Raw genomic sequence first — 144,179 nt, 5'->3', positions numbered from 1 at the left:
CACGCCGCCTCAACAATGACTTCGCTGCAGCAACTGGAGTGATTGTTTCCACTCAAACAATCCGTAACCGACTTCACAGAGCCAATATGCATGCCAGACGGCCAGCTCAGTGTGTCCCACTCACCCCTGCTCACAGAAGAATTCGTCTCAACTGGGCCCGGGAGCATGTCAGATGGACCAGACAGCAATGGCGTAGAGTTCTGTTCACAGATGAGAACAGATTTTCCCTTGACCACAATGATGGACGTTCGAGAGTCTGGAGGCGACCAGGAGAGAGATTTGCAGACCCCTGTATTGCAGAACATGACCGTTATGGGGGAGGCAGCGTCATGGTGTGGGGAGGCATCACCTACGCCAACCGTACTCGTCTCTACGTGGTCCCAGGGGGAGCAATGACAGGAGTGAGGTACAGGGATGAGGTCCTTGAACCTATAGTGGTGCCATTTGCAGAAAATGTGGGACAAAACATCATTTTCATGGATGACAATGCCCGTGCCCACCGAGCTAGGGTGGTGACCGAGTTCCTTGAGGGCCAGGGGATTGAGCGTATGGAGTGGCCAGCGAGGTCCCCGGACTTAAACCCGATAGAGCACGTCTGGGACATGATGGGGAGGAGTCTCGAGCAGCTCGAAGCCCATCCACTTGGACTGCAGCAGCTGGGTGTGGCTCTGGAGGCTGCATGGGATGCACTGGACGTCAGAGACATCAATCGCCTCATCAGCTCCATGAGACAGCGCTGTGAAGCCGTTATTGCTGCAGGAGGTGGTCACACTCGTTACTGAACTGCCTGAAAGACACTCAGATATTCGTTTTTACCACTTCATGTCGGTAGCTGATACCCCTCGGGGCCCACTTTTCAGGATGTGCAGTGATGCGAGAGACATTGTGCAACAACTGAAACCACCCATGCGTGAAATTGATTACAGCGTGTTTAAGAACATTTAGGACAGTTGTACTGAGGTATTTCCAGAAATAAAACACCTTGTATAAAATCTTTATGTACGTTTTAAAAAGTGGTCCTTAACTTTTTTTGAGTAGTGTATATAAAAAAATAGATTTAGAAAAATCAGAAAATATGCAGTTTGGGGGTTTCTTACGAGAAACATAGCCTTAATTACTGACAAATTGTGTTTATTATTGTATTTTAATGTTTGATTGAAAATTCTTTAAATGTCTAACTTTGTGATGTTTGTATTCTGTTGACAGAAAATAAATAAATCTAAATCTAATCTAAAATCTTATCCCATCTTGCTCATACCCATAGAGAAGTAAGTTTGCTCCCAAAAATACAAACAGAAATGGGGAACGGCAAGTCTTTGGTAGTGATTTAGCATGCAGTCCTATCGATAATCTGTTCAACTCCGTTAAAACATGGTAATTTGGGGAAAATTCTTTTGGAGTAAGGATTGCATTCTGTAAATCAATATTTTAAGACAGAAATCGATGTCTATACAATATGGATTTAGCTACATTATATTTGGAATCAAGCTCTTCATTATAAAATCTCGTTAACACTTCATTGTCGAATTGAGCTAATTTTTTTAAATCATTTTGTGCATTTTGTGGTTTAGCACGCATGTGAGAAAGTATACATGTACAGGAACTTCGGCAACTCTTTTTTTTTTTTACATGATATGAAGTGAATGAAGAGAACAGTGGTATGTACATACAATATGTATGTATGTATGAGTGTGCGTATATATGTATGTATGTATGAGTGTGCCTACCATTGTTCTCTTCATCCATTTCTTTCACACAATATTTAAATAAAAGAGTTGCCAAAGCTGTTGTACATGTATAACTTCTCACACATATATATATATATATATATATATATATATAACACCATGTATATATATAACACCATGTTAAGAGTGCTCGACTGTGTATAGGAGTTGTTCCTACGAAACGGGTCTGTAGTGCATGAAGTTACACTAATTTCTACTTGTTAAATATATAATATATATATATATTCCCTTTTTATCCTTGACAAACATTAACCTGGTGAATTCGGTGTGATGTTATTCTCAACTTTGAAGATGAAAATAATTATAAACATGAAGAAGATTCCAGTAAAAAGAAGGTTCCGCATGCAAATCTGGAGCCTTTCTGCAGAAGGCGGTGGAGTTAATGTCTCAAACAACATATTAGCGATTTCGCTTTCCTTTCAATACGATGACGATTGTCATGTAGACATTACCCATATCATAACGATTCGTGACTATATTTAGTTTGAGACGTAGTATTCCGCCTTTATCAAAATGACGATCAAAGAGTGTTCCTTATAAGAATCGATGTATAAATATTTTGTTGGTTAATTTTTGTCCAAGCATTGCAAATATTTTTTTCTCCAGCTGCACTAATAGGAAATGACAATGAGTGGCGGTTTTGGATGAAAATATTTTCATCACGCATACGAGCTATTTGAGCATGCGCAATGTACATGATGTATGTTAATTTGGAGTAAATTCAGTTAGAATGATTGATGTGTCAGTCAAGTCCCGACCAAAGTACATACCACTTAAATTGTTTATCTATGTATGATACATTTGATGATTTATATACAAATTATTTGTTCATTATCTTGATGTCAAATTTTAGATAAATACTGTGTTTCTTGTCCAAATTTTTGTTGTTATTATTATTTGTTTGGCGTCACATGACATGTGTGCGTGGAATGCGAAAAGCGAACTGAATCACTAGACCCGCAGGTCTCTCTTCCCGATATACAGTGCGTATAAAAAAACGGGACAGTTTTGAAGTCTATAAAAAATGTGTTTCAAATCATTATATCTATATTTTTATGTTAATAGATGCTCTGAAGTCTTATCTTTGAATGGCCATTTTAAAAAATAAATTCTGTTCATGCTTGAGTGAATACGGGACGTTTTTGTCGGGAGTTCAAAAAAAGGCTTGCGCAAAAATGGCAGAAATTAGAAATTTGATGATTAGGCTTTTGGCTAATCAGCAGACTTCCTCTTAATCTTTAGTTCTTTACGTTATCTTTGCCATAATGTTCGAATTATGCTGTCAAATTTCACTTACAAATTTATTTATTTACCTGAATAATTTTTTTTATTTCATTTTAACTTATTTTACCATGGAATTTCCTTCATAAGTAAGAAAAGAAGACTTTTTGTCAACCCAAGTACTAAGATTTGCATTATTAATTGAGAGAATTTGTAATTATTCAAATCCTTTTACTATGTGAAACAAATTATGTTATGGTACCTATAAAAGACATGAATCCTATTTTCTAGGGGTTATTGAATCCTTCACCAAGTTTAATTATGTGCTTGACAGGACAACCAGGAAAGGGTTCATGTCTTTAATGGCAATGGTCTATTGAGTCAATTTTGAAGGTAAAATGTATTAAAAAGTTGTTTGTTTGTTTGTTTGTTTGATTTATTTTTATTTCTGCGTTCACAATACATTATCACAAATATTTACATTGTTTGTAATATACAAAATAATTCATAATGCATACAATATAAACATAATACATAATTTGAAGGGAAAAAATGGTGTGGGCATATACTTCACATTTCAATAATAAAAAAAGGAACATTAACAAAATTTAATGAACGCAGGAGACCGCCATCGTGAGCGGTTAAGCTTGTAATTGATGGCGGCCTCATAAAAAGGGTTCGTGACTATGGTTGGTAATTACTGAACAAGTGGGTGCAATGCAGGTGCAGGTGCGGGTGCAGAAGATAGCTGTATAATTTATATTTTTTATTTAATTTATAGTGATAAATGAGGATTAATTTGAAGGTTGGGATGAATAAGATCGAATGATATTTCTTTTATAAGTTGATTTTAAAGAGTATAAAGTGGAACAAGATTTAATATTTTCTGCAAGATTATTCCAAGTGTCTGGACCATGATGTCGAATTGATTTATAGGTAATTAACAGTCTGGGGTTTGTGAGATGAAAGTTTCTAGATATACGAGTTGGGTAGGTATGGACAGAACTATTGAACTTAAACATATCATCAAAAGACGAAGGGAGTAGGTTATTAATATACTTAAACATAATGAAAGCTACTTGAAGAGCATATAAGTCGGCAACTTTTAGTGTTTTCTGTTTAAAAAATAATGGATCAGTGTGAGCCAAGTAATGAGATCCTGTACAAATGCGAATAACTCTCTTTTGTAATTTGAAAATATAAGTCAGCTTTGTTGAGCCACAATTAGCCCAAACTACGTTACAATAAGTAATATAGGGGAGTACTAAGGAATTGTACAATAGGAATAAAGTTTTAAGAGGCAAAATAAATTTTAACTTAGAAATAATTCCAATGCTTCTCGAAATACACATTGTAATATGGTGCAGATGCTCATTCCAAGATAAAGCTTCATCTATGATAACCCCTAAAAATTTAGAGTGAGTTTTCCGTTCTATATAATGACTTGCCGTCAATCTGTAGGTGAAATTGAGTGTTAGATATATGAGAGTGATGTTTAAAATATATGTAATGAGTTTTTTGTGTGTTCAAAGATAATTTGTTAGCTTTGAACCACTGTGATACTTTGTTTATTTCATGATTTAAAATATTGTATAAGGAAGTGGGATTTGTATGAGAAAAAAAAATATTTGTGTCGTCAGCGAATAATACAAAAGATAAAATGGATGATGTATTAATAATGTCATTGATATATAGTAAAAATAATAGTGGGCCTAATATGGAGCCTTGAGGGACACCACAACGAACTAAAAGTGAGTCAGAGTCATAACCATTAAATGCGACGTATTGTTTTCGATTTCTTAAGTAATCTTTAAACCAAAGGAGGGATTGACCTCGTACGCCATAATAATTAAGTTTTGAGAGTAGAATGTCGTGATTAAGTGTATCAAATGACTTACTAAGGTCACAAAATATGCCAATGACATGTTCTTTGTTAGCAATGGCGTTTGTAATTTTATCATAGATTTGGATTAAAGCCAAGTTTGTTGAGTAATTTTTCCTAAAGCCATATTGATTAGAATTTCGCAGATTGTGTTTGCTGATGAATTTATAAAGTCTGTTAAATACTATTTTTTCTAAGATTTTTGATATAGTTGGGAGAAGAGAAATGGGGCGATAATTATTAATTTCATGAGGATTGTCTTTTTTGAAAATTTGATTGACTTTGGCGATTTTGAATAAGTCAGGAAAAACTCCTTGTGATAATGATTTATTAAAAATGTTACTAAGAGGATTAGCAAGTGGGTGAATTATTTCTTTTAAAAGAGACATACTAATTCTATCATGTCCATGCGATTTTGAACTGTTAAGAGACCGTGACAGTCACAGGCCTGACCTTTACTTTTTTTTTAGGGAGCCAGCCGGGCTCCTCAACCACTTTTTTAGGGAGCCCGCAAGGGGTTCAGGGAGCCCAAGTTTATCACATTTTTGGGGGGTCATAACAATGGTCAGTATTAAAACACACCAACACAATTCCTTGTTTTTATAATCATCAATACCAGGTGTATCATTATTAAGTAAATGTGAGGATTAACTGAACTGAAGAATTAATCTTACAGCAATTGACTTTTGTGAAGCCCTTTAACATTGGACTTCAGGTTTTATCAGAATGAGATATAGCACTGGATAAGTCACTCTTCCTCGCTTTGTCTGTTCAAATTCATATTCATTCAATCTTCAATATTGCTCAACAGATTGAGCAAGCAATAATTAATATCATTTGCAGAGAGGAAAATAAGTGACAAAAACTATTGAAAATGCATTTAACCACTAGGAATACACTTTTCTTTCAGAACCTTCCCAAAATATGATATTTTCATCCTTTGCTCAATCTGTTTCATTGCATATTCAATTTCCACTCAAATCGACATTCATCTCATCCATTATTTCAGAATAGACATCTTTGTTTACATTAAACTCAGCTACAGGCACTAGGAATGCCCAAGGGGCTCATACAATGACCCCTGCCATGGGGACATAACATTGTAACCAAGCAACACAGGCTCAATGTAACAATGTTGACAGTTACGAGGTCACTCACTGTTTTTACGAATGAACTTTCATGGCTGATACTAGAAAAACTTAAGGAGCAAGCCGGGCATTTTGATTTACTTTCTAAGGAGCCCGCCAAGGTTTTAGGGAGCCAATTGCCACCGCGGGCTCCCGCTAAAGTCGAGCCCTGGCGGGCGGGCGGCGGGCGCCCGGCGGTGTAATATTGATAATTTCAGTTGGGTCCGTAGGGTTAAAAAATATAGAGTGTGGATTAGGTTCGGGGAGATAGTCGGTAAAACGCGCATTAGGGCTATTAATTTTGCTTGAAAGTTCGGGTCCGATATTTGTGAAAAATGAATTAAATGAATTTGCATGAAGGGAAGAGTCAATTTTAAAACCGTTTAGAGTCATATCCTCAGTAGGAGGGGAATCTGTCTTTGTTCCCATTACCTCTTTAATGATTTTCAAAGTTGCATTAGTGTTTGAACTGGCATTCTTTATTCTATTAGCGTAATAAATTTTACGTGATATACGAATTAATTTTGTCAATCTGTTTCGATATACTTTATATGTTTTTAAGTTAGCTTCGGACGGTTTGTGTAAATGTGACTTGTAAAGGCGATTATGTGTATGTATTGATTTCAATATACCTTTTGTTATCCAGGGATGTTTGGGGGTCTTTTTTCGATTATTTTTCATTCTACCTATGGGGATATTCTTATGGTAATAATGTTGTAATTTATCATTAAAGCGATTATAAGATGTGTTTGCTCCAACTTCATTATAGACATCCTCCCATTCCTCAATTGCTAAGTCTTGTTTCAATAATTCAATATTACGTTTAGATTCTCTTCTATATGTATGTTTGTTAAATGTTTTGAGGTATGGTAGTTTTAAATCACAAGTTAGAAATATTGGCAAGTGGTCTGAAACTTCAGAGCATAGAATTCCTCCTATCATTTTGCTGTTCATGTTATGTACGTTGGAAAAAATGTTATCAATTTGAGTTGATGAATTTTGATTGATTCTAGTGGGATTATTTATGAATGGATTGAAGCCGAATGAGTACATTAGTTTCATGAAATTGTTTGATTTATTATTGTCGATTGAGGGTAAGAAATTGGTATTAAAATCACCAATAATAAAACAGTTTTTATTTTCATTACTTATTATATGGAGATATTGCTCTGTTTCCTCATAAAATGAATCAAAATTAGAACCTGGTGGTCTATAAATTAAACCTATAACGACATTTTTAAATTCTGTGTTTTCAATTTCAATAAACAAAGATTCGGCATGTAAAAGTTTCACGTCGGAACGGATTTTAAATTTCAGTTTTTCGGCAATATAGAAGGCTACCCCTCCGCCTCTTCTCCCTTTGCGGTCGGCCCTAATCAGCTTATAATCTGGTAAATTAAACAAATCTGGGGAATTTACGTGTAACAACGTCTCGCTAATACCAATAACAGAAAATTTAATTTAGTTTCTATTCAGACTTCTTAAATTTGCATGTAAAAGAGAAATATCATAATGATTATTATTAAATATGTTATTAAATTCTTGAGGTGTGTAATATTTACTGTTGTGTGAATTTTCTATTAAATTATCAGGAATAAAAGAGAGTGAATCCATCAAAATTGATATAATGTAAAGTTCCGGCGATTATGTAAGGGATATACTGCGAGCGTGCTTGTGGTGAAGGTGCGTGTGATAGTGACTGTGTGTATATTCATGTGTAACTGTGGTGCTGATGTGCAGTTAATATAAATGAAAAATATGTCTACAAAAATAACAAGACCCATCTTGACCAGCATATACAATAAAGGAAGCACTACGGCAGAGCTCTGCCACCTATATAAGAACATGTGACACACAAAATTGAGATGAATATACGACTCAGAATTGCCATGATGCCACTATTAACCTGTTGAAGACTCAAGATGATGATATCCAAGATGGCTGTGTCATTTAGGAGCGGGCGCCAGGGTATTTTGATAGGGGTGTGACACACAAAATTGAGATGAATATACGACTCAGAATTGCGGTCTAGGTTCTTTTGATGCCATACTTTATTTACAAGAATAACAAAAACCCTGGAAAACAATAGAAAATAAAGAATCATAAATTGTCATATACATCAAGAGTTCCAATACAAACAATCAGTAATAAAAGTAGTAAGCTGGTAGCTCGACTCTACTATCATCACATTACATGTTTCACTCAACCAATATGCAATAACACGACAAAATAAGGCGTTATATAAACGTATAATAGAATAGAGAGAAAATGAGAAGAAGGAAAGAGATACAAAGAATAAACATCAAAGAAATTATATATTAAGTTATAAGATAACATGAATGATTAAATGAATATATGTAATGATAAATAAACATGATTGTCAAAAAGAATTTCATTAAAATAAACTCAAATAGTTCAAGCTGATTGTCAATGATATCATTGAATAATAATAAATTATGAAAAAACAAAACCGTAACTTGAAATACAAGTAAACGATTAAAGTTAAACCAGACTAAAGTTAAATCGGATTAATAATTAAATCAGATTAAATCTCAAGTATGAACAGACCCTAGTACTCCCCAAAGTACATTGCAACTAAATAACAAGTTGTTTCAGTGTGAACAGGGCTAGTCCCTAGACAATAAAACTACATTCCTGAGTGACCCTATCACTCCTAACCTAAACAATGACCATGAAGCTCCACAGAACTTCTGCAGCATGTGCCGTGATTCATGACGTCACACTGCCAACTACTATGAATGATGCAACTGGCCAACAGCCCCAATATGTATCAGAATGCTGTCTGTCGCCTAGCAACAGCCTTAAAGGTACTAAGTTTCGTATAAACTTAAACTACGCAAACATCAATGCAAAGTATGAATATCTACAGATGAATCTAACATAATCAAGCAATATCATTTTGGATATAAATCCTAAATATAATGCTAAGCAAATAAAGTCAATTTCTGACCCCACAGAAATTATTAGATGAAACTAATATTATTTAGCACAATAATACCGATAAAATAACAATGTTACTTTAAGTAAAACACAACAATAATATCATTTCTCCTCTAAGAAATACGAACAAAGAAGTTTATGAAGCATGATTGGATTATTTAAATCAACGGAATTATGTTAACCTCAATTAGAGTAATTAATACAAAATATCCACGCGAATCATGTTCGATAAAATACTTCGAGACCTTTGTCTTAACACAACATATGAAATCAAATCAAATGTAGCACATGTATATCAAATACTACATTAAGGAACATTCATAACAAAAGAAATAGAAAACACATTTAAAGGATCAAAACGAAAATGAACATACATATATCTCACAGAAAAAGTACTAACTTATCCTAAATATTTAGAGAACAAAAATATATTATGCTATTCTTGATCCATATTAAACAACAATGATCAAAGTAAAACATTTATAAATATCATTATTTAAAATGTGAATTGGGATTCAACTTACCCCTAATGGATTGGATTCGACATGGAAAAATCAAGTGTTGAAAATATATTAAGATGTCTTCTCTCTAGATGTTGTCTCAAAGGTGGTGTGAGATGGAATGAATAGGATATAATCTTCTTCATTCAGATTCTCTCTGCCTCCACCCTTCCACAGGTGACCACAACATTCCTATGAGATGACTTTAGGACTTTCTACTTTCTCTTTCCAATAGCGAAGTGTACAGAAAAATCTCTGCACTGGACAGAGGGAATTAGTCATGGATTATTCTAAGAAAACTCTATTCAGAAACTGCCCAGTGTAGATTATACCAAACTACATGCAATACATATTACAAGTTATAACCAAAATTACAATACATTGGCAGTATTACACTATTTAATTCTGGGATGTTACATTCTCCCCTACTTGATGTTGTCGTCTCTGACAACTTTTACACAATTAAAAAAATATATAATACTTAAACAACTACAACACAATGATCAATAACAAATCATGGATTCGGATTAGACATCATTTGCATAAACAACAAATGAGATCTAGTAATATCCGCAACAATTTCTGACGAAAGGGTAGGCGGTTTACTTTGCAACCTTGCAGACCTCCTGACTGGAACTACAGGCTCGACCTCGTGGTCTGAACCGGTAACTTCAGTTGTATCAGGTTCTGTAGCCGAGGAACCATTCTCTTCTGCTACCTGCTGCCTAGTATCTGGTTCAACCGGAGGAGCTTGGTGCTCCCCTACTCTTTCGGAAGTACCCACTGGAATGCAATCTGTAGGGTCAGTATTACCTACAGGTGGCGGAGTCTTACTTCGAAAGAGTACCTCCCTCAGCTCATCTTCTTCGTCAGATCGGTTGTCGGAAGGAAGGGTAGTTTCTTGAGGTTCATGTGTAACATCATTGAAACGATCAGGATTGATGTCTTTTACCAGTCCACGTCCATCTAATAGGTCTCGACGATGGACTGTCTTTTGTGAACCATCACCTCTAAGCGGTTCGATGACATACACATTCCCTCGGGATTGGGCCGTGCTACCACCTTGTACGGAGTGTCACTCCAGGCATCCTGAATTTTATTTCGCCCGAGGATGCGATTCTTGGTGAACACTCTAGCCCCAATAGTAAGGCTTGTGTCTTCGGCGGTTCGGTTTACCCTCTCCCTTCTTCTCAACGCTTCCTTCTCGGTCATCTGCCTTGCCATATCAAATGCAATTCGCAGGCGTCCATGATGACCTTCTAACCAGTCTGAGTCAGAGTCTGAGTCTTGAAATCCTAGCTGGTGATCGATGGGCAACACCGGCTCTCTACCAAAGAAGAGGTAATATGGGGAATATCCTGTGGAAGAATGAGGTGTACAGTTGTAGGCATACACTAGCTCCGGGAGATATTCTGGCCATCTTTTCTTCTTCTCTGGTGGAAGAGCACGCAGTCTGTCGTGCATAGTTCGATTGAACCGTTCACACTGCGCATTGCCCTCTGGGTGATAAGGGGTGGTCCTCGTCTTATGAACTCCATACACTCGGCAAAGTTCCTTTACCAGACTGCTCTCAAAATTACGACCTTGGTCGCTGTGCAGTCGCTTAGGTACGCCAAACCTTACAAACCAATTATTGACGAGCACCTTTGCAACTGTACTAGCTTTCTGGTCTCTAGTAGGAATTGCTTGTGTGTATTTCGTAAAGACATCGGTTAGTACAAGGACATTCTCCACTCTACTAGAGCTGGGCTCTAGCACTGTAAAGTCCATCGCGAGTACTTCCAGAGGTTCTCTCGCAATCAGTGATTCCATCTTAGGGTGAAGTTTCTTACCTGCTTTGGAAAGTAGGCAACGCTGGCACTTCTCACAGTAGGCACGGATCTCGGCTTCCATTCCTGGCCAATAGCAGCGTTGAACTGCTAACTTCGTTGTTTTCTCAGAAGCTTGGTGGCCAACTTCGTCATGGAGGGCACTTAAGATCCTTTCCTTCAAGGCTTCTGGAACCAGAAGTTGCTTGATTGGATGCCCCATCAGCGTAACTCTGCGGTGCAGAATGCCATCTACAAGTAAGAGACGCTCCCACTGCCTCAACAGTTTCCGAACTGGCTTACCCTCTCTAGCCATCTGTTTCGGGGTCGGGCTATCTCCTTTCTGCATGTAGGCTAGCACTCTCTTAATGACTAAGTCATTCCTTTGCAGAGCTGCCAATTCTTCCCTTGGCAGGGTAGGAAGGGTAGATAAAGCTGCTCCTTCCTCAGGTTGGGTTGTGTCTCTAACCTCAAGGACCTCCTCTACTCTCGCAGCAAGCATTGATGGTATTGGCGTTGACATTGATGCAGGGTGGCTTTGGAGACTCACTTCAACTTCTTCAAGTCTCCCTTGCTCGATCCCATGCTCAGTCTTTCTGCTCAAGGCATCTGCATTAGCATTCTGCCTGCCAGATCTGAACTCGATCTTGAAATTAAACTGAGCAAGATCTGCTTGCCATCTCATCTCTGTCGTGCCAAGTAGTACATCACGAAATTTATCTTTTATTGCCCAATAAAGAGCAAGAAGTTCCAATTTCATACTACTGTAGTTGTTCATGTTCTTTTCATGGGGCCGTAGTCCTCTGCTGGCATACCCAAGAACAACAAGCCGACCATCTTGCTTCTGCGATAGTACAGCTCCGAGTCCATTGAAGCTAGCGTCAGTCTCTAGGATAAGCGGCTTCTTGAAGTCAGGATGACCTAGCAAGGGCGCGGATGTCAGCTGGTCCTTGAGTTCCTGGAACGCATTGGTACAGCTGTCATCCCAAGCCTCTGCAACTGACTTCTTGTTGACCACTTTCCTAGTGTTGGATCACTTCCCTTTTTTGCCATTGCGACTATTCTTCTTCTGTTGCACTCCTCCTACCAGATTATGAAGGGGTGCCGCAATGGTCGCAAATCGGGGAACGAACCTCCGATAATACCCGGCCAGTCCGAGGAATGACCGAAGTTCAGTCTCGTTCTAGGGAGTCTTCCACTCTTGGATGGACCTTACCTTGTCTGGATCAGGAGAGATGCCCCCCTCTTCAACCATATGACCCAAATATTTGAGTTTCCTTTTGAAGAGGTGACATTTCTCGACCTTGAATTTCAGGTTCATCTTTCGAAGACGCCCAAGGACCATCTCGAGCCTTCGAAGGGTTTCATCGAAGTCTCGTCCGAACACAAGAATGTCATCCAGGTAAGTCAGAATCGTCTGGAAGTTCTGGTCGCCGAACCCCTTATCCATTAGCCTCATAAAGGTAGCTGGTGCATTGCATAAACCGAATGGCATCCTTACAAATTCATACAAACCACCAGTACCAACACGGAAAGCCGTCTTCTGGATATCCCTCTCAGCTACCGGGATCTGATGGAATCCGTGGGCAAGATCCAAGCTGCAGAAGAAGCGAGCTCCTCTCAATGCTTCTAATGCCTCTTCGATCCTTGGCAGAGGATATGCGTCTTTATGCGTCTTAGTGTTAAGAGCACGATAGTCAACGCATAACCTCAGCTTGCCATCCTTTTTCCTCACCAGAACCACCGGGGCTGCATAAGGGCTTGACGATTCCCTGATGACACCCTTGTCAAGATATTGTTTCAGGTAGTCCCTTACCTCTTGCCAATGATGCGGTGGGATCCGCCTATGTGGGACCTTGACGAGAACATCATCCATTGTATAGATTCTATGTTCCACATCTTTACATAGGCCGATGTCATCCTCATCTTGACTGAAGACGTCCAGATACTTCCCTATGAGCTCCTCAAGAGCTCTATGCTGCTCCTTGGAGATGTCTCCTAGCTGCATCCTCTGAAGTATTTGTTCGACCGCAGGAGATGAGGATTGTCGATGCTCTTCAACCCAGACTGCTGATTGCCTTGCCTGTCGGTTGACTTCAGAAGCATCGCTGACGATCCCTATTGGTGTCCTTGGATGAATGTAAATGTCTCTGTTTGAGAGATTCAACACAGGGACATTCACTAGGCCATTCTCGGACACCTGGAGAAAGGAAGATATTACCTTGATGCCAGGCTGGAGATGTTCTCCTTGGATTTCCTCGACAATCACAGTATGAATCTCCCCCCTCCTTGCAGGCCTTACCGAAACCTGCAATGTCTGCAGAGACCTTCCCTGGAGCAATACTGGTCCCGTCCCGGCAACTCTACCCAGCCCACCAAGCTTGGTCGTGAGGTTCACGCAGGAGATTTCCTCATACAAGGCCAAGACACTAGCCCAAGTAGCGTCTCTCTCACCCTTGAACTTATCTAGGAAATCCTCCCCAAGCTCGTTGCGCAGTTCATGCCGCATGTCTCTCAAGACATTCGAACCGATTACTCCAGGGACTCGCCTCTTTCTATCACTCAATGCTTTGGGAGGGTCCCTCACAACAAGGAAGCCCATGTTGTGAAAGCTCCTTCCAAGCACCCGAACTGTCAGTTCAACGTATCCACAGTAGGGGATTGTAAGTCCTTGGGCTCCGCTGATGCTAAGGATGCTAGACACATCTACCATCGACTCGTGGCTGAGGTATTTCCTGAAAAATGCCTCAGTCACAGTCGATACCTGTGCTCCTGTGTCTATCAAGCACCTGACACATCTTGCGGATCCAAGGTCGAGGATGACCTCGGGACAATCTCCTACTGCTCTCTGTAAGAGAATTGAGCCGTCAACTGACCCACCCACCGTCAGGCTCTTGACGGTGGGAGTTACCCGTTTAAATCTGGGTTCTCCTTCTTTGGCTTTCTACAGTCCTTCTGGAAATGCCCCTTTTCGCCGCAGTTGAAACATTTCCCATCACCAGGTGGAGTCTTCCGGGGTTGACGCCTGGACAAGATTAATGCGATCTTGTCCAGTTGTTTCTGCTGCTGCTCCATCTGCTCGGCCTGTTTCTTCAGCAGCTCCATCACTTCCGGGTCCGCAACCATGGTCCTCACCGAAGCGTCCTTCCGTTTTGTCTGGACTGGTCCTAGCCACTCCAGAGCCCTATCTCGAAGCTCAAAGAAAGAAAGCTGCGGAGACTCTATATTAAGCCTCCTCAGCTCCCTCCTTAGAGCCTCATCCCTCACTGCCTCGGCAAACCTGCTCTTCAGAGATGGCTCGCGCTGGACCTTGAAGGTAGGATCCAGCTGAACCATTCTGTCGAACAGGTCTACCAACTGTAGTGAGCAGCTCAGAAGGTCAAAAGAAGGTCCCTGTTCGAATGAGTAAAAGCTCTGTTGGAGCCTTGGTAGTGAATTTCCGTCACCAAATACTTTGGTTAATACGGAGAAGATCGATTCAGGGTCATCTTTTATATCTTCTCCCCTCCCGCTTACCTCCCTCCTGGCATCACCTTCGAGGTATTCTCGGATGAAAGCCGCTGCTTCCTTCCCCTTGATGCTCCTGAGCTCTAGCTGGGCCCTGACACTGGCTACCCAATCGTGGACTCCCTGGTCAGATTGGCGAGTTGGCCTACCCGCGAAGACCTCCAGGCGCCTTCCTGGAGCTACGTAGACCGGCCTGGCAGCTTGCACCTTCCCAGTCTCCTCCGCCTTCACCTCTCTGGCCTTCAGTGCCGCCTTCAGCGCCTCGATTTCCTCTTTGAGCTCCTGCACGTCCATACCTAAACCCTGTGATGCACAGAAGGGAGATATATCGAAAAATACAGCTATATATATCTATATATCACAGTAATAGATCTCTAAGGTAAGCTGAGAGTTTAAACACGTATGAAATAATTCACAATGTTACATCACGCATATACTATTAATAGTCCTGTATAATAGTCTTCATCAGTGGTCATTGTCCGTTCTTAGTTTTTCCAATGTCCACTCTTGGTATATTTCACACGTCTCCTGACTTGCTTCTGATCAGTCACTTGCTCTAACGTTAATCCGCTTGGTCCGTCAGTTCTGATCCTGGGGGTCGCTGCTAGCACACATCCTGTTCTGTCCTTCAGAGTCCTCAAGAGTCCAGCCTCTCCAAGATCGGATACGGTCTCTCAAATGATGATCAGCAATCTCGTCGTCTTACTCCTTAGGGGGTTACGTAGACATCCTGCCGACTACGCCATTAATGTGACACACAAAATTGAGATGAATATACGACTCAGAATTGCCATGATGCCACTATAGATTAACCTGTTGAAGACTCAAGATGATGATATCCAAGATGGCTGTGTCATTTAGGAGCGGGCGCCAGGGTATTTTGATAGGGGTGTGACACACAAAATTGAGATGAATATACGACTCAGAATAGCGGTCTAGGTTCTTTTGATGCCATACTTTATTTACAAGAATAACAAAAACCCTGGAAAACAATAGAAAATAAAGAATCATAAATTGTCATATACATCAAGAGTTCCAATACAAACAATCAGTAATAAAAGTAGTAAGCTGGTAGCTCGACTCTACTATCATCACATTACATGCTTCACTCAACCAATATGCAATAACACGACAAAATAAGGCGTTATATAAACGTATAATAGAATAGAGAGAAAATGGGAAGAAGGAAAGAGATACAAAGAATAAACATCAAAGAAATTATATATTAAGTTATAAGATAACATGAATGATTAAATGAATATATGTAATGATAAATAAACATGATTGTCAAAAAGAATTTCATTAAAATAAACTCAAATAGTTCAAGCTGATTGTCAATGATATCATTGAATAATAATAAATTATGAAAAAACAAAACCGTAACTTGAAATACAAGTAAACGATTAAAGTTAAACCAGACTAAAGTTAAATCGGATTAATAATTAAATCAGATTAAATCTCAAGTATGAACAGACCCTAGTACTCCCCAAAGTACATTGCAACTAAATAACAAGTTGTTTCAGTGTGAACAGGGCTAGTCCCTAGACAATAAAACTACATTCCTGAGTGACCCTATCACTCCTAACCTAAACAATGACCATGAAGCTCCACAGAACTTCTGCAGCATGTGCCGTGATTCATGACGTCACACTGCCAACTTCTATGAATGATGCAACTGGCCAACAGCCCCAATATGTATCAGAATGCTGTCTGTCGCCTAGCAACAGCCTTAAAGGTACTAAGTTTCTTATAAACTTAAACTACGCAAACATCAATGCAAAGTATGAATATCTACAGATGAATCTAACATAATCAAGCAATATCATTTTGGATATAAATCCTAAATATAATGCTAAGCAAATAAAGTCAATTTCTGACCCCACAGAAATTATTAGATGAAACTAATATTATTTAGCACAATAATACCGATAAAATAACAATGTTACTTTAAGTAAAACACAACAATAATATCATTTCTCCTCTAAGAAATACGAACAAAGAAGTTTATGAAGCATGATTGGATTATTTAAATCAACGGAATTATGTTAACCTCAATTAGAGTAATTAATACAAAATATCCACGCGAATCATGTTCGATAAAATACTTCGAGACCTTTGTCTTAACACAACATATGAAATCAAATCAAATGTAGCACATGTATATCAAATACTACATTAAGGAACATTCATAACAAAAGAAATAGAAAACACATTTAAAGGATCAAAACGAAAATGAACATACATGTATCTCACAGAAAAAGTACTAACTTATCCTAAATATTTAGAGAACAAAAATATATTATGCTATTCTTGATCCATATTAAACAACAATGATCAAAGTAAAACATTTATAAATATCATTATTTAAAATGTGAATTGGGATTCAACTTACCCCTAATGGATTGGATTCGACATGGAAAAATCAAGTGTTGAAAATATATTAAGATGTCTTCTCTCTAGATGTTGTCTCAAAGGTGGTGTGAGATGGAATGAATAGGATACAATCTTCTTCATTCAGATTCTCTCTGCCTCCACCCTTCCACAGGTGACCACAACATTCCTATGAGATGACTTTAAGACTTTCTACTTTCTCTTTCCAATAGCGAAGTGTACAGAAAAATATCTGCACTGGACAGAGGGAATTAGTCATGGATTATTCTAAGAAAACTCTATTCAGAAACTGCCCAGTGTAGATTATACCAAACTACATGCAATACATATTACAAGTTATAACCAAAATTACAATACATTGGCAGTATTACACTATTTAATTCTGGGATGTTACAAACATATATACAAGAGTTGAAATAATTACATATAAATAATGAACGATTACATACAAATGAATGAAGAGCAAACCCAAAATATGCCTACGGATCTGTATTAATAATCAAAGATCTAATGTGTATTACTATTCATGGTAAATCACTCCATTAGCTCCATGCATTAACGCAGTAGGCCTAAAGTTGAATAGCCACGCCCTCCCTGATCAGATACGTGGATGTATGTGTGCAAGTGTAATAAATATGGATAATTATGCGCATGGGCCTGTCCTGGGGAATAATGAAGTTTGTTTCGAAAGCGCTTATCAATCAGCCTTGAATACCCGATCAGTCGCGCGTGTATTCAATATAATATAATATAAAGGTGCGTCAATCATGAAATGGAATAGCCACGCCTCCTCTGATCAGGCAGCGCATGTACACAGTTTAGCAAATTGTGAAGCGAGCAAGCAAAAATTTCCACTTTTTTTATTAAAATATCAAATTTTTATTTTTATTCAGAAAATGATATTATATTTCACTTTCTACGTTTTCTGTTATTTTCCTTTCCACTTTTTTTTTCTTGGTCATGATTTTTTTTTAATTTGGGGGGGGGGGAGTACCCCGAGCCCCCACCCATCAGTATGCCACTGTTCAAAGGCACCATAAGCTTTGTAGCACACAATGAAAGGATTTGAAGGGAAAAAAAACAGGCTCTCCTATACTTCGGTTTTAAAAAATATGTTCTTGCCTAACGAAGGAATATTCAAAGCTAAAAGAGAACATATTAAAAAGGAACAACAACAGAACAATTCAAGCAAATAAGTAGATTTGAAAATAAATTTTAACCGCATAATTCGAAAATTATGGCAAAGCTAATGAAAAGGTTAATAGGAAGTCTGCCGATTAGCAAGAAGTCCGACCATCATATTTATCATTTTATGCCATTTTGGCGCAAGCCTCCTTTTAAATCCCTGACAAAAACATTCCGTGTTCGCTCAAGCATGAACGAAACGAAATCATTTTAATAGCATTTGAAGGATAAGACTTCAGAGCACCTATTGACAGCAAAATATAGAGATCATAATTCGAAACAAAAATTTTATAAATAGACTTTTCAAATCTATCCCGTTTTTTTTATACGCCGACAATAATTAAACAAAAAATGAGTAGCCAGTTACAGTAATAATACAGTTTATTAAGCCAACATCATCGGGCTTTACCTCACAGAACAGCGCCGGCCGAACAAGGGACGACTTAACAACAAACCGTCACAGAGGGCGACATTACACAAACAAACATATTGGCGCAACCACTTTTCTTCTTCCCTCTTCTGGTGACAAAACCTTAAATAAACCGATAACATTCAATTCAATCTATATCCTCAGAACAAACATATCTGACAATATAAAAATCAATAGTAAGCATATAATTAAAACCTTTGTCAAAATAATGCCCTATGAAAGCATGAATTGTACAATTTCACATAACAAGCCAATCAATGTCATATACATACTAATGCATACAATGTATTGACGTAAATTATAGCAACAATAAATTACTAACTAAAAACAGAAACACCCTTGGCATTTCCAAGCCAGAACATTAATATGATAAACAGCAAACATCGACATATCAATACACGAATTAATTAACTGCAATGATCAACAGATCGACATATCAATACACAATTGATAAACTGCAATTAACAACATAACGGTATATTCCATATTTCCTCCCTTACAACTTTAAATAAAGGATAAAGTCAGTTGTAAGTCCTTCAGTAAATAAACTAAACAAATTACAAATCAAACAGAGGAAAAATACCGAACCAAGCATAATGCTCAATCCATATCGTACCATTCAAAATATAAATCAATATCCACTCCTTAACAATCCAAGAACAAAAATTATAAACTACACAATATGACTCTAGGTTAAAGTCAATAACGAATACTAAGATTAAAGGAATGCTATCATACACAGACAACAGTACCAAATATTTTGCCACCGCGGGTTAAAAATATAACATAATACATCACCATAAACATACTGTCATATATAAGCATATAGACGGCTGTAGCATACACAATCAAAAATAAGCAATTCAAGAAACAGGGAAATGATAACTGAATACCAAAAACTGTAAAACATTAAACAAATATAAGGGCATAACCATAATTAACTGAGATAAAATAACACTACATACCAAGCAGTCTCGTGTCAACAATTTAATATAAATTGAAAGCGTGAACAACCTGCATAACAAAACCAATTAATAGGCTATTAATGTGGGGGTGCTGAGTATGGATTACTGAAAAAAGTTTGTGTCATGTTGAACAAATAAATCTAAACTTGCTCAAATCACTAATAGGTATGTTCCAACATCTGTATAAGCCATATAAACACTGTACTATAAATGCTAATCAAATAGAACCTTTATTTAACACCTTAACTGCAAACAAGCCATTAGTAAAAAGGCTACTAAGAAAATCCATGTATAAAACGTAGACTGATAAAGGAGTGTACAAACTTTGACAACCTGCAGTGGATACCAGTGAAAATCAATCACCAAAAGCAAGTAGATTTAAAAATACCCAATAATGAAGTCAAGTAAAAATACAACAATTAAGCAATAAAAGTCATATATACACAAAATACTGTCAAATGCATAATATCAACTACTTTAAATAGCTGTAGAAAGGTGAATACCGGTACATCATTACAAAATATCTGACATATAAAGCAATAAGTCATGTATCAGCATAAAGACCATGTATAAAACATAGAAAGGAAAGGAAAAACGAGGGTAAAGTAAAGAGCAAGTGAAGGGAAAAGTTGAAAAGACATCGCAAAATACAGCATGATATATTTCGAAAAGCCTGTATTTGGAAAATTAGTGAAAAAGTCCAATTTAGTCACCATGGGCACACAAGCTGTACATGAAGGTGCGTGCATTCCACACTAGGCAGATCACTCACAAAAGTGCACATGAATGATGGTCCTTTGTTCTCAGCTTAATAAAACAGGCTGTATCTGCTATAGGGAAGTTCAATAGTACAAGTGAACGATGAAATACTAGAAATGAGTCCTTTTTCTCAGTTTAGTCACACAGTCTTTATCTGCTAGTGAAGTGACGTCATCAAGTGAGCATTTCATCCTGTTAAGAGAGATGTAATAGTCAGTTTGGTCTGGGGGACGACCTGGAGGCAGTCCAGTGCGATCACCACTAGGATGTAAGGGGCGACTCTGCAAATGCAGAGAGACAGTCAACCTCGAAGGGGAATCATGTGACACGCTCTGATGACTGGTAGGAGTCCCGAGAGATGATTCCGGGGGTCGACCAGGGGGGTCTTCAATCTTCAGGGTGTAAGGGTGGTGAGCCACATCATAAAACAGGATATCCTCAGTGGAGCTGTTGGGACTGGTACAGTCAGCAACAGTCATGGGAGGTGCAACTGGGAGAGCATCACGAGAGCACTTGGTGTTCTCAAACACAGAAGAGATGGGTGGCCTATGCAAAGACTGATGTGACTGAGACTGAAGATGAAGCGAGGGATTGCTGTCCTCAACGTGGCTGACAGGATCTCTCTCTAGACTGAGAAACTGGGTTTGTTGAGACTCAAGCACATCCTCATTGTCCAAGGGATACAGCTCTGAGCATGTAGCAAGTGTGGTGTTGTCGCCAGGGCATTCGACCGCAGATGATCGTGGGCTCGAGACTGTCGAACGATGGCCCGATGTACCTAAGTCCGGGGATGCCGGGGAGTAAGGTTCCTGTTTGGAGACACAGTTAGACGAATCAGGCGAGCACGCAGCAGGCGTGTTAACGGTCGTAGGGTTAGAGCGAACCGAAGGACCAAGTGCGGACGATGGTCCATCACTGAACGTGGCGTGTTCTGGAGACGTAGCAGGGCGAGGCTGCTGTTCAACGATATCGGAAAACGAGGCAGGCGAACGTGCAGCAGGCGCGTTGGCAATGGGAGGACTAATCTGAAGCGAAGGACCGTATACGTACGATGGTCCATCACTAAACGTAACGACGCGCCTAGCGGGACGAACGAACACATCGTACATTTCCATGAATGGAATACCAGCTCGCACAATGAGGCTCGGCGACTCAACAACAAATCCTTTAAAAAGGAAGTCCCTGCCATCTCGAGAAAATGTGAGACAAGTCTCGCCTACAATGACAAAAGGTGACGTTGAATGGCCGGTTGGGTAAGCAGAGTGGGAAGTGGCAATAATGTCACCTCCAAGACACTTAACTAATGAATGACTGATCAAATTCTCTGCAGACCCACTGTCGAGATCAACATGGACACAGTGGTCACCATGGAAAAGGTCTACATAAGGAGTTAGGGCCTGATTAGGCATAACAGATTTACTAGCCACAGCACAATGTGGCGTATTATCTTGGGTCTCATCTGACTCTGATGAGCTTTCATAACAGAGAGTATCTTCATGAATAACTGACTCTGACTCCGAGTCATCAAAACAACCAAAACTCACACTAGGATCTTCAGAGGAGCGATCCACAGCACTTGACTCATGGTCAACACACTCCGCAGGAATACGGCCGGGAACCATATCATGATCAAGGTCATGATAGACAAAATCATCACAAGAATCACTGCAACTCTGGAAAACATTAGCATAGCCAAGAATGTCAGCGGCATTTCGAGCTTGGGATATAATGCGTTTCTCATGTATGGGAAGGAAGGGGCAATCGCCTATATGGTGATAACTACTGCGACAAGCCTCAAGACATAGAGGGCACTCACAATCTAAACTCTTATGTTGGAATAAAGGGGGTTCATGCTGTCTACTATAAATAGTGGGACTATCAATAGACCTATACTTATAGTCAGGTGATAATATGGTAGCGTGTAATGCCTGAATAGGCCTGTCGTGAGACTGATCAAATGAATCTAGCTCTGCATCTTTCTTTGGATGAACTTTTGATGCATCATTACAACACTCATACTCGTCTTCTGAAACATAACCCTCACATTTATCATGTCTAAGACTTGTATTGTCATGTTGCATATGTTCTACACCTACATGTAAGATGGGCCTACTATATCTATGCAAGATTCTACTTGGGATCTGACTCTGGGGACATACATGTATTTTGTGAGGCATATCCTTTCCCACATGTTCACACTGGTCAAAATCAAAACCATCTTCATAATTCCAATCAACACCGGCACTGATTGATTCATCATTTTCATTCCTTCCAAGAACATAACATCGATAAGCATCTTCATTATAATTACAATCAATATCTAAGAGCTCACAGTCATCATTATCACAATTATATTCATCAAAATTCTCATCCTCACAGTTAAAATCAAAACTGGCACTGGTTGATTTATCTATCTTATAAATTCCGGTCACACTGTGATTCAATGTCAAATTATTATGTGAATTAAATATTTGATTTAAACAAGTAGCATGTGATTCTGAAAACGACAAACATGTCTTTTCTGTACTTAGTCTAAGGTGGCCTCTCTCTCGGGCCTGGGGGCGAGGATGGGAATTGATCCTAAACAATGGGGAAGCAGCCATGAACGGCTATATGTGGGACTAGTTACGACACTGTGACTTGCTGTGGGCAAACTTATTATACCTATCACGGCAAAGGATTTGCCGACCAACTGGCTGCAAGGATTGCATGAAACTCATCGTTGTGTGGGGTAGGCAAAGGTCCAAATCCCAGCTGTCACCACGACAATAATTAAACAAAAAATGAGTAGCCAGTTACAGTAATAATACAGTTTATTAAGCCAACATCATCGGGCTTTACCTCACAGAACAGCGCCGGCCGAACAAGGGACGACTTAACAACAAACCGTCACAGAGGGCGACATTACACAAACAAACATATTGGCGCGCACTGTATAACTGATTGGGGGAGTGCAGGTGGACCACTACATCGGGTTTCCCCCTACTCTTATACGAATAGTACAGTGGGTTCTTAAAGTGCAAAGGTCGTGACTCTCCTCTGCACACGGCCTCCATTTGACGTCCTATCCGAGGAACGGAGTTTTTTCCACTGTAACATAGCCTGCATCTATTATGAAACATGGGAGAGACGTTTACAGACAACGCACTGGCTTCAGTCATCCGCCCGGGGAGGACTCGAACCCACGATCTTTGGTTCGACAGGCGGACGCTTTACCGACTGAGCCAACTTCGCTATATTATGAAAAATGTTGCAAAAACCAATAAATGAAATGAAAATAAAGCTAATTGCTATTTCAAAGCATGATCTTTGGCTTGGCTATCAATAATTGCTTGTGCTTGAAGCAATTGCTTTCCAGTTTCCAGCAATGGAGTATATAAAGGTGATGTGGTCTTTGCTTAAATGTTAAAGACAAACGATAATTTCGAGTATGTGGGGTACTGCTTTGTCATGGTGACGACATAGTTATGATAATAAATCAGTGAAATTGGTAATGTCATTTGGTTATCAATGTTTCTCACAGAAGGCCGGACGTGTTGCTTTGATGGAACCTTCGATATTATCCTTCTGACATTCCATTGCATGTTCGTTTTGGTAACTTATTGGTAACTTGAAACATTGGCTATGTATTGTAAATGCCGTCTTCGCAGGCAATACTACAATACTTTTTTAGAGGGGTTCCCACACTACAAGCATTTGCTTTTTAGTGGATCCATAATGGCCCTGGGAAACGGGGGTGCTGGGGGTGCTGCGTGTATTATTTTCCATCTATTAGGCAGCACCACTAAAATTTGAAAAAGGTAACAAAATTACATTCATTTTGTAGTAAAACCCCTTTTCCTTTTTTTTCTTTGCTTTTCAACTTTCTCTTAACCAATTTGACCTCCATTTTGTGTAGTGAAAGCCTTTTTTATCTGCTTTTCAAATTTCTCTGTACCAATTTGGGCTACATTTTGTGTAGTGAAAACAATTTTTTATTCCTTTCCAAAAGTAATTTACATTAGCACCCCAAGTAAAAAAAATCGTTCCCTGGGCACTAGGTGGATTCCTCCATTTTCTCAGATATTTATAATGTGAATGATAATTTGCTTTTATATCATAATTTGTTTTACTTATGGAAACATATCATATTGTACCTACCTCAATTTACATTGTTTGTAACTTCATTTTCAAATGTCATTGTTATTATTTACGACCATTTTTACTTTGTTCTGTTAGAAAGAAATAAAGCAAAGTTAAATTTGAAATTTGAATGCTATATCAACGATATCAAATCTATATCATTTAAATTGACTTAAGATTTTGAAAATACACAATTAATTAGCCAACCATTAAAGGATCATATGCTAATTTGGACCTCCGGGGGAGAATATTATCAATGGCTCTGAATAGAGTGATCCATCCGTACACAGTAAAAAAAAAAGCACGACGTTTAAGGCCTGGTCACACCGCCCGAGCGTTGTTGGAGCGGTCGTGGAGCGGAGAGAAAAAATCATCACCGCTCGCTACCGTTCACCACCGTTTAACCAAAGTTGGCCTCCGTTAAGGCAACGCCGAATACGCTCGGCCAACGCTGATGGTCCCTCCTACCACTCCGAAAGTTTTGAGCTGCTCAAAATATTGCGAGCGGTGAGGAGCGGGCAATTTTCCGCTCCAGCAAAGTTGACTACCGCTCTAACAACGCCCAGTCAAAGTTTGGCACCGCTAGACGAAAGTTCGTGAACGCTTGGGTCCGCTAGGCCAACGCAGAAATCTTGAACGCTGGACAACCGCTGCTTCGCCAGCGTTGCCCGGCTGGGAACCTTATCTACAAGCATTCTGCTTCTAAGGTTTCCTCCACTTTTCCGTTTTTATGTACTTAAACATGTATTAATATGTAGTGATTAAGAATGCTTGCTATCTATACTTATATAGTCTACGTGTGTAATGGTTGCTCAGCTTAGTTATGTCAGTTAAGTTTTGTAACATAACGGATTTGTGGAAATAAAACCTAAATGAAAAAATGAAATGGTGATTAAACGGTTCACAAACTTTGGTGGAGCGGTTGTAAGCGTTTTCCGAGCGGACACGGGATTGCTGACCGGTGCTGGGCGTTAAAGTAGCGATCCATTGCGGTGATGAACCTTGGTTTAGCGTTGGTATGGAGGTGTCGGAGCGGTACCAGAATTTGGCTATAAATACGGGGAGAAATGAATAAGGAGCTCATTTGGAATCGAAATGGGCTTGATAATCCATGTTTTTTGCATTTACATGAGAAACGTTTTGATTTCCGTTGATTTCCGTTTAAATTTTATCATCATCATTTCGCCCGATGTCTAAGCTTTAAGTCGATACCAAATTTAGCTGCCCGTTTTTGCCCGTTTTTATGTTAGAGCCGATTTTACTTGAGACATCACCCCAAAAACCTGTTCAAAAACGGTCATTTTTATACCGTGCAGTCATCGCAGCGCACCGTATGGGGTGTACATTGCCGTTCATTTTTGCAATTTTGCACGGCGGGGACGATTCCCCTTCCATTCCATGAAATTCCGGGCATAATATAAACAAAATGAAGGTTGATAATGCATATAAGGGCTACCCAGCCCTCTTCCAGAGATAAAAGTTACTTGTAGAATAATTTCAGCCAAAAACCCTCATCATAGTAAAAACATTCGTTGTGTTATATACTCTGCGTTTTAACCATGTCTACACAGCTTGATAAAGCACGGTTAATATTTTTCAGATTTTAAAGTATTTTTTAATCTAATGATCATTTTGATACCATAAAACTATTTTCAGGATCTCATACACATTTTTTAGGCATGTTAGAAGCATAAACCAACATTCACTCTGATCAATCTTAAAGTAACACATAACACAAAGTTTATATACTTCACTATTGTTTAGCGTAATTTTTCTTTTCACAGATAGGTTTTAAGCATGCAGCCAATCAAAATTTGGTATCAAAGTGACGTCATATGGGCTTTAAATTATGTTCAGTCGATTCTACGCCCAAAATTACCCTTAATCTACATGTTAAAGTAAAAATATAACACGGAAAATAATTTTGGCGCACTTTCAACTCATTTTGGCCCACTGTGCGACGCCCGCATGCGCAGAACTCAGCTCTATCAACGCTCGAGTCACCGCTAAACCAACGCTCGCCACCGTTAAACCAACGCTATTTAAAGCTACGCTGGCTTCAGCGGTGCACCGCTAAGGCAACGCCCATGTTTTCGATTTTTTCCCCAAAATTTTGTGAGCGGTGACGAGCGTTGTTGAAATTCGACCCTCTCTCCCTACCGCTCCACCATGTCCACACAATTCCAATTCTTTCTAAAACGATAGATTTCATCTCAGCCGTTCGGATATCCCCCCTCCCCCTTTAAATTTTACGTTGAACGTAATACTGAATGACGAGACAAACGCCATTCTGGGATTCCAGGGAGGCAGGTAGGTAATAAATTATTTTGATTTGATTTATATCATGTACGGATGTACCTCATCTCTGTCATGTCTGTACAGGCAGGCGAAGTCATTCCTTCCATTCGACGTGTCTGTTCGTACGATCAGTAAAAATGTCTCTACATGGATGGCATAAAGTGCTGAACAGCAAATGATATCTCAATTTATCAGTACATGTAAAAACAGTTTTTTCCGAAGATACAGCGGTAATTAACTTGTAGAGACTCTATAATGACTTATTGTATATTGTGCCTGTATAATGATTTTCCAAGTTTTTTTCTTAAGAGATAGGCCTACGGGCAAAATCATACATTTGCACTTCCATAGTCTAACATAGAAAAAATAAGTCTTTTATATCAAAATTACATTACTTATTCCCCAATGAAGTGCCCAAAACGCAACGTAATAAATTCATCATTTTCTTACATTCATCATTCGCACTATATGGACAGACCTGCATGGGGCCCGTAACACAGAGCTTAGCAATGATCGTAGAACATCTTTCTACGATTGATTCCTTTGACTTCAATGTACAATCAATCGTAAAAATCCGGAGTACGAGTTATCGCTAACCTTTGTTTTACGGGACCCAGATTGGGATTACAAGATACGTAAACTGCTCGCAATCATGAGGCAAAATATCTCCGTTTATTTTATCTTTTGTTTATTAGTAATAACTGAAACTACAGGCTTGGTGTGCATGGGAAATATTTAATTTCCATCTCCACCAACAAATCTCAATTTCATGGAGGGCTTCTTGCAGCTTAAATTGGCGAACCAGTTGCAGGCCAGTGCATGTAAGCGCGTTTTTATTTGTATTGATTTTGTATTTATGTTATTCTCATTTGTATTGAAATAAATCAATGAATTTAATTCATTTATAATAAAACAGTTCTAAGTTGGAGCTAGTAAATCGAATTGCGATATCATCGGCGTAACATCACTGATAATTCGGCTCTATTTTTAAAAAAATCTTTAAGTCGTTTAACATCAATGTAAAAAGGTCCTTGTGGGATTTTGTTTTTTCCTGTGCGCCTCTGAAGAGTAGATGGCGCTATAAACGCATATTATTATTACTATTCATGATGACCTTTTCATCCCAAGAAATGCAGGTGTACATCTCATGCCTCCTGGTTTTCTTAACTAGAGTTGTTATTTGGAAATTTTAACAATGTTCAGATGAATTTTACTTGCTGTTTGAATTTTAAACAATTCGTTTACACTTTTTAGTGTGTGCCATTCTGGTTCTGCCTGCTGCCTGCCCCCGAAATTGATTGATAAAATGGTCATCACCCTTATGATCATTATCATATACGGATATCTTACCAGATTTTCAGCGTATACTGCAGGAACAGGAAGCGCTCACAGATAATAATCGTCAGTTATATCGACTTAGGTCTTTTCAATCATATCCAATTACTTGTGTTTTGTAACATGTTCGTTTTACTGATTGGAGGGATATATATATATATATCAGTGGCGGATCCAGGGGGGTGGCGCAGGGGGCGCGCGTCCCCCCTAATATTTGAGCGGCGCCGAAGGCGCCGCTCAAAAAAAAAGTAAAAGAAAGAAAAGGCGCTGCTTGAAAAAATAAAAAATAAAGGAAAGAAAAGAAAAGGCGCCGCTTAAAAAAATTATACACTGATATAATATTAGCAACAGTAAGGAAAGACTATCCCCCAGCGAAGCACAATCATATCATCTTCCTTATCTTTTTTTTAACTACCCTTTTCCCAACAACTTCGCCTGTTAAAAATAATCAGCAGTGCGCTGCCTGCATATAACTGGCGCCAATCAAGAATAATCAGCGCCACCTTAATCTAAATCGGCGCCAGACAAGAATAATCAGCGCCATTTGGTTATAAATCGGCGCCAGTCGAGAAAAATCGGCACTGCCAGAGTCTTAACCGGCGCCGATCAAGGATAATCTGCGCCACCTAAATCTAAATCGGCACCAGATAAAAATAATCGGCGCCATCTGGTTATAAATCGGCGCCGGTAAAGAAAAATCGACGCTGCCTGAGTTCTTAACCGGCGCCGATCAAGGATAATCAGCGCCACCTATATCTAAATCGGGGCTGGTCAAGAATAATCAGCGCCATCTGGTTATAAATCGGCGCTGCCTGAGTCTTAACCAGCGCCGATCAAGAATAATCAGTTCCACCTAAATCTAAATCGGCGCCGGACAAGAATAATCAGCACCACCTGGTTAAAAATCGGCGCCAGTCAAGATAATCGGCGCCTCCTGGTTCTAAATCGGTGACAGTCAATTATGAATTGCCGCTGCCTGAATCTTACGTGACGTCGGTAAAATAATCAGCACTACTTGTTCTAAATCGGCGCCGGTCAAGAATAATCAGCGTCCCCTAGCTGGTTCCAATAAATAGGCGCCGGTAAAATAATGAAGAAGGGCCTATTGCCAACCAAATCTAGATCGGCGCCGGTCAAGAATGATCAGCGGCACCTGGTTATACATTTTATTGTTGAATGGTCATAACAAATTTTATCACATGCCCTTACAGAGTGGACTGGGGCGGGGCAGTTGCCCACAGAATGACAGATGTCATGAAATCTTTAATTTATTTTTAAAAAATCCCAGAATCATACAAAAGCGTAGAGCAAATCCTTTAATTTTGATCTTATTTTCCAATGCTTTAATAAAAAGAAGGTCAGTCACTTTTCTTCTTTACACATTCCACATTGTGCCACCTCTATGGCCTTTAGTTTAAGACAGCTACTAAAGTGTTTTATGAAGATGATTCGATATTTTAGCCCAAAACTTTGCTAAAACCCGTTGCTAGTACCGGGAGTGTATAATTACGCAACCAGTCGTATATTGAGATTGAGCTACACAACTGGTTCTTTATTTAAAATCGTGCTTAAATTATCCGCTTCTCAGATTGGAATATAAAAATTTTCAGCTCGCGCTTCGCGCTCGCATCATTTCTGTAGCAAAACCCCATACTTTTTATGATTAAATAGGTGAATAGAATGTCCCGTTTTCAGTTCTAAACGTCAAAAGAACTCCCGCTTCGATTTGCAATAATCTTTTGCTGGATATAATCTTGTTCTTTATTACAAACGTCCATTAAACTGTCATTTTTTTCAGATCGAAATATCAAAATTTTATGCTCGCGCTTCGCGCTCGCATCTATTGTTTTTTTTTAGATACCCATCTTAATCATTGGTACCAAATATGCATAGAATATCAAGCTTTCTGGTCAGAATATAAAGAAATTTCAGCTCGCCCTCGGCACTCGCATTATCTGTGTAGTGAGATATGTATCCTCCTCATGGGTTACTACAAACAGTCCTAAACAGGCACCTTTTTCCTGTTTTCAGGTCAGTATATTAAAAAAAATTCAGCTCGCGCTTCGCGCTCGCATTAATTTGTTGGTGAGATATGTGTTTCTATCTCATGAGTCATATAAATATATATATATATTTATGTGTGTGTGTGTGTGTGTGTGAGTTTGTTTGTTTTGTGTGATATCGAGCGCCTTTGGAAAGTTGATTCATGATTTTGCCCCCCAAATCTTAAAAAAAGGATCGACGCCCCTGTGTATATATATATATATACATATATTTAAAAAAAACTTGTATCTCTATTAATATACAAAAGTATTGGCCTCATTGCAATAAAAGGGTTAATACACGAGATTTTGAAATCGCACATAACATGCATAATTTGTGTTACTTTTTGCTTGTTTCTTTCTTCAATAAGTTTTTCAATCTCTCTCTATATATGTTTTAGATTATATGTTTAAATTGATGTATATTTTCTGTTATAATGAAATATGTTTAAGTGGACTTCAGGGAATGGTCGTACGCAGCAAGGGGGAAGGGGGGCACATTCGCGATCTGCTGTTGTGAAAAACAATTTTTTTTCCCTTAACATTTCATGAAAACTATAAAAAATGTGCAAATGTGAGATGTGCACCAAATTTTCGAGTCTTGCCCCCCCGGAAATATTATCTGCGTGTGGTCATGCAAAATGGTATGACTGGAAATCCTACATTTTGAAAAGAGCATTTGATAGGGTCAGATTTTACCCCTTTTTCAACATTTTCTTTTGGCGCCGGTGAAGTGCAAAAATATGTGCGCCGCTCGGCAGTGCGCCCCCCCCCCCTTTCGCCAAAAGCTGGATCCGCCTATGTATATGATCATATATATATATATATATTCTTATATATATATATATATACATATATAATTATGATCATATATATATATATATATATATATATATATATATATATATGTATATATGATCATATATATACATATATATATGATCATATATCCAAACATTCCAGAAAGACTTGCCTTAAGAACTATTCAAATATTCATTATGCGTTTAATTTTTAACTGAAATACTTTTGAGGATCTGAATTAAGTATTCATTAAACAAAAATTCATTTCATTATATCAGTTATACTAGTAAAGTGCTTTGCTCAATTTGAACTGATTCGATCATGGGCCCCATTTAAAAGTTCCATCATGTCCATAGAAAAAAAAGATAAAATTATCTTGAGGTGAAACTGTCTGCTCGATCGCTCGCTTCGCGCTGTCTGGCACATTTTATCCCATATGCATATTATAATCCATGTTCTGCCCCTCATCAGCTCAATACATTATGGGGAAGTGAATATTTACTATAATACATTCTTTATTTTAAAAAAAATTGGCCCTCATCGCCATATGTCGTTACACTCCAGCGGAGACCGTACCAGTACACCAGCAGACTAGTCGACTCGAAAGAAAACCTTGAAACTCTTCACTCAAAGTTCCACATATGAAAGCTACACACGTACACATGCACTGTACACGAACTTTCGCCTCCGAAATTAAAACACGAGAATCTCTGCGAGTGTTTATCATGGTCCCATTCCGGGAAAGACGTTTATTTTGTATTTTCAGGCATCATGATTGACTGATGTTGGATAGGTAAGTGATAGATTACTCTAATTTTGGCCAGTTACAGATAAACCTGAGTTATTAAAGTTTACAAGAATTACTCCGATACATCTTTGAATGTGAGAGAGTAAGATGTGTGAGATGCAATCCGTATTGCATTGGAGTACGGTACGGTACTATATTTTTGGTAGGCACCTTTTCCATATATCTGTCTGCATTGAAACTACACGCAAATCCGAAATGTGTATGTGTGTGTGTGAGGCCCATTAACGTTGGTTTGCTGTTGTGGAGCTGAGCTGTTTGTTTGAAGAGAATGAGTTGCTGCACAGCCACAGGGATTCAATTTGGTAAAAATCCTGACTTTGGAAAAACCGACTTAGCAAATACCCTCTGTAGATTGAGTTCTTACTGTTTTTCCTTTTACAGACCAATGTCAACTGAATTAATATTCTTTTAAGTTAAAGTTAAGACATTAATTTGCATGTTTAATACTTGAACTTTGAAGCCTTCGAATTTGATCAGTTTTATATAAATCAAATGTTCTACATGAAGTTCCTCATTTCTGAATCTGAATTCAAGAATAAATTATCACCCTGCTAACTTCGTCAGAATTAAATGTCAGTCACGCATTGTTTTCTATTGAACAAAATATGGAATATTTGATTTTTTATTCCATTCAACTTTTTAAGAAATAGTCTTGACCACAAAGAAAAAACAGTATTTGTGACATTTGTTTACTCAAAGTTCCAACTTAAAAATCTATGCATAGATTATTAAAACTAGGGAAAGCTTCATTCAGGCTAGACAGCTGGCAGCCGTCTGTATCGAGGAGTTTTTTAACATTTTTTATATTTTCTTAATTTCTCCTCATACACAGACGGCTCGCTATCGTGCAGCCACCATTAGGGGACTTGCAATTCAAAATCCCCCCGTCGGGGCTCTTCAATTTTTGTCTTTAATGAATCAAACATTTGAAAATTAACGCGACCGAAATGCAAATTAATATTCCCTCTTGGCATTAATTGCCAAAAAACGGGGAAAATCAAGTTAAAAGGAACAAAAACAGTGACTTACCTCGGCTGTCGCACAACTTCACTGCCCTGTTTTATCCGAACTTAATACACATAAACATATGGCCATTGAGTCCCCTGTACCGATCGCGCTAGAACTTCGGTTTCTGTATTTGGTGAGTGAAGCCAACGGAGTTCAGCTGAACAACCAACATAACAGAGACCAAAGCTTTTGGTCTACATTCAGGCCTATTATAAATTAGAAGTTTCATTACTAATTTGTAAGGTTATCATTGTGTCTGTGTTAATTTGTGTTGTTTATTAAGTTTAAAGGGATGGTCCGGGCTGAAAATATGTAAAATCTATTAAAAATCACAGAGCAATATGCTGAAAATGTCATCAAAATCGGATGAACAAATAACGAAGTTATTGAATTTTAAAGTTTATTACTATTTTGTGGAAACAGTTATATGCACATTGTCCTGAATATTCATTTGGTGGGCTGATGATGTCACATCCCCACTTTCCTTTTTCTTATGTTATTACATGAAATTGTTTCATTTTTCATACATGTGTAAATAATGTGTCTCCATTATGATGAAATAAGTTGCGGCAATAAATAACTAATATTGTCAATCCAATTGTTTTAGTTCTTGGTTGTAAAATTTTGAATAAACCTAATTTCATATAATAAAATACAAAAGAACAAGTTGGGATATGACATCATCAGCCCACCTAATGAATATTCATGAAGACATGCCTAGAACTGTTGCACCAGAATAATGCAAATCTTTAAAATTCTTTAACTTTGTTATTTGTTTTTATATCCGATTTTGATCAAATTTTCAGCATTTTGCTCTGTGAATTTTACTCTATTTATTGAGATATATAGGGTTAATATCTTCAGACTGGACCATCCCTTTAATGGCAGCCATAAAAAAATGTCTTCGTTTCCCATTCAATAGACCATTCTTTAAATGAAATCTTGAATTTGAAAACTACATGAATTTATTGATCACCTCTTCTCTGATTCTCTCTCTCTCTCTCTTACCACATCTGTGTTATCTTTTGTTTTCCGCTTTAATAACATAACAACAAGGTTGAAGCTGAAATAAGAAATCAAACATATATGTAAACAAATTGTTGCTTGCCATTATTTAGTACAATTAAAAGTTTGACTTGTGAGTGTGAAATACATGTATGTACTTTCTTGACCATATATGTACTGGTATTTTCATAATTGCATCCATCCATATTCTCTGTAGGGAGTTATTTTCCTTTTGATAAATTAATTTCAAGATCAATTTTAAAGAATGGAGCTCCAACAAGCTTGTAAAGGATGACAAGAGTAAAGCCTAATTGCACTGTTGGTTACTTGTATTGTATCAGATGTTCATAAAAACGTCCAGTTTCTTGGTAAAAGATGATTTTTTATGGAAAATTATGGTTCATATTTTACTAAATTAAACTGGAATTCTGGCATATATATAATATATATATATATATATGATATATATATACATGCATGATATATATATATATATATATATATATATATATATATATATATATAGGCCTACAATATTTTATGGAAACATGCATGGTATAAAGACGAGGTTGAACTGTAATTTTGTAATTTCTAACCAAATTTTGCAAAAGAAGTTAGGTCGGAAAACCCCCACTGAATTTAGAAAAGCACTTCTCCTTCAGCAATATACATGTACATGTAGGGGAGAGGTCCATTAAGGAATTTTATCATGTATTAGACAAAGCCTGACATCCTTACTAAAACAGAATATGAAATACATGAGGGTGACGGGTGATTTTGCCCTCATGACAGCCGAAATCGCCCCTAAAATTCCCCCCAAAATGCACGTTTTGAGGCGACCATTCTTTTTAGAGCCGCCCCAAGGTCTGTTCCAAACAATATTGCATATTATTTTGAAAATAAATATTCTTACTGGTAGAAGAATAATATTTCCTTTTACTGCACAATTACTTTTTACCCATAAGAAGCAGCCTTTCAAATGAACGAAATACATTTGCAATTGCCCCAATGTGGAAAAGAAAAATAGCCCCTAGAATTTAGAAATAAGAATTATTTCCTACCCTGTACTTAAAGAAAGACAACATTGCTTCTCAGCAGATCAAAACCAAGGCAGGTTGTCAGATCAGATCCATCAACCTCAGTGAAGAACAGTATCTTTCCCAGATCTAGGTAAGGTGCCTTCCCACAGGGAAGATGTCTTCATCTTCCCTGTGGGAAGCCACCTTACCTAGATCTGGGAAAGATACTGTAGGGCCCTCAAAGAAGGGAGTTTGTGTATACTTGAACATGTTTGTCGTAGCCTACAAAATCATTTTCCGTGACTTTCAATCAAGTAATTTGAAGTAATAACCTGAAACAATATTCAAACTTGGAAATACAGGATTTTTAAGGTGGTGAATAAAACGATCTGGAATTTAAAATTGTTTCCAAAGGAAAATGATGTGCGGTCCTACATGTAGTTTGTGCATAGAAAACAAGGGCCCTGTCTTACAAAGAGTTGCAATTGATCCGATCAATCACAACTATGGACAGCCAGCAACGTCAACATCTATCATGCACGTTTGTTTAAAATATATTCTAGCTATAATGTGTATTCGTGCATTCATTGTTTTCTTGAAAATGCACCGCACTTCTCTTTGTTTACAAAGGACATTGTGCAAATTTCCTGTAGAAAAAATTATGACACTGATGGATTTCCATAAGAGTTACGATTGATTGGATCAATCGTAACTCTTTGCAAGACAGGGCCCAGATGTCATAATCAATGATCCGTGGAAGGCCTTTTAAATTTATTAAAAATTTTCACATTTTACCTCAGGTACTGTAGAAAAGGGCAACTATACAAAGCGGATCATCGCAGGTGCAATGGATGGATCACCGGGTTCAAAGATAAATTTGTGGTCAGGTTTTGTTCTGCTCCTCCTGAGCCATGTGGTCCATGCCCAGCTGTCTGTCAACTTCTCAATCACCACAAGCAGCGACTGCACCCGTTCCGCTGCCTGCACGCCCCTCCCTGCCAACATGACACAGTGCCTCGGGACAGAGATCTCCCACACCCTCATCTCCCTGTCCCTTGCCAACGACTCCACGACCATCCAGGAGGTCAACGAAAGGCTCGTCATGTGGAAGGGTCTTCGGAACGTCCCAAAGTGCTGGGAGGTCGTCCAGCCACTGCTCTGCGCCGTCTACATGCCAAAGTGCGAGGACGGGCGGGTGGAGCTGCCCAGCTTTGACATGTGCACCGTCGTCCAGTCCCCTTGTAGGATTGTGGAACTTGAAAGAGGCTGGCCGCACTTCCTGCAGTGCAACGAAGAGCACATGCCCAGAGAATGTAGTGAGCCGGTGAGTTTTCTACTCCGTAGTTATGCCACTGTTCAGACTATAAGTTTGAATTGACTTTTTCAACATATTTTTGGGCCATGAAAGACACCTTTTTTCATGTAGGAAAAGGGTCATTCTAGATGATCAGCCTAAGTGGCATCCCTGACTAAAGGTACATGTACATGTACAGTGCCTGTGTCTCCAGGTTGTGTGATGACGTGCTACCTTTATGGTCACCAATCGACTTTCTTACAACCTACAATGGTGGCACAGCAAGTAAAAAAAACAGCTGTTAATTACATATTTCTATATGAACCATACCTTCTATACTTTCTATACACCTTTTATACTACACATACATGTAGCTCATACAAACATTTAAATGGCTGTTTTGTACTTGATGTACAGCCACAGTGGGGGAGGTGTAACTGCACCATTAGACTAAACAATTAAATCTGATCAATGAAGAGTGGTGAAACTCCACTTGGAGTCCCTTATAAATTAAAGTCTTTTTTTAATTCAAAGAAACTGAATTAAATTCAGATGTTTCCTCCTTCCCTTTTCAAGAGTTTGTTGTATTACATATAGATCTCAAAGATTTATTGGAGTTGAGTTGCATGGGTGTAAAGAAGTACAAGTGACCAATGCATAATAGATAAATACATAACTTTCCTAGGTTAGTGGTTGGGTAAAATGCTACCTGAATAATTTTCCGAGATATCTGTAATCTGTCTTTTATGTATTCCTTGATGGCTTCTTATCAATATGATTCAAGTAGCTATCTATATTTTAATATTTTAATAATAATCAACTTCCTCCGTCCTTTAATAATATGTTTAGGTTTTAATAAAAGGTCTGTTCATTCCTGCCCTACCCGCACATCAGGAAACCTCCATCTCACCAACCCCAATTTATTATTAAATAATTCAATTCGACATTATTATGGTCCTGATATTTTGAACAATTTTCCAGACAGTAGTCATATTCAACAATATACTCATTGAAAGCTACTATTATAACTTCATAGAATCATATGCACCCCCTCTTCAAGATAATATTCCAACTGCCCTGTTCTGCACAGCATTGCACCCACTACATGTAGATCAATGGAGAAGGGCATTTATGTACCATTTTACAAGGCCGCCATCATTTTCAAGCATAATCGGTCATGATGATGGTCTCCTGGATTCTTTTAAACAACATTGTACATGTATGATATTTTCTTTTAAAAGTGAATAATGCATTTTGTTAATATTTATTTTTCATTGCTTAAATTATGACTATTGTGTTATTGTTTTGTAGTACCTACATGTATGTGTTATGTTCCCGGGGGACACTTCCATTGATGAGTGGATAACACGCGCGACCAAAGAAACACGTAAAAGGGTCTCTTTTTTAAGATAGGGCACATTACGTACGTAACGTAGTAAGGGTGTCAAAAACGCTTAAATAATGTAAAAAGGGTATCTATTTCGCTAGGAAAGCTATGTTTTTGGTCTAATTGCAAGGGTATTTATAATGATTATAATACTTTACATGTATAAAGGATACATGTACTTTTTGCACCAACACTGCATGTTTAGGGTCCTACAGGAGATGGGCCGGGCTGTACGTACTACCCAGCTTCTCTGATGTAATTGCAACCCTAATGTCCATACACATTCTAGAAAAAAGATTGCTGCTAATGCTGGGGCTGTTCAACTATTATCGATGTACTTGTTTAGGGTGTCAAAGTAAGAGAATACTTGTTAAGAATACAAATTTTTTTGCAATACTTGTTCAGGGTAGGACTTCACACGTCAATACTTGTTAAAGTGTGCATTTTCAGAACATGGAAAATACTTGTTTAGGGTGCTTTTCGGAACCCCACGTTCACGCATGGTATCCACTCGCCAATGGAAGTCGCCCCCCTCCCCCCCCCCCCCCCCGATTTTATGTTGCATATTCATCATGAATGCAGAAATGAAATAAAATCATAATAATAATAATAATACAGGTATATTTACCCAGGGAAGCCGCTTCAGTTCCGAAAACTGTTCTCCCAGCGGGCCCTGCTATTATTATTACCCCGGCTTTAGCTGGGCTGCCTAGGCGCTCAAAGCATTCAAGGAATTTCTTCCTACCGGGTACCCATTCATCTCACCTGGGTTGAGTGCAGCACAGTGTGGATAAATTTCTTGCTGAAGGAAATTACGCCATGGCTGGGATTCGAACCCACGACCCTCTGTTTCATAGATAATGTATTTTATGCCACTCATATTTCCCTTAGAACACCTACAAGGCAGTGACGTTCAACTTAACAGGTGGGTGCGAGCCGCCTCTGGTGGAGACTGACAATGCGAAGAGCTGGTATGAGAACGTAGAGGGGTGCGGTATCCAATGCAAGAACCCCCTCTTCACCGATGAGGATCATCACAAAGTTCACATCTTTATCGCAGTGTTTGCTGGCATGTGTGTTGTGTGCACCCTGTTCACACTGGTAAGTAACTTCACAACTGACAACAAAAGTGTGAAAGGGGAAGCTCACCCTGGCGATATGATGGTTTTGGTAAAAGCAGAACAATCCGTGTTTGACATTAGTCACAAAATCAAAACTTAAAGGGGAATGAAACCTATGGAACAAGTGGGCTTGTGTGGAAAGAGAAAAATCAAAGAATAATATCAAATAAAGTTTGAGAAAGATCAGACAAATAATGAGAAAGTTACTAGTATGAGCATTTGAATATTGTGATCACTAATGCTATGGAGATCCTCCCATTGGCAATGCGACAAATATGTGTGATGTCACATGTGAAAAACTTTCCCTGTGATGGACTATAAAATACCCCCCAAATGTCTCTTTTTGCTCTTTCTTATGGTGATGCAAACTCTTTATCCATAAATGTATTCTTTGAAAATCTGTATTTCATGCCCTCCTATAGAAAGAATATATAATGATATACTGAGAGATGTGAAAAAGAGGCAGTTTTAGTGAAATATACAAAAGTAATGGGAAAGTTGTTCACATGTGCTATCACACATCTTTGTCGCATTGCCAATGCTCATAACTTTCTTATTATTTATTCAATTTTTCTCAAATTTTCATTTGATCTGTTTCTTTGATTTTTCTGTTTTCACACAAGCTACATGTATCTCGTTCGAAAGGTTTCATTTTCCTTTAAAGATTTTTAACCTAGGCTATATCGGTAGAATTCTATTACCCCTTCCCCAATATTTTTTTTCTCTTGAGAATGGTTCTTCTTTTATTCAAACTAACATAAGGGTGAAATTTCCCTTTAACACGTTATATTATTTGCCAATAATCATGGGTTAATGATAAAAATAGTGTGAATAAAATGTGTAAGTTGCTTTGGAAAGAAGAAGCTTATGGTTGCAGTTGTAAAGGCAGATTTTAGTGATAAAAACTTGTGATAAAAGTTTCATTACTTTTTATTTGTGATTTTATTTTATTTTCAAATCATAAATTTTTTAGCCTGGGGTACAAACTCCTTTAATGGTGATGACGATTATGGTGATGATGATGATTATGATAATGATGACGACGACGATGATGATGATGATGACAATGATGCACATTATTTTGGTGATGGTGATGGAGCTTTGATTGATTTGATGATTGCAGTGTACATAAAAGGAGTACAAAATAGTTTGAAATGTAAGAGTGTCAGTGTCCAAAATAGATCATTATGTAGCTCTTATCACCTTTGTGTACTTTGCTCTTTATTTTCCAAACACATGCTTATTATGTTTTACCTCAAAAAGAAACATGAGTTATATGCATACTATGCCCTGCTATGTAAATTCAATAAACTCAAAAGAAAGTCCCTGTAATGCTTTTATTATTTTGTTTTTATTTAATAAATTTCCTTCCAACATGTAGTGATGGCTTTAGGCCTATAGCTTTGTCTCATTCTGGACATTAGAGAGAACTTGATTTACACCCATCATGGGAAACTGCATATATTTTCATTTTTGTTCAGGCCCCAAGTTGGTTAATTCACTTAATTGAGACATTTTTATTCAAATATCAGGGAGCCGTTTTATAAAGCTGGTGGGTCTTTACGCGCTAAACCATCGCCAATGAACATTTTGGTGCACACCATTTACCACAGGAGAGGATCACCAGTCATTCTTAAAGTAGCTCTTAACTTACAAACAGCTTTATGAAACACCCACCTGATCTTATTTTGCATCTTCCACACAGTAACTGAGTTGTGATTAACTTTTAAAAACTAAATCTGACAATTAGATCAACCTTTGAAGAAAATAATTATTCTTAGGTTTTCCAAATTTTCATACAAGCTGTGATAAAAAAAATCATTAAATTTGATACATTTATATTGACCAAATGCAATTAAAATGCACAGTTTGTTACCACAACAAGGGGGCTAGACTAGTTGTTTGCCATTAAAGTAGCAAGATTTATTTGTTGTAGAAGTTTACTGAATACTTGTGTAGGGTAAGTGGTCCTTTGAAAGGCTGGTATTCATTTGTTTGCTTCATGTACACACTTGGTATAAAGTGGATGTTTGCTTAATTAAGCTGTATAAAGGCTGGGGGTTTGTAGATCTATGTATCAGACTGAAGAAGGAGATGTTAAGTATCCCGATTGATTGAGACTCTGTCATTACAAGAGGGTCTTCCTTGCCCCCTTAAAACTTAAAATATCTCATGCAAGCATAACAGCCGATCCCCACATAATACATGGCTCTTGGCAATCTCGTGCCAAGTCAAGGCAACAGTGGTTTCTTTCAAACATTTTTATGTCACATCGGTAGAATTACCACCTTCCCCCTAAAAAAAAAACAGTGATAATGAAATATCATTTTATGAGAATTCAGTTTTGTATTTGTGTGTGGGTGTGCTTGTGTGTGTTTGGCAATCTCAGATCTTCGTGTATAGTTACATTTAGTAACAGAAAAATTGAATGAAATGAAATTTATACAAAGTTTTGATTTCAAACTTTATTATGACTCTTGAAAATTCTTTTTTTTTAATCAATGAAATAATGAAATAAAATTCATTTTTAACCTCATATGCCAAAATTGAACCTTGAAGGTCCATCCTCCACAGTTCCCTTTTAGATACTCCTGAATAAAAATGTTTACATGTCATGTTTGCACCATCTGTATTATTTTCTTTAAGTTTTTGTATATATTTGAAGAGTCATGCACCTTCCTTTTGGTAGTTCAATAGAAACGAGTTGATCATTAATGTAGTTTCATTTTCTGATTTGGACAAAATTGTTATATGGCAGACACTCATATACAGTGTCAATTATCTACAACTTAAAACGTTTTAATTTGATAATAAATTATATGTAAGCAATTCATTGAAAGATCTGATTATGTTGACATATAATGTGGCCTCCTCTCCTGAATGATTAACTGTATACGCTTATTTCTGTAAAATCTCAAGTAGTTAATGCCAGAGAGCAAAGCTGATTTCTCCATGTATCATTAGCGTGTGTTGGTGTATTCGGTGACCACAGTACAGTTTCCATGAATCAGATGCACTGGCAAAAAGAAAGAATAGAAGTTAGGAGAATAGAAAACTGTTGCTGTCAGGGGCTTAGGCTTTCAATGAATAGCCCTGGTCTGAAAAGCGTATCCATACTACTATGGGGATTATCCAGGCAGGCTTTTGATCTATAGTAGTCTTTGGTTGCAAGCTTTCTTCTGTTTCAGAGTATAAGCTCGAATTGGTTTATTTAAAAAAAAAAAAAATTTGCCCTGGACATTGTGATTGCTCCCTCATTGAAAGTGACTGATTTTCATGAAAACAATTTGAGTCATACTCATCAGGTTGCTTGCTTTGGTGACTATTGTTTGAAAAAAAAAATCAATTTGCTTTCAGTTTGTGTACTAGACTATTAAAAAAAAACACACTTTCATTTTCAAGCTTATTTTCTGTTCCAAGTTCCTTTAATATTTGTTTATTTGTCAATATGTTGTGGTATCATCTCTAAAATGTTAAACAAGGCCATTATGGATATTGAGGAAGTTTGTCATACGGATCAAGGTTTTAAAGGACAAGTTCACCCCAGAAAAATGTTGATATGAATAAGTAGAGAAAAATCAAACTAGCATAACGCTGTCGCTGAAAATTTCATCAAAATCGGATGTAAAATAAGAAAGTTATGGCATTTTAAAGTTTTGATTAAATTTTTCACAAAACAGTGATATGCACAACTCAGTGACATGCAAATGAGTCAGTCGATGATGTCCATCACTCACTATTTCTTTGTTTTTTATTGTTTGAATTATTATAATATTTCATCTTTTACAACTTAGACTGAACCATGTAATATTAAGCAATGCTAATTCCACGTGTTCAGGGAGGAATTAATCGTTGTTTCACTTGACAATGAGGAGAAAATTAGAATATTTCATATAATCATATAATAAAGTACAAAAGAAATAGTGAGTGGATGACGTCATCAGTCTCCTCATTTGCATACCAACCAAGATGTGCGTATAACTGTTTTGTGAAATTAAGCGAAACATTAAAATGTCATAACTTTCTTATTTTACATCCAATTTTGATGAAATTTTCAGTGTTATGCTTGTTGGATTTTTCTCTTTTTATTAAAATCAACTTTTTGTTGGGGTGGCCTTGTCCTTTAATATGAAAGACACATAGACGTATAATATGTAACATTTATTTTAGTTTTAGTTTTCAATTTATTCATGTCCTCTCCCATTTATGAATATGGGTTTATCCAATTTTTAATTTATATATCAGTCTATATGATAGGTGAGATTTGTCTTGCCCTCCTGGCCATACTGAAAAGTCTCTTGGTCTAAAGAAACCACTATTCCTCGTCCAGTTACATGAAATGTATTTAATTTTTACGTTTTTTTTATTATTTTTTTTGCTTCATTGTCTGTATTAGTGACATCACTGCAAATCACAACTTTTTCAAATCATGGTCTACAAATCCTGGAGTCAATAAGGCGATTCCATACATGTCGTACGGGACATTTTGTCAACAATTTCTAGTCTCTTAGCTGATTGCTTGAGCAATGAAAAATTATTTTTGGTCAATAATAAGGTTATAGTGGGTAGTCATGTGAAAAACTGACTACCAACAAAAATATTTGATTATGGCTGAATTAAGGGCGAAAATGTTGTGTGTCGTACGGGACTAAAAAATGTCCCGTACGACACGCAACATTTTCACCTCTAATTCACCCATGGACAGTATATTTTTGTTGGTTGTCATTTTTTCATATGTCTACCCAGTAGTACTCTATAATTACCACAAAACAAATAGAAGTTCTTCGTTTGTTTGGACAATAGGTTGAAAAATGTTGCGAAGATAGCTGATTTTTCTAGCATGGAATCGTCCAATATTTAATGTAGAATATACAAATGCAGGCAAACCTGTAAAGGCCTTCCAAGGGAAATGGAATTTTAATTGGCCATTGGAGACAGGTAGCCTGTATAGACAGGTTCTAGCATCGAGTACCGAAGTGATGACATCAGTTGCCATGGTGCAGACCTGCCAACCAGTACGTTTTAGCCGTATTTAGTTTGTTTTTGCAACCAAAATAGGGCAGTACGTTTTTTCTTTGAAAAATACGTTTTTTGTAAAAAAAAAAAAAAAAAATCGTAATTTATTGAGAAACATAATCTCTATATGTCTCTATTTCATAAAACGTACACAAATATGGTTAATAGATCAATGTAATTTCAGGTAACTTTTTTTTTCAATCATTTTGTTAAAACCAGTGTGAAGATATACACATGTTTTAATGGTTTTTTTAAAATCTGCAATAGCAGTGTGCATTTTAGCCTGCATGCAGCTTGAGCGCCGCGATGAGCGAGTGCGCCAAGCATTTTATTATGAAATACACTTTTTTGGGGAAAAATAAATTTTTTTAAATCACAGAATACAGTTTTTCATTCCTAGAGGTTGGCAGGTCTGCATGGTGTCAAGGCAGCCCGGTTCTAAACAAAATAATGAACCCGGGGGCCGTTTCATAAAGCTGTTCGTAAGTTAGGAGCGACCTTAAGAACGACTGGTGATCCTCTCTTAACCTTCGCCAATTTATTATACCATTTACCACAAGAAAGGATCACCAGTCTTTCTTAGAGTCGCTCTTATCTTACTACATGTACGAACAGCTTATGAAACGGCGCCTTAGCTGTTATGACTCTCAGAATGATGGTAACAACCAGGGTCAAAACACATCACCGTTTTTGCAAAAACAAATGTGTATAGACGATCGTGCAGCTGCGACTCAGTTTAGAACCAGCCGGTTCGTTGTCATGACATCATGAAATCACACTTCGGTACTCTATAATGTAATTTCTTTCATATGTGAGGTAAAAGACTGGTTTTTACCATAGACATGTCCCCACCAGGACAGTTGTTAATGAGTTTATCTCTCTCTCTCTCTCTCTCTCTGATTCTTTTGTGGCAGTGCACTTTCATTGCAGATTGGAAGAATTCCAGCAAGTATCCAGCGGTGATCCTGTTTTACATGAATGGATGTTTCTTCCTCGGTAGCATTGGATTCCTAGCCCAGTTCTCAGACGGCGCCAGGGACGATATCGTATGCCGTCATGATGGCACCATGAGATTGGCTGAACCAAGGTCAGTAGTCTGTTTTTTGGTTCAATGACATTTGCTCCGGCGACAATTGCTCCGATGGAAACGTTAAGCCAAACATAAAATATAACCTCAAATCAAATAAAGCCTAATCCTAATCTTTTCATTATTCTGAATCAAAAACTCGATTACAATCCTAACTCTCACCCTATGCCCTATGAGATACATAGACAGGAGCAAATGTCTCAGGAGTGAATGTTGTGTCACGGTATTTATATTGTATTAGATTTGATTTGATTTTAAATGATTCGTTTTCATTTATTTTTCACGCTTGTTGGTGCAGTCCTTGAAGTAGGACTGCACCAACAGTGGTGCTAAATTCAACACCTGTAGTGTTACATCTACACTGCTCTTTGTTTTCATTTAGTTTTCACACCTGTTGGTGCAGCTCTACATTTAGGCTGGTTGGTGTTGAATAGTATTACATCTAACCAATTTTTTGTGCAGTTTATGTGTGCTTATAATGGCCTTATTTTTTATTTTCTTCTCATTCATTCCAGTGAGGGGGAAAACCTGTCCTGCGTTATTGTATTCATCATCGTCTACTACTTCATCTTGGCTGGTGTGTTCTGGTTTGTCATGCTCGCCTATTCCTGGCACCTCTCCTTCCGAGCCTTGGGCACACCCAAGGATCCTTTGCACGGTAAAACGGCCTACTTCCACCTGATATCGTGGACCATGCCGTTTGTCTTGGTGGTCATCATACTAGCAATCAATCAGGTAACGGGAGATACTCATTCTTTTTATTTCTGACATGAAATTAAACTTCTTCTTTTCCATCTTCGTCTTCTCCTCCTTCCACTTCTTCTTTGTCTTTATCTTCCCCTTCTCCTCCTCCGTCCTCTCTTCCTTCTCCTCCTCCTCTTTCTCCTTCTTCTTCTCTTCCTCTTCCTCTTTCTCATTCTCCTCTTCTTTTACTTCTCCTTCTCCTTCTTCTCCTCCTCCTCCTTCTTCGCTGCATCCTTCTTCTTCTCCTCCTGCTTCTCCTCTTATTAGACTTACCCCCCCCTCCTTCTTCTTATACTTTTCCTTTTGTGTGTGAAATAGGAAATGGCATTAAATATTGAGGAGAAATGATAAAAAAACAAAAATAAACAGCTGCAAACGAATAGCATACCCATGCAATATTTTATCAGTTTAATTTGTAAGTGGTTTATAGTTCAAAATAAAAGGCAGTAGGTGGAAGTAAGACACTGAACACAATTTCTTTCCCTTTCAAGGGAATGGATTAAGGTTAACTCTTCTTGAAACACTATCTCTCAAAGTACAAAATGTCTACTTGTAAGAATTGAGATAATTGAAGTTTGATCACATTGAATTAAATAGCAACAATATTCATCCAAATAACATTGATCAAAATAATAATTAAATATTGATCATGTTGCAGTTAACAAAAATTATATTTATCCAAATAATGCTGATCAAAATAATACTGATCAAGGGAAAGTAGGTTATTTCATATCCGTTATTTTACCTTGTTTTTCTGTTCTAGGTGGATGGCGATTCTGTTGCAGGTATATGTTTTGTTGGTTACCAGAATCACTATTACAGAGCTGGATTTGTGCTATCACCCATAGGGCTGTGCTTGGTGTTTGGAGGTTTCTATCTTGTACAGGGTAAGATAGTGTTGCAATGAATGTGCCCATACTAGTGTACCATTAATATTATAATTTGTATCCAGCAAGGGGGTGGGGAGATTATGCGGGAATGCGGTAGAATTTGCCCCCGAAATGCCCCAAGATCCCTGGAAATTCCCATATGGACCAATGTGAAATGTCACACAATGTATAAAAATCGGCTGGTGAGCCTCATTTCCAGAACTTTTGAATAATCAATTAATAATCAATTCAGCAGCTGAGTTGAATTTTCATATTGCTCACAAAAAAATGAGATAACCTGCACCATTTATACTCAAATATGTACCTTTGAAGTCCAAGCAAAAAACTGTCTTGCAAATGCAATTAGGGGATTTTTCATGCTCACAAGCAATGAGATAAACTGCATCATTTGTGCTCAAATACATGTATCATACCTTTGTGAAGTTCAAACTAGAAAACTGTCTCTTGCATATGCAATCAGAGGACTTTTGATGCTCTTTAACCTATTGACTTTGTACTCTAAATTGTTGAGCTTTGATTTTGAGAAGTTTGAGAAAGTAAATATTTGCCAGTCAAATTGCAGGATTTCAGTAACTTGTGATTTATGATTAATTGCAGACTTTATGAAACTGGAACCTGGTGGCAACAATGGCATACTTGGATTAAATCTTAATGCATGTTGCATAAATTAATTGATTACATCCTAATCATGAACATTTCTAAGATCATCCATTTTATCGCTGCCACAACCAACACCACTACAGACCTTTCATCCATTCTGGATTTGGAGGAAAGAATATGCTATTTTGACCATTTTGAGGTCTTAAAATACATGTATGGTTCCCCTATTTTTCTTGAAACTTTACTGCAGAATCCCATGGGAAATGCTGGCTCCTCCCTATTTTTTTAATTAGAGAAAAATCATCTTATATTCCAAGTTATCGGTCGGGAGTTCTGCCACTATCATCATCTTTGCAAAACTTGAATATTATTATTATTATCTTGATCATCACCATCAACATGTTCATCAGACCCCTTGTTTCCATCATGGTCATCTTCATCATCAACATCATCATCATCATCACCACCATCATCTTCATCATCATCATCACTATCATCATCACCATCATCTTCATCATCACCACCATCATCTTCATCATCAGCATCATCATCACTATCATCATCACCATCATCTTCATCATCACCACCATCATCTTCATCATCATCATCACTATCATCATCACCATCATCTTCATCATCACCACCATCATCTTCATCATCATCATCATCACTATCATCATCATCTTCATCATCACCACCATCATCTTCATCATCATCACCATCATCGTCTTCATCACCACCACTTACACCAATCCCATCATCATTCAAAGTTCATCTATTCCGTCATCATTATCTTCCTCACTTTAAGATCACTATTCTACTTTACATTTTAACAATGATGGAGATGATGACAAGGTATAGGTTCCATATCCACTTTAATTTAAATCAAGTGCTCAAGTTACGCTGGTGTAAATATGGAACAGACAAACATTGCATAAATCTTTTGGCAAATATCATGTGTTTTATGTAATATATATATTTTATTGCCACAGGTTTGATAACATTATGCACATTAGACAAAGAGAATCCTGGTTTATTGAGTGATAAAGCATCAACCAAAATCAAAGGAACTATAGCCAGAATAGGTAAGATTTGTCTTAATTAGGCCTGAACAATATTGCATTTAATTTTCTTAATCTTTGATATATCATTCCATATGTTCAATGTTTACATAGATCTTCCATGTTTCCCAAGTTCAGCTCCAGTCAAATTTCAAGAAATGTCCTGACTTGACAATTACATGATTTTTGTCTCACCTGCATAGCAGAGTGAAGCTATAGGCGCCGCTTTTCCGACGGCGACGGTGGTGGCGTCAACATCAAATTTTAACTGAAGGTTAAGTTTTTGAAATGACAGCATAACTTAGAAAGTATATGGACCTAGTTCATGAAACCTGGACATTAGGTATATCAGGTATTACTAAACATCCTGCCTGAGTTTCAGGTCACATGACTATGGTCAAAGGTCATTTAGGGTCAATGAACTTAGACCATATTGGGGGAGTCAATATCGAAATCTCATGTAAGGTTAAGTTATTGAAATGTCATCATAACTTAGAAAGTATATGGACCCAGTTCATGAAACGTGGCCATAAGGGTATTAAATATTTCTGAACATCCTGCCTGAGTTTCAAGTCACATGGCCAAGGTCAAAGGTCATTTAGGGTCAATGAACTTTGGCCAAGTTGGGAGTATTTGTTGAATTACCATCAAAACTTTGAAAGTTTGTGGATCTGATTCATAAACATTGGACATACGAGTAATCAAGTATCACTGAACATCCTTGAATTACCATCATAACTTTGAAAGTTTATGGATATTGTTTATGAACTGTGGACATAGGGGTAATCAAGTATTACAAGTTTTAGGTCACATGATGAAGGTCAAATGTCACTTAGGGTCAATGAACGTAGTATTGTATCATTATATGAATAGTGTGTTTTTTGTGAATAATTATTATATAGTAGTTTTCAAAGTCAGCACAGCTGGTGTATTGAATCGCGTAATGCAGGTGAGACTGCCAAAGACGCTCCACTTGTTTTTTTTTTTACTTCTTTTCCCTTTCTATTCCAGCTGAAGTGGAGCAACGATTATGTGCTTGTTTTATGGCTTTCCTTTACTGTATTATACCCACCAGGCAGTTAAAACATATCAAAACTCAATATTCATGTTGAGATAATTTGCAAAAATCAATTTCACTGTTGAATTTTCAGTGTTGAGATATTCCTTTATCATCGCGATATTACGTAGCTGTAATCTTAGACCATGTTCTTATTATATCTTTAGAAACTAGTTTACTGGAACCCGGTTCAGGAAACCAGTGTGGAAGATCACTTCGCTAGCCTTCCCACCTGATCACCCGATAATGGTTTTCAATTATATCTTTGATCTTGTGAACCTGTCTAAATATGTGTGAATAAAACCACTTCACGTAAAGCGGTCTTGTTGCTATGGGAACGCTTTCCGTGTTGTCACACATGTTGTGCGCGAACTTTGAAATCGCAGCATAAAAACTATACACACTCAAAATGTGCGAAGATCGCTTCCTGAGGAAAGGTTGTGTCCTGATCACTTGCACTAAAACCAGTTTAACGATGCAAAGCCATCTCCGGAACTGGTTTGGAAGATCGCTTCCGAGACCACTTTGGGCTTCTCATTACATATTAAACTAGTTGCCACTAAATTAGTTTTCAGTAAACTAGTTTTAGGACAGTAATCAGAACGGACTCTTAATCTGAAGAATATTCTTAAGACATTCTTGCTGTGGCTTCACGATATGAGGATACTATCAAAACATCATGAGAATGAGATTAAAACTTCGCGATGAATAGATGATATTAGGTCCTTTTAAGGGTGTGTGACTATTTCTCTTTTCCATTTTTTCTAGGTGTCTTTGCATGTTTGGCATTTGGTTTTGTGTTTATCACATTTGCCTGCCATCTCTACGAGTTCACCAACCAAGCTCAGTGGGAGAAGGGCTTTCAAGACTACTTGGTGTAAGAATGTTAACCTATTTACTATCATAGAGATAGATAGATAGATAGATAGATAGATAGATAGATAGATAGATAGATAGATAGATAGATAGATAGATAGATAGATAGATAGATAGATAGATAGATAGATAGATAGATAGATAGATAGATAGATAGATAGATAGATAGATAGATAGATAGATAGATAGATAGATAGATAGATAGATAGATAGATAGATAGAAAGAAGGAAAGAAAGATAGATAGATAGATAGAAAGATAGAAAGATAGAAAGACAGACAGATAGATAGATAGACAGACAGATAGAGGTAGGTAGGCATAGGAGGGAGGGAGGGGCTTCAACTTTGAATTAGTTGAAAATCAAATGGTTTAGTCTATTTTTTCGTAGTTGCATGGTAGCAGCAGTGGGATTTGAACCCACAAGATCAAAATGACTGGAGGAAATCAAATATATACATGTTTAACCTCATGCAACTTTGATTTGATATGCTATCATTATCAATTTTATTTTTGATGATGATAATAGGCAACATAAACAGTTGTGCTCAAAAGTTAGTGAACTCCACCACAAAATGCACTTCTTCATGCTGAGTGTTGAATGTAGACAACAACACTACAATGTCCGGCGAGCCCAGATAAACAAACTTCATTGAAAGTAATATCTTATCACCAGACTTCACAATCAACTATCTAAAAGATGGCAGAACTTGGAACACTTAACTTTGTTCGTATTCTGGTGGGGTTCATAAACTTTTGAGTATTACTGTATAATACATTGGCAAGCACTGCATACTATTTATCTGGCTTTTGCACAGCTACCCTGAACGTTCAGGGTAGCTAGGCAATTCCTTTACAGTGTACCCATTTCCTATACCTCGGTGAAGAGTGTCAACTGTAGATTAACGCCTTTCCAGAGGACGCAGGTGCTGAGGTGGGATTTGAACCCCAGACCTTGTGGTACAATGTCGGGAGAATTATCCACATAGCCACGATCTTTAAAACTTGCATAACGTTTCTTTCTTCAGGTGTGAAGCAAACGTCACCTTAGAGCGCCAGCTTGTGGACAACGTAGACACGTTGCCTACCTGCGCCCTGAAGACCAGACCCAACCTGACCATTGTCATGGTTCATCTCTTCTCAATGTTTGGGGCCGGCATCGCCATGAGTATGTGGGTCTGGACCCCCGCCACCCTGGCTATATGGAAGCGGATGTGGAGAAAGTGAGTCCTAAGATTATGCAAATTATTCGAAGTACTAAGATTATGCAAATTATGAGAAGTACTAAGATTATGCAAATTATGAAAAGTACTAAGATTATGCAAATTATGAGAAGTACTAAGATTATGCAAATTATGAGAAGTACTAAGATTATGCAAATTATGAAAAGTACTAAGATTATGCAAATTATGAGAAGTACTAAGATCATGCAAATTATGAGAAGTACTTCTCAATAATATGCTACTACATGTATGACACTTTCATGAATTTTAATCTCTAAACTCGGTTCATATTGCCAAAGGGGAAACTGTTCGTGTATTAATACGGGACAATATGTGCCGATGTGGTACACTAGAATGTTGTGCAAGAATTTTGAAAGTGTTCTTTGGCAGAGATTTGAAATGGAGTAGAGCCTGGTCCTGTCCCCATGATCCAGGTACCTTGTGTGTGTGTCAGGGAGGATCCTCTTTCGTGACACGACCCGTTGCACATGGATATCAAATTATGGAACAAGCAGAAAATTATTTCATATGAAATTTATATTTAAAATTCTGTTCATGTATCAGAAAAGTGCTCAATACCTTTGGGTTGGAGCATGTAGATCATTAAACGTACTTTGAAAGCTGTGCTACCCGAGGTTTCATGTGTAGAAGCGATCATCAGGCGGTCTGATGTCCAAGTGACTTTCTTTTCATGTGGCGCGCTATGGTCCGTTTTCCACGGTCGAATGGTTCTGAGTGTCTGCATTTTGTGATTACCGGTAGCTCCAATCTTTTGTTGAGGGTGTGTTTGTTTATGAAAATAAGTATTTCTCCTCAAGGGAAAGGTTACAGATTCTGCTCTTACGTTTCACTTCGTCTGTGTTTTTTACTACTTCCCATTTGAGTTCATATTCAGTGTTTTTACTTTTTAGTTTTCAGATGAACTTTAAATTAAAATGTCTGTTTCATTTTTGAATCTCTCATGGTTGAAGGATTTCTTATGATTGGCATATCTATCTTTACACGTCCCACCAGTTGATCCGTAAAATTCTTTGCGGCGTAGTCGTGACGTCACAGAAGCTTTGTCCACTATCGCTTTCAGGAGGCAGTTGGCCTAGAGTGGGCATACATACATATGTACACTTCACCTGTTGGCCAGAATACCGAAAGAATTTTCCACCACTCTTCTAGCATGGCTAAGCCAGTAATTGAAGATAACCTGGGATCAGTGTATAGATAGTTTCATGAGCCATATAAGTTTCAACGCGAATGTTTTGTCTCCTATGAAATGATAAGGCACAGGGTTGTCTTCGTTCGGAGCCGAGTCAAGATGAGGCAAGGGAGCCCTCTTTGACAGCATTGTGCGAGTAGAATGTTCCATGGTTCCCTAATCTGATGTACTCCCTTCTACCCCAATATAGATGTACACAAAATTATATTCTGCATCCGCTGCAGCCATTGGCACTGTCCTGTGGAAACCTTTGTAGTTGTAGAAGAAAGATCCTTCATCAGGTGGCCTCTTGATCAAGATGTGTTTTCTATCAACTGTTCCAATACCATTATGGTAGTCCCACCTTGTGCAATACTTCTTGACCACCTCCCTCCAATCGTCAGCTGTCTTTGGACATGTGAGCACTTCATCCTTGTCGGCCAAACAATAGCAGAGCAAACTTACAAGCATAGTTGTTGTGCTCCGAGAATCTATAAGTTATTGTTATCATTATTTATTTAGCATTACAAAGAGTATAGAGTGTGGCCATTACAAAGTATGAGATAATTTTAAAAAGCTTCCTCGCTGCAGTCCTGAAGTTTCCTTGAAGAAAAAAAAAAGAAATTTAAAATTCCGGAACCGCCAAGTCATTCCTGCCAACTCCAGGTAAGGCAAGGAGGGGTGCTCTTACATATAATATACATTTAATATACATACATATTATATACAAACATATAACTCATTTAGAAAACAAACAAAATCTGCAAGTTGCAAACTCCACCTTTCAACCATCTCTTTTTTAACAGTTCAGGGGTTATCCTTAAATAATTTGTATAGCCCCTCTATGCATCTCCTTCATCAAGAGCCGATCAAAACTTCCGGACTCATGGACGTCTAGCTAACCATTCCCACATCCATACTGATCTCTCTGTACCATTTCTTTGTCCATGTTGTCTTATCTCTGCTGCTCCTGTCATATAGAGACATTTCCTTCTGAGAATTCAACATCTTGCCAGCCCTTTTGGATAGGCATATCTGAATCTAAATCAGAAAATGATGATAGTTGATATGATTCTATTGAAGAATACTATTAGGGAAACATTTAAACCTCATTTATCCCTAATATTTAAATATGATCTCTGGCCGTATACAAGATTTCAAATTGATACGTGGGTTTCTGTATGGAGTAGCCATCATCCTATGAAATTGCTATATGAAATACAGGTCCTATATATTTTTTCTCTTGTATTATCATTGTTAACAATTGCAGCCCACTGTCACACTGGGAGCATCATAAAAAGTGCAACTTTCAAATTTTCAGGTGCAACTTAATTCATTAAGGCATCGTGGCCCTCGTATAGATGGACAAAATGTTTCTGATAATGTCAAGTGTTCAACCACATTAAATTCATTTAAAGCCAAGTTAAAAAGCGTGTATATAAGTGAATATTCTAAGTAATTTTTTTCTGCCTAATCCTACACTTACCACGACTGTCCCCCTCCCCTTTGTATGTATGATGGTGATTGCTGATGCTGTGTGTATATTTTTCATTTGATTTTCATATGTATTTTACCTTGTTTTATTGGGAGCTACAACTCACAAGTTCTTATGAACTTTTCAGTAGTTTCCGTTTTTCTATTATACATGCATTTTTCATTCTTGTACATATTGTATATTGTTTTTTATATTGGTGAGAAAATGAATAAATTGAACTAAAAAAAGATAAAAATAAAACTTTGCATCTTACATGGCTCTTCCAGCCTTACTGTGAAGGTGAAAGGTAAAACATTGCATATTTACGATGCTCCCATTGTGACATTTTATAGGTGCGAAGTTGAACCTCAAATCAAACAATTCTGCATCCCGCAAGATATAATTCAAACAGCCCTTGATTTTTTTTATAAAGAGTTTAATTAATTCAATTCAATTTTATTCACATCACTTTAAAAACACATCCAAAATAGTTGAATGATCAAGTTTACAAATCAATACAGATTACACAATACATCATACATTAAACTTAATATTTAAAGAGAAATATTGAAAGATGAAGTGTGGAGGATGTGGGGTATAACAAATGGCCATTGGCCTATCAAGGTTAATCCCCAAATTTACCCCACTTCAAAACTTGATAACATATTTACAAACATAAAGCTAACATAATAATAATAATAAATAATATGGCTTGTAAAGCGCCAAATCCACTCTGTAGAGTGGTCAAGGCGCAAAAAGAGCTAAGAGTTGAATAAAGAGTTTTTAGAAGATTTTTAAAATTCAGAGGTGCATTTTTTAATGTCTCCAGGAAGGCTATTCCACAAAGTGGGGCATGCTTAAGCAAATGGAATACAATAACGTACACATAACAAATCTAAGCACATATTAAAATACAATAATAATTCTGTATAACTGGAGGGCTTAAATGATGTTGCTGAAGTCCATCATCATGCATCTTCCAGTTATGATTACGGGCCTGAGATGTAAGTGACCAGATATTTAAAACTTTCTATTAATTCATATAGGCCCTATAAACTACAATTCAACAGCGCACACATGGCAAGTTTGAAATACACTTTATTGTATCACAAATATTGCCACAATCACAACTTTTTTCTATTAAAGGGGAATCCAGCCTTGGCCATAAAATGTTGTGTTGGGAAGGAGAAAAATCAATTAAACAGAATGGTGAAAGTTTGAAAGAAATCGGACAAGCAATAAGAAAGTTATAGCTGCTTTAAAATTGAGATCATTAATAGTATGTAGATTTCAAATTGGCAACTGGGTATTATGACAAGAGGCAAGGACAACTTTCCCATAGGCCATGTACTTTATTATCAGGGATTTGTGGTTTTCTCCTAAGTACCCATTCCCCTGGGGCAGTAATCTAATTATAACCCAGGTAGTATATTGTTTTATGTCCTCATGAAAGAAAAATGTAATTTGAAATAAAACTTTTGGGAAAAATGACATTTTAGCCATAATATGTATTGGAGTACATGGAAGAGTAGTCCTTGCCTTACATCACTATGACATCCCATGTGCGGCCAATTTGAAGTCTCCATGGGTATAGTGATTACCAATATTTACAACTTTTAAAAATTTATAACTTTCTTGTTGTTTGTCCAATATTGTTCAAACTTTCACCTATCAACTTGTCTGATTTTTCTTTTTCTTATAAAAACAAGTTTTTATTTGGGTTGGATTCCCCTTTAAGTTATTTTCTAGCATTACCCTGCTTTCAATGTTGGCCAGTTCTGAACCTAACATGCTTTTGCAACTCAACTTATTAAAATTTTATGGCCCTATTGAAGGATGATGGAGTAGATGATGCAAATATTGCATATAAATATAAGCTTGTTGTGAATATGGCATGAACTAGTCTGATCTATGGCGGTCATGGACGCACTTCGTGCCCTGCATTGTCACTAATTGCCATGATTCAAAAACTGCCAGTGCAGGAGCCAAACATCGTGCAAGTGTCATAGCAGGATATCTTTTGGCGTTAGCCAGGTCTTTCTGTCAATTTTTTTCTTATATGAAATAGAATTCTTGAATACATTATTTGAATTCATTGATCTTTGCTGACTTTCCTTGGTTAATTCTTAGGGTGACAAGACAACCAATTAATGAACCAATCAAGTTGAAGAAAAGCAAAATGATTGCCAAAGCCTTTGCCAAGAAGAGAGATAAGGGTAATGATGATGATGGAGACAGACTTTCACTCAGTTTTGAGTCGGCATCCCATGACGATGCAATAGGTGAGTCGACCACTGGTGATGGTGATGGTGGTGGTGGTGGTGATGATGATGTGATGTTGGTGATGATGATGATGATGATGATGATGGTGATGATGATGATGATGATGGTGATGATGATGGTGATGATGATGATGATGATGATGGTGATGGTGATGGTGATGAAAATGATGAAGATCATGATGATGGTGATAATATCACAATGATGACGATGCATTTGATGAGTCAAACGCTGATGATGGTGATGGTGAAGATGATGAAGGTGGTAATGAAAATGTTTTTCTTGGCCATGTTGTTGAGCATTGTTATGCCATGTCTGAAGGAGCCATGACCATTTTGCTTTCACTTTGCAGGTATGAAACTGGATTTGCCACCTTCTAGCGTGGTTGGTGATGACCCAACGTCATCATCCTCTTGGGGTAACAATGTTCCTGTACGTATGCTGGCCAGGAGGGGAGCAGCTTACCCACTCGCCACCCTTGGCAACTCACCTCGCGCAACTCCAGGTAAGCAATGTGACATTTATTTGTCCAGGGGAGGAAGCATCCATCCTTAACATCAGATCAGGAAAGTGTTCTATCATCATTTGTCATCCGATAAATTAGGAGATGAAAATCCGACGAGTCTTGTTTTATCCGACAGTTACCACAGTAACGGTGCTTCTCAGCCAATCAGAATCAAGGTAGGTTGTCGGGTCTGACAACTTGTTGGATGGAACATGTTGATGAAATTGGTTTTGAATGGCTGAGAGGCAACTGTTACTGTCGTAACTGTTGGATAAAAGAGACTTTGTCGGATGAATCATCTGACAAGTCCTTCCATGATGACTTCACTTGGTTTTAATTGGTTGAGAAGCACAGTTTAGTGGAAACAAGGCAACGAGTGATGGGAATGCTGGAAGCGCTCTTGGAAGCAATGTCCAAACCAGTTCGAAGCATACTGAGAAAGGGGTCTTCCTTAACTGTCAGATGATGAAAACTTGTAATTGCTGACAACTTCAGTAATTGATTCCCGGGTTGAAAGCAATTAGCAGATTCTTCACGATTTTATTTACGGTATAATACTTTATTCCATCAACATAGAAGAATGATGGTCTGGAGTAAAACCATAGAGGTGTAATAGACCTATCCAAATTACAATGGTCCTATTTCCAAATAGAAGACCGTGACAGTATTTATCTAGCAGTTTATTTTATTGTTACTTGATACTAGCACAGATTCAATCCTTGTGTTATGTAGACCTAAATTAAAAGACTGATCTGTCAAACAGTATCTTTATTGTAAAGTACTGAAACCTGCAAGAGGTTGCATCAAGCCTTCATTTCATTTTCTTTCCTATTTCAGACTCCTCAGACAGTGGCAGGCCACTAACAAGAGGCAGAACAACCTTAGAGACAGAGGCGGTCATTGAGCCTCCGCCACGCAGCAACAGACGCTCCCAGTCCTCTAGGTCTAGGAGACAGGGTTTGACTTCATCTTCCAAGAAGCGGCGTCTGCGCAACATGCACCACCCGGGTCGCCTGGAGACACCGCTGGATGATGCCTTCTCCGACGCGGAGGACTGCATGGAGCTTCCGGATGCTCCCGGTATGGTTGGGGACGGGGTCGGTCTGCCGCAAGGAGGGGCGTGGGGTCACCAAGGAAGGTCATTGTCCAGCGTTCCTGTGCTGCCTGCCATTCAGCAGAAGAAGAGAGTCTCCATCGCGCAGCAGCCGACCATGTTTGAGATACCTGGTGACAGCGGGATTGAGCACGCCCTCTGAGGCCAAAAGATGTAAGCAGAAGGAGAGAGTCTTAAAGATGTCAGTCTTCAGGCTTTTGCATGATTTCAGCCAGCCCTGGCAACTTTCAATTTCAGGCCTTGTTTTATGCTCTATGATGTACATATGGGGCCTTTGCGTGTTTCTGGCTTCCATTCAGGCCTAGCGAGTAAAGCATCCCTGGAGTTTCCATCATTCAGCCACCAACCATGTTGAAATGTCTTGTGAGATTTGGATCGAGCATGCCCGTTAAGGGACAACATACTTATGCTAAACTGCATGCCAGCCTTGTTCTACCTGATACTGTTTTAATTTGCATGGTATCGGTGCAGAAGATGCCAAGTTGCCAATTCTTTCTGTATTGACTATGCTTCCTTGCTGTATGTTATCTCATCTTCAGATCTAGCTTGTTTGGCCGATAAAACTTTTATTATGCGTGGGGAGTGCTAGAATTATGAGAACTTGCTCGAACATTTGTATTGATATTTCATCTTACTCATGTGGAAAGCCTATGGAGTTGAGGTCACTGGACACTATTTCATAGTTTACTCTAATTTACTCATAGACTATTTCAGTTAATTTGAATGATTTTGAGTTGGTATCAAACCATCTCTCTTTGGATTTGCTCCCTTTGTTGAACATGAATATTACTGGACTGTTCTAAGTGAATGTGCTGGATGAAGTGTACTTAGTCATGAAATCTGTATTAATTGTGGTCCAATTGTATCCAAACTGCCTTTGAATCCGGCCTGTATGATCGGTGATCATCATTTGTATTCTACATGCAACATTATATGCAAGTTTCAGTATTCAAACTGGAAAAAAGATTGTGCCTTGCTGTTTCTTGAACAAAGCCAAAAAACCTTGATTACTATTATTATGAGGTGCTACAAATTCAACCTGTAAATTATTCATTAACCAAAGATATGTATCATCAGTATTCAGAAATATCTGTATTCGTGTCATAAATATGCAATATATCTTGCGGGGTGGTTTTAAAGGTACTTAAAAACAGTTTTATGGTACGTTTGTCTTCACGTATTCCCCATCTTGTTCATAATGAAGATACTACATGTATGTGTGCTCATCAATTCAACTCATTATGTGTACATAGACAAACAAAAGAGTATGTATGACTAGTAAACTCAGCAATTTTTTTCTTTTTACATTTTGATATTAATACATGGGTACAGTCATCAAAATGTGATATTTTTAAACTGGTGAGTACATAAGGAATGTATAAAGTGGAGCGATGTGGCCCAGTGGAGAAGTCTTCTGACTTTGAAACAGAGGGTCGTGGGTTCAAATCCCAGCCATGGCGTAATTTCCTTCAGCAAGAAATATATCCACATTGTGCTGCACTCAACCCAGGTGAGGTGAAAGGGCACCCGGCAGGATTAATTCCTGAGCGCTGAAAGGTAGCTCAAGCTAAAGCCGGGGTAATAATAATAATGATAATAATAAACACTGTGCCTCGGAATAGATTATTTCTAGATGGCGTTATATAAATGCCTATTATTATTGTAAAGGGAAATGGAAAGCTATGTATTTTTTTTAATGACTTTTTATCTACCTTCTGTGCCCAATTTTATAAATTCTACGTGCCTTATGGTTTTGAATTGGTGCTTGTTTTATACTAGAAATCTAAGCACAGGTTTTTATGCATCTCCCTCTTCAAATAATGGCATGAATGCATCTAGTCTTCCCGTCACTTAAGAAATCAATTAACTCCTCCGTTGCTACTGGAACTAAGTGATATTTAATGAGTTAAGTGTTTGTCTAACATTGAACTTGTATTTTGTTTTCATGTTTGACATTTGTGTTTCCAAGTGATTACATGCCATATATTACAAGTTAGCATCAAGAAATAGTATTTGCAGTTTTTGTTTGTCAACATTTCTTTCAGCTTGAAACGCCCCCTCCCTTTAAAAAATCCTGCGTATGCCACTGCTGAATACTATGTAAATGAAAATATACACAAATTATTTGTTTTTTATGAAGAATAAGAGCAAGGTTGATATACCTGTATATGTGGTTATTTGTAATTCATTGAATGAAATTCAGATTTTCTCCACCAATGACTTCAAGGAAAATATAGTTTGAGCTGAACGTACTTCAAGTAGGTCATATTCTTGCTTTATTTTTATCTTTATTTTTTAATCAGAACTTATTCTGATGTGTGCAACAATATGCCTCTCTTTCGTTTTATTTTGTAAATTTGTACTATATTCTGTTTTAGTTCTGTAGTTAATAAGAGATGTATACAAATTAGATTTGAAATTTGTACTATATGTGTAAGAAAACTGTACTACCTGAATTCTCTTGAGTACTCAATGACTCTGATATAGTGTACTGCTTGTTAAATTTCTTCTGTGTTAATGAATCAAATTCATTTTTTAGGAAAAGGTATTCTTGATTTTAATCTTGCAAGTGTAGCATTGCAATGTATGAATGATAAAAAGAGTACAACAGGCTGAAAATAACATGATTAGAATGGATTGACTATGGAGTAAAATGAACGAGTAAACTCTGAAGATTCTAAAAAAATTAGATTAAATAAATAATGAACAAAATTGCATTTTTTTAAATTTTGCATTATTTGATTGGACAGATGCAGTGAGAGAGCTGATGATGTCATCTCCCTCAACTAGTTTCTAATGTATTTTATATGACTTTATTCAACTTTGTGTTCAAGTACTGTGAACATGACAGTGACTACTGATTCATTGTGTAAGATCATCAATGTTTAAATTCAAATTTGTTTTACAAGGAAAATATTCTTTATTCAGATTGTATATGTGTGATAAATAAACAAATTAATAAGGAAGATGACATAATCGAGTTTTTGACAGAGTATGTAGAATCTTTAGCTCACTGATTGCATACAACACCAAAACATGCAAAATTTTGAAGAAAAAAAAATCCTTATTTTTCATCCGATAGAGATTGAAAATTTATTTATCACATTTTCATACTAACAATTAGCCGTGAGTTACCCTTTAATCTGATCTAGTATAGTATTTTTTCACCTTCTAGCTCATTAATGATTAAGTAAGTTATTTGTTATTGTGTTTCATATTACAATTGAAACAAAATTGGGATGCTGGTCAGTATAAAATGTATGATAATTGAAATCATGTTTATGTTGTTATGTACATACAGTCAGATAATAGTTTTTTATTTACCTTTTAGAAAACTGCTTTTTATTACCCATTTAAGGATACTAAAGGTCACGTCCACCCTGCAAAAAAAAGTGAGTTCTGGAATTAACTTGTTGAGAGCGGGGGGGGGGGGGGGGGGGGGTCAGGGGGTGCACATTTATCATTTTCATGCCAAATCAATGTTTTCTTATTTCTTCCCTTTTCTTCTCTCACTTTGAATGTTTTTAAATTGTTTTTTTTCTTGGTCTTTGTAAAAAGTATTTTAGTTTTTTCTTACATTCTGATATATTCTCCTATATTTATGAATTTTATGTACAATATACCACTTTTGGATAGATCAGAACCTTTTGAATGTGCCAAAAAAGTGTATTTTATTGAACAGTGTTTATGAGAAAGTAATTAAGATCTTGAGTTAGAATTTTTTATTAAAATTGTACATGTGTATCTCATTTTCTGTTGCATGCCATATGTTTAGAGATGTGCTAAGTAGTATTCTGGCCAATCGTGTGCTAAAAGTCTATTTATCTTCCAGTTTCTGCTAAAAACATGTCAGTGAATTGAAATGTTGGAAATGCCAAAAATATTTGAATATTAGTTTTACCTCATGATGTTAACCAGTATGCAAACCTAGCATGGTTGGATTTAAAACAGTAAGAACCCAAAGCTTTTTTTGAATGACATTGTCAAGTCATTGTTACATGTGTAATTTCCATTTTTGGGTTATTCTTTTTAATCTTCTGTGCCACTTTTATCACAATCATTAACTTGAAAGATTAGATAAAGTGTGGCAGTCAAAATGATCAAATGGAGTCAGTTCATTTAGGAATTTCTAAAAAGAAATGTGTTGAAATGATTAATAATACGAGAAATGACAGCAAAAAGAGCAAAAGTACATAAAGAATACTATATTATGTGGCCTTTATGTTTCATATGTAAGAGGTTTTTAATGAGAAAAATAACAAGGAATGAATATCACAAAGTTGTTAGTATTGTGCCTTGAATATATAAAGATATGCTCAAAATGAGAAAAGGATTAGCATGTGAACTACAACTTTTGGAAAATTGTTCATATTCATGTATTCATTTTGTATTTTTTAACTAGATTTATACATTTTGATTAAAATGTAAGTACCTCAAAATGTATGTTTATTGTGGATTAATTGTATTTGATTTGAATCAGGTGCTATACAAGAGAGACAGAGAGGGAGAAACAGAGAGGTGGGGGACTAGGGGGGGGGGCTGCAGGCACAGGTCCTTGGGGATGAGGGGGTCTTTGCCCCCCCCCCCCCCCCCAGACAAAAAATGAATAAATAAAAAAAAATAACAATAACAAAGAAAATAATGAAATGAATCATAAATAAGAATAAATAAAAATAGGAAGTAGAGAAAGGAAGAGATGGAAATGAGAGAAATAGAAGGAAAGAGAGCAGGGAAAGAAAGAGAGGAGGGGAGTGGGGACAGGTAGCTGAAGGAAAAGTGAGAGGAAGATAATTAATAATGAAGGAAAGATTAAAAAAAATAGAAATTAAACAGGGACAGGGAAAAGAAGAGAGAAAGGAGAAGGAAAAAGGGATGGGGAAGTGTGGTAGAAAGAGAAGGGAGGGAAAGTGAGAGCGGACATTAAAAAATGGGGTAGAGAGAAGGGAGGGGAGTGGTATTACGTTTTCAGGGATTCCCCTTGATTTCTTTTTAGTTCATATCACGGAAATTACCTGGAAACAAAAACTATATTCATCGAATGACCTAGACCAAAAGCTTCAGTCTGTGTAAAATGGGGATGATAGTAAAATGTCAGAAATGGTTGAATGAATCTCCAGAAACGACGCACTGCAAATGGCTATGAATAACCATGGAAGAACCAAGAACCAAATAGTGTGCGTGGCGTGGCACTGAAAAATATAAATCCAGGGGAATCCCCGGCCTTGTGCTTGTACATCCCGGTCCCAGACGCTGGTATTTTTTTTTTGTCATTAATAATGTCTTTCACTTCAATTTTAGAATAAATAGGTTCTTTAAAAGATCACAGTTTGGTAATTAGGTCAGATATAATATGTTCAATGAAACTCAAAATGCTTTAAATCATATGTTGTAACAGTTTATTTCTATAAATTTATATTTTATTAAAAAAAATAAAACACGAAGTCTCCTTGATTATCATAAGGGCCAGGGATCGGAATTTCACCGATCGACGGGAGGAAAGAAGTTCTGTGAGGAGCAAATCAATTATTAGAAAAGGGTAAAGAAAGTAATTGCCGCAAACATTTTTTTCATGACAAATTCTTTTAAATTCATTGATCTACATCTGGTAAATTTATCTTTGTGAAATCATGAAATCTTAAGACTCACTTAGTTAGCTGAGCTGCTTGAAGTTGAGCTGAGCCTGAGTCATTGTGAGTGAAAAGTGATGGTGTCTAAATAATTCTGAATCGAATATGTGGGACAGTGTATTAATTTTCCTTGGAAAAATACCCGATATTTTAGTGATGGAATTCCGTGCCTATTTTGCTAATTTCTCAGCACTCTATGTAAAGCAAATATCATCATAATGACCTTGGTATGTTTGTGTGTGTGGGGGTAGACAGCTGGCAGCCGTCTGTTTCGAGGAGTTTTTTTATTTTTTTGATTTTTTAAATTTCTCCTTGTACACAGGAACACAGACGGCTCGCTATCGTGCAGCCACCATTAGGGGACTTACAATGCAAAATCCCCCGTCGGGGCTGTTCAATTTTTGTCTTTAATGAATCAAAATTTTGAAAATTAACGCGTCCGAAATGCAAATTAATATTCCCTCTTGGCATTAATTGCCAAAAAACGGGGAAAAATCAAGTTAAAAGGAACAAAAACAGTGACTTACCTCGGCTGTCGCGCAACTTCACCTCCCTGTTTTATCCGAACTTATATACATAAACATATGGCCATTGAGTCCCCTGTACAGATCGCGCTAGAACTTTGGTCTCTGTATTTGGTGAGTGAAGCCAACGGACATGACGGAGTTCAGCTGAACAACCAACATAACAGAGACCGAAGCTTTTGGTCTAGTGTGGGGGGTGCATCGCAGCTTTATCATGTTGAAAGTTGAATGAGGAAGTGTTACTTTTGGCCTTTTTATTAAGTTTTGGGCAAGGAGTCCAGGACCAGGTTCCTCAAGTGATGTTCGTGTAGGCTCGCGCTCCACTTCACTACCGCTACACTACGTTACCCCCTCCCGAATATCAAGCCTGTGAACTTGCTCTTATACTCCAGGTGTGATTTTATGAGGGGAAAATATAAAATTCATGCAACATCACGATCTTTAAAAACAAAAACTATTACTTTTCACAAAGTTTTACTTCTTTTCCATGCTTCTATCAGTCTCAAAATTGTGATTTAGAGCCAGTAACAGTTTCCTCACACGTATTAATTTACTGCCGATTCCAAAACATTGCAAACGCAAACTGCGCATGCGCGAAAATCGCAGCTCAATTCATGAATATGAGTAGGACTAATCTATATTGAGATTGTTTCGCATTTGCATCAGATCTCGATGTATAGTCCTAGATTCTAGGAGTCCTAAATTTTTTAACAGTTTTTTTTAATTTCTGATAATTTCATTTCAATTCAATAATGGTATTTATTTCAAAACTGCATTGCATACATAAGGCTGCAAAAAAGGCTGAATTTGGCATGCTTACATGCATTGACAAGCATAATACATAAGGAAACATGAGAAAGACATTAACATACCATTATTATGAAATAAATATTTACGTGAATAGCTCTTGTACAAGTTTATTCTTAGCTCTTTATGCTTTTTATGCGCCTTAGCTCTTTATGCGCCTTGAGCAGTCTACAGAGTGGATTTGGTGCTTTATAAGTCACATTATTATTATTATTCTGATCTTTTTTTTTTACCACAGATCTTTATAATAGCCGGCTATTGTCTGACTTTTCACCAATAGTAACACAACAATTCTGGGCAGCTAGTAGAGCGGACCGGTGATAGCATGGAGAAGAAAAGGCCAAAGCCTGCAGATGGAAGCGATCCGTTTGAAGGGATGAAGATCGCTTCCCATGATGTCTTAGCTGATCTGAAGCAACGTTCAAAGTGTTCTCTGTGTAAAGCATCAAGAAAATACTTCTGTTATACCTGTTATGTCCCCGTGCCTGCCCTGAAAGACAAGATACCATTCGTGAAGGTACGGTACTAACTTTTTTGAAATACTACTACTACTAATAATAATAATAATAATGATAATAATAATAATGATAATTATAATAATAATAATAGTAATAGTACCATTTACCCCATGCGGAAAAATGGTACGAACATCGGGCAGAGCCTGTAGTAGAGAACGACGATGTAAAAATTTTATGGGATTTTAATATCCAGACAGACAAGGTCATTGAAGCTAGACGACCAGACATCGTTCTCTTAAAGAAGAAGGAAAAGGAATGTCTCATCATAGATATTGCGATTCCGGGAGACTGCAGAGCTTGGCGTAAAGAGGAGGAAAAGATACAGAAGTATAACGATCTGGCATGGGAGCTGAGAAGGATATGGAAGGTGAAGACGAAGGTGGTACCAATAGTCATCGGAGCCTTAGGAACAGTGACAACAAGACACAGAAGCTTTCTGGCTGTTCTAGGAGTCGAGGTGTCCTTTGAAACGATACAGAAGGCAAGCTTGCTTGGAACAGCTCATATCTTACGGAAGGTCTTGAATTAGAAAGAGAAGTGAACAATGAGAAGAGGACCCATTTGATAGAATATAGAACAATAACCCTAGATTTCTGGAAGAAGTCCGGTTGCTGTTTAATATACCAACAGAACATCAAGTTGTGGACAATGGAAATAATAATAATAATAATAATAGTAATTATAATAATAATAATAATAATGTCAGGAGCATACATCTCCCTCATGTAGAATGTGTCATGACAAAGACGAAACGATGTCTCATCTGGTGAGTGAATGCAGCAAAATGACACAGACTGAGTATAAAGGAAGGCACGACAGAGTAGCAGCTGCAGTTCATTGGGGTCTGGTCAAGAAGTACCATTTACCCCATGCAGAAATATGGTACGAACATCGGGCAGAGCCTGTAGTAGAGAACGACGATGTAAAACTCTTATGGGATTTTAATATCCAGACAGACAAGGTAATTGAAGCTAGACGACCAGACATCGTTCTCTTAAAGAAGAAGGATAAGGAATGTCTCATCATACATGTAGATATTGCGATTCCGGGAGACTGCAGAGCTTGGCGTAAAGAGGATGAAAAGATGCAGAAGTATAACGATCTGGCATGGGAGCTGAGAAGGATATGGAAGGTGAAGACGAAGGTGGTACCAATAGTCATCGGAGCCCTAGGAACAGTAACAACAAGACACAGAAGCTTTCTGGCTGTTCTAGGAGTCGAGGTGTCCTTTGAAACGATACAGAAGGCAAGCTTGCATGGAACAGCTCATATCCTACGGAAGGTCTTGAATTAGAAAGAGAAGTGAACAATGAGAAGAGGACCCATTTGATAGAATATAGAACAATAACCCTAGATTTCTGGAAGAAGTCCGGTTGCTGTTTAATATACCAACAGAACATCAAGTTGTGGACAATGGAAATAATAATAATAATAATAGTAATAACAGTGATAATAATAATAATGATAATAGTAATAATAATAATAAAATGTCAGAGGAACCTGAAGATGCGTTCAATTTTCTGTTTTGTCAATGCAAAAACTAAAAGTCAATTAGAAATTAAAGTGTTAATTTTTTTTTAAATAAAAAAATACCTCACAGAATAAGTCTACAAAACAGTCAAATGGAATCAGTTTTCTTTCAATATTTCATTTTTCCTTTTTATGTTTGAAATCAGAAAAAACAAATCATCTGATAGTACTTAAAGGACAAGTCCACCCCAACAAAAAGCTGATTTTAATAGAAAGAGAAAAATCCTACAAGCACAACACTGAAAATTTCATCAAAATTGGATGTAAAATAAGAAAGTTATGACATTTTAAATTTTTGCTTAATTTCACAAAACAGTTATATGCACATTCTGGTTGGTATGCAAATGAGGAGACTGATGATGTCATCCACTCACTATTTCTTTTGTATTTTATTATATGAAATGTGAAATATACTAATTTTCTCCTCATTGCCAAGTGAAATAATGATTATTTTTTTCCTGTACATGTGGAAACAGCATTGTTTAATACTATATGGTTCAGTCAAGTTGGTCCTTATTGTCAAATCTGTAAAAAGTGAAATATTGTATAATTCAAACAATAAAAACAAAAGAAATAGTGAGTGATGGACATCATCGACTGTCTCATTTGCATATCACTGAGTTGTGCATATCACTGTTTTGTGAAAAATAAGCGAAACTTTAAAATGTCATAAATTTCTTATCTTACATCCGATTTTGATGAAATTTTCAGCGTTCTGCTATTTTGATTTTTCTCTTTTTATTCAAAACAACATTTTTCTGGGGTGGACTTGACCTTTAACTTAATTTGAAAAGGTTGATTTCTTGACTTATCAGTCTTCACTCACTGAACCAATTTACCCAAACTTGGAGAAAAAAAATGGAATTTGTACCTATTGTCTCCCAGGTTAATTTATTCAGTCATTCTTGGTGTCGGACATAACAAGATTTCAATAAAAAGACGAGGAGTTGCTCTTTAACATTCTCGAAAATTCAAATTGCAATATTCAATTGTAATCTTTGAGGATCTGCCATGTAGATTCGGGTACCTATATTTTTTTTGTACACCCTGTAGTGCAGCCCGATATGACCTTTAACCTTGTTAATTCAATGGTTTGTTTATCCTTGAAACAGTTGCCTGTCAAAGTCGATGTCATCAAGCACTCGAGGGAGGTGGACGGGAAGAGCACAGCCATACATGCGGCCATCTTGGCTCCGGACGATGTCAACATTTATACCTTCCCCGACATGCCGAACTATGATGATCCCTCAGAAAAGGTATATACACAAAATAATGTTTAAAGCAAGTATACTATGCAATAGTTGAAGCAAACTAATATGCTTTTCACAGTGCATTTCCTTATATTACCCCATACTATCCTTAACCCCGGACTATCCTTAAGCCCTTAAACCCCATACTATCTTTTTTTGGTTTCAGACTGTCTTTCTTAACCCCATGCTATTTTCTTAGTCGGGGTTAACGCCTTAACCCAGGACTATCGCACAGCTCATGAATATTGAGGATTTTGCCACTCAAAGCGTGATTAACGTGCAACTTCAACTTCTGTGATTGGCTAATGCTTAGCCCCACTTTTCCTGAGCCTGGTTTTGTTTCACTCTGCGTCTCTTACCACAGCAATAAGCGTGCTAACCCTGCTTTTTTGCAGGGCCAGATAGTACCGTACTATTTACCGTGCTAGCCCAATTTGCTAAAACGTAGTGTGAAACCAAAGTGGGTTAGCTTAACCCTGGGAATCGGTGGGGCTAAGACCCCCCCCCCCCCCTTAGTCCCACCAACTTCCAGAGGTTAAGGAAAATATATGCAGTGTGAAAAGCATAAATGTTCCCATGAGAAAGTTCTTGATATGGGTCATTCCATGCCAATTCACCCAATGAATGTGTAATTTTGCACCCGACCCTCTCGGAATTTGTTGTAAATTGGTACGCATAAAATTCACCATGGCCCACGCACAAAACAAAAAAAATAAGTCCAATTGGTCCGTCGGTTCTCACGCTACGGCCCGCCCTTTTCTCCTTGTTTTGACAAAAATGGGCGTGACCTTCAACTTTCAATGGCCACTGCGCCGTAACGTGTTGACCAATTTTCATGAAACTGGTACCATTTATTAGGAAATTTAGAGAGGAATCCAAAACATGCATCAAATAATGTATTGGAGCGATTTATAATGTCGTGACCTTTGACCTTTACTTTGACCTTGAGTTTGACCCCCGGACAAATAATTTTTTAACTTGATTTTCGTGTATGTTAATTATTAGTATGATATTGACAAAATATTTTAAATCAATGATGATATTTTATTTCTTCACCTTTTAATACTCTTCCAAAGATACCATGAAATTTCACTCTAGTCCCACATACTCATATTTATGTTAGTAAAGTGTTTACCAGTTACATGATTTCTTCCAATCTTAAGTTACAGTATGCATGCACATGAAAAGAAATTAAGCTCATCAGTTCACAGATGAAACATTAAAAATTTATGCTCATGAATAGGTATCTGTTTAGGCATTTGATGTTCAGCAATATATACCATATTTATATATATTCTTGTTAGTAAAGTGTTTACTTTTATGGGAGCCTTAAATAGGCATATACTCAACAATTTGATGATAAAAGTAAACACTTTACTAACAAGAATGGTGAATTTTATGTGTACCAAACTACAACAAATTCTGAGACGGTCGGGTGCAACCACTGGGTGAATCCAGATGGAATGACCCATATGAGGCTCAATTGTCATCAAGTCATTGTCAATTTAGGTATGGTTTATTTTCATAAACCTAACTGTATAGTCATGAAATTTTAGCTGAAAATAGACCAACATAGATTAGTACATGTGGGACAGTGTATTATTATTACTTAGAAAAAAAAACACCTTGTCGGAATGCCATGCTAATTTTGTAAATTTCTCAGTATTACACATTTTCTACCACAATATATATTTCAATTATAGATCACTTGAATTGTCATTTTATTACATTCTATTCAACTAATTTTTAAATTGTTACCACATATGTTTAACTTTTACAACTAGTATACAAATAGTGAATAGGCATAAGTGCAATGGCACGAGATTTGGCGCGAGGTTAAAGAAAGATGCTCTATTCAATGAGGCATTAGCCGAGTCGAATAGTGTCTTTTTCTTTCACCGAATGCAAAATCTCGCACCATTGCACAAATAAGAATGTTTATACAACGCCTTGGATTTCAGCGAAAATATGAAAAACATAGTTTTTCCGGCAGTAATCTGTGAAAAAGGAGCAAAAATATTGAAAGCGGAAAGCAAAATCCCACAAGCACACATGACCTTGGGCAGCATTGCGCATTTAGCCATTGGGCTATACGCCTATTTCACCTTCATTTTTTACTGAGCGCAATGAAATGAACCGTATAGTGACGTCACCTCCTAAAGCCGTGTAACGGTACATTTTGGATTGTACGTCATGTGTGCAAACGGTACAAATGTTTGACATTCAGTCCCCCATTTGCTTGCGTACAACAAGCTAAATAGGCGTGTACTTGATCGATTTACTTCAGATGATCCACAGTAACGCAGAAAAGTCGAAAATGATTACCACGATTGTTACAACTGATTTTAGCAAAGCGTTCGACAGGATTAACCACAACATAGCCATTGCCAAGTTGCTTCAAATGAACGTCCGCCCGTGCGCTATCGCGTGGATAGCGGACTTTCTTAACAACAGGCACCAGAGCGTAAAGTATCGCACATCTTTCTCTGATTGGCTAGAAGTTTATGCAGGTGCTCCACAAGGGACAAGACTTGGCCCCATTGTTTTCCTTGCAATAATCAACGATGCGTGCAACAGTCTTAATCCCCCATCCTACTGGAAGTATGTAGATGACCTCACATTGTTGGAGAGTAGAAAATCGTCCACTCCATCTAATATCCAATCAAGTGTGACCGAGTTAGAACAATGGACTCTCAATAATAATATGAAACTGAATCCCAAGAAATGTTCAAGTATGACAGTAACGTTCATGCGTAACCCTCCTCTGCCAATCATTTTATTAATTGAGGGTCAAGAAATTACTCAAACAGATTGTATAAAGTTACTAGGGGTTAATATACAGAGTGATCTTAAATGGTCTTCACATGTAAATGAAATGGTAAAGAAGGCAAACGTGAGACTGCACATGCTGCGAAATCTAATCAGGTTTCGACTGCCAATTGACGATTTGGTTAAAATCTATGTTTCTTACATTCGACCGGTGCTCGAATATTGCGCTCCCGTGTGGAGCTCGGGCTTAACTTCTACCCAAGTTGTTCAAATTGAACGTATTCAGAAGCGCGCGTGTCGCATGATTCTAGGATTTCAGTACATTTCCTACGAGAATGTTCTCCAGCGGTGCCGTTTGCCCACTCTGAGTCACCGCAGGGAATGCCTCTGTCTCAGCTTCGCTCAGAGACTCTTGGGTCCTAGCGCGAGGTTCAGACATTGGCTTCCCCATACACGCGGTGAATCACACTCTAAGAATCTCAGAAACAATAACAAATTCACCGAAGTGCAATGTAAAACTGTTAGGCATAGAAATAGTCCTTTGCCATATCTAATCCGACTATTGAATGCTCACTGTAATTAATATATTTTCAACCACATGTAGTGAATCAGCTTGCAGTGCATGCGTCTTTCTAATTCTCTCATCCTTTTTTTTTTTTTTTTTTTTTTTTTTTTATATCCACTTAAAGTTTCCATCTTCTCTCTTAATTCGGTCTACATTTCTGTCTGTTCTTCGTTTTTTTTTCTTTCTTTTGGTTTCCTATTTCATTCTTTTCTTTCCCTCTCTTTTTCCAGTTTTCATTAACTTAATTCTTTTAATAATTACTAATGTTTTTTTTTTTCTACTCTGTTTTTTTTTTTTCGTTTCTCTCTCTCCTCCATTTACTCATCTCTTTCTTTTTTTTTTCTTTCTTTCTATCTCTCTTTCATTCTTTCCTTCTTAAGCTCCCTTTCTTTCTTTCTTTCTTTCTTTCTTTCTTTCTTTCTTTCTTTCTTTCTTTCTTTCTTTCTTTCTTTCTTTCTTTCTTTCTTTCTTTCTTTCCTTTCTCTCTCTTCCTAGCTCCATTTCTTTCTTTACCCTTCTCTTCCATTTTATCCCTTCTACTTAGCCTTTTATCTATCTATCTATCTCTACTTTCTATGCCTCTTTTTAACTTTTCTATATGACGCATTGCTAAGAATTCATATGTTAAGACTGTTTTACGTGCTTTTGTCTTGCCCTTGGTTACAGGATCCATTTCACAGGCCTCTGTAGCTGTACATTAGGTTCATTTACATGACTGGAGTTACGTTGTTTTGTAAATTCTCAAATTTTATATAGGAAGTGCAATCAATTAATAACGTATCCATCTGTTGTACACTCGCAATCTCTCTTTATGACAATCTGTCTTTTTTTTACTATCTCAATTCACCTCGTTGCTTTTCTCCTTCCTCTCTCCCTTTTTCCCTTCATTTCTCTCTCTTTGATTTTCGCTCAATTTCCCTCTCTTTCTAATTCCTATTGTAATTCGCTCTGTCCTTTGATTTGAGTAAACAACTTAAGATGATGAACCATATTATTTCATTATAACTTTTTTAATCAGGTTATCACGGGAAAGAAAAAAACGAGTCTTGCCATTCAGATGTGAATTTTTGTCTCACCTGCATAGCAGAGTGAGACTATAGGCGCCGCTTTTCCGACGGCGGCGGCGACGGCGACGGCGACGGCGACGGCGGCGGCGGCGGCGACGGCGGCGGCGGCGGCGGCGTCAACACCAAATCTTAACCTGAGGTTAAGTTTTTGAAATGACAGCATAACTTAATATGTATATGGACCTAGTTCATGAAACTTGGCCATAAGGTTAATCAAGTATTACTGAACATCCTGCATGAGTTTCACGTCACATGACCAAGGTCAATGGTCATTTAGGGTCAATGAACTTAGACCATGTTGGGGGAATCAACATCAAAATCTTAACCTAAGGTTAAGTTTTTGAAATGTCATCATAACTTAGAAAATATATGGACCTAGTTCATGAAACTTATACATAAGGTTAATCAAGTATCACTGAACATCCTGCATGAGTTTCACGTCACATGACCAAGGTCAATGGTCATTTAGGGTCAATGAACTTTGGCCGAATTGGGGGTATCTGTAGATTTACCATCATAACTTTAAAAGTTTATGGATCTGATTCATGAAACTTGGACATAATAGTAATCAAGTATTACTGAACATCTTGTGCAAGTTTCAGGTCACATGATCAAGGTCAAAGGTCATTTAGGGTCAATGAACTTTGGTCAAATTGGGGTATTTGTTGAATTACCGCCATAACTTTGAAAGTGTGTTGGTCTAGTTCATAAAACTTGGACATAAGAGTAATCAAGTATCACTGAACATCCTTTGCGCATTTTAGGTCACATGACCAAGGTCAAAGGTCAATGAACTTTGGCTTAATGGGGGTATCTGTTGAATTACCATCATAACTTGGAAAGTTGATGGATCTTTCTCTTGAAACTTGGACATAAGAGTAATCAAGTATCACTGAACATCCTGTACGAGTTTCAGGTCACATGATCAAGGTCAAAGGTCATGTAAGGTCAATGAACTTTGGCCACGTTGGGGGTATTTGTTGAATTACCATCATATCTCTATAAGTGTATGGGTCTAGTTCATAAAACGTAGAAATAAGAGTAACCAAGTATCACTGAACATCTTGTGCGAGTTATAGTAGTTTTCAAAATCAGCACTGCTGCTATATTGAATCGCGTGATGCAGGTGAGACGGCCAGAGGCATTCATCTTGTTAATTAATCTGTACGATTTTTTTTTTTTTTTTTTTTTTTTTTTATAACATTTTACAACAAATGCATGTACTATCAGTATCAATTTATTATCTAATTTAATTTATATCGTGATATAAGTGTATTTAAGATGTAGAATTTGTGTAAATTCAGTTGTTCTTTGTTTGATATTGATTGTATTTTTTATGTAAATGATTGTAAAGGGTAATGCAATTCGGCTTTTCGGCCGCTATAGACACCCTTGTTGAATTAAACCGTTTTAAATAAAAATAAATAAAAAAAAAACAATACTAACTAAAAAAATTAATAATTTAACTTTGATAAGGTATTGTATAATATACAAAATTTCCAGCTAATAGCTGAAACTTTAATGTCTTTCATTTTTATCACATGTTGAACTTCACCAAAAGTCTGCTTCTGCACATTCTTGCATACCAGGGGCCCGTTTTACAAAGAGTTGCGATTGATCCAATCAATCGCAACTATGGAAATCCAGCAAAGTCAACATATAAAATGCATGTTTGTTCAAATTTTTCTCTAGATATGAATGTATATCCATATATTAATTGATTTCTTGACAATTTGGTGTGTTCTCCTCTGTTTACAAAGAACATTTTGCAAATTTCCTGTAGAAAAAATTATGACACTGATGGATTTCCATAGGGTTAAGATTGATTGGATCAATCATAACTCTTTGTAAAACGGGGCCCTGATCACAATAAAGACTAAATAGAAATAGTTTTAAGATTGTAGCCTATCATATCTTAATGGGTCATATGTGCACTATTTATTTTTTTGCACAAATATCTGTCTAATTTTCTGTATATTTTGAAATCATTCCTGTAGGTGGTTCTTGTCTACCCCAGCAGTGGCGCAGTGTCCTTAGAAGAACTTAAACAGAGACAGGCCAAAGAATTCGATACAACCAAGAAGGACAATGAAGTTGTAAGTAGGAAAGTTGTTTGTCACCATTTTCATGAATTCTGGTAGTCTCAAGATGATTTTGGTGAACAGAAACAGCTTGAGAGAAATGAGTTGAAGCTATTTAGGAGAGTTAGAATATGTAATAAATTCTAATTTGTCATACCATTTCAACCATGATAGTACGATATCTATGGAATCATTGAGACATTTTAATAGTTTTTGTGATATTTAAAATGTTCAATCATTCTTCAAATGTTAAACTCAAACATTCTTTTTCTATTTTTCATCAGTTTTGCCCGTTGGGATACTTTATGAGAAGGTTGACAAATATGTTAGTTGGTATTTTAGCAAGTCTCACCAGGAAATAATACTACTGTGAATGCTGTTATTTTTGTGGCGGCTTCAAAACATAGTCGCGGCTTCTTGAATTCGCGCTGCACACTCCATAGTCACAAAGTCACTTCCTTCTTCCCCATCTGTGAAAAGTTTTAATTAACATTTCAGCGACGAAAGTGTATTTTCTGATCATAATTCTAGCTCTAAAGCGGCGTAATTCAGCATTGTTTTTATCCAATCATGAGCTTTTGTGACATTTAGCGCAAATTTTCTTTGCGGGCAGACATCGGGGAAGGCAAAACGGAGGCACTGCTGGCCTGGTATGGACGGCCGAGCACCGGATGAGGACCGGGGGGATTACAGCTATTCAATGTGCATGGGATAAATCAACGAACCCATGACAAAAAAACTTCCATTTGAGAACACTATACCCCAGTTTCCCTTCTCATCAATTCTCTTCTCCAAGTATGACAAACCCTAACTGCTCCAAGCAAGCAATTTAAGTATCAAAACACCTGGTTCTTGACGTTGGTCCGAAGATAACACAAAAGCCCGGCATATACAGTCACAGCAGGGGGCCACACACGATGGGATGCATGCGCAGCGCTGAGCACGGTCCCTGCAAAGCATGCCGTCATTTTTATTCGCTTACTTTCCTTATTTCGAGGTCGATTTTCTTCGTTCGAAATTGAAAATGGACTAACATTGGATTACTGAATACAATATGCCTTTGAAAATGTGATTAAATATCGAATACAATAATTTCATTCCGAAGGTCCTACTACAGGCAGAGAAGTCTTACGTAATAGCACAGCTGTAGTTTATCTTTTCGTCCTTTGCTCAACGCTCATATACTGGCCTGTGGAGGTGAAATTGAGACAGCGGGGATTACCCCTGGATTACCTGGCCAAGCACGGTTGATAAGGGCTTGGAAATGATTTTTGGGAGATCCAAATGGAAAATGGGGTATAACACCGCAGTTTGCAATCTGAACTGCGGTCTTTCTCCAAATGGGGGTTTGACGTAATGCTGGGCGATCGACCCAACATCTTAAAAACTAAACAGATCTAAACTCTCACCAATCAAACAGCAAAAGCAATTTATATTTCAACCAAAATCATAATTTGAATACCGATCTGCGACTGTTAAAAAAATGATCGCATTGCTTTGAAACAAATTCTCGCCATGCATATGATTTTGGAGCTCAAGCTTGCTCGCTTAAATGTCGCCCTCTATAGGTCAAATTATGCAATCTCTGCCAAAAAGATGCTTATAAATTCGCGCTTGCCGATTTTGCCGCGAAAATTTCCACTTTTACAGTATTGAGATATCATGTTCTGATGACCAAGTGGATAGAATATCTGCTCCACATGCTGAAGGTCGCTGGTTCAAACCCATCATGAGGTCATACTAAAGATTTACTGAATGGTTCCTTTTGCCTTAGCTCGGTGCTGTGCACTACCAAAGGAGCAGGGGGAAGTTGAATATACAGAGAACTCCATTGGATTAACCAATATTTTTGGTTATATATTATCGTAATGTGGGATAGTACTTATTCCAGTGATTATTTGAAAAAAATCAGGCATTGATTTTGGAAAATTGCAGCAGAAATTAATTTAGTGGTTTTGGACTTACTCATGTCCACCTCATAACATAAGAAATTTGAGTAAGACAGAAACTTTTGCCTCTTTATCTATCAGATCAAGGATTCAGATGGTCAGACGAGCAATGCATCGGGGTGTCCTTTCCAAAGGGTAATCTTCATTGACTGTACGTGGGATCAGACTTACCAGATCTGTAAGGATGAACGTCTCTCAGGTAACGTACAGTGGTTCAGACATAGAGAGTTTTCGCTCAGCAATGTACGGAGGTCTCAAGAACAGATTAAACGTATTGAAAATACCCTTCAAATGGCAAAGAACAGCTGGGAGGTCTTTGAAGAAAATTAATTACATCAAACCCTCGTTGCAGAGGTGACCACACCAGCTCAAGGCTTTGCTGCTGTCCTATACCCCGATAACAAAATCCTCATTAGGCGGTTTCAAACCGCCTCGATCACAAGAATCCCCGTTAAATTACGATAACATTTTTAGGCTAAAAAATACCCATTAATCATTCCTGCATTCACACCACCCCGAAACATACCATTCGGAATAAATTCCTGAAGTTAGGAGCATGCGCAGTATGGTCTAATAAGCAGGCAAGGCGCGAGATTCAAAACCACTAGCCCAGCAGCCACCCACGGCGCCCGCGCCCAACGACACGCTGGGCTAAAAGTTCCCGTAAATTGCTTTCACATTGCCTGAATACCTGCGACCTTGGAAAAATCCCCGCGAAAGTTCTCGTAATTTCGCCAAGTACCTACTATTTAGTGGGTATTTTCTTTCGGGGAAATTACGCGTAGTTTGCTTTCACATTACCAAAATACCTGGTATTTTCTGATCGGGGTAAATTTCCCGATCAGAGAATACCTGGAACTGACGAACTTCGAGGCGGTCTGAAACCACCTATTGGAGGAACCAAGATGTTTCATTCCCAAGCGCTATCAACCCGAATCGCCCGATAATCCCTCTTATGTAACATTTCTCCGCAAGCCCGAGGGTTAGACCATAAACAACAGCTGTGATATTACGTAAGAGCAGCTCTGCCTGTAGTAGGCCTTTCGGAATTAAATTATTGTATTGTATATTTATTCAAGTTTTCAGAGGCATATTGTATTTTGAAATTCAATGTCAATTTGTTTTCAATTTTGAATGAAGAAGATCGGTCCCGAAAAAAGGAAACCTGTAGAGAATAAAAATGATTGCATGCGCTGGTGGGCTGCAGAGTTTGATTGAATCGTCACTCTGCGTATGCAATAAAGAAAGAAAGGAAGAAAGAGAAAGAATTGAAGAAAGATAGAAGCCGAAGGAAGGAAGGAAGAAAGAGAGAATAACATTTAAAGAAACAAAAATAAACGTAAAGAAGGAAAAGGATACTGTTTTGATTCACCAATTTTCGACAAAGACTTCTTTGTCATGACAGATTTTCTCTGTTCTTGAATTATCTGTACGTCGCTGAGCGAAAACTCTCTAATATCCAAGTCATTTTGAGGCACATGGAGACACTAAATCCTATTTTGATATGTGCTATACGGAAACTGTTATTATTCTTATGATTTACTGTATCATTATGGTTTAAAGGGGAATCCAGCCCTGTCCATACAATGTTGTGTTGGGAAGGAGAAAAATAGATTAAAGAGAATGGTGAAAGTTTGAAAGAAATTGGACAGACAAGCAATAAGAAAATTATAGCTGTTTTAAAATTGAGATCACTAATACTATGTAGATTTCAAATTGGCAATTGGGTAAGTAAATTATGACTAGGGGCAAGGACAACTTTCCCATAGGCCATGTACTTTATTATCAGGGATTTGTGGTTTTCTCCTAAGTACCCATTCCCCTGGGGCAGTAATATAAATATAACCCAGGTAGTATATTGTTTTATGTCCTCATGAAAGAAAAATATAATTTAAAATAAAACTTTTGGGAAAAATGACATTTTAGCCATAATATGCATTGGAGTACAATGGGAGAGTAGTCCTTGCCTTACATTACTATTACATCCCATATGCGGCCAATTTGAAGTCTCCATGGGTATAGTGATTACCAATATTTACAACTTTTAAAAATTCATAACTTTCTTGTTGTTTGTCCAATATTGTTCAAACTTCCACCTTTCAACTTGTCTGATTTTTCTTTTCCTTATAAAAACAAATTTTTATTTGGGTTGGATTCCCCTTTAAGCTATAGCCGTAATAATACATGTAAGTTCAAGGATACATGAGCAGATAAAGGTAATTGCTGACAATAATTTTTTGATCAGTTTGATTTTAGTCTCAATCAGTTTTACCTATGGCTTTTAAAGCATTCAACAGTGTTTTTCAAGTAATCAGCAGTTGATTCCTTTAGAATTCAAACATATTTTTAAAGAATTCAATAATGCTTTTTGATTTTTCAACAATCTTTTAAAGCTTGAATCTGAAGGTTGTTTTAAAATTGAAAAAGGAAATTTTGGCTCAGATAACCGTTTGATGTTAAACACGATTAAAGGGGCACTCCAGGCTGAAAATGATTATATCTAAATAAATGGAGTAAAATTCAAAGAGCAAAATGTTGAAAATTTCATTAAAATCTGATACCAAATAACACAGTTATTGAAGATTAAAATTTAGCAGTATTTTGTGAAAACAGTAATATCCACATCGTCATGAATATTCATTAGGTGTGCTGATGATGTCACACCCCTCATCCCTTTTTCTTATATTGTTACATGAAATCATGATTATTTCATTTTTTTCGCACGTGGATGACTGATATGCCTCCCTTATAATAAAATAAATTGCAATGATGAATATCTAATGCATTAAGTCAGTTGTCAATCCAATTTATTTAGTTCTTGGAAGAAAAATTTTGAATAATCACAATATCAAGTAATAAAATACAGAAGAACAAGTGGGGATATGACATCATCAGTTCACTCTTTGAATATTCATGAAGACATGCAGAGTACTGTTCCTCTGAAATAATGCAAATCTTTAAAATGTCATAACTTTGTTATTAGTTGTCCGATTTTGATCATATTTTCAGTTTTTTTGTTTTTCTGATTTTTCTTTATTTGTTCAAATCATACTCTTTTCAGCCTGGAGTACCCATTTAAAATCAATTGCCTGACTCTAGGTAACCAAATGTGAGAGTCAGATACTCTATAAATAGATGGTTGCCAGCGTCATGTGTTTTTGGGATGTTAGTTGTGTTTAACAATCATGAGAACTGTTAACACTTTTTAACAGTCTCTATGAGTTTGGATTGTGAAAACTACATGATGATCCTGATTTTGGTCAAATTCGTGTGGTCCTAATTGAATCACATCGGTCAGATTTGAATGACAGACATATTATAATGTGTAAGTAAATGAGGCATTCTATTTCATCTCCTTTCCTTTTTCCCCATGATTTTATGACTCTCTACTTTAACCCCCTCCAGTGGTATTTCTAGTGGGTTTTTTTTAACCCAAGACAAGAATGTTCTACATAACATGGCAAATTTTAGCCTCACATGGAACTAGTTTTTGGTGTATTGAAAGTTGTTGTAAAATCATATCAATGAGCATTTTTTAAAATTTTATATCGTACCTACCCAGGCCTTCAATGCGTTGTCATAAACGACCGGAAAACTTGCTTTTGGAGGAGTCAGCGGAAACCAGACACCTACCTTGCTACAATTGAAGCCATCTACTACTTCATGGTCGACTACCAGAAGACATTCCTTCCGGAGGATGTGGGTTGCTATGACAACCTCCTATACTTCTACAGCTTCATGTACGACCTTGTGCATCAGAATGATGGGAGAGATGTTAAGCGCAATAAAGAGGAGAATGGGTGAGGAAAGGTAGTACTGTGCTATGAAAGCCTTGGAACTGCAGCCGGTCCGAGTTTGATGGTCAAATTGTCTTGAGCCAAACAAGATGGGAACGAGGAGAGAAAACCAGATGTCGTATCCCACATAGTAGGCAAACGAGAGTTGCAACATTTCGGCCAAGATCTGTGGATATTGACTGATGGTCGCTGCAAGCACCTGTTGAGGCATAAGCTATGGTCCGAGGGTGCCGGAACCGCCACAGCTGCAAGTGGTCTGTGCACCAGGCCAATCAAGAATCGTGGTACTGTTAAATGATGCAATTGCTATGCGGTGTGTGGACACGGGGATCCCTTCAGCATCGGGCAGTGCTGCCATTGGACGAAATGCGGACATTGAGGAGTTCAATTTGGAAACGGCATCAACTGAAGGTGTGATCTTTGGATGGGGAACAACTGAAATAGGTGCATTCCGGCAGATGGTGGAAAGCCATCCCTTTGGGGTGTTAGTACTATTATTCAGTTGGATTGATTTGGACAACTTCTTTAACATGCAGTGTGTTCATCCTGCGCTACATAACTTTCTTCATCCCAATTGAGCAAGTTTCATAGTGCAGGGCAGTCGCATAATGATCCAAACTTTTTGATGGGGCCAAACATGACATATGGGACAAAATTTATAAACAGTTGCAAGCAACAAATTTGACATTTTTTATTACAAAATAATAACGGTATATTTACTCAGGGTAGCCACTTCAGTTCTGAAAACTGTTCTCCCAGCGGGCCCTACTATTATTATTACCCAGCTAAGCTAGGCTACCTATTCAAGTGCACACAGCTTTTTACCTCACCTGGGTCGAGTGCAGCACACTGTGGATGAATTCCTTGCTGAAGGAAATTACGCCACGGCTGGGATTTGAACCCACGACCCTCTGTTTCAAAGTCTGGAGACTAATCCACTGGGCCACGGCGCTCCAATCTATCCCTTAATATAATTTAGTGATAGATTTTGACATGATATTCTGAAAATGATATCATAATGCCACCTATTTTTTTTTCTTTATTTTTTCATTTTTGTTCTTGGTCGTCAAAATTAGAGATGGGGTGCCATTGCTTCCAAGCCCCCCCCCCCCCCCATCTGTACGCTAGTGGTGCAGGGTGAGTTAATGCATATAATTGCAATGACAATCCAGGAGTAGTATCACATCCAGTCAAAAGAAATTCCTCGAGTGCTCAAACACCTCATCTGGGTATGCGTGTTAAAGTCAGGGTTAAAATATTTAGCACTTTAGAAACATCATATTATACAAATAATGAATGTTAATGAGTGCAATGGACAGAATACTTCATAAGGTGAAAGATGAAATGATCCATTCAACAAGGCGTAGTGGAGTTGAATGGATCATTCATTTCATCTTTCACCGAATGAAGTATTCTGTCCATTACACTCATAAACATTCAGTATTTGGTTTATATGACACCTAAAATAGATTCTTTGTTAATATGAAATTTGTGTATTTCGAGGCAAAATAGGCTCATTCAGTGCAAGCTCGGTCTGTTGACTATCGTGTACATACAACCTTCACGTTGCAAACACGAATGGTGCCTGCAGTCTGGGTGCGCACATGCAATGGACAAAATCGTATGGATCCAAAATTGCACGATGAATGGGTCTAAAATTACAAGGTTGATGACATCATTGTAAAATGAGCTGAATGATCGATATCGACCAACCAAATGACAAGGATCTATCTAGGTGTCGTATAATAAGTGCTATATACATGTTGCATATTAATTATTAATTAATTCATTCATTCATTCAACTTGTGAAATATAAATTGATGATAAATTACAATAGTGTAATTGACATTTTCTTGTAATAAATGTTTATATTAATCCTCTATTGCTGCAAAAGCTTTAAATAGTACTGTATGTAAGGAGTGCTGTTGATATAGATCTGTTAGTCTTTGAAAGTGTACAGAAGCTGGGGTATAACGAGAGAAAAAAATCACTGACTCAACATTACTTTGCATACGTCTGGTATGATTTTTAATTGACATGTATACTGTATTTTCCTTCTGAAAAGCATCTGTCATGGCAATGATGAATACAGAGATTTGGCTTCAGCCATACAAATGATTCACAAATATTTTGTACTTCCAAACCCTTATTGTATTTTCACCTTCCAAGTTAACAAGATATTCAGGGTTTTCAAAATTCTGGATTGCAACATGGTTTTATTCCGAACTGTTCAATTTAAGGTTGTAATTCCTACAAACTCGTCAGCCTTGGCTAATTAGTAATTACCACTTTTAAATATTTGGTCCAATTTAAATTTGTTTTGTATCATAATTTACATATAGTCTAATTACCCCTTTGCTTTGGTCTATGCCTGGTTAGTCTAATCACCATGCCTATTTTATTTCATACTGTTTTCGTCTAAAAACTAGCCAGGAATAGACCAAACGGGTGAAACTAAGTAGACCAAAGGGGATATTAGACTATATGTAAATTATCATGATACAAAACAACAATTAACCCAAGTGATGATTAAACCAAAAAGAAGTTAGCAGATACTCGAAAATCAAATTTGTCAAAAGTACTTTGCGTCTTTAATCTTTATTAAGTGATAGGCATGTAAAGCAGGTGATTTTAATTCCTATGTTTGAATGGGAGTGAAGGGTTTTTCTACAGTCTTTTGTTGGGTCATGGTAGAGTGAATTGCTGCTAGGTTGGGAGACCCAGGCAAGCTAGGGTAATACTTGCATGCAGCTGGAGGCGCAATAAGCCAGTTCGTAGTTCCTTTCTGTGTACGATCAAAAGATTCTGGGCATGATCAGAGGAACATGGTGGTTTAAAATTTAATGAGATAAGCGCCAACTTTGATGTCTTGATTATTCATATATTCTTTTGAATTGTGTTTTCCATTTACATCCACAAAAAACAATAATGCGTCCTTTGAACGACTGGTATTTCACAGTTTGCCAAGTACATCGTGCAACAGAAATGCAACAAATGCCTTCATAAAGGGTTCATTGGTATGCAATTCTAGTCACCTGGTCTATTCAATTTATTCATCCTGCTATGTAAGGCATGCTAACGTAATATCTTGCTTTGAAATCTGCCTATCACAATGAAAGAAATGAAAGGTAATTTGACCAAAATTGTCCATGAAGTAACTACGAACTGGTCTATTTCCATAGAATTTGTTGAGCTGCTAGGAAGCTGCAAGGGATAGCAGCAGTAAGCCAGAGGGCCACACCCTTGATGCCAGGGCAGGCATGGTAAACAAGCACAACTTTTTCAGACAGACTAAGTTATTTCGTTAACTTTGATTTTATGATATGTATAAATAGACGATTGGTCTGAAAGATGAATTATTTTGATACCATGATCTACTTTATAGATATTAGTGTTACACGATTGAGACTGATCTTGCTGTTACCACTGTTGTATAACAAAAGCAAGTTTAATAATTCGAAGAGAATATGAAATTCATTGATATCTCTTGTATTTTCTGATGATTTTAGACAACACTTTGAAATGTACCTTGTATGATATCTTTGATAGTTTCTTACAAGAGAATTTACCATGATGAGGTCATTTAAATATGAAGATTTAATGGAAGGCCTTAAAAACTTGTGTATATGTTTTTTCATATGCATACTGTAGTTCAATTTGTCCAGAGTGAATTTTTTTATCATGAAGTGTATTACTTGAAAGTCAAGACTGAAAAGCAAATTGCTTTTAGAGCAGAGTTGTTTATTCAGGAAGTACTATAAAAACAAGAGAAGCAAATTGCTTTAGAGCAGAGTTGTTTAACCATGAAATATATTACTTGAAAGTCAAGAGAAGCAAATTGTTTTAAAGCAATCTAAACAAGCAAATGAAAACCTGATTGTTCTTAACTCCCAAGATGTAATCCACCTTAGTCAGATTCCGACCCCTAAACTCCCACTCTTAAACGAAAGTAGGAATAATGTGGATGCGTATTTGGAAAAGTTCTGCTCGCTGGAACTGCAGGCTGTCTACAGTACCATGCCTGACCTGGCATCAAGAGCATGGCCCTCTGGCAGCTTCCTAGCAGTTCAACAGATGCAGTGGACATTGTGCTTCTAGTTGTATGCATGCATTGCCCTAGCTTGCCTGGGTTTCCAAGCCTAGCATAGATTCACTCTACCATGACAACAAAAGAGTACCTGACTAAAAGAAAACCCCTTGTTCCCATTGAAGCTTAGGAATTATATGTACCTGCTTTACCTGTCTATTACTTAATGAGCTTGCAATGATTAAAGTTGTTATGCACTTTTGAAAATATTGAAATTAGCGGGTGGGTAATTGGACAAAGTAATGACTGAATCACACAGTAGTTAGACAACTGTTTGACTAAGGGGTTTACTTTTAGTCATCTCAGATCATCTGAATATTAGAGCAACCAGTATTGGAACACGTGCCTATACACTGGCATTAACACATTTATGTCTGCATACGAACATTATTATACAGCAATTTCATGGCAAGACAAGGTCCATTTTGAATAAGTTATTACTTTAGTACATGTATGTATAATACAGATCGTATTGAGTATATCTATTTGCTCTTTGAACAAAATCATGATTATGGCACAAAAATACAACATAAGTTTACAAATAAATTCATTTAAACAAAGGTTGGGGAAAGTAAAATATTTCAGATCCCTAAACAAGTGCTGAAATTGGTGTTTTATGATTGTTTTTTAGCATCCATCTTGGTCGATAATAAAGCTTTGTTCACTTGTTTTTTTTTCTTATACTTAGAATCCGAAGAGAAATATGCTTCAAGTCTAAAAAAAAAGAAAAAAAATGTTCAAATTTTGCCGACACACTCAAATAATAATTCAATATAATGTCATGATTCAATTATGAATTCAAAGACTCCAACTGGAGTCAAAAGTGAAATTACCAAATCTTATATTGTACAACTTGAAATCTGATAAATAAAAAAATTGCAATTTAAGATTTCACTGCTTGGCAGATGTCTATTGAGATTTTAGAATAACTCAAATTAGCAGGCCTCGAATATAGGCGTCATTGTGCTTTTCATCGACCTCAAAGTGTCTGAACTAGCTGTAGTTGTCGGCCTGAAAATCAAGAATATCATTAGTTCACTATTTCAATTGACTAACAGGTTAGGCACTTAGATCCTTGTAATTATGGAAGGCATGGTTGAATATTTACTGTGAAGACAAAAAGATGCAATATAACTTTGAAACATATACAATTTTTTCTCCTTTGTTAGAATTTTCCAGGGATCTCTTCAAAAGTTGAGACATAATCTGTACAAATGTCCTGGGGGCCGTTTCATATAGCTGTTCGTAAGTTAAGAGCGACTTTAAGAACGACTGATTATCCTTTCTTACGCGCTAAACCATCGCCTATGGTGTATACCATTTACCAAAAGAAAGGATCACCAGTCATTCTTAAAGTCGTTCTTATCTTACGAACAGCTTTATGAAAAACACACCTGGGTAGAGTATAAGAAAAGTCATATCGTTTTTTTTTTAATTGTTGGGTTGATGGTGATCACATAAGTTTGCATGGAAGTTGCAGTTAAAAAAACAAACAAGAGAAGAAAACTCAATCATGTTGAAATTAATTCATTCAGTGACTTCATGATTATATTCCGCTTGAATGAATATAAAATATTCAGTCTCTTCTGTTATAATGGTCATAATCATCATCCGATATATCAATGTTACCATTTTCCAAAAGGTGATTAAGGATCCCACCTTCATAATACCTATGAGCTATATAAAAAATGAAAAATCTCACTTTCTACTTTGATATTTTTATTATTTCATGATATAATGCCCAATACACAAATTTCTGAGTGTTTTAATGCTTCACATTTTCCAGTCCAAATAGGTATTGTTTTGCTTGTTTATTTAGAAAGAAAAAAAGCATCCTTTTTCATTTCAACTAAACGCTGATTTTTGGGGGTAAGTTTACGATCAGCATTTCTGCTTAGGAAGTATAAACACGGCAAGAATTCATTTTTTTTTTTACAAAAGTTGATTGATTGATTGATTGGGATTTTTACCTGATTGCTAAGAAAGCATGAATGCTTGTAAGCAAGCAACCAGAGGACCGACAGCTTAAGGTCCTCTCCGAAGGACCTGGTAATGAAGATTAATGCCTTACCAAAGGGCACTAGCGCACCAAGTGGGAATCGAACCCGGGTCACCGAAATACGAATCCCCCGCTCTACCGACTGAGCTAGCTGCCTCTTTATTTTCAGCATTTCGATTTAAAAATACTGAATTTGCAAATTGCTCATCCCAATATTCATTCTGTAGATCATATTCAACTACAACCAGAATAAATACAGACTAAATGCCACCGCTCACTTTACGATTTGTCTGCGACCCGATTTTGGAATAAGACGTTGCAGAATTTGATGCTAAAACTGAGACATGGAATATCTTGCTCTGTAGAGTTCTAAATCATCATACAAATACCAATGACTTCAAATCTGTGACCATGCTATCATCCTTAGTATAAAAGTGAATTTTATATCTAGTCGTAATGACATCATTGCAATCGTACGATTGGCTATGACTTGAAACTAATTTGGACTTTTCTCTGTTTCTGTTTATGGTAACTCCCGTAGGAACTTGTCAGGACAGCGTTGTGCTGGTAAACGCCAAGCTGGTATATAACCAATTACCTAGGAAACAAAATAAAAGCTTGCAATTATCAAAAAAAATTCTATTAGTATTTTTACAGTTAATTTGAACCTCAAATAAAATTCAGATACATGTACTCGGGCATGTACTTATCATTGACATTGTCAGAAAATGAGCAGAAGATGATTTTTTCTGAAAGCAGATCGTAGACCAGTCATAAGATGTGCGGTGGCCTTGAGAGAACACTTCTATGACAGTGTAATAATTTCATAAACATACCATGGAACCAGCCCATTTGTAACCGGGGGGATGGGGGCTGGCATAGGTATCCGTGGTGGTGGGGTGGGTTAATGAGTGCAAGAAAGTGAGACTGTTAAGTAAGATATTATCATTGAAGGGGTTCATATCATGTTCCCCTTCTTACACTCCACAAAGCTAAAGTAGACTGCCGAAGTAGATTCTCTTAAAGCGCCCTGTTATTGACAAATCATGGGGAAATTGAATCAATACGAAATTTGCAAAAGGCCAGTTGACTTGCATAATACGATCCGTCCGTCATGAGACCCTGTCGGACTAATGGCAATGCTATAGAAGTTCGGACAGCACAAATTTGACCGAATTTGTGATCGTTATTTACTTTGGGTCGTCGCAGTTCTCGTTTCCAACAATCCCAATTCCTAGACTCTTAGAGGGTCTCTTAATTGCCAAACCAAAATAACCTCTGTGAAGTTACTTGTTTCAAAGTGAAAACATGCAGTTTACTTCTGGTTGGTTAGTCTACAGACTATCGCTCTCCTTTATTAGACCTTTCAAACATGCCGGCATCTATTACATAACACCCCAATGCATGCAGCCGAGTGAAAGACTTGAATCCCTTCTCTGTTCTGAGATTAGCCTTGATTTCTCCATGATTTGTCAATGAAAGGTCGCTTTAAGACAACAAAAATCAGACTACACAAATCAATTTAGCAACATTTGACTCTAATAGAAGATGGCATGAACACATGTTTTTGCATATTCTAGTCTGAAATAATGCTTGAAGTTTTCTGGATTCATGATTATTTGTTTGACTTAAGAAGGTTGTCTTGCACAGAGTCTATTGTAGTTGCCTCCCATTTCCCGAAGTTACTGAGGAATCTGCGTTCCCTGTACAACATGACAAGGAGATATCATTGCCTGGGTGCAAAAGATCAACCCCACAGGTAGATTTTTAATATCGTCCTTTCAAAAGAGTTCATTGCACTATGAGTGGTCCTCCTTCGAGGAAGGCTGGCTAGCTAGTGGCTACCACCCGGCTGACGATGGATTGTTGTTTGGCCCTCATCACGGAGCAAAATGACATTCAAGCAACAGGTCACTGGTTTTTAATATTGTTCAGTCCTAGTGGTCTTCCTACAAGGAATGTTGGTTTCCACCGATGTTGGATTGTTGTTTGTGTTTGGCCATCCCAGTGCAAGTTTTCAAAGGAACCGTGCTTCTCAGCCAATCAAAATCAAGGAATGTTGTCATATCCGACAACTTATCAGACGAAAAATGTTGATGAAACGCTTCCCCCCGAATCAATAGTCTTTATCATATCGTCCTTTCAAGGGAGTTCATTGTACTATGAGTGGTCCTCCTTCAAGGAATGCTGGCCGATGGATTGTCGTTTGTGCTTGGCCCTCTCATTCTTCCACCAGTTCTTGAGATGCATGAGCTCGACGGGCTTCTTGCCACCCTTCCTCGTCTCCATGTTGTTGAGGACGTTGCAGTACTGGTGGAGGAGGCCCTCTGGAGGGTGCGGGAAGTCCTGGTACCATTCCCGCAGGAGGGGTACCTCCAGGGAGGGGTGGAAGGTGACCTTGGTGTTGCTGGTTTCAAGGTGCTGTTCTGGACCTGGTATAAAGGTGGAGACGGAGGCATGGAAATAAGTATATGATATTGACTGGCCTTGAGGGGAACATCAAATATATTACCCACAAAAGAATCATATTGGCAAGAGTCTTTAGACGAGGGCAATATGGTTCTTTTTTATTCGATGTTCCCCGAAAGAAAAGTTGGTCAATAAATTTATTATCCAAATCAGACATCTAGAGCAAAAATCATGAAAGTGGAGATATTTCTTTCAAGAATAGGGTTTTACTGTGTTATGTTTATATCAGGGGCCAGGCTCTGCACTTTACCATTATGACATACTTGTAATTATAAGATCGTACTTGTAATTATAAGATCAAATTTGTGAAGGATACATTTATCGAATTCATACCATTACAAATCAAGTTCAACATTTATTCAAAGTTGTCTAGTGCCCTCTTGTGACCAAGTAGGAATAACTGATTAATTGTCAGTTCTGCAAACTACTCTACATTAATAAATTTGCATTGAAATGCTAACATTTTTTTTCATTCATTTGTCATTCATCACTGTGTGTGAATAATCAGTCATGCGTAAAGTTGATCAAAACTTATAATCATTTTCATAAAACACTCGCCAAGATGACTTATTGAGCGGATCCTAATACATACCTATGGCAAACCAAAAATCATTATTTGATATCAAGAATTAAATTCATTATAATAAGAATTGCAATTTAGTTGATACAAAATGATTTCACAATATGATGAATTTGATTTCTTGATATTTATTTATATAAGAAACATATTTTTTTATATCAAGCAAGAAGAATGATAGAACGGATTGCCATATGCTGGCTTAAAGGGGAAGTTCACCCTAAAAAAAAGTCTATTGTAAAAATAGCCGGAAAAATAATTGAAAACCTTGGTGAAGGTTTGATAAAAATCCATCAAAGATTAAAACAGTTATTCATTAAAATTTATAATTTCCTATAGAAAAAAATATGACACTGATGGATTTCCATAGAGTTACGATTGATTGGATCAATCGTGACTCTTTGTAAGACGGGCCCCATACTGACCAGTCCCTTTTAAATTTGAGAAAGACTTACTCTTCAATCTCTGCATGTTGAAAGTTTGGTACCATTTTCCAAACTCCTCGCATTTCTCACTGCTGATAGAAGCTTTGTATTTGGCGTTCGCTATGTAGGAAATCATGGACTGCAAAAATAGAAGAAACAAAGTTTTTAAAGTTCAGTTTGTTTTCTTTTGTCTCAACAATTAGAATTGTCAAGTCTGAAATTAATAGTAACAAAAGAAATGTTATTTATTCTTTTGAAAACAAACACAACCAATACAGTTCCCCCTCTTTATCCATATATTTTTATTACTTTTCTCCTTCAATCCCCACCAAACATTTACTCTCCCACTCTCCTTTCTCTTTATTTCTTTCTCTCCCCCTCTATTATCTTTCTCTCATTTGCTTACCCCCCCCCCTCTACTTTTTTCTCTTTATCACCCTATTTGATTGTATTTCATCATGTTTCTGTGTGTTGTCTTATGGCATGATTTAATCTTACTTTACGTCATCATGTGCATTAGAAAAAAATAACTTAATGAAAAAAAGGGAACATCTACAAGCATTAAGCTTCTAAGGTTTCATCCATTTTTCTGTTCTATGCAATTTATTCATGTAGCATATGAATTAAGAATGCTTGTAAATTGTACGTACAGTATTTACATCACCAATTTGTGGAAATGATGATAATAGTCATTTTTATACAGCGCAAAACACATAACAAATATCTATGCGCTTTAGAAAATAAAGGAAAGGAAGGAATGTGTTGGTGGGTTCACTTTGTTGAGGTTAGGTACAATCTAAATAAGTAGGTTTTAAGGGCTGTTTCGAATTTGTTAACTGAATCAATAGTTTTCAGGGAATTTGGGAGTTTGTTCCATAAAACAGGGGCTGCATGAGCGAATGAACGTTCACTTTATGATTTTGTTGATATTGGAGGAACGATTAATAAATTCGTGCTTTGTAAATGTAGATGACGTGTTGGCTTATACACAGTGACTAAATCATTTAAGTATGAAGGAGCAAGTCCATAGAAACATTGATATATTAATAAAGATATCTTAAACTGGATTCGAACTGGGCTTGTAACCAATGTAAATGCTGTAAGACAGGGGATCATAAAACCTAAATGAAAATCTCATTCTCTCCCATAAGCATTTTTCCCCATCCATTACTTGCTTCTCAACTTTATAAAACAACAAAATCTTACTTATCAAAAACAATTTTTAAAAAGTAATAGAAATTAAAAGACAGCCAAAAAACTGAATAAAATAAGAGAGATAAATTCAGCTTCTTCACCTTGAGTAATAACTAACCAATGATTAGTTGAGTAAACAAGATAATATGAGCTTTCATGGAATCAACCAGTTGGCATGGAGTTATGGTGAAGGATTACATCAGGATTACCCCGCCAAAATGAGCTGTGCATATACTGCCCACTGGTCATTGAAAAGGGATCCAATATCATCATTAATGTGAAAAACATTCCTTAATGCTATCTTCCTGTTTGCAATCATTATTTTAACAATCATTCCCTTATAAAAAGTCTGGTTTTGAGCCAAATATACTGATGATCATGAAGAAGGGTGTTTGTGTGTGTCTTGGGATCTCTTCAAGGGAATATGATTTTTACATAATCAAAAGACCCATACAAAGTCATGTACATGAGCTAGGGATTACTTCTTTTTTTCTGTTCCCTTTCTGAACCCGTTTTATAGATGCTGTATTTTGAAATGGAATGATGAAGAAGACAAAGGGCATATTCCATCATAATTATGTTGTTGTCTACCCCTGACAATAATAGACCGAGTTGGTGATTAATAATGAGCTTTTTTTATGGTGATGTGCCCGTCTGTAGGCCTGCATCTTCCTTTCTTTCATTCATTCCTGCATTCTTTCTTTCGTCCACCCTTTCATCCTTCATTCAATCTCACTACTATCAACTCTTCTGTTCATCTTCCTTTCTTTCATTCATTCCTGCATTCTTTCTTTCGTCCACCCTTTCATCCTTCATTCAATCTCACTACTATAAACTCTTCTGTTCATATTCCTTTCTTTCATTCATTCCTGCATTCTTTCTTTCGTCCACCCTTTCATCCTTCATTCAATCTCACTACTATCAACTCTTCTGTTCATCTTCCTTTCTTTCATCCATTCCTGCATTCTTTCTTTCGTCCATCCTTTCATCCTTCATTCAATCTCACTACTATCAACTCTTCTGTTCATCTTCCTTTCTTTCATCCATCCTTTCATTCTTTCTTTCATCCATCCTTTCATCCTTCATTCAATCTCATTACTATCAACTCTTCTGTTCATCTTCCTTTGTTTCATCCATTCCTGCATCCTTTCGTTCAGTCCATCCACCCATCGCTACTACCAATTTCTGCTGATCTTTCTTTCGTTCAGTTAATCCTTTCATCCTTCATTCGATCTACCCATCATTACTATCAACCTTTCTGCACATCTTCCTTTCTTTCATGCATTCCTGCATCTTTTCTTCATTTCAGTCCATCCATCACAACTAGCTCTCAACCTTTCTGCCTGTCTTCCTTTCATTCATTCTGTCAATCCTTTCATCCTTCTTTCAATCCACCCATCATTACTATCAACCTTAAATTCCTGCCCATCTTTCTTCCTTTCATTCATTCCTGCATCCGTTCTTTTGTTCAGTTAATCCTTTCATCCTTCATTCAATCTACCCATCATTACTATCAACCTTCCTGCACATCTTCCTTTCTTTCATGCATTCCTGCATCTTTTCTTCCCTTCAGTCCATCCATCACCATCCATCACAACTGTCAACCTTTTTGCCTATCTTCCTTTCATCCATTCTGTCAATCCTTTTATCCTTCTTTCAATCCACCTAACACTACTATCAACTTTCTGCCCATCTTTCTTCCTTTCATCCATTCCTGCATCTTTTCTTCCGTTCAGTCCATCCTTCATCCTGCCTATATCATGATGCTTACCTGAGATAGAGGGCATATCTGAGCTAGCTTAGACTGGTTATAATCTTTGAGAAGTTCCACCACTGTACACCTCACCGCTTGATCTGTCCATTCTCTCCAGGTTTCACTATCACTGCAAGAGACAATTTGTGAAGATCGAAGAAAAAGTTGTACTGCGAAATCCCTAAATAGCGTGAAAATCATTCATTTTAAGAGCATGGGATAGGGGGGCATCCTTCGAGATCGATGGTGAACTACAAGAAGTTTAGGGACCCGGGTTTAGGGAACAGGGGTTGAGAGAGAGTAACTGAGGTACAGAAAGGGTAGAGGCAGTAGAATGCAGTAAAGGACTGCATTAGCAGCGTAAGAGAGAGTGAGAGAGTGCCGGGGAGGGGGGGGGGGGGGGGGGCTGGAGAGAAGACAGACCGAATGATGGGGGAGAAAGAAACATAGAGCTAGAGATGGAAAGAGAGAGGGGAGGGAAGAAATAAGATCCCTTCAAAAGAGTTACCTGCTTTTCATTAATGAGGTGCATGAGCATACATTCTTTCTTCTTATTTGAGAGAGGCAAAGAGAGAAAGAAAGAGAGGGTGGGGGAGGGACTAGAGTGGATGACAGATCTCTTTTAATATTTAGCCATCTGATTTTGCCCTATAATTAGATATAAGTGTTTCCCTAACTATGACATGCACAGTAAAAACAAAAATAGCACGTTGTTTAAGCCTGTCAATCTAACAACAAGTTGTTTAAACTTTTTTAATTAACTTTTAAACAACTTGTTTAAAAAGTTTGGACAGTTGTTTAAAAAGTTTACACAGTAGTTGTTAGTGTGACAGGCTTAAACAACATGCTTAAAATTTTAAACAGCATTATTACAATGTGGATTACATAGCTTCTTAATGACAACAGGTTTTCACTGACATGACTTTTCCAATATTTATATCCCTACAAATCATATTTTATATGGTGAATCAACATTGAAATATTATGCAGCAACATTAACATTACAAAACTTGCACTACCTCAATATGTTCAGTCAAGTGCTTACTTTTGGCTAAAATTAAAAATAATAAGAAATGGAATTAACTTTCAACATTTTTCAATCAAGGAATTTAACGCATACATTCGTAATTCCGAAGGTTCGGTTATTCCGAAGGTTCGGTTATTCTGAAGGTTCGCAATTCTGAAGGTTCGTAATTCTGAAGGTTCGTTAATCCGAAAACGGAATAAGGTTCGTAATTCCGAAGGTTCGTTAGTCCGAAAACGAAATGAGGTTCGTAATTCCGAAGGCTCGTTAATCCGAAAACGAAGTGAGGTTCGTAATTCCGAAGGTTCGTTAGTCCGAAAACGAAATGATTAACGAACCTTATGTCGTTTTCGGACTAACGAACCTTCGGAACAACGAACCTTATTTTGTTTTCGGATTAACGAACCTTCGGAACAACGAACCTTATTTCGTTTTCAGATTAACGAACCTTCGGAACATCGAACCTTATTTCGTTCTCGGATTATCGAACCTTCGGAATAACGCCACAAATGTTCGGATTAACGAACCCTTTTACGTTTTCGGATTAACGAACATCGAGGTATAGGCAATTTACGTGTTTCGGAATTACGAACCTTCGGAATAGAACCTTCGGAATTACGAACCTTCGGAATTACGAAGTGTAACCGAATTTAAAGGGGGCTGAACGGAAAAAGAAAAAAATAGGAAATACACTGCAGATATTCACTTAGAGAAACTGAATATGCAATGTTGAATTTAAATTACATCTCTTCCTCTTGGTTTAAATTATGCTGGTCAATACACCCTGATATAAGGATACACCTTGATATAAGGATACACCTGACTAGATATAAGTCTGCCATACCTGCCCCTCCTTGCACTTTTTTCTCTTAAGCTGACCAACTCTTTGATAAGCATAATAAACCTCTTTTTTGATCATCTCCAAACAAACTCATTAAACCTAAAAATACAACCATGCTCATCTCGCATCAATCAAAGATTCTATATGTTTCATGATTTTTGGCCTGTCACATGGTGTTTTATGTACATTTTTGGAGTAACCACAAACTAAATGCATAGGACTTCAACTTGGTCATTAAGATATCCCTGATTACTTTTCTCTTCTTTCAATCCACCCACACATAAATCTGCCGGCATGTTTAATATAATCTTGAATATTTTTACTTTGTTTATACAACATGTCTAAGTCATGTATGCGAACACTCAATCCACCTTTAATCTAATTTCAGCCATTTCTATTTCAGTTTACCCAATATTTGAATTAGATTCTTTCTTTCAAGCTGGTGTATGCATTTGTTACACACTAGTTTTTTTCATGTTTTTTTTTTTACTTCAAAATGTCATTCAAGTAATTTGTATCCAACTGTTTGTTAATACATTGAAACTTTAATTTACCACTTTTTGTGAAAACATTCATTAAAAATACACTTTTTTTCAGTAGAATACAAAAAAATACAGATTTCAGCCAGTCTTCCAAGTGCTTTAATTTGTTGGGTAGAGGGACCTTCGTGATTAAAGAAACTAGGAATTTTCTTCTCCCTGACCGAAATCTGATGCATTTGATGGACTGCTTCAGAAATTACATTTGTATAATCTTTCTCCTTTTTGTTTTTAATTTTGTAATCAATTTCTTGCATTGTTTCCGTGCAAGTTCTGAATAAAGAAGGTAGTCAGGTAAATGAAAATATAAGCATAATCAAATTAAAATTTTTAAGTCTGAATTTTCCTCTGTAATTTAATGTCTGTTCACATTGTTCATTGCAATTCAATCATTTCATTCCAATTCATTTCAATTCAATCATTTTGTTTCAATTCAACCCAATAGAATAAAAACAATCTAAAATATCATTAGATAGCGATTGAGAAGCTAATTTCATGAAGGTTATAAAAAAAACAAAAAAAAAACTTGAGGTTGGATTGCCAGCCAGCTATGCACGGCAGAAGAGATTTTCCCCAAACAATCACAATTCGCTCAGGTGTTTTATGCAAAGTTTAGGTTAACTAGATTTTTTTATTTTGTCTTAAAGATATTAAACTGCATCTGAAAAAATATATATATAAGGAATCCACAAAATGCTGATTCAATGTTTGATTTCATCTAGTTCGTCTTCTTAAAAACAAAAATCACAATCCAGCTCTTACTTAGACCTCTCCATTAAGACAAATAACCAGGAAAAACATTCTCAGTTTGTTTGCAATTAAATTTGTGGAATAATGCCATGAAATAAAGCTTTAAATAATCATTATTTAATCATTACCCTGGCACCTTTATACTTTCATTAATTCCAAGACTCTACACATTGACATAAACTCCAATCTGAAACAAAAATATCATACATTTGCCAAATCCTCATATCCTCTCGGTCAAAACACATGAATCACGACTCTTTAAGAGATTTGAATTGTAATGAAATAATGTTTTCAAATAAGTAAGAGAACAAGAAGAAAGTTTGCACATGATTCAGGACTTGTTGCTCAAGGTACCCCCTGATTAATTGCACAAATCTTAGTTTGCTTTAAGATGGCTTAACACTGGGCTTGGATGGGACTGGATTTATTTATTTTCTCACGATTAGCTGGGCTGTAGCCAAAACAGCAATTGAAATGGCTTATCCAAAACCCTCCGATATTAATTCCTCTGATTCACACACAAATTCTGCAAAAGCACCATGAAAAATGAGATGAAATAAAGAATTTTGGAGGTCCTTTTCATATTCAATTTTTTTTGTAAAAAGACATTGCGACACTAAATCATAAAAAAAATATCCAGTTTCCTTGCCATTCATTATGTGTCATAAAAATGAATTGAATATTTATTCAATTACTTCAATTTTATATCGTATTCTTTATGTTGATATATGAATTCAAATCTATATAGGATAATGTGACAGAGACAAAATGCCTAATGTTAGTGACGCCCAACATTTTTTAGGGGCCAGATACGGCATTTCTGGCCAAATCTATAAAAAGTTGTGAGCGAGGGAGCAAAAATGTTGACCTTTGTTATTACAAAAACCCAATTTTGTGATAGATTTTGACATAATATTAATGAAATACTATCATATTTCACTCTTCTCTAGTTCCTTTTATCTTTTTTTTTGGGGGGTTAAGATTTTTTTTTTTTTGGGGGGGGGGGGCAAGCACCCCCAAGCCCCCCTATATATCTGTATGCCTCTGCCTGATATTACAAATTGTCATTTATTTGCTCTAAAAAGACCCTTTTAAATGATTTAATCAACTCTCATGTGACTTGTAACAGCATGTTCTAGCAACTGTTTTATCGTGAATGGGTCACATTTTTTGTTTGGAATAGCTATCACATTTTTGTATTTGGACTATTACAGTTTTTGAAGTCGTCATGTGTGTCTATGCTGGCGGATGCAGGTGACACGTAGGATTTAAACAGAAAAGTGGGAATTGTAGGACTGTCCTCACCATATCAAATAAAAGAAAATTGAAAATTTTTCTTCTTTTTTGGTGACAAAAAGCCAGAGTGTATAACCCCCCCCCCCCCTCCACCGGCCAGGCTTGTAAATTAATGGTGAATTAGTGGTCATATTTAGCTAATAACTGACTTCCTGTGCTCAAAAGCAATTTAACAAGGTAACATCCAATCAGCTATGAACACTTGCGTATCAGTTGTTTCTATTTTCTTGTCCAGTTTTAGACATCATCCTCTGTTTGAAGTCTCTTTTTTGTTCCTGTTGGATCTGTAGAGATCTATTTCTACTCGTTCCTCTAATCTCCGCAAGATCGAATCAGCTGATTTGAATGTCTTTATCTGTTGTCTGAGTCTGAACAAGGATGAATTTGCCGGCCCTGTTGTTTATGTGATGCTGCATGTGTGTGATTGGCAATGAGGGAATGCATAAAGGCATAATGTAAAAACGCTGTTTAAATTTTTTAGCAGGTTGTTTAAGCGTCTCACTCTAGCAAGTATATTGTTTGAACTTTTTTTAAATCTTTTTAAAATTTAAACAACTTATTGAAAACTTTAAACAATAGTTGTCAACAAATATTGTTTAAAGTTAAAAAAAAACTTTGAAGTGTTAAACAACCATTCAAAACTTTAAACAAATTGTTTAAAACTTTAAACAGAGTGACAGGCTTAAACAATGTGCTTAAAGAATAGGATTACAGAGTTAGTGTTCATTGACATTATTCAATTCATGATGCCAGTATACTCAAACAAGTCAGTTAAGCTCAGAAAGTTTTGCATATAGACAGAATAAAGGTGTATCACATTTATTATTTCTATCATGGATAAATTAAAAAAACGTTTTTGATGACCTTTAACCTTGGTATAATTCAATTCACTTTCCAACCAGACTTCATAGTCTGTCAGAGATGTAGCTGGAGTATGATGTATAAACAGAGCAGGGAGTTGGGAGTTACCACATCCATTAAATTGTCTTTGGGGGTGAAAATAATGCTATATTTAAGCAATTTCGTTGAAATTTTGACTTGTGACGTTGGTCAGTTTTTCACTTGACCTACATCTGTTAGAGAAAAACCGAGGTATGGATGCAACATTTTTATTTTTATTTCAAAGATTTCACAGAGATATATCTTTATTAAGAAAAATTGTTAATGGTTCCTGTAAGCAAATGGTATAGCCTACGCTGGACTCTCATTTCCCACAAATGCTCCAAGACAAAGATTAAGCTATAAAAAAATGTATTTATCCCCTTTACTTATTGATTTGGAATGAAATATTTGCATACTGACTTTAATTCTTCTAAGTTGAATAATGGTTGATAACGTTTGACCCGATAGAATTTACAAAGCTTTTTGTTCCACTTATCTTTTCCATTTGTCCATTATTGAACGAACCATCTCCTTATCTGACACATCGTTTATTCATATATTCTCAGATTCATTCCTCTATCAAATCAAATATCAAGTCACTTCTCTATCAAGTCAAACATCAATTTATTTATGCATTCATTACACTCATTGTCAAATTATCCATCCATTTCATATTACATGTATTTCCCATGCGTTGATACAACCATCCTCCCATATATTCATTCTTTTCTCAGCAGTTCTTGTGCTTGACTTTTTTCATTCTTCACTCAATCACATTCTTCAGTAACAATATTTTTTGCAACCATTTTCCCTCGCTGTTCTGTGCTCTTAAATCAGCAATCCATCACACCCCCCCCCCCCTCTCTTGCTCTCTCAGTCAAAACTAGTTCTAATTTGAGCTCGTCTATTTCAATCATACTTAACTTTATCACTTTACTCAATAATCTGTTTTTCTAGTGTGGTTAGAAAAAAATTGAGTTTCTATGTAAATTCAGTAATTCTTGTTTCAACATATTCTTTTTTTTTCTAAATTTTTCACTCATTCACGACCCTTATCTTTTCCCTCTCATTCATTGTCTCGCTCCCCTCTGCACCTTTGGAAGTTTTTTTAAAAGATAAATGGAGCCATACAAAATGATGCTGCTGCTCAACACCATCGTCACCATCATCAATCATTACAATCATCATCACCACCACCATCATCATCAGAATTATCATCATCATCGTCACCATTATCATCATCACAATCATCAGCAACATCATCACCGTCACCATCATCATCATCGTCATCTTCACCACCACCATCATCATCATCATCAATCATCACAATCATCAGCAACATTATCATCATCACCACCACCATCATCATCGGGATTATCATCATCATCGTCACCATTATCATCATCAGCAACATCATCACCGTCACCACTATCATCATCAGCATCATCATCATCATCGTCATCATCACCACCACCATCATCATCAATCATCACAATCATCAGCAACATTATCATCATCACCACCACCATCATCATCGGGATTATCATCATCATCGTCACCATTATCATCTTCACAATCATCAGCATCACCGTCACCACTATCATCATCAGCATCATCATCTTCATCATCATCGTCATCAGCAACATCATCACCGTCACCACTATCATCATCATCATCATCATCACCACCACCATCATTCTCACGCTCATCATCATCACCATTATCATCAGCAGTATCATCATCACCACCACTCCCACCATCATCATTATCATCACCATCATCTCTTCCCCTCTCTCCCACTCCCTATCTCTTTGTCTATGATTAATCTTGCATGTACTCACATCAAACTGTGTTACCCTATCAGAGCACTCCAAGGCAACATGAAATGTTGGTCAAAATTACTTTCAGGATAAAGATTTCCTTTAAAATCCTATGTTTCATGACGCAATTTCCCCTGAAAGTTCAATGGAAATATTTGTAAGTGCATATCATTTTGGTTATTTTTTTTCCTGATTAGGACATACTTCTTAATTTCTTCATGCAGTGTTTAGCATTTTGTAGAACACATGTAAACTGCATTATCAATATTTCTATATTTTTTATATTATTGAAATGCAGTGAAACAAACACACTGTTACTAAAAGAAAACCACACACAAGAATAATTAATAATGAAACCATTTGAGAGTGTGTGTCTGCATTTCTCAATATTAATATTTTGTCATTGCATCTGTAACAATAAGATATCTTTATCCAAAATCTCAAATATGCCCACCATTACTTTTTCCCAGTCCTGACATTTTAACCAACATCTTGCAATGCCTTTTCATTGGAGGCAAATACCTTGAGTGAACTAACCACAAAAGCAGGCTGCATTTTTTCTTTTTTTGACAATAGTGCACTTACATTGGCAGTGTTTATTCAACACGTTTTCTATTTCATTACTTCAAAATATGCTATACACAATAATACCTGTACATGTACTATATTATGGTTCTTTCGTATGTAGTATACGAGTCATCAAAGACTGGCATAGCATTAGTATAATTTATTCAACAGAGAAAATGCCGCCATCTTCTTCTTGCACTTACTGCACTCAAATTCTTTCACTCTATTAAACTGTTGAACAAAACAAAACGACAGTTAGCTTGAGTGTGAAGACAATACATATATGCAATTCTTATTGCAAAATAATTTACAAGTGATGATTTGTCTATTAAAATTGTACTGAGCAAGTCAAAGAGCATTTTTTTGCTTGAAGCCAATTTTCAACTGACCGATAGAGTCAATTCTTAGCTGGCAATTCAGGTCAATTTCCAACTGACCAATCAAGCATTTTCTCTCAAAGGGAGAGAGTATTGTAGAAAAGTAAAAGAATGATTGTAAAATTGAAGTCGAAAACCATTAAAATGGATACGTTGGCCATTGCTTTAAAAGATAACATAAAAATATGCAAATATACAACTACTAGTATGTGGTGGATAATAAAGACAAAGAAGCAAAGTGCAGAGTTATACAAGTACAGTTGAAACCTAATACTGAAAAATTGCTTTGATTAATCGCTGCTAAAATCAATTGCATTAATTGAACCGAAATCATTTACAATTTCAATAATCAATGAATTTTAATACAAAGCTCCCTACTTACCTATTGCTAAATTTAGAATATAAAGATCACACTACATAAAAGAAAATATTCATATTTCTTTCTGTTGAAAAGTATTACGGTATTAAAAATGCTTTCTAATCTACAGATAAAAAGCACTGTGTGGTTCAGTTTCTTTTAAGTTATAAAAATTATGTAAAAGGGCAATTCCATAAAATGATCAACCTTTTTCTATGTCTTTTCGTAAACTGACCAAGTCATGGTCCCTTGAGAACATAAGTGACTGTCAAAAGAACAAATAATCAGAGACAGAAAATTTAATGAAGGGGTCAGAGGTACATATTTTATGGAATTGCCCAAAAGTAATGCCTAACCAACAGAATTTCTGCAGAACATATCAAATATTATCCCTAAGTAAATAATTTTTCTGGGACCATAAAGTCAATAATGGAAGACAATCAAATTGTCAAATTTCACTTGGGGGAAGGTGAATTCAATCTTAGCGGATTGGAATCAAGAAATAACGATGCAACAGAGATAAGATACCCTTCAATGATTAAAATGAAGGATTAAACGAAGCCATGAAATACATTTTACCAACTGATGGAAAACAGGATTATTTTCCTTGACATTTATTAAATGTCTTCTCAATCAGAGAAATTCAATCATGCAAACTGACCGGGGATTTTGTTACACAGAAAAATAAAGGAAGAAATAAAAACAGATGCCAGAAAAAATGTTGAAAAGATAGAACATGATGAATAGTGTATGTTACTTGTGAGGGGTATTAAAGAGGCAAGTTGCTGACCCCCTAAAATGGGAGAATAAAGACGCAGAAAGGGATTTAAATGTTCCAGGAGTAATCAAGTGTTGTATGGTCAGTGAGTATATCTTGCTCATGTTACAAACACTTGAACTTTGCATTTGATACCTAAAACGTATCAAGAATCTCTCCAAGACGTTAGAAGATCGTATCATTTGTCTCTCACCAAGGGGTCTCCTTACGTTACGTGTAAATCATTAAGACCTTTAAGATTGTCATGTAATATGGATATCTGGGAGATTTGGCCGGACCATCTGAAAAGGGCTTGGCTTTGCAACGGTTGCAATTACAGATGATTAAAACCTTACACCATGTTTATATAGTCTTGGACTGCTACTCAGCCAACTTGTGTACTGAGACGAGATACACTTAATATGTGTCATCGGAACAGATATCATATCAAATATCAAATGATTTTTTTTCGAGTGAATTCACCAGTAAAAGAATACACTATAAGGTACAAAATCAAAATGAGTTCTACGTCTTGGCACCAAGTATGATTTTGTTTGCTGTCTGTCTACAAGCTGAACTGCAAAATGCAAGCCAAGATCAGAAAAATCTGCAAGTAGCATGTTTTCACATTGAATACCTAATAGGAAAAAAAAAATATTGCAGTCATATACCAGATAAAGTTCAATTTCCCCCGATTGAAATTTCAAGATTTGTTCACTGGACCAATCTTTCCATAAGACCAACGGGATACAAATATTCCTTGTTCAATATCACACTATTTTCCAAATTTTTGAAATCATTAATATTCATATTGCTGTGTTTTCAGGAACATAATTATGACTATGTAATTCCAATAAGCCTGGACTCATACTTTCCTATTGTACTGGGCAGATCATGACCATAATTTTCACATCTTTAAATGATAATTTTGTAATCTCTACAGTATCTGCAATTTAGTTCTTTTGTTTGTTTGGGGGACTTCAAGAAAATGGGAACTGTTCCAGCCTTTTTGCAAGAAAGCTCACTATAATCTCCTAGATTTCAGTTCAAATCTTCTGGGATTCTAACCAGTGGGTACAGGGAGGCCTTCTGCTACAAGAAAAGGAAGCTTGCAAGTTGACAAAAAATGAGCTTTCTAACAAAGTCCTGTAAATGAATGGATGAAAAGGACAATAAAATTGAAATGAATGATGGTACAATATGGGTTGTTTACACTGAATAGGGAAAATTGTAATTTTTCTCTTAACACAATCAGAGCTTCATTTGTATTTACCTAAATAATGTTTCACAGGAAACACTTCTTAAAGCATTAAGGGTTAGGGTTAAGTTTGTGCTTGGTTGGAATATTATCATTCTTATTCATCAAAAGTTAGGAGTGCGATTTGATTTATGATTTAAACTATCCTTTTACTGTTGATGGGTATCGAGACCTATCAATCACATTTTGATAAGAAAAGTAGGGAGTATTTCATAAAACCAAAAGTGATTTCACACTGAAACTGCTATAAGCTACTGAAATCCTTGCGTGCAAATGGCTCAGAGCGAGTTTGCCAAAGAAATTATCCAACCAGTTGGCAATTAATTGTACACCTGATTTTCACGATTGATTGTACATTGTAGTCAATGGAATCGATCGTTGAAAAATGTTCTACGATCATTGCTAAGTTTCGTGATACAGGCTCCAGATGCGCCATGAAACATTCCCCCAGTCTTTCATAAGTAGATTTCTGGTCACATTTCATGCAAGTTTTCACCAATCTTAGAAAATGATAATAAAAATTACTAATACTAGATAATGAAAGATATCAAAACTTTTCACCAACAAGAGGAACTGCTATTTCTGGCAAGAATGCATATCCTCCGATCCAGCAACCCGGCGTACTGCACTTCTACAGAAATGAAAGCAGGGCAATTAATTTAGTCACAAACGCTACTACTACTATGATTGAAGAATGCATGCAATTTGCAATTGATCTACTGTATTGTGATATCCCTTTTCAGCGTTGATAAGAACCAAGATCAACTCTATCTGATTAATTGCCTTTATTCAGTATTTAACGGATTTAGCCCAGATTGTATATTTTACATGAGGAGACCAAGGCTCTCAGTAATTGGCTTCGTTAATTCAGATTAAACGAACAATCCACATCAAGGGCAAATCATTTCCAATTTGAAAAATGACAACATGGGTACATTTTGAACTATCAGTTTGTGCTGCATACCACAAAAGGTATGTTATTACTCAATTAATTATCCCTCGGTCACAATACAAGTCACTGTAATACTGCAATCTTTTGGGGATATGTACTCAATAACTCAAAGAAAAAAATTAAACAGATTTTCTACCAGCTGTTTACAATATTGAAAGAACCAAATACAAATTTTCATATTGCAAGGGCAGAATGTTTGAGCGCCTAGGCAGCTCAGCTAAAGCCGGGGTAATAATAATAGCAGGGCCCGCTGGTAGAACAGTTTTCGAAACTGAAGTGGCTTCCCTGGGTAAATATACCTATATTATTATTATTATTATGTTTAATAAAAATTTAAGGAATGTTTCATTTCAAGAAAAATCTGTCTAGGTATTAATCAGATTTCAATTTTCGTATAACTAAAATTGCATTATTGGAGGCTTATTTAGCAGCAATGAAGAAATATATCACTAACTTTTATCCCAAACTATGCATACATCTACATTTACTTTAGATTGATAAAATCACAATGAACACTAAAACAAATGTTGTTACAAATCAAACTACTGCTATAATCAATAAAAAGTAATGGTTAAGAAAGTAATGAATTATTACTTAAAGATAATTAAAAGGACAAAAAATTCCAAGGACTCGATTAGAATTTCATTTGCAGTTATTGTCCCATGTCAAGACGCCATTAAAATGAAAATAATGTTCTTTCTTTTAAAAAGATCTCCTTTGCCATGCACTTACTGGACTCTGAAAGGTCTTAACAATTATCTCCTGTATCTTTCCTACTAATTAATTAAAAATGCAAATTTCATGGAAATTCCAATCACATCGGCAGTAGCCATCAATTAACACCTTTCTCTTCCATTCATTATCTAAACGGCCATCTTTCTCTTTCGATTATCACCGATTCAATTACAATACCTATCGTGAAGGAAAATCTTAAAAACACAAGAGAGATTTGAGTGATATTTCAGCAGTGACTTTAGTTATCATTCATATATCATGTGCCGATAAGCAAAAAGCCAAGAGATAGGAACGTGTGAATACATTTTGATTAAATTATGAACAGCGGCTTGTCTAATATTAATTCTACACTGTACATGGCATAAAAAAGACCTGGTGGGTGTTTCATAATGCTGTTCGTAAGTTAAGAACGACTTTAAGAACGACTGGTGATCACTTCATGTGGTAAATAGTATATACCACAATTTTCATTGGCGATGGTTTAGCACGTAAGAAAGGATCACCATTCGTTCTTAAAGGTCAAGTCCACCCCAGGAAAATGTTGATTTGAATAAATAGAGGAAAATCAAACTAGCATAACACTGAAAATTTCATCAAAATTGGATGTAAAATAAGAAAGTTATGACATTTTAAAGTTACAATTATTTTTCACAGAACAGTGATATGCACAACTCAAATGAGAAAGTTGATGATGTCCCTCACTCACTATTTCTTTTGTTTTTTATTGTTTGAATTATACAATATTTCATTTTTTACAGATTTGACAAAAAGGACCAACTTGACTGAACCATATATTATTAAACATTGCTAATTCCACATGTTCAGGAGGAATCAATCGTTGTTTCACTTGATAATGAGAAAATGAGAATATTTCATATAATAAAATACAAAATGGCGAGTGGATGACATCATCAGTCTCCTCATTTGCATACTGACCAGGATGTGCATGTAACTATTTTGTGAAATTAAGCGAAACTTTAAAATGTCATAACTTATTTTACATCCGATTTTGATGAAATGTTCAGTGTTATGCCTGTTGGATTTTTCCCTTTTTATTCAAATAAACTTTTTGTTGGGGTGGACTTGTCCTTTAAAGTCGCTCTTAATTTACGAACAGCTTTATGAAACGGCCCCGTTTTCACTAAAGTTAGACTAAAAATTTAGGCATTAGCACCATGTAAACTGTATTTAATACTCTGATTGGTAAACTCCCGAACAGTCCATACCCCCTGATGTGCATGATCTGGCCCCATCTTACATAAGAGAGTAGCCACAAATGATTTCTCAAATTAGCCATAATTGTTTCATGCCTTCTTTTTAAAATTCTACTGCACATAAATGTGTTTCACTCACTCGAGATATATAGGTCATATCCATCATGACAATATGTTGGGAAATATATCAAGAGAGATAGGGCGGGGGGACAATACATTTGCAAAGGAATGAATGAAGAAAAGCAACACAAAACCTCACAGTTAGCACTACAAATGAAATGGAAAGAAACAAAGAAGTAGGAAAAGATGTTCATTGCAAGAAAGAGGCCATTCTTGATGCACTTAAATAATAATATGTCCAACAACAAACTCTTGAATGGGAAGCAATTCATTCTAATATCTGAATCGATTGATCAGAAAGTTCACTCCTCCAATCAATCAAAGAGATGGAAATGGGGAGGGGTAAGGGGGGAGGAGGGTGGGGGGCTAACCAACTTCTCCAGTTGCACACATGCAGCGTTTGATGTTCACCGAAACTCAACATTCTGCAAACTTTAAAGTATTATTTTTTATTCTATAATTCTGTCCACCCCAAGTACTGGAAGAGACTGTTAATGCATTAGCATATAGTATGGAGTGCAGTGTATTTATTTTCTATTGGGCTTTGTTGAGATAAAGATTTTATTTTAAAAAGATAATAATCTCAACCTATCAAAAAGATTAAACTTGTAGTTTAAGAGAGGAGAAAAGCTAAACTTGACTTACAACTTTTTTCTCATGTTCACATTACAAAATATATATAAAATAAAAAAAAACTAATCTGTAAGTCAAATTTTAGAATGTTATCGAAAAGAATTCCTGGAGTGCTTTTTCTTTCTTTTTGAAGAAAATTTAACTTTAAAAACAAGGCCATGTTGATTTGAAGAGCCATATATAGCTTCATGAAGGAATTAGCAAGCTTAACAGTCCGTTCATTTATCATTCTCCATTCATCGTTTTGTATATCCCTTCTATCCTCCAGCCAGACAAGGGATTAATTTCAAACACTTCCTATTTTTAAATTCACTTTTCAAGGATGGGAGGGATTTTGCTAAAATCTTCAAAAAACAAACTTTGCATCGTCGTTAAGAGAAAGGTGAAATGATAATGACCGTGCAATGATCCAAGTGAAAGATAGTATGTGTAATCTTTCGTTTTCAGTTCGGATTGATAGCCAGCAGCTGCTAAGGTCACGTTGCTTTGCTGAAACAGCAGCGAAGGGGTTAATCACAATGCACAAACAAAAATTGAAATGATTTCCTTGATGCTTAATCAAGGTGATAAACGACAAGAGAATGCTTGAAAAGTTCCTTTTCTCTTGGTTTTGTTCCGAAAGACCCCATTTTGCTCCCTAAGCCCCCACTTCCTCCTTGCATGAGTTCTGTTTCAAAGTCTGGATAAAGACACAACAGGAAGTCCTTCTGATCTTCTTCAATCTCTGAGCAATCTGCTTCATTTCATTCGGAAAAATAAAGAGAATCTGTTTGTTTCTACTGAGCCGCAATGACGCAACCTTACTCTACCACGCACCCCTTAAGTACGCTAATGAACGCGGCTCTGATCCATCTCCTTAGCAAGACACATCTTTTGCTTTATCTTGTTTTTGCAGGGAGGAAATGAAGAGCATTAACTTTTACCCTAATTAGCTGAATCAAGAATACCCTCTTGTAACTGGAAAACACATGCAAATTAAACTCTTACTCATTCCTCCACTTTGATGGAGAAACGTGCTTAAACTTCTGACATGGTTCATGAAATAAACCAAAAAATATTAATCTGCCTTGAATGAAATTGAGATTTTCCCACTTCCTTGCTTTTCGCCTATCACTCACTGTTTCACTTTGTATTTTTCAAAATCAGATCAATAAAATAGTTTGTTTTATAACCTGAAATCTAGCATATGAAATAATCAGATTTTGAATTGAACATTTGATTGCATAATTATTTTCAGCATTATTAACAAAATCACCTATTATTCTTGTTTATCGTATTTCATCATCTTGAATTTGTCACTTCTGAGTGATATACAGTATGTGTCACAGTATTAAATGAATGAGAAAGGTAGACTGTAAACACAAGGGCCCATATTCAGAAGTCATGTTTAACTTAGACCACATTCTAACTCTGTGCTAAAATTATGGGAGCCAAAAATTCAAAATTTCTGTTTACATTGTATATTTCTCATGTTCACTATTTTTTTCCTTTTGCTTTCATAATAAAGAAAGATACTTCAAAATACTTCAGTTATCATTCCCAGACGCTTCTGAATGTTTTAAGTGTCAAATGAGTTAATACACTGAATGTGTACTTGTTAAGAGATTTGTGCCCCAATTGGCTCTCCATAGTTCAACCACAACTTTAAACCAGGGTTTCATTTAAACCCGAGTTCAGAATACAGACCAAGAAGTTTATCAGATAGAAAACCATCATAGCAGCATTTTTGTGCAAGTTAGATGAAATAATGGATGGGGAATACTAACAAATTTATATTTAAAATCCGAAATTGTTCGCACAGAGATCTGCAGTGACGATATTTGACCCACAGTACCTAAATCTGCTTTTCCAATTTTCCCATTCCCGTATTTCATTATCAATTGACTCCAATCAATATATTTCAATCACAATCACACATTAGACTTCTTTGTTTTTGATATTGAATACTCTGGCAATATTCCGTAGGTAGATTTAGCTTTTTAACTCTTCATAACATTTGTTTTTCATCCCTTGTCCAATTAGCCCACAATAGTCCACAGGAATGATTATAATTTTTGCATATGATCAACAGTATAGAAATCTAGGGTCTCTATTCTTTTTTTTAATGATAAAAGGTGAATTGTCAGGCATAGTGATTGATGAAAAAGGATGTAAACTTTAATACATCGGGATCTACTAAAAATGGGTCCTACATGAAGTTTACCTAAAAACAGGGTGCTACATAACTTTTTAGAAGCGCTTGCCCGGTCGGGCAAGTAAATCTTTAAATAGTTGGAATATACTTGCCCAAAATAATTTTCACTTGCCCGAAAAAATCCTTGAAAAAAAAGTTTTACCTCTTCAAAAGAAAGTTTTGCGGTTTTATAAACCATTTACCTTTTTCTTTTGACATGAACTGATCTGTTGCATTTCTTTTTCCAAAGTGATTTTATCCTGCCTACCATGACCCAAATTAGGGTCAATATCATATCGACCCTAATTATGGTCATTCTCCTGGGAGAATTTTGCTTTCTACTTTGTGAATTTTGCTTGCCCAATTCGGGCAAGTAGTTTTGGTCTTTACTTCAAAACACTTGCCCGACTCTAACTTTTACTTGCCCCGGGCAATCGGGCAAGTGCTTATGTAGCACCCTGCCTAAAAATAAAGTTGACCAGCAGAGTGCTACAAAGTGATCAACTGAGTTAGTCGGACAGAGTGATGAATAAATTACATTGCTATAAAAGCACAAAGGCACTAATACATCAAGTTCATCTAAATTCTAAAACAGTTTTTAGCTAACAGAGTGCTACGTTGCTGGCGTACAGACGTACTGTGTGCAAAATATTCAGTGTGTTTAAGTAAGCTGAACAGTAGAAAAAAAGATGTACATGTACTTGTATCTTTTCAATGTATAGCACATCATAAAAATAATGAGGGTACCCCCCCTCTTTTAAAACATGTCCTTTGAAACTTACTAGCATATTTTACAATCCCAGCCATGCTGTCCCGTTCAGGCACTGCAGTATTCAGTGAATATTTTAGTGAATATTCATAGCTACAAATTTAAAAAAGTATTTTTTGATCAGATTTGAATCTTATTTCTTGTTTTGAATGACCCCGCCTAAAAAATCAGGAAAACATGCTAAATTTATTTCTTATATACATTTACAGCTTTTTGTATAACTTATCAACATAGATGAGTTGTTTATTTTCTTAAAAACTTTCCCATAATAGTTAAAATTTCCATCTTTTATTGAACAAACAATGATGAGAAATATTCTCCAACAGGCAACAACAAAAAAGGTTGTATCAATTTCATTACTTAATTTTGATTGACAATTTAAAGATAACTATTAATTTCAGTTTAATTCAATAAAACATACAAGTATCACATAATTCATTGGAAATATGTTCGACATGAAGCTACAAAGTCACTTGGTAAATCTGACCAATATTCTGTGATTTGTAACAGAAGATAAAAATGAAAGTAAAACAATAGAAATGAGAGCATGCAATGTGCATACTTAGAGATTTAAGATTGAGGTACACATAAAATACAGTTTTCTTTAGAGTGCCATTCACTTGTATTCACTATGAATTGTAAGAAAGAAGGTGCCAGTTATGTAAAGACATAAAAAATGAGGAAAAATAGTAAAATTGTACTGCTTTTCTACAACAAAATAACTAAATAACTTACAAAGAGTGACTAGTCAGAACCACTGATGAATTTTAAACAAAAACAAAAAGGAAATATTTTTGTTTCATTCTTCCTCACAGCTAAGAGCACAACTTCTGGGGAGCGTTTCATGAAAGAACTTGTCGGACGTTTTATCTGACAAGTCCCATTTTATCCGACAGTTACCATAGTAACAGTGCTTCTCAGCCAATCATAATCAAGAAAAGTTGTCAGATCTGACTACTTGTTGGACAAAAATGTTGATGAAACGCTCCCCAGAAGTACATCATAACCAAATGCATCAACTTTCTGTTTTCAACAGAAAATAAAGAATTTTAATAGTGCGAAAGGCATTGAACACCCCGTTGAAGATTCGGAGTGTATCATCGCAGTCTTTTTCATGACATCTGAGCTTCCTGATGCATTCTCATCAGTTCATGGTGTCTTCGCTCCATGTCGGGATCACCTCCGGGAGGGGTCATCTGCATCTTAGAGTATTTGGCACGCGCATTCTTAAACCAGACGTACACCACACGATTGTTATACTTGGGCTGGTGCCGTCTCCATTCGCTCGAGTTCAGTTCCTGTACGTATCTCTCGATGGTCAGCCGGTCGGGCCTGGGGTCGATGGCGAACCACGACTGCAGCTTTGGCACTTCAAAGGTAGGATCGATAGTAAAGCGTTTCCGGGGTACCCTGGTTGCCGGACTTGTAGCGGACTGAGAGGTGTTGGTTTGAGGTGATTTTTCGGATTTGGGGGATACTGGCTCGGGTTTGAATGACTGGGGCGTGGGTGTCCGTCTCTGAGAGGCAGAAGGGGTGGTTAGGGGTACTGGGTTGGGCTTAGGCACGGAGAGGGGGCTACTGTTTTGATACTCTAATCTAATGGAAGGATGATCCTTGTGCACCGCGTCAAGCGCATGCAAGAAATGGGGGTGGGCGAGACCATGGATAGGCATGGCATGGGCGGCTGCTGCCAACTCGGGGGTTAATGATATCCCAAACCCAGAGGCAATTTTCCGGATGTCTGGCACATGAAGCGCTGTCTCTGCTTGATGAGCTCCGTTACTTAACCTGCTTGGCACAATCAAACCATTACTAACGATACTGACAGGCTGGAGATGCGGTCGTGCTTGCATGTGTAAAAGTGAAGGTAAAATGGTTGGTTTCGCTAAAGACGTCGCCATCGATACGGCATGGTTTTCATTGCCAACAGAGTTCTCTCCTTCTGTTATGGGTTCTTCTTTCAAATGCAGAATTCTTGCAGGACTTTTTCCTGGACTACGCGAAGGGCTCTTCGCAGAACTTCTAACCGGGCTCTTTGAAGATGATGATTCCAAAGTCTCTGTCTTTTTCTTATCCTCCTCCTCCTCTTCCTCCACCACTTGCTCCTCCATCTCCTTCTCTTCTACCACCATATCGCTTTCTCCGTCATCACTGTTCTTGTCGTCCTCATCAATCACCAAGTCTCTTGAACTCTTGGTATACCCAATGTCCTCTCTCATCTGGGCGATGGCACTTGAGCGCAGTAGATGCCTGTACTTCACCCTGGCATTCTTAAACCAGATCATGATAGAAGAGTACTGAAGTGGGGTTCCGTTGCGTCGGAAGTCGGAGCCATTCAACTCGGCCAGGTAGACCTCCATCTCCGCCCTGGTCGGTCTCGGGTTCTGTCGATACCACCGCAGGAGGCGCGGGAGCTCTGTGCGGGGGTTGAAGAGTGTCCTAGGCCGCCTCCAGTGCTTCGAGCTGATGCGTGGTAACGATGAACTGTCAACCTTTTCCGGGGGTAAGAGGGTGTTGTCCGTAAGGCCATTGTAGATGTTGTACCACTGGTAGAAGGCTTGGATCTTTTCAATGCTGACAGGTTTGTTGTACTTGCCCTGCAAGATCTGCGATACAGTCACCTGCAGAAGACAAATTTAAAAAAAAGAATAAGAGTTCTGATCATTGATACATCAAATTTTATTCAGAGACAACTAAAAATATCAAATGTACTGCAAAACCTGGATTAAAGTCAGTCGATGAGGCAACAGTGTTGTAATGTACAGTGTACAAAAAATTCTGTATGCAATATTTTGAGGAAATGCTGATTAAAAAATCAAGTAGAGTAATAAATTTCAATGAGACAATGACCTCGTATAATGTAATTAAAACAAAGAAAAATTGTTGACAAATGTAAGAGAAGACATATTGCAAGGCTCGACATCAGCGGGCCACACTGCCGGCCCAGGGCCACCAGAATTTTTTACTCCTGCTATAATATGCTGCAAGGCAGAGAAAACAAAAATAAACTTGATTTGGGGTCTGCATACTCTAGGTTTTGGGATTCAAAGAGGAAGAAAGGGATAATTATTGTTTTGTATCTGAGTTTGTTATGCATAATTCATTTACTTTACCAATATGAATGTGTGTCTATATTATGTGTAGATCAAAGAAAAAAGTCCACACAACCTGGGAACAATACAATTCATTTATTCTCTTTCAATCATTTCATATTTACAATGATAAAACAAATTATATTACCACAAATCAATTTGCAAAAAATAATAACAGCAAACAAGGTTTACATTGTACATACAAGATACATAAAGTGAAAGTACATGTCAAAAATAGTGGTCGTGGCTGCAGAATTAATATTTTAGAAGTTTGCTTTATTCATTTTTAATGTTTTTTAAACATTTTTCAGGCCACCAAAGTTTAATATCAAGCCACCAAAAATATTATATGAAGATATAATATGGGCCACCACCAATAAAAGTTAATGTGGAGACTTGCATAATATATTGTGTGCAAATTTTTAAAATAGATCTCACATGAAATACCACAAGTAATGTTCACAAGTTTTCAACTTTGTGTACAAGCTTGCTCATTTCATAGCATTCTCCAGGCAAAACAAACAAAATACATGTATATACACTTTGTTGAAAAATAAAATAAGTTTTTTTGGTAATTTTCAAATGTGTATAAGCACCTAATATACATGTTGCAACTAAATTTCATAGATTGAAGTATAACTATTGTGTACCTTATAGAAAAATTCCAAATGAAAATAGAAATTAAATGGATATTGGCTAACAAATGAATAAACTAATAGTTTGTGAAATATTCAAATACATGCTGCATTAATTACACCCCCCAAAAAAAAATTTTTTGTAAATATTTTACAATTCTGCACAAAAGTTCATGGAGCTCCCGTAGAAACCAAATTATAAAGAAGAACCAGTTTTATATATATTCAAAATTACCCGTCTAGAGCTATTACATAATGCAAACGGAATTGAAATCAATTGAAGTACAAGCATTTGAAATTGTTAATAAAGGTCAGGAAACGGACAACGGAGGACAAACCAACATCATGGTTTCATCTCGTTTGACCATTTGGGGTGAACGAGCTATAAAAAAAAGGGGGGGTAGTCCTATTCAAGCTTAAATATAATAATAATAGGCATTTATATAGCGCCATCTATCTAGAAATATTCAATTCCGAGGCGCATTGTTTATTATTATTATTACCCCGGCTTTAGCTCGAGCTGCCTTTCAGCGCTCAGTGCAGTCAAGGAATTAATCCTGCCGGGTACCCATTCACCTCACCTGGGTTGAGTGCAGCACAATATAGATAAATTTCTTGCTGAAGGAAATTACGCCATGGCTGGGATTCGAACCCACGCCCCTCCGTTTCAAAGTCAGAAGACTAATCCACTGGGCCACAACGATCCACCAATATACACCAGAGGGCAGGTAATGCTTACCTGAAGTCAGAAGCATTTATCGATACAAACTGATGCAATTAAAAAGTCTACCTAACTTGTGGACACAAAATATTGATAATTATCACCCGTATCAGACATCTGAGCTGGTCATTTACAAAACCGTATTGCCCTGTATTTTATTATTATCAGGAAGGGATAGGTATATTGTTTGTATTTTCTTCGGTCTCAATGCGCGTATTGACTTTGCATGCAGAGACGACGCAAAATATACCTTTGTATTTTCCCTGGTCTCACATCCGGGCCTTTGAGGATGCGAATGAAGTGATACGCTTCATAATGTTCCGCGCACCAACGATCTACGTCATAATAAAGACAACGCTGGATCTGGGCGCTTGCAAGTACGTCATAATGGTAAAGTGCAGAGCCTAGACACTGATATTATCATGACACAACAGAACTCTATTCTTAAAAGATATCACTGTTATCATGATTTTTGCTCTAGATATCTGATTTGGATGATAATAAAAATATTGACTGCCCTTCTTTCGGGGAATATCAAATATATTGCCCTTAAAAGACCCATATTGCCCTCGTCTAAAGACTCGGGCCAATATGATTCTTTTGCTGGCAATATATTTGATGTTCCCCTCAAGACCAGTCAATATTATATAAATATGCAAGCAGCGAAGCAGTAGAAATACGCTTGCAAAACGCCTGCCCCGTGATATCAATCGTGATTGATAGTGCACTGCACCTCGGTCTTGGTCAGTGTAAGTGTTCCACAGCTCAACTCATTTTGCCATATGTAAATATTTCCATTGTACTGTTGTACTATTCACTTACTGCTTAACCACTTGTTTTAGGTATTCATTGTTTGTTCCTAGTTATTAGTGTGATTTGTTTTACTCCTTTTTGACTGTTTATGCTTTATTTGTTCTTTGTTTATTCCAGTATTATCTTTGTATGTTTGTCTTGATGTATATTACATGTATGTTATTTGTTGATATGGACCTCTGCATATGCAGCTGTGTCTGGATTAAAGTCTTGAATTGAATTGAAAATAAACAAATCCCCAAAACCTGAATCCAAACTTTCCAAAAATTCAGTGGCATTTCATGGATTTGAGTCTGAACAAAGTCAGTGACCAAAATTGTTCACGAACTTCATAAAAAAGGAGACAAAATCATAAACAATGCAAGCAGGAACTTTTTTAGCTTCATAATATAAAGGCAAAAAATGATATGATAAGAGTATTGTAACTTCTTTAAAACTTCAATTATAGTGTAAATAATAATTTTCAGATTTCCTGGAATTCTTTCCTGAAAATTTCCAAAAGATGATAAAGATTTCCAGGAATTCAGGAAATTTCCTTTCAAGTGGAAGCACTGACCCTCCATATACTGTATGGAGTGTTGCTTTTGTGAATAATTTTTGTAACAATATGTAAACATTCATAACCACCCCCCCCCCATACCAGCACTTGAAAAAAAATGTAACAAATAGAAATCAAAATGGGTTGACAAATTACAGCAGGAGCAATACTTGGTCAGCAAAAGGAGAAGATGCAAAACTATTTTGTGCAATTTTCAATTAAATTTAACAGTTATTAGCATAACAATTTTTGCAATAATAAAGTTGGAGCTCTATCAGATTGAAAAAAATAAAAATCTGCTGAAAATAAAGGAGGCTCTTGGGGGCCATTTTCGAGAAAGGGTATAAATTAGTATAACAACAAGCTTTTGAAACTCTGTAGAAGTTTAAAACCCCCAACACTATTACATAAAGATTATATAAAGGAAACAGAATTGAAATCTGTCAATAAATGAAGAACTAGAAGAATCTGAAATTGTGGACTATGGACAGACAACGATACGGATATAACGTCATGGCATACTGTATTAAGCTAATCTGCCTATTCGGGTCAGATGAGCTAAAAGATGCAGTATCTCACATATCTTCCCCAAGTGTACCAAAGCAAGCGTATCAAAATAAGTCGAGTTCCATGGTAATTGCCCCACTCTTTGCTTGCTCTCTATACCCCTTTCATAAACCCAATTATGCGGATAATATCCGCATAATTTGGTCGTAAAATCGGAGCGGGACTAGAGTTATCCACATTGTTTCGATGCTCCAATTATTCGCATAATAGCGGCATCGGGACCAGATTTTTACTTTATGAACGCATTTCCAAAGTAATGCGGTTAATTGCCATGGTGCGGTCACAAGGTCACCCTTTTCCAACACAACCCCATCGGAGGGGGTGTGTACAGTTGCCATGACAATTATCCGCCTTTTTCAGGTCGGGCGCTCGTAAAAAATAGTGCGGATTACTTTCGGAGTTTGTGAATGCAATTTTTATTGAATTATCCGCATTACTCTTAGGCGGCTAATTGGAGGATGGGTTTATGAAAGGGGTATTAATATCATTAAATCATTCTATGAAATGTACTGAAATCTGAAAAATCTATCATATGAAGCACACAATTCTTTTGACATTGATTGTAAAGGGATCCTGATCTTGACAATACATATACAGGTGCAAAAAGCATTTCATCAAACAAATAATTAGTAATTTTCCCTGTTATAAGCTATTGAAATCCTTGGATCTAATTGGCTCATTACACATCAATCAGTGACTATTTGCTTCATGAAAAACTATTCAAATTTTTTTTTTTAAATATGGAGAAGTGATGGTTGTAAAATGCAGTCTGAAAAACAAGACGAATTGGGTATCCATTCACAAAATGGCACATATGTCCTTTACACAGAAATAACAGCAAAGACAGCATAGGTGCACAATGAATACATACAACAGTACTTCTTCCCCCACCCCAGGCCTGCCCCACCCCCATTACAAAGGTCAAATGGGAGAGAGAAAATGACAAAGAAATGTAATGAAGCAGCAATCAAATCAGATAGAAAAAGGATGATGCTGAGATCTATGCGTCCATTAATCAATGCAAGATGAGAGGTAAAAATATTTATCAATAATTCAAGATTCTTTCTTTACAACCACATTTTTTTGTTTTGTCTGCTCCCCCATTATGCAAACAAATATTTAATAAAAAAAACATAGTTTGTTGTTGTTACTTTATAACAATGTTTAATCAATAATGTTTTATGGTTTACAAATCCCATTTTCCCCCTCGTCAGAAGGCCTTGAAATATTAATGTCATTTTAGCAAGGGGATAAAATCAAACCTATTTGTAAATGTGAATGAATTGTCTTTGATGAAATTCAATTAACAATAAGGCCTGTTAGAGAAATTTAATGAAGCACGATATCTGAGAAAAACAAAATTAAATAAAATTTCAGAATCATGTGCCCCGCAAGTGGCTGGTTCCCTTTAAAGAAAAGAATGTAAGTCTTTCAAAAACCACCAATGAAACAAACAAATGTTGTGGAAATGATTATTTAAAATAAATCAATAGAAATTGAACAGAAAAATGCGGGCACGACACAGAACTGTGTTATATTGGGGTACCTCAGGCTGAATATGATTTGAACAGACAAATTAAAATCATACAAACAAAACACTTTGAATTTCATCGAAGTCGGACAAGGAATAGCAAAACAGTTCTGTGCATGTCTTCATGAATATGCAATGAGCAAGCTGCTGATGTCATATCCCCACTTATTCTTTTGTATTTTATTAAATGAAATAATGTTCTGGCCACCAGAAATGAACAAAAATGGATTGACAACTTGATTTTGTGTAAGACAGTCATTCCTGCAACTTATTGTGTTACAAGGGGGATATATCACACACACTGATGAATGAAAATATGAAATAATTATGATATCAGAAAATAACATATCAAAATTAAAGTGGAGACCTGACGTCAAGAGCCCACCTATTGCATATTCATGGTGATGTAACTGTTTGCACAAAGTATTGCTATACTCTGAAATTCAATAAATTAGTTATTTGTTATTAGATCTGATGAAATTTATAGCATTTTTCTTGGTGAATTTTACTCTTTACATGATCATTTTCAGCCCAGAGCACCCCATTAATAATTGCAGGTGAGCTCATGACGAAACGATGCAAAAGCCAAAAGGTGTTGAGGTGGAGCCACATTTACTATTAAACATGTATATAATGCAATAAAGCACTTGGCTTACCTGAGAGAATGGGCAACCATGACTGACAAGAAGTGTAGGACCTCTCTTCTCCAAGACCTGCAGAAGCTTGATCCGTAGCTCCTGGACCGGGTGAGCAGTCCTGCCGAACCCCTTGCCCTCACCGCCCTTCATCCTCCTCGCCATCATCCCGAATGGAAGATCTAGACCTCGCCGCAAGAAGAAGCTACTGCCAAGGTTGCCCAGGCTGAGGATACTGCTGCTGGCGTTGCCTCCGACCCTGCTGCTTCGGCTTTGGTCCTCTGGCGTTTGGTTCTGGCAGTTGGCACTTGCGGCGTCACTGAGAGAGAGTAGAGAACTTGTCCGTCTTGATCATTTCAACTAATGAGATGGATCGTTGGGTGCTAGCTAATATTTAGCATGCGGCTCTACAACACTATGGATGGATAAGGACTACCTATTAAGCAATGGCTGCCCAATTCGTATCAAACAGCAATTGATCTCCACTATAAAAGATCAATTCGCATATGTACTAGAGTACATGTACCTGTACACTGTAATCATTGATCGCTAATTATTATCAAATGAAATTACAACAAAAAGAGTAAAGACCAATACTACAAACAAGTATCGTAGCAATGAAACTTAAGAAAATTAAAAAATTTCATGTAAGTTCAAGGAGTTCCAACAATATATGTGAAGCATGGATAATATATCTGGTACATTTATTCAATTGCTTAAATCAGAGGACTGATGAGTAACTGACGTTAAATGGAAAAGCAAACAACTCGGTATGAATCTATCAAGATATCAAGTCCCAGGATGAACAGTATGAGCCAATATGATGAGGTCCCTCTCCAAGGCAAACTCTCCTGTTTTTCTTAGAACAGCCTACATGTAGAGTTGTGACTAAACAGGACATCAGAACCCTTAATAAATACAAGTTCATTTGGCAGCACAACTCATTGATGACTTTGACAGCTCCACATAATAGATGTGTCTTTTGATGCTCCAGAAAGGAATTGATTCTTGGTGGTTCCCTGTGACGTGAGTGATACGTCTTCAGTGCTCACCTTGCTGATCATTGCCAACCACGTGGGCGATTATTCTATTCAGCAAGGGAGCATCGAAAAAACGGTCGTAATCCATTGTTTGTTTCTTACGGTTTATTTTACCCCGGCCAAAGAAACATATTGCATCATTGTGGAAAGTAGGAATGAAAGGAGAAAAAAAATCATAACTCCATCATGCCGCTTTTCTTTCATCTTGTTTACGCCGGAAGAAATTACTCGCTTTAAAGTTTGGCACTAATGCGATAATCCATCTGAACCCTAGCATTTGCTAATCTTCTTAAACTGTGAACGATGGATGGGAATATACTGACACTATCTCTCTCCTTTTCATCTCTTTCTGCTCCTCTTTGACTTTATCTCTCTCTCTCTCTTCCTCTCCTCTTCTTCTCCTCCCCTTTGCTTCTCTCCCTCTATCTCTCCTCACCCCTCCTCCCCCTCTTTTCATTTTCTCTCTCATTTTCTTTTTCTTGTTTCTTGCTTTTTACTGTATTTCCCCCTACCTTTTTCTTTTCTTCCTCTATGTATCTCTTCATTATATCTTCCTCTTTGTATCTCTTCATTATATCTCACTCTTCTCTTCAAGTTTTGTTTTGGGTTTTTCTATCTCTATTTTCTCTTTTGAACTATTTTCCCTGAATAAATAATCCTAGACCCTCTCCCTACTGCCTACATGTATACTGTCTTTCCAATGAATATCTCTTCCAGGTAGATATTTTCCCTACATCCATATCTTGTGCTCATTTCCCTCAATACCACCCTCTCTCTCTCTCTTCTTTCCTACCAGATCTCAAACTTTCCTCCTGGAGTCCAGATAGATCTATATTTCCCAATCTTTCTTTTCACTCCCTCTCTCCTTCTCCGCGTACACGTGCAGTACACGAATCCCGACATCCACGACATCCTTCCTCAACTCCACCACCAACCAACCTTCCCCGAAACACAGAAACGGGCATCCCTTCGCACATGAGGAAAACAATCTCTTGTGACATCATTATCACCATAACGCAACAAGTAGAAGAGTGCATCCACTCCCCATCAATCACGATCCCGGAATAGAACGTTAGTCTCCACAGTCACGTCAGTCGCTAATCACTCTCATCTATCATACCATGCACGTGCCAACAGATTTATGGATCAACAGCCCTCTGCACTACCCCAACCATAACGCAGCTATTTTTTTCTGACAAAATCCCAACAAATCCTAGCTCTTGCTTTGTTTGTTTTACCCAATATATTCGATTAAGATTCCTAGCTGGGAACATTGTCAAGATTAAGACGCAACGTTGTGACGTGGCAGGAAATGCGGTCGATCATATTGCACGTCATTCAGTCTTACAGAACTCCCCAAAATTGTATTATTATCACTAATTTCACCACTTTTTAAGATTATGTTTCAAGAAAAAATAAGAAAACTACAATTAATGGATAAAAAGTTCCCTGAAAGTGAGTTCCTTATAATAAAAATATATAACATTTATATAGCACTTAATAAAGTGTTTCAAAGCACAGCATACTTGAGACATACATAACTTTCTTATCATAAGTTTTATATTACAGAGTATTAAAAATTGTTTCAAACTTTGCTCCACTACAATACAATGCTAATCACAATATGTGTGAAAAATGTGTGAGTGTATGATGACGCAACTTGAAAACTTCCTTAATATTTCTCGTTTCCAATTGTATGCTGCATCGTCACCCCGAATTCATCAAACATGATTCTTTTGATTCAACTCACCTTGTTAATACAGATATCTTGAGTGTGATGTGAGAGAGAAGATCTCCAAAGAGTTGTCCGACTGATGATTGCTGATTGTCTGTGATTGACGAGAACGGTAAGGCCTTCCAATTCCGAACCTGAATAACACCTGTAGGCGTGAAGATCATAAGAAAACAAATAATAATAATAATAATAGGCATTTATATAGCGCCATCTATCTAGAAATATTCTATTCCGAGGCGCGTTATTATTATTACCCCGGCTTTAGCTCGGGCTGCCTTTCAGCGCTCATGCATTCAAGGAATTAATCCTGCCGGGTACCCATTCACCTCACCTGGGTTGAGTGCAGCACAATGTGGATAAATCTCTTGCTGAAGGAAATTACGCCATGGCTGGTATTTCTAAATAAAATCACTGTCAATTATGATGACAATGAAACGTCTTCCTTGTTGCACCATTTACCTGCATATCATGTGCAGCGGATTTGTTTTCATGCAGGTATTAGTTTTGTGTGATAATCTTTGTGATTCCTTCATCAATACTTTGAATAAAGCAGTGCAATCAAAAGTTGTCTAGGTTGATCTTTACACAACTCGAAGTGTGTATCCTCATTGTATCAATAAGAAAAATTGAAATTCGAAACGGTGTACACAAATAATCTTGGTGCCGTTTGGCGCCCCCCTTCTCTCTCTCTCTTAAAATGCATTTTAACTTCACATCTTTTCATTTACTTATTCCTTCTTTGTCAGTCACGCCTAGTTTGTTCATTCTTCACTCAAACACAATACAGGTAATCAATAATCATTGAAATGGCAACCATTTCCGTTTCCACTTTTCCCTCTATTGACTATCCTCCCTTAATACCTCCCTCCTTCTCCCTTCCTTTACTCGCTCCCTCCCTCCCTCCTATTATGAATTCATTATAAATTCAATTTGAACTAGATAATGTTTAAAAAAGAATTAGAGTTAGATTCATGATTTTAACAAGGTTTTGTCATAAATAGCATTTATTGTGTTTTTTTCTACGGAATTTCTCTTTAAAATGAATTGTAAAATGGCAACTGTTCCTATTCAGATTAAATACAGCTAATTTTCATCCCGGTCTGTAATCACATCTCAAAATCAGCTGCTGTGTCAAGCAACACAACACAACATTTTTTTCCAGCCATACTGCATGCACTACTGCATTATTCAGCATTCTAATCTCCAGTAAATTCACTGCATCTTGTTTACAAACAAACAGGCCGAATTAGTGATGTAAATAAATTCGATTCCAAGCCAGGCATAAAAAAAAAATATGAAAAGCACTTTATTTTTGCTTTGCTTGGCAGATGCCTGATCCTTATCGCCTTCTTTATGATGTATCATTTATTTCAATCATATACAAAAAGGACCAAAATAGAAACAGATTTCTAATTTATCTCCACATATCTTGTGATCTACCTTTATTAAAACCCTGACTACAACCTTGATTTATTTTTGTTGATATGCTACCCACAACTAATAGTTCGGTGGCCATATATACAGCTATTATGAAAGGTTTTGTAATGATTGATAAATTAAAAATTTTTATAACCTTATCTACAACAACAGGAATAAAATACCCCTTGAGCAAATGCAATTTGCATACCCACTCTACAAATGAAATAATCGAGAATAAGACACACAAAATTCTGTTTCCCGGAGTATCTCTCGATAAATTGAAATAAAAGTTTTCATGATGCAATAATTTTTGTTTTCAGTACAAAAATGGATGCGGGTATTCTTTTAATCAAGATTCAGTCGGCAAAAAAAGGAACCTTCAGCGCTCCATCTCTGCAGGACCAATTTATTTCAACAGAAAGGAAAGCTACATGTAGGGGAGCCTCCTCCCCCCCCCCCCCCTCCCCGGGAGGGATTGGAAAAACTAAACAGGTATTTAGAGAATATGAACAAAGCTCTTTTTTTGAAAGTTTGTCCAACAGCTCACCCCAGTCAAATCGCAAATCTTTTATATCTACATGAATAAAGCTTGTACGCAAACTTGCAGCACCAAAGCGCCATTTGCTTAACTCTGCCCTTTCCAAAAGAAAACTTAGAAGCAACATTAAAGGCACTAAAAAAATACATCACAAACTGTCAGAATCAGTTTGTATAGATCTTCACTGCTTGTCATTGATATGAAGTTTAGAAGGAAATCTTTATTTAAGTACAGCAAGTGTTTAGTGCAAGTGTTATGGTTTTAAGGATATGTTATAAAAACAAATATATTCCCATTTTGTGATTTTGTGATTATAAACCAGACTCAAATCTTCATAAAACAAAACCTACCGATTCAATAGTACTTTCCATTATTACAATTTCTGACATTTACAACAGGGTTGAATTGAATATCAAATGTCAATTCAAGTGGTCAGGAGGTTGAAATTCGTTTTATATACAAAACCTCTGTATTTCCCTTGACCATTTCAAGTATTTTTGTGTTTTCAACTGGTTCACAAAAAAAAAGCAATCATGTTTTTGACTAAAAAATTGATAAATAAAACTTTGTAGAGTGTGTCTTCATGAAAAGCATAAGTCGACACTCTCTCCCTAATTTGGTGACACTAACAATCCTAGAGATAAAGCTGACAGAAATCAGACAACTTAATCCTTCACCACGAATAGCAAAACACATACTACTACACTACTACAAGAGGGAGACCGACATCGCACAGTAGTGAAACTGGAGATTAATCCTGCAGGGTCGTAGGCTGTCTTTAAACTTCCACAAACCTTTTAATAATTCACAGGCTCCTGCCTCTGTGGGCTTTAATCCTCTATGTGCAAAGTCAACAGGGCTTTTTAATCCTCGCCCGCATGAAAGACAGGCTTCTGCACGCTCCCCAGTAATCCCTCCCAATCTACAATTGCTAATCCCTAATCTAAAATTCCATCTCTGAAGTCGACTTTGTGCCAGGCATATATATTGTATGATGAGTTACATGAAGGGTCTCAATTAAAGCATGTATATAGTTCTTCTATATTTTCCCCGTGGCACAAGGTTATCTTTATGATGTTGATTTAATATGGGAATAGTAAATCGATATTGATGAAAGTTGGAATGGGGCTGAATACACAGACGTAGCAAAATGAATGATCCTTTAAAAATAATAAATTATTGGATAACTAGAAAACAAGTCATAAATAAAATGTAAATTAGAATGTATGAGACTGTATAAACAATGTGTATATACCTATACTGGTATATGTATTTGTATTTGTAATTGAATAATGCACAAAATAATTGAATTATTAATTTATTAATGATTAATGCAAAGCAAAAATCTTTTGGGTGAAGGGAGCCAGGACCATGTTTTTTTTAAGTGATCAAGTTTGCTCTCTTCTACATTTACTATGCCTTCAAAATCAAACTGATGCACTGGGTAGACAGCTGATTGTAATGTTTGTATTTTTTTATTGAATCATATATTATTTTGTTAAATGTATATGAGCGCTGACTTCATAATTCATAATATATATATATATATATATATATTATATATATATTATATATATATATATATATTATATATATCATATATGGCGGCTTGTCATTGTTCGAAACCCACCTTCACCCGACAAAGGAAATTATAATTGGTATAGTGTCGAAAATTTGTCTATCTGACGGTCAATCGGATCGGGGTCGCCCTAGCCACTAACCCGTCTCTGTGGTCTAGTGGTTAAGGCACCGGCGTTCAAAGCTGGGGGCCCGGGTTCGATTCCCGGCAGAGACATTTTTTCGGCATTGCCAATTTTTCCAAAGGGTAGATAGCTCTGGGGAACCTTGATTTAAGCTACGCCTACCATTGTTCTCTTCATCCATTTCTTTACAATATATATATATATATATATATATATAAGTGTGACTTTGAAAAAAAGAGAGAGGCTGCAAGACGTAGCAATATTGCCCAACTCCTTTAAGGCCAAGCTTTCGACCATGTAACCAGTCTTCCTCAGGGCTTTGAGGGACACAAAAGAATAAAACGAAAATAAGGATGTCATGCAACAGAAACACAATCTAAACAAGCATGCAACGGAAACAAAAAACATAACAAAAGATATAGATATAGATATAGATATATATATATATATATATATATATATATATGATTTACGAATAAATTACAAGACTGTCAAGCATTCTGCAGGCTATATGGATGTATACATGTACACCCACTGGTGGAATTCAGCACCCTATGTCAAAAGCATGCCTTCATTGTTAAAGCTTTTCTCAATAGACCTATGTTAAATCATCATAATTAAATAATGCATGAAATCTGCATTAACTATGGTTTCAAACCATTGATTCAACATTTTGCGAGTTCAGGTCATAAAACCAAGTTGTGGTTATTAGAAGAAATGGGAATGTACTGGAAAATGGAAGAAATACAGCGGTGCTAATAAGTAAATGAACCCCACCAAAAAATGCACTCCTTCATGCCGAGTGTTGAATGTAGACAACAACACTACAAATGTCCGGAGAGCCGAGAGAAACAAACTTTATTGAATGTAATATTTCAACACCCGACTACACTATTAAATATCTAAAAGATGGCAGAACTTGAACACTTTTAAATATGTTCATTTTCTGGTGGGGCTCACTAACGTTTTAGCACCACTGAATGTGTAAAGTGGCAATGAGAATAACGATGTATAAACTAGTTGTAGATGAAATAAGATTTGACCAAGAAGCAACTTCTGACGTTCATTTCAGAGGTAATCTACAGAGTCAGTCATTATCATAGCAAAATGGAAGACCAGCAATCACTAGCGTACCTACGGGGGGGGGGGGGGGGGGGGGGGGGGGGGGGGGGGGGGGGCAGGGGGGGCAGTCTGCCCCCCCTGACGAGCCACAACCCATGCAAAGGACGTATCCTTGCCCCCCCTGTCGAGCTTGAAAGACCTTTTTTGCCCCCCCTGACGAGCTTGAAGACCTTCGCATACATTCGTAATTCCGAAGCTTCGTTATTCCGAAGGTTTGTTTTTCCGAAGGTTCGTAAGTCCGAAAACCAAATGAGGTTCGTAATTCCGAAGGTTCGTTAGTCCAAAAACAAAGTGAGGTTCGTAATTTCGAAGGTTCGTTAGTCCGAAAACGTAATGATTAACGAACCTTATTTCGTTTTCGGACTAACGAACCTTCGGAACAACGAACCTTATTTCGTTTTCGGATTAACGAACCTTCGGAACAGCGAACCCTATTTCGTTTTCGGACTAACGAACCTTCGGAACATCAAACCTTATTTCGTTTTCGGATTATCGAACCTTCGGAATAACGCCACAAATGTTCGGATTAACGAACCCTTTTACGTTTTTGGATTAACGAACATCGAGGTATATAGGCAATTTACTTGTTTCGGAATTACGAACCTTCGGAATAAAGAACCTTCGGAATTACGAACCTTCGGAATTACGAAGTGTAACCGAAGACCTTTATTGCCCCCCTGACGATCTTAAAGACCTTTTTTTTTTGCCCCCCCTGTGAAAAATCCTAGGTACGCCACTGCCAGCAATCCAATATACATGTAGCTTTGATGCACTGCGGTAAAACACAAGTTGTAATATTGAGAGCAGAAACATCAATGTCTAAAAAGACGGTATATCAAAATTTTGCATTAGACTTTTGTAACGTCATTAACCCTTGTCAAGAAGTGTTTGGTTAATTGGTCCGTTATCAAACAGTCAGATTCTTTTTTAAACAACATGGTTCAAATATGAAGCTATCAATGGTTGGTTAAAACAAAATTGCATGCAAAATGAATTGGGATTTCTTTAACCAACAGTTAACACTAAATGGTAGAGTTCTTTTTTTTTAGCTTGGGGTTGGTTAGAAAAAATCTGAGAGCATATTGCTGTGTTGGGTCCATGGTTGCACTAACAATGTGATGGCCTAATCTTTGGTCAGCGCATGGAGAGAGCTTTTTCTATCATGTGCTTGCTTTATTTTATAATAAATCAATTATTATCATAACATTTCTTTTTTCTTCATAAATGAGCAAATGAATAATATCTTACAGTATAAAGACAAAATTGAATCTGAGCAGTTAAATACCTGTTGCATTTTTGGCCCTTTCCGGTGGATAATCGAGCTTCGATAAGGCTACCCTGACGAGATCTCTGAGTTGTAATGTTGATGGCACAATGGCATATCCCTCCTTCCTCTTCTCCTCCACCTCCTCCTCGCCCTTCTTTGCGTCCCCGCCTTCTTTACCGGGCGGGGCGTCGAGGAGCTCTACGATGCAGTGGACCGGAAGCATCTTCCCTCCTACAGACACAAACAAAGAGAAAAGATGGCACTGTGAAACTTGGCAGTCACTTCAGGAGGGATGATCGAGATCAAGATGCAATCGCCATCTTTAAGAGTCACTTAAAAAAAAAAGAACACCTCAATCCAGATGATGACCGAAGATGCACTGGAGCTATAAAGGAACCATACATGTTCTACAGAGATCCATAAATCACGCCGTTCTATCAAGGAACTCTTGGGATTTTACAACTGGTATACATGAAGGAATGCAATATAAGTAAAATCAAATACAATATTAAAAGGTTTCATACTGGAAATCAAAACAATGTGCAAGAGTGTCTTCAGCTGACACTGCGAGAGTACATGTGGTTTGCAGACGAAAGACCAATGACTCTTTCCTGGGCGAACAATTATGGAACTGTACATGTACTCACGCAGACTAAAGACTCTTTCCTGGAGGCACAATTATGGAACTGTACTTTTCGGCAGAGAACGCATCAAGTAAACTAAACTGTATGTGTAAAGAGGGCTTATCGATACACTGAGAGCCATTATCTCAGAGATGGTTAAGGGAACATCTTCCTGATATCACTCACAAAGAATTCTATTCACAGCCGACCTCATAAACAAAGAAACAGTTAGAGATAATCCACAAAGACCTTTCTATGGACACAAAGGAGATTAATGTGGGATTATCCTAACTAGTGGCAGCTAAAGAGGGAGGAATGAACCCTCAGATGGGGATTAAGATTCCAAATGTAGGTATAAAGAGTGGAGGAAATTTTTTCGCGCTTTTCCATTCATGCAGCTTGATTTCCTTGTCTCTTTGTCGAGAATGGAAAGGTAAACAAATTTATTCATCATTTTATTTCTAATAAAGGCCATATGATTTGTAATGAGTAGAGAATCCAATTCCTTCACAGCTTCATTATATACTTTAATGATTAGATCAGCTTGCTATCAAATTCAACTTTTTCAGTAAGCATGTAGGCCCATTGTAAAAGACCTGTTCCTTTAAAAACCAAGCAGATAAAATGTGGCCAAGTTCTGTTAATCTGAAAAAAGAGATTGTAAATTTCACTAGGACATACAAATAAGTTCAAGACCAGGCAATTATAAACATGGATGTGGAAAAGAAGGAGCGAATTCAGAGCACAGGTAGAATGTATTGTTATTATTACAGGCCAGGTATGCATGTGCAACGTACATGTGCACACATTCTACTGCATGCATGCACGATAAACAAAACAAAAATCATGTGATTTAAACTTGTTCTTTGTAGTAAACACACACACATGGCAATCCAATGTTTTATGTGGAGCATTGAGCCTTTTGAGCATACCAGCATTTCCAAACAGACACCGTTCTCACTACCATCTTAAAACTAGTTTAGTGGAAACTAGTTTTAATGTGTAATGAGATCGTTCGAAGCAGTCTTGGAAGCAATCTTCCAAACCGGTTCAGAAAACCACCTCGTGAGGTAGTTTTGAAGATCGCTTTACCTTGTCAAACTGGTTTTTGCAAAGTGAGGACACAACTGTTCTTCGGGAAGCAACCTTCGCACATTTTGAGCATGCTACTCTACACACTGTATGTGGAGTTCCTACCTGGCGGTTTCAAATTTCACGCGAAACATGTCACTCCACTGAGAGTGTTCCCATAGCAACAAGACCGCTTTACGTGAAGTGGTTTTGAAAAACACTTTCGGGTGATCAAATGGGAACGCTAGCTAGCAAAGCAATCTTCCTAACTGGTTTCCTGAACCGGTTTCCAGTAAACCAGTTTTAGAAAGTATAATGAGAACAGTGTCAAATATGCCCACTTTAAGTTTAAAGTCAAGCTACATACCATCAATGATAACATTGTTTCACACAATTAGAATTCATGTATTTCACTGTTTGTTTATCTTTTTTTTTTAAAGAAAAGAAGTGAATATTTTGTTGTGACATGTAATTCAAAGAAAGATTCACCATTTTTTTATTTAATTGAAATGATCAGAATGATAGACTCTAGCTTTAGTGATTTTCAGAAGATTCTGTGATAGATGGAATCCAGCACTATATGCCTAATACATTGACATCTGCACATCACATTTTGTTTCTTGTGGCTAAAATTGCAGAAGATATCAAATCTGCCACAAAAATGGGCAAAATTACTGCAAAGCCGATTAATGACGCACTGCAATCCCAACTTAAGAGAGAGCTCAATGAGACAAAAGTAACACCAATTTATTCAAGATTTCCCTTACAAATCACACTCTATCCATCAAGGACTCTTCCCAGGGTGCAATGGAAGCCGAGCCTGCCTGAATACCCCTTGCCAACTGTCAATTCAGCTCAGGGTTTACATGCCACTGAGGATGGTTTTATCCCACAAAGTGCATTACACACCGAGAGTTATCATTCCTTCAATAAAGGGAGAAAATGGAGAAAAGGGGGAATAAGGAGTAATGATGCAAAAATGGTTCCCCTCTCTCTCTCTCAACCTCAGCAAATAATGCACCCGCTCTGCACGCTTCAAGGGAATTTTCTGATTTAAGAGATTACAAATCTAAGTGGGCTTTTTTTTTTCTTCAGCAAGGAGCCGATTGGCCGTACATGGAAGGATGAAAGAAAAGAACTGGAGTAGTATTATTATTCGAGAAGTGCATGCAGCGATGGAAATGGATTATGTGAATGCAGCAGCTCATACAAAAGCGGATTTCAGATTAGGACATATACAGCATAGGACTGGGATCACGTTAATAACAAAGAGTGGTTCTGTATGAGGGATGGGGGGGGGGGGGAGGGGAGAAAAGGAGGGAGAGAGACAGACAGATATTAAAAAGAGAGGGGGATGAAGAGAGATGCAGTAACTTTTTTTTATGAAATGCACCTGGCTTCAATAAGAACCCGAAGAGAACACAAGATCGCTTTAAAAAGCAAAAATGCAATCTACAGATTTGGATTATATTAAATACTTCTTAGCTCTTTCAATAGGATAAATTATTCTTAGATTGAAAGATAAAGAGATTAGTAGAATCTCTGAGATAAAGGAGTGAATGTAAATCATGTATTAATAATTCAGTCTTTCCCTTTGCTACTTGATATCTCTACACCTGCCCCCTCCCTCCTTCCACCAATTCTACCATCCAATTAATTCCATATAATGCCCCGCCCCCTGCGCTCTACCTCTATATCTCTATTGGCCTGCACGCTACATGTATATATATATTTTTCAGCCTTACAGTTTCTCAGCCCAACAATGTCTCTTTCTTCTTCTTCTGCTATTAATCTTCTAAGGATTCTACAGCCTATAAGATGACACTAAACTTGAATGCACATTACGAGGAGGGGTGAAGGGTACTTTGTCAGTGCCAGCCTTTTCTTGGTTTCAGACTGTTTTTCTTAATCCCACAATATTTGCTGAGCCAGGGTTAAGAAATTTGATGTGATACACACTGCGCATGCCTAGTCTGCTATCCAAACCCTTCACTCGAGTTTGGGGTCTGAATGTGCAGCCTACTCATGCCTTGTACTGAGTGAAGGCCCTCTCGCTCATTGAGGTTTGTATGTGCTAGTCTTTGCATGGAGACACATGTTGATCAGTTTCAATCCGGGTCTGTGCCTGCAGACTAGTGCACGCCTTACCCCCAGACTTTGCCGAAGCTCATGAATATTTATGATTTTCGAATGGGATTAGGGAAATTTTGAATAAGAACTTTTTGCAAACAATATAATTCACATTTTTCTTAAATTCATCTCACAGCCGGAGGGGGATGGATCTCCGGCTGTGAGATGAATTGAAAAGACCCAGCTCTTTTGGGGTCAACAATTAACACATACGTCATAACATAAGAAAAGGCTCAGCAACAATTTGTTTTTGTACATTGTTGATGGGATATGTGATGTCACAGATAGGAGACATTCATTTTTTTTTGGGGGGGGGGTGCACTTAGCTGCAAAATAAATGTGGATTAATTCATTCATTAATTCTTAAAGGTTAGCAGCACATTCACAACATGAATTGAATTTCACAAATTTGTACTTGCTTAAAACATCCCTTCTGAGAGTTAAAGCATGTAATAAACTATACAAGCCTACATGGGGGTAATATGCCATTGCGCACTGTCCGCGCACTGAAGGCAGTGCAGAGGTTTGTTGCATTTTGTTGTGTAACATACATGTACATGTATATACAATGTATGTCTGAACATGGCTTAACAATTAACAACATTTTTACTACAAAACCCATATTCTCTCTCCACATGCATCAATCAATTTGTTTAAAAGCCAAAATATTCCACTTTAAATACATGTAGGTATTCAGGAGACAATCTCCAATCTTGTTAGTGACTAGTAACCCATTTCAAATCAAATCCGCACAGAAAAGATCTCCTTTCCTCTTAAAACCCATCAAAGCCACCCAATCCTGGTTTCCAATATTTCCATTATCCCCTTCGTTCTTTGGGGGTTTTTTTCACAAAAGCTGATATCCAGTCCACCCCCCCCCCCTCTCTCTATGTGTTATCTCGAGCTTGCGCGTGCACACTCTTTTCCTCCTCTCTCTGTAACTAGTGTATCTACATGTAGGCATCTGTACCGCATTCGTCCGTTTGTGCCAATTTCATAATTTACGGTAGCATACTTTGTCGCAGCTTCATTTCTGAACAAAATAAATCTAGCTCTAATCCATTATTTGGTTAATTGCATTGTAATCATTGTCATTTGTGTACATTTATTATGCTTTTTAAAAATACCTGATATTTGTACATAATCCTTGATGGGTTTGTGATCCCATCCCACCCCACCCCATCCCCTGGCCCGGTTTATTTCCAAACATGGGTCTAATGCCCATTCACCCAATGACCCATTTGTCTACTATCGTTTAGTCTACCATCAGTTCGTCCACTATTCACATGATCTAATTGCCATTTAGTCCACTCACCATTTCATCTAATGACCAGCTGGTCCATTTTAGCCATTTAGTCCATATACCATTTATTGGGCGATAAGATAAAAAAGAAAATGGGTATTACATGTAGACCAACTGGTTATGAGACGAAATGGTTATAGACAAACTGGTGATTAGATGAAGTGATTCTAGGACCAAATGGCATTAGACTACTGTAAATGAACGTAGACAATGTGATAAGTGGACGAGTTGGCAGTACATGTAGATGAAAGGCAGTGCTGCACCAGCCCGAGTTTGCTCAATCTCGACATTTTAGCCCGATCAGCCCTCTTCGCAATTGATCTCGAGATTCAAGAAACCCCATCTCCACCAGCGCAAGAAGAGCAATTCGTGCTCGAGCGGGGCATCGATGCATTATGGTGTGGCGCCATTAATAAATAATCCCGAGTGTGTCTGCACCTGAGAATTAGCGGACTAATTTGTAAATAGCGCACTATTTTGCAAATAATCTCATGTTGACTTGGGATTGCAATCTCGAGATTAATCTGGCGAACTGTCCCGATGATTGCGTCTCCATTACAAATAATCTTGAGATTGTTCAGATCGGGATAATTTGCTGGATCAGAAATAGCGCGCTTATTTAAAAACTTGGCTGGTGCAGATGGCCCTAAATTGGCAATTTACCCCTGGCCCTTGGTTATCACTTTCATATGAATTGAATCACATCCATATTTCAGGGTATACATTGTATATGAAGGAAAAAAAACACGAGGGCGACAGGTGATTTTGCCCTCATCCTAACCCAAATTGGCCCTAAAATTGCCAAAATGAAAGCTTTATGGCAACAATCTTTTCTAGAGTAGCTCTATGATCTGCCACCAACAATTTTTCTTTAATATTTAGAAAATCAATACTATATGGCAAAATAATGATGTGCATTAATTTCCCACATGTGCATGTTGCACACACACAAAAAGCAATCCTGGCTTGTAATTATTTTCAGCAATAGCCCCAATAGCCCCCGAAATACAAAATATTTCCCACCCCAATACCCTACCCAGCCATCTCTTTCCTCTCTGTGTTTATCCCTACTCCTTACCACCCATCCACTTAACTATCCCACTATATCCCATAATCCAACAAAGTCAGGAGCACATCTTTCCTAATTCAAAATAGATCGTCGCTTTGGGTTAACTGATGTGAATGCCGGTCTTCTGTTCCTTCTTTCCCCATTTCTTCAAGCTTCTCCTTGCTCTCTCTGGCCGTCTATTCCCCTGCCTGGATTCTGGGGGGACTGTGTGAAAATTAGCTGTGATCGAGGGTGATTTCGTAGCCAATTTAGTTGGCTAAGTCGAGTCAACATTAACGTTTATCCGTTGGAGATGGGGAGAGAGAGACGCCACCCAAATTGAATGATCACGTCATCCATCCATCTATCCAGCAAGCCGGAGTTTGGAAATCTCTACGTTTAGTACGTTCACCTGACAGTCGGTCTAGACTGAGAACATTCAGACCTCAATTGAACTGAAACACTGTTTGTTTGTTTGTAATGTTTATACATGTACTGTACATGCAGTAATCTGTCGTTAAGCCAATTGAGTTGACTGACCTGGTTTTTATATGAACATGAATGATCACCAATGAAGACATGATTAACTAAAATCAATCAGGTTACTGAAACCTTGGACTTCAATCAGAACAGGAAATACAAAATTTGTATGCAAACTACAGCACACTTAACTTCCAAGAAACAAAAACATATATATAATTTACATGTAGTTTCAATGGCTCCACCCAATGAGCAGAACAAGCTCAGAACACCTTCAAAAAGAGTAAAAGACCTTGTTGCAGTTTGTCATGTTGGAACCCTTGTTTAATTATGTGCCATATTGTTTTGAAGCAATTGGCTATCAGAAATCAACGAGGAAGTGTAGGCCTGCAGGAGGAACACCCGATTGCATAATCCCCTGAGCATGCCAATCGCAATATACAAAAATAATAATATAGGATTTATATAGCGCACATATCCACCTTAGGTGCTCAAGGCGCTGCTATATTACCCCGGCTAAGCTGGTCTACCGATTCCGGTGCTCACAGCTTCTTGGGGAATTACTTCCTGCCCGTATCCATTTACCTCACCTGGGTTGAGTGCAACACAATGTGGATAAATTTCTTGCTTAAGGAAAACATGCCCTGGATGGGAATCAAACCCACGTCCCTCAGTATGAGGGACAAGCGTCTTAACCACTAGACCACGATGCCCCCATATATTTCGATCTTGAACTACTGGTTTATCATCTACACACCAACCAACCTAAAGTGTTTTAATCAGGAACGATTGTCCAACAGGATTTTTGAAATTATAGTTTGCATTTTTTTAGAAACCCCTCTATCTTTATGAGTCTGTCTTTGATCTTTCAGGAAAGAGGGTGATGTCACAACTGTATCTCTGATTCTCCCCCCCCCCACCTCTCTCCCTCCCGCTCCAGTTTCTCTCCTACCCACCACAGTTCACCCTTCTTCACCATGGATCAGCCATCTCAATTTCAATCAGCTTAGGGAAACGAAATCCTTTGAAAGGCAACACTTTTGCCAGTAAGCCCCTCTTAGCGCTGACCAGGCTCCTCCAAAGGCGTGAATGTGCCTGTGAACTTTACCCACATGGAGGGGCACAGCATGGCTACTATTGGGTGTTCTGAACCAAAAGGTCATACATCACATGTATGCATCTATTGGGAGCAAGAAGGGCTATAGGCTATAACTACAGATTTGACTTTATTATACCCCTTTCATAAACCCATCCTCCAATTAGCCTCCTAAGAATAATGCGGATAATTCAATAAAAATTGTGTTCACAAACTCCGAAAATAATCCGCACTATTTTTACGAGCGCCCGTCCTGAAAAAGGCGGATAATCGTCATGACAACTGCACACGCCCCCTCCGATGCGGTTGTGTTGGAAAAGGGTGACCTTGTGACCACACCATGGCAATTATCCGCATTATTTGGAAATGCGTTCATAAAGTCAAAATCTGGTCCCGATGCCGCTATTATGCGGATAATTGCAGCTTCGAAATAATGCGGATAACTCTGGTCCTCCTCCGATTTTACGACCAAATTATGCTGCTATTAGCCGCATAATTGGGTTTATGAAAGGGGTATTAGTTCATATCTGTAGATGGGCCCTGGTTGGATACAAGTTGGATACCCACACCACACATAAACCCTATCGCTATCCTTTTCGTTTTTATGATGCTCTTGTGACCCCCTCAGAACCACATTGTTTACTGTGTACATGTTAAATGTGTTTGTTACTATTTTGCTTTTACTTTTGTGATCATACATGCAGGGCCTACACGGATACGCCAAAGCATATCTGTAGAAAATGCCCATCATACTTATCATTCAGGCACTTTAATATTAGGGCCTACCGGTATATATTAATAGGTGACATAAACAATTTGTCCATGGTATGGGGCCCCGGGACACTGACACGATTCCCATTATACTTTCTAAAACTGGTTTACTTGTGATCGGTTCAGGAAACCAGTTTTTTGTTTCAATTTTTAGAAGAGCTCTTCTTTTCATAAGCTACTGCCCAACACTGTCACATGTACATTTAGATAAGCTTTACCATTGCAGTGAATAAGGATTCGCTGAGGATTTTTTTTACAATTTACGGGTTCTTTTGTGCATTTTGAGGGCGAAATCCCCCCAAGCTCCAATGTAATTTTCCCTGCTCTTCATCATTTTGCAATAAAAACAGTTTTCCTGACATAGCAGCATGCATCCTGGGCCCCTGAACTCAGCACCATCTTGGCAATACCGTCAATGGGTGATTTCAAGTTCAGTGTTGACCTTTTTGGTGTTGGTGTTAGGTCAATTTTTACCCGATTATAAAACCAAACATAAAATGAAGATGGTCCTGAATAACTCACCAGTTGTTGAGATGTCAATTATGTGATCTGGATCAGTTTTACAAACTCTGAATAAGTTTTGGAGCTAGGGGAAGCAATCCAAATTTCAACACCAACACCAAGGCCAACACCGGACTTGAAATCACCCAACGTGCCACTCACAAGTCACAACTACATGTACATGTGGGAGTTTGGGGGAACTTTATGAGTCACACTTAAATCTTTTTACTTGTACTAACACAATTCTAAGAACTTATCTTTATATCAAACTGAAATTTTGTCAAAACTTTCTCCCCATCCCATTACTCTCTTCCTCCGTTTCTCTCTATTTCTACCTGTCCAGTGTTGTCTTCATTAGGCCTATATCTTTCCTCTCCTATGTGGATATGTCTGTGTGTCTCTCTCTTCTTCTCTCTTTATCTCCATCTCTCCATCTCTCTAGCCCTCTCACAATATGGTCTATAGTCTCCTCCATCCAAACCTGGATGGATTTATCCCCTAATCTTCCTAATGGGCTTCCTAATCTCCCTGAGGATTTGAAGCTTAATCTGTTAATGGAAAACCCAGGCAACCAAAAGGAGATTTTTCCTCCAATCCCCCTCCAAACCATCACAAAAAAAATGAAGGGAGAGAGCCCCTCTCACAGATTCATCTCGGTCTCTACGCCACTCTCCCTTTCTTTCAATATCCTCACCCTCGGTCCTTTAGTCCCGCCTAAAGAGCAAATCCAGCCTTAAAATCTTTTCTTGCCATTTGTCATTTGATGCCCTAACAAGAGAGACGGGGGAACAAATCTCACGGCATTAACGATGCCTCTGACAATTTCTGTGAAATGGCTAAACAAAGGCTACAAGAAGAGGTTGTACTCTCTGGCAATCTAAAGAGACTCAGAACAGCGACAACCCCCCCCCCCCAGCTCCTCCTTTCCTGAGACATTAGGTGACTGGCACGTCATTCAGGCTTCTCTATCAACTAGCTCTTACATCCCCTCATCCACCAGCAAATGAACGAGCTATCAGCAGGCAATTACTTAAGTCTCGATATTATGCCACATCCCCTCCGAGATTTCCAACATTAAAAAACAAACTTCCCAGGATGCTCCTAGCCATGTACCTTCTACTGCACTTCGCCACCACACTTGGGCACCAAAATGAAGCCAACTCATAGGAATTCAATAGGCCTATTACATGTACCTCTCTTTCTCACCAAGTCATTATGCAGACTAACTTTAATTATTCACCTTTCAATTAGCAGGGTCTCAGCCGGGTTGGGATCAGGATCAATCCCGGCAGTCTGAGGTGTCGAGAAGTGTCTAACGGTTCGATTTGATTCGGTGAAAACATTTCCCAGGCATAAAAAATAAATAAATAAATAAAAATTAAATAGATCAGAACCCTGGCCTTGTGTGTTGATTTTTTTCATCTCACTTCTATAAATTGATAAGTCACAAAACCCTTATTTGATGTCAAAATCATATTTTGGTTTCTTTTATTTGGGGGCTTTTATAGCATGGTAACTCCATGTACATGTACTTGTAGCAGTAACTGAATATAGAGACCAAAATTTACACTAACTTTGGATGTCATATTGGCAATAGGACAGATTTGCATAATTCAATTATATTTGTTTTGTTGTACAAGTACTTGTAAAAAAAATAGAAATAAGGTGTATCTTTTGTCATTAATGGCTTGAATTAATTCTAGTCTACAAACTGATCCATGTAGCAATTCCACTTGTCTTTCTCGTTCTTTCCCATCCCTTACCCCCATCCATACAGAGTTCAAAATAATGCTTAAATTCCTTTTTATTTCTCCAAAGATAAAATAAAATTAAAACTGCAAATCATCTTCTGAAAATATCAAATATACTGAAGAAAATAAACTCAACTGCAAGAAAAACCTTGAAATATTGTTTTTCATACTTTTTTTCTTAAGTATGAAACTGAAACCTTAGAATGGATTTGACTTGAACGCGCGCTTGAAATTTCTTCTAAGACTTCTTATAATGCCACATGGGACACTTTTTCCTCTCCCAAAGATTTCAAATTTGAATTGTTGCCCTTTGCTGCACGAAAATATGAAAATAAAAAATATATACTTTAAAAAATGACATAAACCTCCAAGCCAAGGGCAAGGAAAAGATAGAATTAAGTGCTCATCCTAGATAAATACCTTGCTCTCACATTCTGATGAAGAAAGCCTACTCGTGCGTCCCCACTGCCAAGAAAGAGAATCACTATTTCTTTGAAAGCTTTCCACACCGTGGGGGCTTCATATGAATTCTTAAACTACAATTTCGCAATGAGCACAACATCGAGGAAATGGAAAGACTTGTAGGACTTCTTTCTGCAATGGGAAGGAGACAGAATCGTCTTCCAGGCTGGAAAGTCGCATTCTGGATTAAATGGACAAAACAAAAGATCTCCCCTCAACGGCAGTGCATTAACAATCCCTTGAGGCTTAGCATACCTTGCAAATATATTCCTTTGAAATAAGAGGGAGAGACATCGGTTAACTATAGATATACAGGAATCAAAATTCCTGGAGACAGGAGGCAAATATATATTTCATTTCTCATAAACAAACTTATTCTATTAAAAGAAATGTAACATATACTTTTTTGAAAGAAAATACAAATTTGTAAACTACTTCATAAACTTTAACTTGGGCGAACAAGACTTTGTGAATGTGAAGAAATAAAAATAGAGACGAGTTCTAACGAGACATCTGCATTCACCAGAATTAGTCATGTTCTCAAATCTTTTTGAGGAAAAAAACATATCGGATTTAATACCTACATGTAGGGAATAAATACATGCAAGTGTTGTACATGTAGGTACATGTAAGTGCAGAAAATGAAATTCCATGATATTAAATAGAACTAGACCGAATATATTGCTCAAAAATAAGAAACTAAAACTACAACTACACTTATAGAAAGTCTATTGGCATTTCAGATCAGAGAGAAAAAAAAAATGAAGATTGATTTGATAGATTAATTATAGGCATATCTACAGGTACAATGTATACATGTAGACATTGGGGTAAGCTTTGAATTTGATTACATGTACAAATGCATTTTTCTAGCTTTGTAATTTTGAAAATGTGTGAATTCCTAATCTGAGATTAGTAATCTCCTACCTGTAAATTTCACTGGATTCAAGATTTTTTTAGCATAGCATCAAATACATGATGGAGGTTTATAATATGAGGTACCATGCATGGACGACCCCCCCCCCTCCCCACCCCACCCCTTCCCCCTCCCCCCCCCCCCCCCCGATGCTTCATCGCAAACTACAGTACATCTTTCTAAAACAAGGTTTTAAAAAAATAATAGAATAGATGTTTAGTGAAGTCAATATTTTTCAACAAAATCCACACAGCAAAGTGTAATATTACATATTTTGAAACAATCCATTTATCAATGGATTTTGCTGCTAATAATAGCACCATATAGCAGAAGAACCACCAGAGTGAGGTCTTATGTCATTAAGAGATAATCCCCTCCCCGCGGAGTCAGTGGACCTTTCCCCATTGGACAGTGGTCCGCAACAGAGGCTCATGGGATATCGAGGTGGATGGAATCGTGAAGTGTCAGCCTTGACACTTGAAAAACGATTTCAAAGCAGCACCTTCTATTTCTCCCCTTTTCTTTACCTACATGTATTTAGGTAGATTATTAGCGATATTGCGGTTAAGGAGATTTTGGAAGCATACAATATAAAAAGTATCGTATGTAGCAAGCAGATAGTGTGTTTGGATTGCATACTTGTAACCAAATTATGTTTAAAAAGATGACTAAAGTTGGAAAGTTTTTTTTTTAAAGATATGCTTTAAAAGAAAAAAAAAATTCTTTTCTTTTGAGCTTGGAGTCTATCAACAATCATACATGTATTCAGGGATGGCTTTCAATTGGTGTTAAAGGCTTACATGTACAAAACATGGAATTGCAAAGTCATTTCAATAGTTTTAAAAAAATACTACAAATTATATCGTTTTAGCATCAGTTGTAGTTTTGCTCTTTTACAGAATTTTAGGTTCCATCTTAAATATCTTACTCCACGCCTTCCATTTTAACTACTGTACAGTCACCTAGTACAGTGTATACTGTGTAATCATCACCTGACAATTGATACAGGAAATGGTTCCTGCTGATAAGATTTTACTTTTAAATACTGCATAAATGAATCTACATGTACATGTAGGAAACATTCTACAAAGGATCCATGACCTAGCACAATAAAATGCTTTTAATAACAAAGCTATAGTACTTTTTGAATAACACTACACTAACATAAATCTGCTCAAATGCTATATGGTCAATTCCATTGTGACTTATGGGACATTTGATACTTTTTTCCACGTAACTGAAGTGCATATCTGGAATAGTAGCTGCACAAACATGGATTTACTTTATTAAACTGTAAGAAGAATGCTGAAACTTACTATATACAAAAATGTATGCTTTCATCTTGGTTGCATAGGGTGCTAGATCTTCAGAAATGTCACTGTGACTTATGGGACGTCGATGGACCACACAAATTGAGCTCTTTTGTTCAAAGTGCCATAACTATCTCAGTTTTATGACAATGTTTTTAGATTTGGGATTGGAGATTAACCAGTGATAGGGCTCACTAACAGTACTTGAATTGGACTTGATTCATTTCATTTGTTTCAGTAGTTGTGTGCAATCGTGTGTGACTTATGGGACAAGTGAATGTGACTGATGGGACCCTATCTCATTTCATGGAATTTACATTTCCTCTCAATGACTTTTTAAGTCAAACTTAATTTCAGCATGAAAAAATATTCCCTAATAAGATGACACCTTTAATAATTTATGCCATTGTGTCAGAAATAAATTCAACAAAGGGCAGAAACTTCTTTTCATGCACTTCATGTATTAAAAGGGAACATTAACCCCCCCCCAAAAAAAAAAAAAAAGCTTCTTAACTTGTCAGCAGGCTTTAAGAACTGTAATCAAATAAGTACAAAATAATCAATAAACAATTACAATCATAATTATTTAGCAAAGAGATGAACAATGAACAGTTAGAATTAGAATGTACACACTTTCCATTGTGACTGATGGGACATAATGATTGGTCATATTTGTGACAGATGGGACAAACAAATGTTGCTTTTCTCTATCCGTCTAATACAGTATGGTATTGAAGATTACCTTATCAGTGTGTTACATGTACAAGCAAATTAAGACATTAATACTGTCATGAAGCATATCAATATTCTCATTAATATATCCTCTTTCGTGTCGAATGCTGATATTTTTCATTAAAAATTTTCCCCATTGCCTGTGCAAAAAATATGAAAATAATTGATTTTTGTTGATGTTTATGGACTTTATGATAAAACTGATAGATATCAATGCACATGCAAATTTTTGACAAATAACGTGAAATTTTGCGTAAATTCTTGCTTAAAAAAAAATTATTAATTGGACTGTCCAGAAAACTATTACAATCAATTTCTACTATCTAAACTATAGTAAAAATCATATTCATTTAAGATTTTTCCCATTGCCTGTGAAAAAAATATGAAAATAATTGATTTTGATGAAAAATCCCAGATGGCCGCCAAAATTGCCAATTTGGAACCCCATGGGACACGATTTGTGAAAGGGAATATTAAGATTCATTAACTATACACTTCAGGCAATACAAAAAAGTTGGTTAAAAATATATAGGCCTATCATGGGGGTGCATAGGAACCCTATCTTTCCCCACTATTATTATCACAAATTCTTTTTTGCCAGCTGCTTGGGTTGATATGTCATCTCTTTCATAGAAATTCAGAACATCTGTAAGGACATCATCATTTATAGAGTACCGAAGCGATGACGTCAGTTGCCATGGTGTCATGGCGTCCTGGTTCTAAACAAATTAACCCAGGGGCCTTTTGATAAAGCTGTTCGTAAGTTAGGAGCGACTGTAAGAACGCACTAAACATCGCCAATTTATGATACCATTTACCACAAGAAAGGATCACCAGTCGTTCTTAAAGTCGCTCTTAACTTACAAACAGCTTTTTGAAACAGTGCCGTTATAACTTTCAGAATAATGGTAACAACCAGGGACAAAACACATCACCATTTTTGAAAATACAAATGTGTAGAGACGATCGTGCTGCTGTGATTCAGTTTAGAACCAGCTGGTTCGTTGTCATGACATCTAGATATCATACTTCAGTACTCTATATATGCGCATGTTCCTTTCTCTTGTCAGGCGGCACAAATGATTCTGGTATTTCTGGAAAAAATTTGATTGCAAGCTTCTGAACAACTTTTTGGCATTTACAGGGGCTGGTAGGGAGTGCTGTTTGTGCCCTTTTAACAGGTCTGTTCAGGGTAGCCTTATGCATCTGAGGACTGGTGCTCATTTTGACAGGATCCAGAGGGTCGCAACTACAACATTTGTGACTGATGGGACATTTGCAATAGGTCTAGTTTCCATGGGACTATATACATGTATCAAGTTCACATCATATGTAACATAGTGAATGCATACTCAAAGGACAAGAAAATCAAGAGAGTGATCTGCATCTAAAAAAATAGGGTGAAATAGGGTAAAAGCTAGGGTGAAACAAACCAATTCACCTGTACTCAACTCAGCTTTGCATTAGTGTTCATATTCAGTTTTCTCCTTTTTTCTGGGCTGCAGACATTGCAAGTTTTTTTTTTCCCACTGCCTATGATATTTTGACTGTTTTTTCTTACAGTCAGCATACTGTCCTCCAGCTTTTAAGCATTCTTGTCCCTCTCTTTGCTCTCATGCACAGCTTTTGGGTGGCATGGTTTACGAACTGTATATGTGACTTATGGGACTTGTGACTTATGGGACTTAATTGTATGTCCCCCCATTAGAGCTATGTCAAGTCCAATGCAGATGCAGCTTGATATGTTGATGCAAGCATGTACTGTAGTAGATAAAAAAGTCCAATGCTTGTCTGCAGGAGTCTATTGCAGCATATGAGGGGAACTTAATGCTCAAAACTGTGACTTATGGGACATCAAACATACACACATTGATATGTATTTTGTGCCTCACCAATTCACTGCAGCATGTAAAACAATACAGCTAATGGGAAATTACTGCTTGGAGGTCACATTGACAGTGGAATTTTTCATCAGCACCCTTTGCTTGCCAGGAGCCAGGGATGGGTGAAAGTTGTACACTTTCTAAGAATTCTTAGTACCAAAGTGCAACAGAGTGCACATTGTGTATTTTATGAATGAATGAGGGTATAGTAAATATAAGTGTGCTTTTGTAAACCTTAAACTATATAATTATAAACAGTATAAACAAAATTGCTCAGAAAAGAAATTTAAAAAACTGGAAAAATGCAACGTTTGGCTGGAATTGACCATATGTAATTATGTACGTAATCTTATTGCTAAATTCTTAAAGAGTCTGAGTAATTCATGTCGGTCATAAAATAAACAACTGATGAATTCAACATTGGTCAACACTCGACATCCCTAATTATCCAAAGATATACTGCACGATTACAAGAATCAATGAGGATTGTGTCCTTTTAAGGTTTTCAAAGATTATACAGTATATCCTGCTTTTAAAGAAGTACATCACATTTGACCTTCATGGGGAGAAAAACAAAATGTGTCACGTCTTCGTATTAAAGTCGGCAGATCCAGAGAGCAAAGTCTTATTTCAGACAGTACCGTGTCTAACAAAACAAAATAAAACTGACGCAAATTAGATCTGGAAGAGCGTCCTAAGCCGGCTAATCCTCTCCCCTTTTAGTCACTTAATTCCAATTCCCAAACCTTCCATCATAAAAATACAGGTACACATTTCATGTCTTTTTTCCTTAGCAGCATCCCCTCCGGCTAACGTAACTCGCAAAATCTGCCAGAATGCAGCTTGGATGCCAAGTC

The 144,179-nt window shown here is 37.1% G+C and overlaps 5 protein-coding genes across 9 annotated transcripts; 2 read left to right on the top strand and 3 right to left on the bottom strand.

Moving 5' to 3' along the window:
- Positions 1 to 14,154: 14,154 nt before the first annotated feature.
- LOC129268174 (uncharacterized) lies at positions 14,155 to 15,156 on the bottom strand. Its single transcript, XM_054905757.2, has one exon. The coding sequence runs from the start codon at positions 15,046 to 15,048 to the stop codon at positions 14,155 to 14,157; it is 894 nt and encodes a 297-aa protein (XP_054761732.2). The 5' UTR covers positions 15,049 to 15,156.
- Positions 15,157 to 31,637: 16,481 nt separating this feature from the next.
- On the top strand, positions 31,638 to 62,279 carry LOC129263028 (protein smoothened-like). Its single transcript, XM_064103057.1, has 12 exons — positions 31,638 to 31,875; positions 35,723 to 36,246; positions 38,495 to 38,704; positions 44,655 to 44,827; positions 45,343 to 45,562; positions 46,335 to 46,458; positions 48,054 to 48,146; positions 49,948 to 50,056; positions 51,080 to 51,274; positions 56,068 to 56,219; positions 56,570 to 56,722; positions 57,560 to 62,279. Exons 2-12 carry the CDS (start codon positions 35,770 to 35,772, stop codon positions 57,976 to 57,978), a joined length of 2,325 nt encoding a protein of 774 aa, XP_063959127.1. The 5' UTR covers positions 31,638 to 31,875; positions 35,723 to 35,769; the 3' UTR covers positions 57,979 to 62,279.
- Positions 62,280 to 63,292: 1,013 nt separating this feature from the next.
- Positions 63,293 to 82,154, top strand: LOC129253694 (tRNA-uridine aminocarboxypropyltransferase 1-like). Of its 4 annotated transcripts, none has more exons than XM_064103031.1 (6): positions 63,293 to 63,372; positions 65,033 to 65,311; positions 67,955 to 68,098; positions 74,491 to 74,589; positions 76,605 to 76,722; positions 80,086 to 82,154. In XM_064103031.1, exons 2-6 carry the CDS (start codon positions 65,120 to 65,122, stop codon positions 80,325 to 80,327), a joined length of 795 nt encoding a protein of 264 aa, XP_063959101.1. In that variant the 5' UTR covers positions 63,293 to 63,372; positions 65,033 to 65,119; the 3' UTR covers positions 80,328 to 82,154. The 4 variants fall into 4 exon arrangements, 3 of the variants coding, with proteins under 3 accessions (XP_063959101.1, XP_063959094.1, XP_063959107.1); XM_064103024.1 differs by having other exon boundaries at positions 63,301 to 63,381; XR_010294269.1 differs by lacking the exon at positions 80,086 to 82,154 and adding an exon at positions 77,421 to 77,844 and having other exon boundaries at positions 63,305 to 63,381; positions 76,605 to 76,942.
- A 3,769-nt stretch (positions 82,155 to 85,923) lies between these two features.
- On the bottom strand, positions 85,924 to 92,973 carry LOC129267242 (homeobox protein dve-1-like). Its single transcript, XM_054904976.2, has 3 exons — positions 92,843 to 92,973; positions 89,908 to 90,016; positions 85,924 to 88,838 (listed from the first exon to the last, which is right to left on the bottom strand). Exons 2-3 carry the CDS (start codon positions 90,011 to 90,013, stop codon positions 88,567 to 88,569), a joined length of 378 nt encoding a protein of 125 aa, XP_054760951.2. The 5' UTR covers positions 90,014 to 90,016; positions 92,843 to 92,973; the 3' UTR covers positions 85,924 to 88,566.
- A 14,511-nt stretch (positions 92,974 to 107,484) lies between these two features.
- LOC129263017 (uncharacterized) lies at positions 107,485 to 127,966 on the bottom strand. 2 transcript variants are annotated; one of them, XM_064103013.1, is made up of 5 exons: positions 127,893 to 127,966; positions 127,264 to 127,476; positions 121,212 to 121,341; positions 118,443 to 118,740; positions 107,485 to 112,510 (listed from the first exon to the last, which is right to left on the bottom strand). In XM_064103013.1, the coding sequence occupies exons 2-5, from the start codon at positions 127,466 to 127,468 to the stop codon at positions 111,002 to 111,004; spliced, it is 2,142 nt and encodes a 713-aa protein (XP_063959083.1). In that variant the 5' UTR covers positions 127,469 to 127,476; positions 127,893 to 127,966; the 3' UTR covers positions 107,485 to 111,001. The 2 variants fall into 2 exon arrangements, with proteins under 2 accessions (XP_063959083.1, XP_054756932.2); XM_054900957.2 differs by having other exon boundaries at positions 127,770 to 127,961.
- Between the last annotated feature and the right edge of the window lie 16,213 nt (positions 127,967 to 144,179).

This window comes from Lytechinus pictus, chromosome 1 (genome assembly GCF_037042905.1).
Source record: "Lytechinus pictus isolate F3 Inbred chromosome 1, Lp3.0, whole genome shotgun sequence".
In the NCBI taxonomy this organism is placed as follows: Eukaryota; Metazoa; Echinodermata; class Echinoidea; order Temnopleuroida; family Toxopneustidae; genus Lytechinus; species Lytechinus pictus.
Note: the sequence above shows the minus strand (reverse complement) of the source record. Positions and strands in the feature narration are given on the sequence as shown.

Bases quoted from the DNA above. Each gene is read 5' to 3' on its own strand.
- LOC129267242 (XM_054904976.2), bottom strand. From the start codon at position 90,013: ATGATTTCCTACATAGCGAACGCCAAATACAAAGCTTCTATCAGCAGT. The intron at 88,839-89,907 runs GTAAGTCTTTCT...CCTTTATACCAG, and splicing joins CAACATGCAGAGATTGAAGA to GTCCAGAACAGCACCTTGAA.
- LOC129263028 (XM_064103057.1), top strand. From the start codon at position 35,770: ATGGATGGATCACCGGGTTCAAAGATAAATTTGTGGTCAGGTTTTGTT. The intron at 36,247-38,494 runs GTGAGTTTTCTA...TATTTCCCTTAG, and splicing joins CCAGAGAATGTAGTGAGCCG to AACACCTACAAGGCAGTGAC. The intron at 48,147-49,947 runs GTAAGATTTGTC...CATTTTTTCTAG, and splicing joins AGGAACTATAGCCAGAATAG to GTGTCTTTGCATGTTTGGCA.
- LOC129268174 (XM_054905757.2), bottom strand. From the start codon at position 15,048: ATGGACGTGCAGGAGCTCAAAGAGGAAATCGAGGCGCTGAAGGCGGCA.
- LOC129263017 (XM_054900957.2), bottom strand. From the start codon at position 127,884: ATGTACAGTTCCATAATTGTTCGCCCAGGAAAGAGTCATTGGTCTTTC. The intron at 121,342-127,263 runs GTATTTAACTGC...TCACGCCTACAG, and splicing joins AAGGGCCAAAAATGCAACAG to GTGTTATTCAGGTTCGGAAT. The intron at 112,511-118,442 runs GTAAGCCAAGTG...TGTCTTCTGCAG, and splicing joins ATGGTTGCCCATTCTCTCAG to GTGACTGTATCGCAGATCTT.
- LOC129253694 (XM_064103031.1), top strand. From the start codon at position 65,120: ATGGAGAAGAAAAGGCCAAAGCCTGCAGATGGAAGCGATCCGTTTGAA. The intron at 68,099-74,490 runs GTATATACACAA...TCATTCCTGTAG, and splicing joins ATGATGATCCCTCAGAAAAG to GTGGTTCTTGTCTACCCCAG. The intron at 74,590-76,604 runs GTAAGTAGGAAA...TTTATCTATCAG, and splicing joins CCAAGAAGGACAATGAAGTT to ATCAAGGATTCAGATGGTCA.